The sequence below is a fragment of the Melitaea cinxia genome, chromosome 23 (assembly GCF_905220565.1).
Source record: "Melitaea cinxia chromosome 23, ilMelCinx1.1, whole genome shotgun sequence".
Taxonomy (NCBI): Eukaryota; Metazoa; Arthropoda; class Insecta; order Lepidoptera; family Nymphalidae; genus Melitaea; species Melitaea cinxia.
The window spans coordinates 4445119-4565358 of NC_059416.1; the positions used below are offsets into that span (position 1 = coordinate 4445119).

A 120240-nucleotide genomic window follows, 5' to 3' on the forward strand; every position below is an offset into this window, starting at 1 on the left:
GCTCCTTAGGTTGTGGTCCTATTTAAATTTGGTCGAGATCCGAAGAGTCTGTACTTTTTGAGCTGTACATAACAATGAGTATTTTTTACTTGAAAACATTTTTTTCGTCGACCTCCGTTGTATTAGTAGTCGAAATTGACGTCGTTTTTCTTTCGTTTGCTAGCAAACACAATTGTGTGACATAAAATTGCATATTCGTCATTTTTGTACCTGATCAATCAAAAGCGTCGGAAAAATATAACATATCACAAGGATATATTATATAATTATCTATCTATAATCTATCTATAATCTATAATATATATAAACGCGAAAGGTCACTCATCACGAAATCTCCAAAACTATAACACCTGAAAACTTGAAATTTGGCAGATAGGCTCCTTATAAGACGTAGGCATCCGCTAAGAACGGATTTTACAAAATTCGACCCCTAAGGGGGTAAAACGGGGGTTGGAAGTTTGTATGAAAGTCCTATGTTTTAGAAGTAAGAGACTTGAAATTTAAAATGTATGCTCTATAGATGGTGAGAAGGTGTCCAAATAATGTATCTTTAGAAATCAACTCCCTTTTGGGGTTAAAACGGGGGATGGTAGGTTGACTCACTCATCACGAAATCTCCGAAACTATAACACCTAAAAACTTGAATTTTATCTATATCTATAATCTATAATATATATAAAAGCGAAAGGTCACTCATCACGAAATCTCCGAAACTATTAGACCTACAAACTTGAAATTTGGCAGTTAGGCTCCTTATAAAACGTAGGCATCCGCTAAGAACGGATTTTACGAAAATCGACCCCTAAGGGGGTAAAACGGGGGTTGGAAGTTTGTACGAAAGTCCTATGTTTTGAAGTAAGAGACTTGAAATTTAAAATGTATGCTCTATAGATGGTGAGAAGGTGTCCAAATAATGTATCTTTAGAAATCAATTCCCTTTTGGGGTTAAAACGGGGTATGGTAGGTTGGCTCACTCATCACGAAATCTCCGAAACTATAACACCTAAAAACTTGAAATTTAGCAGATAGGCTCCTTATAGGTCGTAGACATCTGCTAAGAACGGATTTTACGAAATTTGACCCCTAAAGGGATAAAACGGGGGTTGGAAGTTTGTATGAAAGTCCTATGTTTTTGAAGTAAGAGACTTGAAATTTAAAATGTATGCTCTATAGATGGCGAGAAGGTGTCCAAATAATGTATCTTTACAAATCAACTCCCTTTTAGGGTTAAAACGGGGGATGGTAGGTTGACTCACTCATCACGATATCTCCGAAACTATAACAGCTACAAACTTGAAATTTGGCAGGCAGGTTCCTTATAGGACGTAGACATCTGCTAAGAACGGATTTTACGAAATTCGATCCCTAAGGGGGTAAATTGGGGGTTGGAAGTTTGTACAAAAGTCTCATGTCTATGAACTTATGAAGTAAGAGACTTGAAATTTAAAATGTATGCTCTATAGATGGTGAGAAGATATCCGAATAATGTATCTTTAGAGATCAACTCCTTTTTGGGAATAAAACGGGTATTGGAAGTTTGTATGAAATTCTATGTTTTTGAAGTAAGAGACTTGAAATTTAAAATGTATGCTCTATAGATGATGAGGAGGTTTCCAAATAATGCATCGTAATCTATATATATAAAACAGAAAAGTCACTGACTCAGTCATCACGAGAACTCAAAAACCGCTGGATGGTCTATCCATTCAGGATGGACAAAGATGAAATTTGGCAGGGAGGTAGATTATAGTTATTAGACGTCCGCTAAGAACAGATTTTGCGATATTCCACCGCTAAGGGGGTTTAATTGGGGTTGATAGTTTGTATGAAACATATACAGCAGCTATAAGTTCGCCTGATAGGTTATTTATACTGCAGCCTGAAAATAAAACTAAAAATGTGGTGTACAGAGAGGTTTTATAAAAACAACTAATAAATTATACCAAATTGTGCTTTTTAAAAAGTTATTCAGTGTGATAAGCATTTCAAGTGACTGAAATAAAAAAATAATTTGCGTTAAACATCTTAATAGTAATGTATATCTTCATAACCACGCGGACGTAATCGCGGGCAATAGTTAGTATATTAAGAAAGTCCCCAAAAGTGTATGTGATCGATTCCCTCAAAATCTGCTGAACGGATTTTCATGCGGTTTTACCAATGGAGACAGGGCTTCAAGAGGAAGGTTTACGGAACGGCTAAGCCGATGAGAGTTTCAGTTTCAGTTTGCCGGGGAAAATTTGTGACACACTGATTTCAACGCGGGCGAAGCCGCGGGCACAGCTAGTATTTATATATAAAAGAAAAACACCAACAAACACCTTTCAATAAGGTTGCCTGTCTATAAATTTGTTTCACGAAGCTTAATTTTCCGAAATTTAATCTATTATATCTTATATATAAAATTCTTATGTCACAATGTTAGTTACAATACTCCTCCGAAACGGCTGGACCGATTTTTATGAAATTATGTGTGCCTATCGGGTAGGTCTGAGAATCGGCCAACACCTATTTTTCATAGTCCTAAGTTATAAGAGGAGAGGAGAAGGGTTAAGGGGTTAATAAAATATATGGCAAAACAAAGTTTGCGGGATCACCTAGTAATTATATAAAATCGTCAGGCCATTGAACCATTACGAAATCTCAAAAACCGCTGGACGCATAAAGGTGAAATTTGACATAATAATACCAACAAATAGGGTCTCAGCAATATTTTATCAAGATTTAGAAACGTAATAAAAAAATTATAAACTGAAAAAAAAATGTACCTACTAAAAATACCAATCTTGATTTTTTTATTTTAAGTAAAATTTTTAATATTATAACACAAAATTAATAAAATATATTATACGATAATACAGAGACGTCAAAGCATTAGTTTTGATAAGAAACTGCCCATTAAAAATTAAAAATAAATATAGAAAAAAACTTTTATAATTTCCGCCTTCGGAGCAAAACAATGACAGCAATTAGTAAACTAAGTTCAATAAACTTATACCGTTAAGGTCAATTTACTCAATGTACCTAGCATATAAATAATTAAAAAGTTATACTTTATTTCAAAAATTATGCGTTAAGATGTGATTAGATTTTGCGGTGATAAAAATTATTACACTCTTATTTACTTTATTAGGAAGCAAACACAATGAACAGAATTAAAAATATAAAAAATTATATAATTAATAGTATAAATAATGGCCATTATATATTAAAAATACGAGTTAACGCAACACATGTATGGAACTTAATGTATAAATAAAAAAAAAGAGAAAAAAATACGTTCATAACTTCATACATATTCAATATTCTAACTATTAATTATCTAAATAAAAATAAAATAATTAATTTATTTTTTACTTATATGTTAGGTTGTTAAAATAAAAAGTAAATCGAGCTGTGAGCTTTCGTCTTGATAATAATATTCATATCATCATCATCGTTTCAGCCTATCACAGTCCACTGCTAGACATGAGCCGAACAGTCCCCATGGAGAAGTCTGGCCTTTTCGCCGAGGCCAGCCTGTCGTTGGAGGGATCCTGTTGCATGCAGATCCGGGACCCTCCAATTAATCATCCAATCAAAATCCCAGGGGTTTAGTACGGTATTGTATCCCCCAAGTGTTGAGTCCGACATACGGTCTAGGACTGCGTATCCGTGCGTCCTGGATATCACCCGTAAATGGGTTCCCCTGCGATACCAAAAATAAACAAAAAAAGTCCACTGCTACACATAGGCCTCCCCAAGTATGACCCAAAACATCCCGTTTTTACGCAAACCTCATCCAGCCTCCACCGACAAATATGTATATCGTCGGTCCAGCAGCGGGTTGGAGGACGGTAATAATATTACTTTTTATATATTTTTGTACAATTACGATTTAAACAAGAATGTTCTGCAGTAGAGATGATCGATGCTATCGCAATGTGCTGGAAATACGCTTCCCCAAGTTCGCATCAAAGTTCCAAAAAATCTTAATGTTCCGATATATTTTTGTAAATCCAACTCACACGACAATCCGAGGTAGGTGTAGAAGGTATAATTACCTTAAACCACCCGCCTCGTTACTACCACGGCAGAAATTTTAAGCCCACCGTGTCACGAGAGAGATGAAGTGGCAATATCAAGGGTGTCATTAAAGTATGGTTGCCATCCGTCTGGGTTGCTTTCAGTTTGTCATAGTTGAAGCAAATATAAAAAATAACGTGTTTTCTTTAACATACGTTGTTTAGAAAATGAAACTGAAGTGAAAATGCCTGTTAATGCTCCACAAAACCTCTTTCCTATCCTACATTGGAGTGACCAAAAAATTGGGAGTTCACTTATCTTATTATCCAAATCTATAAGATTATTTGGTAGCAAATAAATAAATAAAAACGATAAATCAGTTAGATTTTTTCAAGGAGTGTTGTTGACAAAACGAAACTGAACTAAAAAATAAACCTGTTAATGCTGAAAAAAAGCCTCTTTTCCATATAGAAGAAAGAAAGCCGAAGAGAAAAAGCCAATGAACTCAAACTACCGCTTTTACTCGAAAGATTGTTCATAATTATAAAGATATTATTATTTAATGAAGGATTGTTTGGTTTTGGGAAGTAGTGGCAGCCCTACATTAGCGCATCCGGTGCAGTTGCAGTGCATGATCATTAATCTTTTTTTATCATAAAAAGGGAATGCAATTTGTAGCGTAACTATATTAATTCACGAGATAATGAATAAAGGCATAATATTAATTCCTATGGGAGATATCTTAACATACATAACAAATAAATTAAAGAAGTTAAAAGTGTATCAACCATTAAGTTGTTAAATGGGTCAAGTGAATAATATTAATGGTACTAAAATACAATATGTAATTAAAATAACATTTTTAAGACTTGGTCTTAAACAACATACTTTTATTTTGACGCGTTATCATGACTTTAGTTAAATATATCTAGTATTATGATTCCTACTACTACTACTACTACTACAATACGGTACTACTTGAATATGTTGGTACTCTAAAATCGTCTTCAAAGGAATTTATTTTTTTATACCATCCGATTACGTCTGATGTTAATCAGATACAGTAGCCTATGAACGCTTGCAGTACCAGAAGTATTAAGTGCCTCAGGAGTCAGGAGTTCTGGCTACTACATCACCACAAGAACACAACTCTACTTCAGAGCATTATTATTTGTCTATGATCTTCTGTGAGGTTGAGATATTTAACTAGTTGATTTGCTCCAGACTTTGAGCAAGATATTTTCTGCTGTGCCGTCACTCGTAATGTGTAATTAAAACGTTATGCTGAACACAAGTTGCATAGCGAACCGACAGAAGTGATTACTACATGACAGCGTCCGGAGGATTTGCAACACAGCAAACCTCACCGTGTATTTGTGTGTTGTATACATGGCGAAATAGATAAACGTTAAGATACAGTTAAACCTGTGTTGATAAAAATAAACAATACTGAAGGATGCCAAAACATAATTTAGAATTTTTTATATCTTATGGACCATCTAATATATAAAATTCTCGTGTCGTGGTGTTTCTAGTTAAACTCGTCCGAAACGGCTTGACCGATTCTCATAAAATTTTGTGTGTATATTGGGTAGGTCTGAGAATCGAACAACATCTATTTTTCATACCCCTAAATGTTAAGGGTAGTCCACCCCTAATTTTTTTCATTTTTAGATAAATTATTTATTTTTAATTTTTTTATGATACAGCATTAAAAGATACATACAACCCTAAATTTTCAACCCTCTACGATCAACCCCTATATTTAATTTGTTAATTATAAACTTTAATTTTTTTGGCAAGATTTTTATTTTTATTTTTATTTTGTCATGACTTAGAATAAAAAAATTATTTAGTCTTAATTTTCCACCTCTCTACGATCAATCCCTATTTTCTATTAAGTAAATTCCCGCACACTTATAGTAGATAGTTTATTGGCAAAACAACGTTTGCCGGGTCAGGTAGTAAATGTATAAATAACTTGAATATTTAAAACGTAAATATCTTTAACTAAAGCTTATATAGCGAACTTAGCACTAAAATTTAAAACAATCTCATTCACCATTTATTTACTTATTTATAAACAAAAATCCTGTGATAGATGACCTAGATTATCTTTAATTCAAATCCTCTAATTAACCTTAAAAACCTTTACGAAAGTTTAGTTAACGAAATGAAGAAAACTTCTGTGTAATATATTTTTAAATCTACTGTTTTTGCATTTGCTCGTTAAGTGCTAATATTATTATTACAATTAGTACAAGTAAATAAACATGTCAATGTAATACATGTACATACACTACCGTCCAAAAGTTTGGAAGCAACAAGATAAAATCAAATAAAATAAAAGTAAGCCATCTTAAATTTTTTTTATTGATACAGAATTAAAAAAATAGACAAAACACACTTCTACAACAATGAAATTAAATAAGTAATATAAAAATTAAATTAAATTTTAGCTTCATCGAAGTGTCCACCCCTCTCTTTAATTACCTTCTCGCATATTCTAGGCATCCTACTAATTAATTTCATAAAATACTGTTCATCTAACTTCTTCCATTCGCTCTGTAATAGTTGCCACAAATGTTCTGAGCTCGTAGGAGATTGATTTTTCACCCTTCTATCTAGTTCATCCCAAACAAGTTCAATGGGAGAAAGGTCAGGTGATTGAGACGGCCACTGCATGATTTTCACATCTTTTTTCTTCCTTAAAAAGTTCTGGCACAGTTTGGACGAATGTTTCGGGTCGTTATCTTGCTGAAAAACGAACCCAGGACCAATAAGATTCAGTCCACCGGGTATGGCGAAATCCTTAAGAATTTTCAAATAGCGTTCCTTGTTTAGTTTTTCGGTTATCCTCACAAGACTTCCGGGTTTATTGTTGCCGAAACACCCCCAAACCATGACATTACCACCACCATGTTTGATAGTAGGCACTGTACAAGCTTCTGAAGCTCTCTCTCCTTTAGATCGGCGCACAAAAACACGTCTATTGGACCCGAAAATCTGAAACTTCGATTCGTCACTCCAAAGAACTTTTTTCCATTGGTTTATTGTCCAGTTTTTATGTTCCTTTGCCCATTCTAGTCTGTTTTTCTTATGCCGAATTGTTAGTTTTGGTTTTTTAACTGCAACACAACCTCTTAGCCCCGCAGACAGTAGTCGTCTTTTAACTGTTGTTATTGACACGGGTGTTCCTCGCGTTTCATTCAGAGATGCGGTAATTTGTGGTGCAGTTAAGCGACGATTCCGTTTAGAAAGAACTCTGATGAAGTTATCCTCTTGACTTGTAGTGGATTTGGGCCTACCAGACCTTTTTCTATCTTCATTTTTGCCAGTTTCTTTTTTTCTAGCGAGGGTGTAGTGGACACCTTTACAAGAAATTCCGAGTTTTTTTGCGATTTGGCGTTCACTGTAGCCTTCCTCACGCAGAGTACAAATAGCGCTTCGCTGTTCAAGTGTGATTTGCTTGCGTTTTGCCATTTTCAATAAAAAAAAAAGACGGTCAAGGAAGTAGTCGAAATCTTTTGAATACAGACGATGTTAATATCACAACCTTCGCGTTCTAATGCTCAAGTGTGACTAAATAAGGTCCAAAAAAGATATAAACTACAAAATATTTTCAATAAAACCGCATCAATGCATGAAAGAAAGTCCCCGGCGGATGAAGTAATAAAACACGTGTTTCGTCAAAATCCAGGAATTTGTTAAAACTCAAGGAATATGCACTAGTAGTCCTTTTGTTTTGTGTTAAAAAATCACAAAAGGTCATAAAACTTTATTTTATTGCTATTATTTACCGCAGGGAGTCGGCAATCTTTTGTTTTGTTTGAAATCAGGTGTGCTTCCAAACTTTTGGACGGTAGTGTATATCTAAGTAAACAAATAATGTTTATACATATGTACACATATCGGTCACAGTAACTGGTCCGTGAGACGTCATAGAAATCTATTGGGGTTGATAAAGCTTAGGAGCCTTCCACAGCGAGTATTGCGCGTCAATACAAACTCGATAAACTTTGACATATAAAATATGCAAATTATTGTATGATAATATTATTATATTTGATCTGGACGTTGAGATGTAGTGCTATTAATAATTCTATCTATTTATTAAATAACAAACATATGTAAAGGTTGTAGGAAGTAAGAAAAAAATGATCAAATAAAGGTTTGCCCTTAGTAAAATTGAATTTTTTATATTGTAGGTGAATTGGATACGTTTACAACAAGTATAAGGTGTCATATATTAAAATAGTTTTTTTTTTTTTTTTTTATATCTTTATTTATTTATAGAGGGTTTATTCATACACTGAATATGTCACCCTCATAGGGGCTTATATTAAACTTATCTACGCCTTATTACTAGTTTGTACAAGTTATACATCATTACAGCCTCTGCTGACAATGGATTGCTCAAAATCACATTACACAGACCCAAATCGAACAAGTTAATATTATATTTAATATAAAAATCCCACCTCTCCGACTCAACGCGAATACATTCGATCAGAACATGGTATACGTCTTCAATTACATTACATTCTAAACATTTTGGGGTTGGAGACTTGCCAACTAAATATGCAAAACCATTTAAGGGAATGTGTCCAGATCGGAGTCGGAGAGCCACAACAAGATTATTTCTATTAATTTTTATGCCTGTGAACCATGGTGTATGAGGAAGTGACGGTTGAATGGTTTTATACCATATGCCCTTACTGAGTGACCTAGCATCAAAGTATTCCTTCCAGCTATCAGTACATCTTCTTTTAACTAAACTAAATAACTCACTGAAATATGGAAGAACCGAATGTGTTATACCATCTGAACATGCTTCGTTTGCAAGCCGGTCTACTTCCTCATTTCCAGGTATTCCTACATGTGAGGGAATCCATTGAAGTTTTAAAACTTTACCTGTAGACTGAATAATTTGAATGGATTTAATAATTTCATAAGCGATAGGTGCGCCTCGACATATAGTTGTACATTTCAAAATATGTTGAAGGGCACTTTTTGAATCAGACAAAATTACATAATTTTTCGGTTCTAATGAATCAATATATGCTATTGCTTTTGCTATCGCTGTTAATTCCATATGCATGATCGACACAAACTCCGAATTTATTTTAAATTTAGCTGACATCCCTGTTTGCAAATCGAAAAAAGCCATACCAGATACATTTTTTCCTTTACATCCGTCCGTATAAATTTTATAATAGTTTTTATATTTAATATTAACATAATTTACACATATATCTTTTAACACACAGGCATTATAACTTTTCTTAGAATTATCCACTCCAGTAATATTAAATTCAATTATATTGGTTAAATTCACATTGTTGACCCAAGTATCTAACGAGAAACATTCTAAATTTAAACTTCTACAGAAACTAATAGATTTATACTGGTCGTGTGTAATTGCTAATAAGGGTTTCTTTTTTCGTCTCCAAGATCTAGTTTGACAAACATGGCTTAATTCATTTAACAGTAATGAAAAATTGTTTTGTAAAAATGACATATGTTTAAACCAATATTTTCCAGCAAGAAATTGTCTCCTTACACTCAAGGGTTGAAGGCAAAGCTCATATTCCATTACATGAATGGGTGTAGTTTTTATAAAACCACCAATAATCCGCATAAATTGATTTTGTATACGGTCTAATTTGTTCAATTGAGTATTGCTACTGTTTGCATATAAGAAACTGCCATAATCCAAACGACTACGTACCACCGATAAATAAAGACATCTCAAATATGTTTGATGTACACCCCAACCAGAACCTACTAACACTTTAAACATTTTAAATATATTACAACATTTCTCTTTTATTTCATTTATATGCCTATTCCAGAGTAACGAGCGATCTAACCATAATCCCAAATATTTAATACAATCAACTTGCTGGAGAGCTAATCCATCGACATATATATTTACTATTTCATTTCTATTTTTTGTACTAAAAACACAAATTTTAGATTTGCTTGAAGATACCCAAAGTCCTAACTGTAAAGCGGAATTAACGAATTTTTCAATTTCTATTTGGAGTTGTTGCGTACCTCTCTCAACGTTCTCACAAGTTATATATAATGCAAAGTCGTCTGCATATTGGGATATAGCTATAGAATTATTATAAAAAATTTTACATAGTTCGAGGGTCGCAATATTAAAAAGTAAGGGCGAGAAAGGATCTCCTTGAGCTAAACCGTTACTGGATCTTCTACTAATAAACTCATTATCTATATTAATTTTTAATAATCTATCATTTAGAAAATTCCACAAATACCGACACATTCTACTACCCACGTTCAAGTTATCCATCTTTTTTAAGAGTACCGATATATTGATGTTGTTATACGCATCCTTTAAGTCCAAAAAACAACCTATAGTGCTTAATCTTCTCGAGAAACCGACTTGAATAGCAGTAACGAGTAAAGACAAATTATCTAACGCGGAGCGACATTTCCGAAAACCAGTAGTTGATGATAATAGAAAGTTATTTTTTTCTATGAACCACTCTAATCTTTTTATTAAAATGGCATGAAAAATTTTGCATATACAGGATATCATCGATATCGGTCTCAGCGACGAATCAGAATTCGGGTTTCTATCTGGTTTCGGTATGGCCACTATAGTTATCTCTTTCCATTGTTTAGGTACGAACCCACTAGAATAAAATAAATTATACAATTTTAAAAGGATAAATTTCGCGTTTAATGGAAGTTTTTTGATCATGGAATAAGATATATTGTCACTGCCCGGGGTAGTGTCTTTATTTTTGATGCAACTGTTTAGTTCATGAAGGGAAATCTCTGTTTCTAAAATAGAATTATGTGACGAAAAACTTGGCATAGCAGGAGATACATAGTCGGGTGCAAGATTTTTAAGAAGATTAATTACTTTCTCCCTATTAACGTAATTACTTGGCATTCTTTTGCCCTTAAACCATCTCAATTTATACCACATTTCACTTTGGTTTGACGACTCGCTTAAAGAATCACAAAATGTGTGCCAAGATTCGTCTCTCGCTTTGCGAAAAGATCTTTGCGCTTCGCGAACTTTATCTCTCAAATTATCCAGATTTCGAGGTATAGGATTACGTCTCAACTTGGCTAAGGCTAATCTACGTTCTGCCACCTTTTTAGAAAGGGCAGCATTCCAGTATGGCAGAGGACGAAACTTACTAGTAGGATTTAAACTCATTTTTATGTAAGGTATAAATTGGTCTGCTGCTATGTTTAAAAATTTTGTAAAGTTATCGTAACATATTTGTAGATTTTCATTAAAATTAAAGTCCATAAACAATGATTCCACGAAATTTGTGTACGACTCCCAATCTGCTATTTTATAGTTACGCCTATGAACAATACTAGGTAAAACATTTATTTCGGAAGAAATTTTTATCAATAGGTGATCACTACCTAACGTTTCATTTATAGTGTTCCAGATAAGTTTTAAAAATATGTCGGTTGAAGCGAGAGATATATCAGGAGCAGACTGTTGGAGAGCGCCATTGACTAAACGTATCCGAGTTGGGCTACCATCGTTCAAGGGAGTAAATGGATGATCAATAAGTGCCTCAAAAATTTGCGACCCTCTTGTATCGGTTTTATTGGACCAATTCGTATGGTGACCATTAAAGTCGCCAAGAATAAGAGACTTTTTATTTAATTTACAAAACAGGTTTTCCCACATTTGCTGTGTTGTACAAGCCGAAGGAGGACAATATACTGATATAACATTATTAATTACATCACAATTAAATAATTTTATACCGACCATCTCTATAGAAGAATCCAAATCGTTAAGAACCATTTGTTCTGCTTTAATTGACCTGTGTACAAACAATGCAACACCTCCATAAGAATCAGACCTATCAGCTCGAAAAATATTGTAATCCTTAAGTTTTAAAATTGTATTCGAATCAAGCCACGTTTCACTAACAGCAGCAATATGTACCTTTTCCTGAATAAGGATATTTTGAAATGACAATATCTTAGATTTGATGCTTTGAGCATTCCATTGAATGATGTTTAGTTTTAGATTTCTACTGTTTTTATCCATTGTTATTTACAAAAAAATCATAAACTAGCTTAAATAAAGATCTTTCCGATATAAATTCTGTAGCTAACAATATTAACCATTCCAAACAACATTTCACTGACATGTATATTTTTTCCTGAATAGATATTTCCTTAATAAATATAATATCCTTTAATCTAGTAAAAAGTTCTTTAAATTTTACTTTGTTATCTGGTTGTTGTTCCTTTTCAGTTTCCATTGAATCTAATAAAATGTCGCCTGTAAATTCACTTCTCTCACTTTCTATATTTCTTCTTTTTTTAGTTCTTGAATGTTTCGTTTTGTTGACAGTATTGTTTTCAGGTAAAATAATCGTATCATCAATTCTATGAAAATCAGCTTCCACTTTAAGGATTTCAGCATAAGTCGGCGTGTCATGCGTTTCTTTGTTTTTTTCGTTGATATTCGATGGGTTATTATCAAATAACCTTCTTTCCGTATTAGATTCATTTTTTTTCATCGAAAATTTAAAAAAGTCAAATTCAGGTTTAGGTTCCACTACATCAGGGGTTGGAGGTACATAGACAGTAAGAGCTTTTTTGTATGTACAATTATATTCTGCCATTAATTCCCTTAATTTCTTCTCCTTTAAAAAAACTGGACACCGTTTTGATAGGGCCATATGATCGCCTTGACAGTTAATACATTTAAACACTGTCGTTTCGCAATTGGCATGCATACCACCACATTTAGGGCAAACAATTTTAGTGTATGGGCATCTTTTGGCCATATGACCTAATTTCCAGCATTTCGAGCACTGAGAAACAGGAAATACGTAAGGGTTTACTTTTATTTTTAAACCATCTACAGAAACAGACGAAGGTAAATAGCTACCTCTAAAACCCAAACGAACACACTCACTCGGAATCCACCCACTTTCACTTGAAGATCCACGTCGCTTAAGACGAAGAACGGATACTATTTCGACGTTATTTTGGCATGACAAATTTTGCACTATCTCATCTTCTGACAATTCTAAGTCAACATTTTTAATGACACCGTATGAAATATCTTTTTCCATTGCTTTGTATATTCTCCAACCTTTATCAATAAAAACTTTACAATTTTTAATTTTTTCAACATTAATTTCATTTAATACATCCAAACGTATTTTATAGGGACTAATGTGTTTAACGTTTTCTATGCCAATAATATTATTTTCTTTTAGTAATTTTGCTATCGCGAATTGTTTCGGTAGAATTTCTGAGCTAGTGATATATACTTCAATTTTATCGATCGAAGCTTTTGCCTTTTTTTTCTTTCTAATTACTGTAGACCATACCTCTCTTTCATCCTCTATTCTCATTCTCTTTTCTGCCCTTAAATTTATCTCCTCTGTATTCTCCGACAAATATTCCATAATTCCGTCTTCTTGGTATAAGTTCTCATCCATTATTGGTAGCAAATCATTTACTGGACTACTACAAATCTCCGTTGTATTGATCATGTCATTCTCATTAGTAACGTTTGTGTCCGGATTCATTGTAAACAACTATTATTTATTATCGCCGCTACGCACCGGCCGCCAGGTAGAAAACCCGACGATGACCCGGACCGCACGGCGATAACTATTATTATTCAATTCGTTTGTAAACAATTTTAAACAAAAACACGACTACTTCACACGAATACCGTGAAATGACTCATATATTAAAATAGTTGTTTTATATGGATGTAGGCTTACGTGATAAATATAATCTGTTTTCGATATCAATCTTCAAACTATTAGGATTATGGATTAAACATAAGTAGAAAAATGGAAATCATAATGACGAAAAATAGATTTCATTAAATATTTTCCTTTCAATATATTTATATAATATTATTTTAAAATTCGATTTTATGTTGATCGTTAAGTGTGGTGTACAATAGTGTTAAATAAAAGTAAACGAAATAAAAAGTCTGTACCGAAATAATTAAGAGGAAACATTTGATTATTTCTTTTTTTGTAATCGATAAACACCACTCCTATCTACATTTTAACAGAAGAAAACAGAATAGTCAAAATCGTGCAGTGCACGTGGGTGAAGCTACAGCGAAAAGCTCAAAAGCAGTCGTATGTATAATATATATAAAACCGTTTTGGTAAAAACTACGAACTAGCGAGTCTTCGTTTTCCAACATTTATTTTATAGGATTTCGCATTAAAGGCGGACCCATCGCATTAAATAGAACATGACATAAAATAAAAAAATATATATTTTACAAGATAAAAGAAAGAAAATAATAGAAATAATCATTAGAAATATGTGTTATCTGTTATTAAACAAATAACCGTATTACTTTTTTATCATTTAGTAAGTGAATAATATTATTATAATTAAAAAAAAAAACATGTAGTTGTAAGTGGCCATTTTTTTATTCTTATGTTGACGAATCTGTATTAAAGCTATTCATTACAAAAATAACTTTACATATATATTTATTTTATAATATATATGTAGCAATATAACAAAATTTGTATTTGTTGGATTATCTGTAGCATTTGTTAACTGTCAATCAAATAATAATAATAATAATAATAAAGCCTTTTATTCCACGAAAAAAAAAAAAAAAAAAGTAAATACGCATTATCAAAGATTACTCCAAAAGTTGTAATCAGATCTCGATGAAATTTAAATGTGACCACATCACAAACATGGGCTTTCGATTAAATTAAAAATCATCAAAATACCCAGTAAAAAGTTATGCGGATTTTCGAGGGTTTTCCTCGATTTCTCTGGGATCCCATCATCAGATCCTGGTTACCTTCTCATGGTACCAAACTATCTTCTTACCAACAAAAAAAAAGAATTATCAAAATCGGTTCATAAACGACGAATTTATCCCCGAACATACATAATATACATATAATAATCCTATAATATAGGGTAACAGCACCAGTGGCCAGCCAGGAACCAGTGGTCAGCCTTTTACGTCGTTTATTGGTCATAAATATTGCTACAATAAGAATAAACGAATCACGTGTACCTAAATAGAAACTTTGATTCCTTATTGAATAATATGTCACACGATAGATGCGTTAGGGGATCAAGGGGGAGAATTAAACTCGTTCTTACAAGTGACGGCGGTTGAAAAGAGCAGTAGTGTCATATCCGCCATATTTTTTACTTCGCGTGGTGTTCTCTTAAAAGGTAAGAAAAAACATGTGTTATTATTAAATGTGATAGTCTTTTATGCAATTTGACATTGTGTATAACTTCACGTATTGAATTATATTAAATTTGAATAAAAATATCGCTGATTTACGTAAATATTGTAGGGGCTGACCATTGGGTACTACTTTTTTATAAAAGTTCCAATGGTCGGCCCCCCGGGGCTGTTCACTGGGTTTTTGAATTATTTTTAAAATTGCGAGAAAAGGCGTCATTAGAACCGTTAAATTAAAATTTTCAAATTTAGTAAGGCATGTTCTTTCATATTCCACAAAAAACCCAGTGGTCAGCCGCATTAAACATTTTATTTTTACGCGGCTGGCCACTAGGTGTTGCTGATCCAGTATTCAGCCCCGATAGACTACATTTTAGTTTTACCTCAAATAGTTATAAAATGTATTTAGGTAGTTTGTATTTCAGTAATTAAGAAGATATTTTTAGCCCAAAATGCCGCCAAGACAAACTCATCCTCCAGAGAAGCTCTCTTCCACCATCGAAGCCATACGAAACGGAATGCCGATAAGAGAGGCTAGTAGAACGTTTGGAATTCTTGGAGGCACACTACAAGATCGGCTCCATCTACGTGTCCCAGAAGTCCCAAGAAAAATGGGTCCAGATTCCATTTTAAATAAAGCAGAAGAAGCTGCACTGGTAGATTTGTGTCCAAAATTAACAAAATGTGGGTTTCCTTTAAAGACTGACAATTTATTAAATACGGTCCAAGCAATAGTAAAGGCCGATGGAAGACCTAATCCTTTCCTAAATGACAGACCATAAAAAAATGGCTTAAATCCTTTTTTCGAAGAAACCCTTCTTTATCTATACGAACAGCTGAAAAAATTTCTAAGGGACGAGCAGTAATAACAGAAGAATATATAAGAAAGTGGTTTCAAGACTTGACAGAGTTCTTAAAAAAACACGATGCTCTGGATATACTGGATATATGAGAAATGAGAATATTTAATGGTGATGAAACAAGTTTTACAATTTGCCCCAAAACTGGAAAAGTGATTGCTCTATCTTAGAAAGAAAATTAAAACGGGAAATGATAAAAAAAGAACACGCAGAAAAAAAAGCAGCCAAACGAAGTCAAAAAGTAAGCGTGAGCAGTAGTAAAGTAAATAAAAAGTGAACAAGGAAAAGGAAAATAGATCTTTCGTCTGTTTCGCCTCATTTCATCAGATAGTGATTCAGTTCCTACTGACGAAACCCTATCCAAAGAAAATAAAAAAAGTGTGGTAAAAAATCTAAGTGTATAGGGTACCGGGAAATAATGAATATCTTAATTACAAGTAACAGTTCAGATGATTAGATAGATATGAGTACAAGATAGATATCTTCGTTGATATATAAGAGAGTTGAGACATATAAAAATAGGAAGATTATGGCTGTGATTATTTGATTGTAAATAGATTTTACTAGATACTATTAGTAGATTTGCTAGTGACCTTTTTCTCTTTCATGTTATGCATATTAAACCTAAAAGAAATATTTACATAGTATATAAGTATGCATAGATACTAATGTCGTTGATTATTTTATAAATAAATATTAATGTTTTAATGATGAAGTTCTCAAAAATAAGAACACAAATAAGTACTGTGATTGTTTACTTGCAATAATATTTCGGTCAGTTGAGATTTTTTTTGTTCTGATAATTTAGCTGTAAGAAATAAGAGAGACATAAATAATATTGTTGATTTTGATATAAATAATACACATTTTGATCTCATGCTTATTCATAGGTATAAGGGCTGAATACTGGATTCATCAAGGCTGATTACTGGATTTTAGAGGCTGACCACTGGCAAAAAGTCCCATATTTTGTTTGAATTGATATATATATTTTATAAAGAGAAAGGTTGTTTTTGAAATATGTTGTTTAAAAACTATAATAAACAATTAATTCAATCATGTACTACGTTTCATTATCCGACGAATCCTGTAAAAATGCCAGCTTTCCAAACTTCAAAAAGTTGTTATGAGGCTGACCACTGGTGCCTTTACCCTATATATCGGTCGAATTGAGTAACCTCCTTCTTTTTTGAAGTCGGCTAAGAACTGAATTGCTCTTTAATTTACCCCTAACCTTTTACAGTATTCTATTTTAATATAAACTTAGAAAATAATATAAAACACAAATATTAAAAACAAGACATAAAATACACTCGAATTGAGAACCTCCTCCTTTTTTAGAAGTCGGTTAAAAATTTTAAGAACATCTTCAATTATTCATTGTAACTAAGTTTCATAACTAAAAATTTAAGATTTATTTAGTTATGGAAAATAAGACTACATTTCGCGGAGGATTGGAGTCGAGTAGAAAAAGAAACAGAAGGATACTGATATATAATATATACCTAAAAAGTTACGGGTAAGAGGTAGCGTATTTATAATTACGTCTAAATATTATGTATATAGTGCTGTGTGGCTACGGGTGCTGTGTGGCTACGGCACTAAAGAATTTAGCCACCCCCTCTCTTCCCGTGGGTGTCGTAAGAGGCGACTAAGGGATAACAAGGTTCCACAACCACCTTGGAACTTAAAAAGCCGACCGATGGCGGAATAGCCATCCAACTGCTGGCATTGAAATACACAGGCAGAAGACGGGCAGCAGCGTCTTCGGTGCGACAAAGCCAGTACTGCGGTCACCAACCCGCCTGCCCAGCGTGGTGACTATGGGCAAAACACATGAGTTCACGTTATTTTTGGCGTAAACTTGTGGAGGCCTATGTCCAGCAGTGGACTGAATAGGCTGTAATGATGATTATGTATATTCATAAACAACGACAGATTTATTTTGATACTTTTCAAGGACAATAGAGCGATAGTTAAATCTTTCATCATACTTGCACTTTTTAACTCCAGTATGATGAAATATTTGAACTGATTAAACAAATATAGGTCACTGTGTATGATTGTCATATGTACGCAAAAAAATTATCTTTCATTAAGGACCAGTCACACAAGTATACAAAGATAACTATTAAATTAAAAATAAATTTAAAAATACTTCTACGCAAATATAATATAAATTTAAAAAAGTAATTCCATTTTGCTGTGTGGTCACGGCAGTAAGAATATAGCCACCCGTCTTCCGTCTTCCCGTGGAAGTCGTAAGAGGCGAGTAAGGGATAACACCACCTTGGAACTTAAAAAGCCGACCGATGCGATGGCGGGATAACCATCCAACTGCTGGCTTTGAAATACATGCGACAAAGCCAGCCCTGCGGTCACCAACCCGTCTGCCCAGCGTGGTGACTATGAGCAAAACACATGATTTTCTGCGCGAACTTTTGGAGACCTATGTCCAGCAGTGGACTAGGGTGAAGCAATGAGCGAGCGATGAATTCCATTTTACGCCGCAAAATTCATTCATTAGGAACGAATTATTATGCATTCTTCACTAACAGAATTCATGTGAAGGGTTTAGACATATTATCTGTTACACTTTTATGTAAATTAGTTAGAAATTAGTCAAATTGTTATTTTTTTAAATAGTTTCTACACAATGCGCCTCTTATCATAATAAATATATTATACTTAAATTTTTTGGTACAGTGTCTAATATAGATTGTCCAGCAAAACATTTTCCCCGTCACACTTTTATTAGAAGTGTAAATTAATAGTACATAAATTAGGTATATATTACAAATGAAAACTTACATGGTAACGGACTGGAAATCGACCCGAGTGCCGTGAGGACAGTTCGGAGAATTTTCTTCGCTTACCCGCTTTTCAATAATAAATAATAATTTAAGTATAGCCGTGAATATATATATATATATATATATATATATATATATATATATATATATATATATATATATATATGTTTATATATAGCTAATTTATATATGATTCATATAATAATATACGAGTATATAAACTCTGCACTGTAACTTTGGTGTTTTTTCTCTGTATTATTTTGTTCTACAATTAATCATACATTATATTTTGTATTTACACTATCTTCGTTGTCATTATAATTACAATATCACACCTAAAATAAATACGATTTATAAGTATTACATACATATTCATATACGCTTATTTTAATACCCTCTCAATATCTTTACAATATACAAAAATAAAATTCTATTTTTATTTATTTACAAAGACGATCTACACGTGGAACGCACGCGATAAAAATATATATAGAACCCAGTGTCTTACAATACACTATGTTTTTTTTCGGCGGGTAGACACGAAAGTGAATAGACGTATTTTTATGTGCTCTTAGTTATTTTCGTTTTAAAACTGTTTTAAATATATATGTACAAAATTTAAGTTAACATAGTGTAAGTTGACTATCTCCACACACTTTCCCACAAAATATTAAACTTAAACCTTCAAGATGAACAGTTCAGTAGAGCATCTTCAGAAAACTATGGAAGAACTCTCTGCAAGTATTAATAACAGGATGGACGAATTTGAGAAGAACCTTAATTTACCGAGTACTGCAACTTCCACTGTTAAATCCCTGGCAGCGGACTTCTCTACGTTTAAATCCTTAGTATGGAAGACTCTTGGCTTGCTTAAGTCCCAAATTGAACTGGTGGTTCTAGGCATGGATCAACTGGAGACACGGGCCCGTAGAAAGCTTCTTCTTGTCCATGGGATCAAGGAGGATAAGGATGAGGATGTGCGGAAGAGTGTCATTGCATTGTTATCCAACCAGATGAAGATACCTGATATAAGATCAGAACATCTTAGTTCTTGCCACAGACTGGGTGCAAAAAGAGATTCTGCTCGCCCCATACTTGTTCGTTTTTCTGATTTGGAACTTCGCTCTAGAGCATGGAAAGCCAAAACTAGCTTGAGGGGGACTAAAATCACAATATCAGAATTTTTAACAAAACCCCGACAGGAGATCTTTGTGGCGGCACGCAGTCATTTCGGTATGAAGAAATGCTGGACAGCTGATGGTGTTATTGTTATTTTGCTACCAGATAAGTCCCGAAAGAAAATAACCAGTTTATCGGAGTTGAAACAAATCATTTCGCAGCATCCAAACAGTGAGCAGTCTTGCAATAATATTAAATAATTATCTTGTATATTATGCATAGTTCATACAGTCTAATATCGATATCACTTTTGTAAATTTAAGTATTGGGTAATCGTAACATTTTTTCTTGTCTTTGTTCTTTGTTACCTTGCTATTTCTTATTTTAATTTAAATTCACCGCACGAAATTATAAATAAAAACAAACACAAAATTGTAAACTGTCATCTGTCATTTGCCAAAATAGTCTAAGGTAACGTCATGCAAATTACGTTTCGTTCCACTGTAAATCTTTTGTTGCTTCTGTACATTTAAATTTTTTTTTTGTTTGTATAACTTTTTTTTTTAATGAGTGTTTTTATTAATCTTATAGTTAATATTTAATCGTCTAGTCAACTTATACATGAGAAATAGTGCTATTTGTAGTTTTGATTTTTTTTTAAATTTTTTTTTTTCATCTGTATTATTATTAATTTTTTATTTATATAATATATAAAAATAAGATACATATATATTATTTATTTATTGATATTATTAATATAACCTTATTTTAAGTTATTTATTTATATATTTATAGATACATTTTATTACTTTACAATTAATATTTTTAGTATTTATTATGTTTGACGATGATTATATAACTTGCTCCTCAGATGAATATGCAAGTGCTGAAAGTAGTATTAGCTCTTCGCTATCTGATTCGGATCTACTCGAAGAGAAGCTATCTAAAGTTTTTCTTAATGACCTTAACTCCCTCTCTTTTGTGCATATCAATGCGCAGAGCATTTTAGCTCATTACTCGGATCTTCTCACATCATTTAGCACCGGCATAGTCGACGGTGTCCTCGTTTCTGAAACTTGGCTCAAACCCTCAATCCCATCCACATACTGTTCTCTTCCGGGTTACCAACTATACCGAAATGACCGTGCTGATCGGGGTGGTGGTGGTGTGGGCATTTACCTGCGCAGCCATATTCGCGCTACTGTTGTTTGCGCATCTAGCCCTCAGGCTGCTGGCTCTCTGGAATATCTGTTCCTAGAATTGATTACCCGTCACAAAAAAATACTGCTTGGCGTTCTGTACTGTCCTAGTGACAAAATTAATTATTTTGACACACTCGAAGATATTCTAGAGAGACTAGTACCCATATACGATCATGTGATTTGCATGGGTGATCTCAATACATGCCTACTAAAAAATGATATGAGAACTAACACCTTGAATTCCATCTTATCATCATTGAACCTGCAGACTCTTAATTTTACCGCACCTACACATTACTTTCCCAACTGTAGACCTTCACTCATCGACCTCATCTTTATCTCTAACCCTAACCTTGCTATCTCTCATGGGCAAATGACAGCCCCCTTTTCTCACCACGACCTTATTTTTCTTGCATATAAAGTACGCCCACCCAAGGTTAGAGGTAAAGTTCTTTTTCAGCGAAATTTTAAGCATATGGATTTAGAACGCTTGAGAGAGGACATTAAAAACACTGATTGGTCCACTACACTCGCGGCAAGCAATATCAATGATATGGTCACCTCATTTACTGCTGAACTAATTAGAATTTACGACACACATGCACCTGTAAAACCTGTACGTATTAAACATCTTCCTGCTCCCTGGTTAACACCTGTTATCAAAAGGACAATGGCCAAACGCGATAGAGCGAAAATGAAAAACAAAAAAAATCCAACGGAGGAAAACTTGAACGTGTACAAAAAGCTTCGTAACATCTGCAACAGATTGTGCAGGGATGCTAAACGCCGTTACATCCACTCTTCAATTCAGAATCTCTGCCAAGCGCAAGCTTGGAGATTCTTAAGGTCATTAGGTGTGGGCAAATCCACGGTAACTTGCAAAAGTTCCGTTGATCTCAACTCTTTAAATACTTACTTTACTACCCCTCCTATAATTGTGGATTCTAATACAAAATTTTCTACTCTTTCATTTTTATCTACTCTTGTTCCACCAGACCTACCTCTCTTTTCTTTCGAAACAGTCTCACAAGAAACTATCAAGAAGCATGTCCGTTCCATATCAACAAAGGCTATTGGTAGCGATAGCCTCAGCCTCGACATGATTCTTCCTGTGTTGGAGGACATTGCACCTGTAATAACACACATTATTAACTTTTCACTTACATGCAATGTCTTTCCATCACTATGGAAGAAAGCCCTAGTCATACCCCTTCCTAAAACCGCCAATCCTACTAATCCTTCTCAATTTCGTCCTATTTCTATTCTTCCTCTACTCTCCAAAGTCCTAGAATCCGTCGTGCATAGTCAAATTTACAGCCATTTTTCCTCTCACAACCTCATATGTCCTTTTCAATCCGGTTTCCGTCCATCCCACAGCACTGTGGGAGCGCTGCTGAATGTTTCGGAGGATGTGCGGTGTGCGATGGATCAAACCAAGCTCACTGCCATGATTCTGCTGGACTTCAGCAGTGCCTTTAACTCTGTTGACTACGACATTCTTCTTGGTACCTTGCGAGCTGTTAATATTTCACCCACAGCTATTGATTGGTTTCACTCTTATCTTTCTGGACGCCAGCAGTGTGTGACTCTCGATGATAGCTCGTCGTATTGGATGGACCTCACTGCTGGCGTTCCACAAGGTGGCGTATTATCTCCTTTACTGTTTTCTGTCTTTATTAATAATGTTTCCCGTGTTATCACTTCTCCCTTCCATCTGTATGCAGATGATCTACAAATATACCGACACTTCAGCTTGACGGAGTTGGATGAGGCTGTTGGAATTTTAAATAATGATCTTGCTGCTGTTCAGGTCTGGGCTGAGTCTTTTGGTCTGCTAGTAAATCCTGCAAAATCACAAGCCATCATTATTGGTAGCAGTCGGTTAAGAGGCAGACTTGACTGGGAGTTGGTACCTAAAATCTGTTACTCTGGGGTCCCAATCCCTTACTCTGATAAGGTTAGAAATTTGGGCCTTATTATGGACTGCAACCTGTCTTGGAAAGCTCACATTAACGAAATCAGCAAGAGAATACATTACTCGATTCACTCTCTCAAGCGTCTCCAGTATTTTCTTCCCTTCAAAACCAAATATATGCTCGCGCAATCCCTTCTACTACCTATCCTTGACTATGCCGATGTATGCTATCTGGATGTGACAGAGGAGCTGCTTAGAAAGTTGGAGCGACTTCAGAATCTCGCAGTACGCTTCATTTTTGGCTTGCGAAAGTTTGATCGTATTTCTCACTTCCGTGCTCAGATCAAATGGCTCCCTATTCGCCTTCGCCGTGATATGCATATCCTATCTACTCTCTATAATATCCTACGTGATCCAAACTCTCCTTCTTATCTTCGATCCCGTTTTCACTTCCTACCCTCTCCTAATCGTTCTAGGCGCCCTGGCATTACAACAAAGCTGGATGTACCAAAGTGCAATACAAAATTCAAACTTAATTCATTTACGGTACGCGCCTCTATACTGTGGAACAAACTCCCAGAAAGTATCCAAAAAAGTCCTTCCCTTGTCTCCTTCAAACGAAAATTAAAGGAGCACTTTATTTCTCAAGTCAATTTACAATCATAAGTATATAATTACCTTTCTATTATGTTATGTATTTGTATGTATTTATGTGTGTATGTATATATATATGTATATGTATGTATGTATAAATGTAAGGTATGTATATATATGTATGATATGTCCGTGTGTATGTATTTATACTTATAAGTTTGTAATACATTACAGTTATTCAACTATTTTCTCAATATTGTTATTTCTTGCACTGTGTCCCCCGCTATATGACACTCTCTCTCATGACCATTGGTTGACTGGAAGAGATCTCTTCTAGGGATAAGTCCACCTTTGCCATCAACTATATATGTAATTTTCTGTATATTCTATTCTTAAGTGCAATAAAGTATATAATATTATTATGTATTATTGCTGCTAGCGTCCAGTTGAAGTATTGTTACAGTTGAGTATACAAATATTAACATATCTATACAAATAAAATTGGAGTCTGTTTGTAATATTAAAATAACCGCTTATAACTAAATTCATATTATGTATGTATACACGCTACATATACCAAAATAACATTTTTTATAAGTTTTGTCTGTCTGTTTGTTCCGGTTAATCTCTGAAACGGCTGGACCGATTTTGACGGGACTTTCACTGGCAGATGGCTGAGGTAATAAGTAACTTAGGCTACTTTTATTTTAGTTTTTTTTTATAACTGCGAACTAAACAATAATTATTTTGTTAAATTCCACGCGGACGTAGTCGCGGGCACACGTAGTTGTCAACAAATTATAACACCTGTAAGTATATCTATTATTTTAGTTACATATTTACGATAGTTGTATTATATTATAATGTGTTTCGAAACAGATGTCTTTTAGTTATATTTACGTGAGGCAAAAACTTTGTACTCCTTTTTACGAAAGATCTGACGATATAAACGATATATAGATCAGATCTGACGATGTCATACCTTAAGATTGCCTTAACGTTCAGTACTTTAATATAAAGTAAAATAAATTGTAATTTGCCGATGCCTGTGCATAAGAAATATGGAGGAGGACAAGCAGATAACTATCCCTTGACATGTACTCGTTTAAAAAAATATGGTTAAAAGCACGAAATAACTTTGAAATCATAAATAAATACCTTCAAGACAATATCGGTATGTATGTTGGAGGACAAAAAGGTAAAACTGTACCGTAATAATAGACTTTCCATTATTTCAAGAATGTTCTTTAATAAAAATAAACCAAAACAAATCCTATATATATTTACGTATAAGAATCCATGACGATAATTAAAACATAATACAATTATGATATACAAATGAGATTGTTGACGAGGGCCAAAGTCCCTTTCCTGCAAAACATGATACAATAATAATATGTGTATCAGTTATTTGCAGATATAATTAACAAGCGTGTCCCGCGATTTCACCCGCGGTCATTTGAATTTTTTCTAAGTAGTTCCTGAGATTAGCGCGTGCAAACAAAAAAACAAACTTTTCAGTTTTGTAATATATCGGTATAATATATAGGTCGGGGAAAAAGTCTTTTCGTATTTTTTAGTAAAAAGTTGCGATAAAATCTTTTTACTTGAATTGTAACTCGCTGATCATTTGTAAAATGTCACCTGTTCATGGTACCAATGGTAACAGTGCCAAGTAAAAAACAGTTTCCCGCTACTTTTCCTTTCTTTCTGTCCGCCAAAATAGATGAATCCAACGAAGAAATTAAGTACATTTTAAAGTTTTACTTCAAAAAAGGGAAAATGTGACTCAAGCCGCGAAAAATTTTGTGACGTTTATGGAACTAATTGATTTCGCTCTGGTCGCCCAGTTACGAAATTTGTGAACATTTGGAGCTAGCTCTTTTCAATCATTTGTGTAGTTACGATATAGCTGAAGATCTGAGAATCGACTATAAAACAGTTTTGACCATTTGAAAAGTCTGGCTATACAAAAATCCCAAATACATGGATGCCACATGAACTCACTGAAAGAAACCTAATGGACCGTGTTTGCGATTGTCTTGTCTTGCGACGTATTGACATCAAACCATTTTCGAAGAGATTGATCACTGGTGATGAAAAATGGTTCACCCACGATAAGAATGTACGAAAGAGATCATGGTCAAAAGTCAGTCAAGCTGTACAGACTATCGCGCTATTCGGGTTGACGCAAAATAATGTGATGTCGAGTGTATGGTGGGATTGGAAGGGCATCTCTGAGATTTTACTACCGGCCAAAACGATCGATTTGGATTTCAACTGTCAACAGATGATGAGAGTGTGAGACTCAAAAAAAAATTGAGAATAAACGGTCAAGATTGATCAACAGAAAAGGTGGTTGTTTCATCACGACAACGCCCGACCACATACGTTTTTAGCCAGTAACAAAATTGAGAATGTTTTGCTGGGAAGTCTTAATGCATTCATACACCCTTATCTAGAATATATTTGATATTAAAAGTTTTAATATACTGCAAAAAAAGGAGGAGGTTCCCAATTCAACTGTATTTTTAAACTGACTGACTGAACTTTTTACTAAGTGTCATCTTGCTCGGCATATAAGCGTACGGCTCACATGATGGTAAGCTATTACCGTAGCTTATAGACGGCTGCAACACCAGAAGCGTCGCAAGCGCATTGCCGACCCTACTTCCAACCCCGCAAGAGCTCTCTAGTCATCTTACCTACCACAGTCACACGACACCTTGAATGCAATGTTATTTAGCTGTGATATTCTGTAAGGTCGATGTACTTCTCCCGTCGGGCTGTTCTAGATTTTTAGTAGGATATTTCTAGCTGCGCCCTACCTCAGCTAAATTTGATCGAGATCTGACGAGTGGTTTTGAGTTATTCCTAAAAATGCGTATTTTACTGACTATTTAGTTGTTACCCCCCCCCCTCCCCACCGGCTATTTAGTTGTATTACTTTTCGATTTAATTTTCGTTTACGAATATACAAAATTATGCTTATCAATTTGACTGCCTCCGTTGAGTCAGTTGCAACACTGCTGTTTAATATTCTCCAGGAGTTCCATCTTTTCCGGTTATTCGACTTAATAAGACATTGACTGGTAACGTGGTAACTTTTTTCTTTTATATTTATTAACTATAACTAAAATTAATATAAAGATATTTTACAACAAATAAAGTGCACTACACAGACAATGAAACCTTGATACAAATTATTTCTTTTGCTTTTAATTTAGTGGATTATTTAAAGTGACTTATTTTCACACGTTTTTGTTTTAGTAAAATTTTGCTGGGTATGAGAGGAAAAAATCGAAAAGTTGTCCGAAGTGTAAAAAAGAACAACAGAAATTGCTTAATTTATGCAAGTCTATTATAGGTACTTGCTAACTCGAGAGATCAAAAACAAACGCAGGATATATTATAAATCTAAAGGTATACTTCAAAAAGGCGAAATGTAGGTATGCACGCGCATTTTTATAATTCTTTTTTCTGTCTACTAAAAATAAATAAAATAAAATAAATAAAATAAAATAAAATGAGCCTTTATTGCTGTTAGATTTAAACTTATTGACTAAACATTTTTGTCTACTAAGAAAATTTAAATCATAAGTCTCTTCTACTATATTAATATGAAAGTTAAAATGAGTTGTAATAGAGCTATCTACGATCTCGCGTGTCATTACAGTGTTGCGCAGTGTCGGTCGTCTGACACGGTATTGAAAATCAAACACCGCAATGGTAAAGCTTTAGATTAGGTAAAACCGAATTTCGGGACCGTGGGGGGATGGGGGGGAGAGGGTGGGGAACGCTACCCCTGGTACCACTGTCACACCTCGGAACCCCATGGTTATGGAGATATCCATGGTTAAAGTTTTGAGGTTAGAAGAAGAATTTCGAAAGTTAGAGGAACGCTTGGCTCCGGCGCTACGGGAAGTGCAGCCCTTCCGCCCTTGCGTGCGAAAGCACGCTCACTCATGCTCCGTTCCGCAGCGGAGGCTGGTCGCCTTCGGCGACCAGCCTCAGCCGCTCCTCTACGCATTCGTTCGCGCGCTTTCGCACGGCGGGCGAGGGCAGCCCTCCCTTCGCGCCTCCGCGGCACAAAAAAAACACTCTAGGGGTAGGACAGACCAAGACCACGTGGACAGTGGGGTGCTCCGATTCGGTTTTGGGTATTTTTCGAATTTCTAAACCTATATTCTAGCACGCAATGTTACTAATTTTATTAGAATATTATGTCTGACGCGTTATTTTGTTTAAAAGTGTCGATTTGTCACACAATGCAAACAGTACGAGCTCAAAGGTATTATAATAGCTTTAAATTCTTCTTCTAACCTCAAAAATTTAACCATGGATATCTCCATAACCATGGGTTTTGAGGTATGACAGTGTTACCTTGTATAGATTCCCCTACACCCTCCACCCTCCACACCCAAAAACCCCATAATTCGGTTTTTTTTGTACGGAGCATGAGTGAGCGTGCTTTCGCACGCAAGGGCTGCACTTCCCGTAGCACCGGAGCCAAGCGTTCCTCTAACTTTCGAAATTCTTCTTCTAACCTCAAAACTTTAACCATGGATATCTCCATAACCATGGGGTTCCGAGGTGTGACAGTGGTACCAGGGGTAGCGTTCCCCACCCTCTCCCCCCCCATCCCCCCACGGTCCCGAAATTCGGTTTTACCTAATCTAGATCTTAGCCCAGTAGTCAAATTGGGTATTTCATAGAATTCAAAAGTTTAAATTCTTATAATATATTTTTTTTTATATAAAATATTGGTAATAGTTGACTCATGAAAGCGAGGACTTCGCGACGGTAGAACTAAGAAATATTTATTTAAAAACTTACTTAGATTTATTTCCAAATAATATTCTCTAAATCAGATATATACTAAGCATATTAAAGAAAAAAACAAAAAAATGCTAAGCTTTATCCTTCTTATAATGGCATTACAAAGATGTAACACAAAAAAAATGACATCTCGTCGATCGTAATATGCAGAAGAAAAAAAAAACAATCTGACACATATTCAAAGATAAAGTGAATAAATTGATTCACAAAGGAGCGATCAATCGACAATGACGGTTGAACCTCGCGTCTTGTATATAATGTACTAGGGCAATAAACTTATTTACTGTACTGGAGGGTACTATATTATGACTTGTCAAAAGCTTCCAAAGCAACAATAGCTGTGAGATGACGATGCATTATTTGATTTAGTGTAAATATAACATTTTCAATGATTTTTTTTTTAATGACTAGAACGACAAACAAGCGTACAGCCCACTTGATGATAAGTTGTTACCATAGCTTTAGACACCTGCAAGACCTAGCAGCTAAGCAAGAAGAAGAAGAAGCTAAGGAAGCGTGGTGCCGGCTAACCCAACCCTCCCCAGGAGCTCTGGCTCTCCTTACTCAGCACATGAACAAAACACTATTTGATAGCAGTGTTATTTAGCTGTGATGTTTTGTAAATTTGAGATACTTCCTCAGTCCAGTTACTCCAAATTTTGAGCAGCATATATCCTGCTGTGGAAGCAGGAAATACCTCAATTATGTTATCAGTTTGAATTTTAAATTTTAAAAATAAATCTGTATTTATCTTTTAATGTTAACAGGGGGATTAATGCGAACAAAATTTTAAGGTAAAATATATTAACTTGGGGCCTGACGTTTCGGCCAGGTTACACCAGCCGTGATCGCAGGCAGACTGATCCTGCGATGTCACGACTCCGCCGTCAGGGTAGATGTTTCTTCATCCACCCTCAACTCGTGATTATTGTAAGTTTTACCGCGACGCACAACACGTATTACGTCCCTAATCTGTAAGTCATCCGGAAGGTGCCTATTCTGATATTTAGCCAACTGTGAACTAAAACGAGGTTGTGTAATTTTAATCACTGGGTTCCATGTTGGGGATAGTTTGAATCCATCTTCGCGATTGAATGTTTTATGTTTCTTAATTTCAATTGCTTCTCGCACTACTCTTGAAAAGTGACGATCTGTGGAGAGGATTTCCGTGCGATGAAATCCGATCCAGTGATTAATACCCGGTTGTAATATATGTTCGGCTATCGCAGATTTATTCGTTTGTCGGTTTTTTACAGCGGCGATATGTTCTTTGACCTTTTCAGCTATCGTCCGCTTAGTCTGGCCTATGTAAGAACTGCCGCAGCTGCAATTTATCTTATAGAAACCTGGTGTTTGTAACGGAAAAACATCCTTCGGTGTGCCCACTATGTTGGTAACCTTTGCCCCCGGCGTAAAAACAGTGGATATTGAATATTTCTTCAATAGACCGCCGATCTTATCTGTCACTCCTCTCACATAGGGCATGTAGGCCGGTTGTCGTTTAACTTCCGGATGTTTGTGTCTTTTTGTCGGTTGCCTGGTTTATTCACTTGATATCCATTGTTCACAAGTACCTCCTGATGGTTCAGCTCCTGCTCCAAATGTTCAAGGTCATAGAGATCCTGAGCTCTGTTCTTTAATGAGGTTACAACGGACTGTAAGTGACGAGGATGGTGGTGTGACGACGCGTGCAGGTACCTATCGGTGTGTGTCAGTTTGCGGTATACAGTAGGTTGCGGTTCGCGTTAATCCCCGTATGAACATTAAAAGATAATAATGCAACGCGAAAGTTTAAAAGTTGTTAAATCTATATTTCAATACAACAATTAAAATATATTAAAATTGTAATATATATTTTATGACTAATTGAATTTGAATTGAATGACACAAATTGTTTAATTAGCTAGCAACATTAGCAATAATTTCTTCCAACTCCGGTTAACATTTAAACCGGCCACTTGATTTCTCTAACTTTACTCAAAACTAAATTTTAAAAGCCTTTAAAAAGATAATAATTGTGTTTGCTCGCAAACGAAAAAAAAAAACCGACTTCAATTACATTGACGTGTAATACAACGTAGATCGACGAAAAAATAGTCAAGTAACGACGCGTTATCAAAGATTACTCAAAAAGTAGTTATCATATCTTAATAAAATTTATATGTGACCACATGACAAACATCAGCTTTCGATTAAATTAAAAATTATTAAAATCGGTACACCCAGTAAAAAGTTATTGCGGATTTTCAAGAAGTTCCTTCGATTTCCCTGGGATCCCATCATCAGATCCTGGTTTCCTTATCACGGTACTAAACTTGGGATATCTCCTTTCCAACAAAAAAAGAATTATCAAAATCCGTACATCCAGTAGAAAGTTATGCGGTATAATACAACTCAGGTCGACGAAAAAAGCGTCAAGTAAAAACGCATTATTAGATGTAGCTCAAAAAGTAGTTGTTAGATCTCAAATAAATTTAAATGGGACCAATTGGCACACACCACCTTTCGATTAAAAGAAAATTTGTCGAAATCGCTCCACCCGGTCAAAAGTTCTGATGTAACATACATAAAAAAAAAAAAAAAAAAAAAAAAAAAAATACAGTCGAATTGAGAACCTCCTCCTTTTTTGGAAGTCGGTTAAAAAAAGAGCGTGCTTTAGACGAAGAAACGTAACTCTCTTTCTATCTTCACCAACTTATATCCCCTCTCAATTTTTGTTCGCCTCGCCCAATTACACTTATCGTAACACTCTTTTCATGCATTCACCAGGTTCAACCCAAGTCAAGCGTGTATAAAAAAGTTTTACTTCAGTATAGCTTATCATTGAAAATACATTATTTAAAACATAAAAAAATCAATACCGACCTTGAAAATTGCTCGAATAGTTCCAATGTATTATTCATACAAATCAAAAAAGAAAAACTCGCACAAGATGAAGCAATATTTGGCACATGTTTCAATAGTTTGTCGAAAATAAGCTGATTGGAGTTTTCACCTACCCTATGCATTGAGTTACTATTCATTTCATTACAGCCTATACAGTCCACTGCTGGACATAGGCCTCCACAAGTTTACGCCAAAAAAAACGTGAACTCATGTGTTTTGCCCATAGTCACCACTATGACGCAATTATATTTATAGTTACTATTACTAGAGTAATAATAGTTCAATGAGCCAATGCTTTTTTATTGAATGAAATAGTTACAAAACAAATGGTTTATCATATAATATGTATTTTAAGTGAAAATATTAGATTAACAATAACTATTACTTCTAAAAATTTCTTTTTAAAATTTTTTTGTATTCGTGTTTTATAGTAGATAATTTTCTTTAGCATCTTGTGTTCACCATAACAATAATATTTTTTTTTTTAAATCTCAAGGCTGAGAATAATAATGTTCCGCAACCACCATATTTATATGTGATATTATTATTAAAGAAGTATTTAATGTATATTCGCGCTTTGCTAAACCGAAGGCATATTTAATAATACATATTTCTACGTTTCATTCATTTGAAAATGAAAAAATGTTTTTTTTAAAGTAACGAATTTATATCGAAGTTTCACCTTTATAAACTATCAAATTGCTAATTAGATTATAGTAAACAAAATAAAACGTAATACATAACAAAAATCACTTACGTGCTTTCTGGATACAGAATCAAGTACAATGGTTTCGTAAAACGTATTTATGAAAAGAAAACTAAACTAATATTTAAAAGAAAACGAAAATTAATTTAAAAAAAGAGAAACTTTTCTGACACATTTCTGTACGTAACCGGTATATGACACATGACACTATGAGATGTTGTTGTTTTAAAGTTTATCCCCAATAGGGAAAGGCAAAGGACTATAATCCATACAGCCTGACACTATGAGATTTTTTAACTTTTATTCGAACCACAGACTCAAGCAGACGAACTTTTGAGTTGAGGTGAGGTGAGAAATATTTAGTTTTGTAGAACTTTAGTTTATTAAACATTATATTGTAAATACTTATTTACAATTCACAACTTAAGAACTAAATAATTAAAGATAGTTTTGGTACAAACCATGTCCTCGTGGAATTGTGCCAAGAATGCTGGCAGCATTTCCCCGTTGAATCACTGTGCCGATTCTTTGGGCAAAAATGCACCAGCCCTCTGCCCACTTGTCACCAGTGGAGGCTATAAGGCGAGGAGTTATCTCATTTAAAAAAAAATTAACACTGCTACTGCAAAGTCCAAATGACTGCTAACGGCACAAAGATGTAATTTGGAATTTAGTATTTGAGTATCGTTTCAGCTTTTTTCGCTATCATTACAGCCTATACAGTCCACTACTGGACATAGGCCTCCACAAGTTTACGTCAAAAATAACGTGAACTCATGTGTTTTGCCCATAGTCACCACGCTGGGCAGGCGGGTTGGTGACCGCAGTTTTCGCTATAGTCATATTTAATTAGTTATAATTATTATATTATTGAGTCCAACTATGAAAAAAAGAGAATAAAAAATGTATCATGCAACATATTATTACGAAAACAGGTCAAAAGTAAGCTCATGAAAAATTCCTTTACTTTAACTTTTTTGCATCCGATGATGATCGACTGGATAGGTAACATGCTCAGAAAAAGAGTCATCAAACTTACATCAACTGAGGCACAACATGCACTGGTAGCCAGAGGATGTCCACAAGGAGGGGTGCTTTCCCCACTACTGTGGAACCTAGTGGTAAACGACCTTATAACCAGACTGAACCAGCACAACTACTTCACGATCGGGTACGCTGATGATATCGCCATCCTAATCAGCGGCAGAGTCAGCAGTACCGTGTGCAGTGTCACACAGCAGGCGCTACGAATTGTGGAGAGATGGTGCATAGATAACGAACTCACCGTCAATCCTGGAAAGACGGAACAGGTAATGTTCACTAACAAACGGCAATTGGGGAGCTACAAACCCCCTAGACTGTTCGGTACGGAGCTACAGTTCAGCTCGGAGGTAAAGTATCTAGGAATTATTCTAGATAGCAAACTGAACTGGAGCAAGCATCTCAACAGCAAAATTGACAAGGCTACAATAGCCTTCTGGCAGTGCCGCAGAATGATAGGTAAGAAATGGGGTCTATCCCCAAAAGTCACTCTGTGGCTGTACCAGTCCGTCATCAGGCCAATTATCAGCTACGGTGCTGTGGTTTGGTGGCCGAGAACCAGACTAATCACCGGAGAAGCAAAACTACAACGACTTCAAAGGCTAGCTTGCATGGCGACTACGGGCTGCATGAGGACTACTCCGACAGCCGCCCTGGAAACCCTACTGAACCTGCCGCCGCTGCACCTGTTTATCCAACAGGAGGCGGGAGCGGCTGCGGTAAGACTCAGGAAGCTAAACCTTTGGAGGAACGTAAAGGTAGCACATACAGGAATACTTGGCGAACTGGCAAACAGGGAACCGCTCGTCGAAGCGGTTACCGACAGGATACCCAAACAGTACGTATTCGACAAAAGATACAGAATACAATTACACGAAGACCCAGGTGAAGGCCTCAACCCTAGGGAGTTAAGAATCTTCACAGACGGGTCGAAAACATCAACAGGTACAGGTTCTGGGGTCTACTCAGAAGACCTGAATATCCACATCTCATCGCCATTAGGAATCCACAACACCGTCTTCCAGGCGGAATGTATGGGAATCATAATGGCAGCAACAGCGATCAAGTCTAGAGAGGTACAGGGTTTTCCAATCCGTATACTTTCCGACAGCAGATCGGTCCTGCAAGCCCTACAGAGCGACATTATGACATCAGGGCTAATATACGAGTGCCATCGAGCTCTGACGAAGGTAAGTGAAACAAACACCATTACCCTTCAATGGATAAAGGGACACAGTGGATCGCGAGGCAATGACGCGGCCGACCGACTGGCGAGGAATGGATCGGAGATGAGGGTCTACGGACCCGAACCCATTCTGCCTCTGCCATTCGGATGGCTGCGCAGCCAGCTGCGACACAACACCAAGGTAATGCACCAAGAATATTGGACAAACCTAACTACCTGCAGGCAGACCAAGGAAGCTCTTCCGACGATCAACCCAGGATTGTCCCGCAAACTTCGCGGTTATGGAAGAGCCCAGCTCCGACTACTGGTCGGGGCGCTTACGGGACATGCCTTGCTTAACAAGCACTTACACAATCTAGGTGTTACAGACAGCCCCCTGTGCAGAGCGTGCCTGGAGGCAGAGGAAACGGCCTCACATATCCTGCTGGAATGCGGTGGTGTGGCGAACTACAGGGCACTACACCTTGGGACACCGAGGTTGCTCCAGGAAGTCGTCGGCAACGTGAAGGGTCTGCTAGGCTTCCTCAAGGAGCTTGGCTGGCACGAATAGTGCCCACCAGCCGATCACGCAAAAAAGGCGCATCAAGACGTCGAGTTGCGGAAAATAGCCCGTGTACAACAACAACAACAACAACAACTTTTTTGCATGAGCGTATCTTTTTAATTAGGTTTATATCATGGTATTAGTGTAATAAGTAATAAAACCGTGATTTATATTTATAATGCAATTTTAGATTCTCTGTAGAAATAGTTTATTGAGAAATTATATTCTGTCTATGACCCAATGAGGTCATCGCTGATTTTTTAATGTCAATGCCAAACAGCCAAAAGTGTTATTATTGTCAAAACATCAGATAAATTTTTAAGTATTTCTTGGTATTTCTTTTTAATAAAAATAAAAATGGGTATATTTGGAAAATCTTCCGATCGAAATCCTAAAGAAATGGTATACTAAAATATTTTGTCTAGTATAATTAGTTAATTTTTCAAAATTTTAATTTTTGATCGCCTTTTCTTTTATTATAGGTGAACGAATGGTCCCATAAAATACGAAAGGAAGGATATAATTTGGATCGACAAATAAGAGGTACGTCGTTATGTTTAAGCCGAAATAGTCATTACATATTAAATCCTAAAGATGATGGAGAATTAATCCTAAAACACACCTTCCATATTTGCATTTTTTTTTTCAAGCTATTCAAAGGGAAGAGGATAAAATTAAAAAGTCCCTTAAAGAAGCCGCCGCAAAGAATGACAAGCAAGTTTGTACTATATTAGCGAAGGAGATTATTAGATCAAGAAAAACAATTAGTAAAATTTACACGAGCAAAGCGCATCTTAATTCAATACAAATGCAAATGAAAAATCAATTGGGTAAGTCATTAACACTAATTTTTGTTTAGAACTAGATAACTGTTTTCATAATGTACTTATAAGGATTAGATTATATGACAAAGGTAAATCTTATTTCTCATTTGCTTATATTTAATACATAACTAACAATATTAAAATCGAAACTAATTTTTTGCAAAAAAATGTCAAGAAAACAAAGAAATTCAAGGTGCAGTTCGTATCATTATCCTATAAATGACTTAATTTAAACATATTTAAAATTTTCTATTCCAGCGACATTGAGGGTAGCAGGTTCACTACAAAAGTCAACAGAGGTATGAAAAATTGCATACATTTAATGTAAAATATTATAATTTACCTTAATTTTTCGCAATGTTAAGTTAACATTTGATTTGTTGTAATTGTTCTTTGTTCTACATCAGCGGCAAATTAACACAATTCAAAGATATCAATCCTTCTCTTAAATAAAGAAAAGTGTCCTATGCCCAGAAGTTGATGTTACGGGCTGAATCATCATAATTGTAAAGATACCGAATGTTCATAGTATCTATACTCCTCAGTGCTTAGGTAAAAGACAGTTAAAGTATAACTATTCAAATGTAAGAAAAAAAGTGCAAACTTTTGGTATTGTTTTAATAAATAAATGGCATTATAATATTATTAACTAGCTGTGCCCCACAAGTTCATCTTAATTTTAGTAAAAGACTTACTCAAATACTATATAACCTTCCTATATGGACTATTCAAAACAAAAATAATTGTGTTTGCTCATAAACGAAAAAAAAAAATTGCCTTAATTTACATAGACTTAAAAGAAGATTATTCAAAAAGCAGTTATCAGATCTTGATCAAATTTAAATGGTACCGTAAAACAAGCATCAGCTTTCGCTTACACACGAATTAAGAAACTCCTCCTTTTTCTAAGACGGTTAAAAAAAATAATCAATTTGAACCAATAATTCCTTAGAATAGACTGTTTAAGCAAACAAACAAACTCTTTAGCTTTATAATATTAATATAGATGTAGCTTTGATAAAGTAAGCTAAGAGATATATATTGGATAACTGTAATCATAAAAGGGTGTTAAAATTTTACAAAAGCTGTAAAAATGTTACTGCTTTTTACCTAATGGCGGTATTAGCTACATATCCTATGTTGTCATAAATTAATTATGTAAAGCATTGATTGTGATAGGTCATTTATTGTAGAGGTTAAGGGTTATTAATTTAATTACTACTATTTCCTATACTTTTATAATGCTCAACTGAGTTAGGGCACAGCAGGAAATTTCCTGCTCAAAATATGGAGCAGCCAAACTAGTGTATTACCTCGACCAAGCAGTGTTATATTCCTGTTGGTGAGTAAGGTGACCAGAGCTCTTGCAGGGAATTGGGGATATAGGGTCAGCAATGTGCTTGCAATGGTTCTAGTGTTGCAGACGTCTATAAGCTACAGTAATCGCTTACCATCAGGTGAGCCATATGTATATTTGCCGACCTAGTTGTATATAAAACAAAACACTACTTAAGGTTATAATTTTGATAACACCAATTAATCTCCTTCATATTTCTCCATGCATATGAATTGACGAACATCTTTTATTATTAACAAACTCGTCTATGCTCTCTTGGAACCATTACACTAAATAAATAAACGAAAGTGACAATACTATTTACTTTGTCACTAACATTAGGTATGTAAATAATTAATAGAAGAGACTAATGAGTCACCTTAATTATCTTTAAATAAGTTTCATAACAACGGATATTTCTAATTATTACTCTACTAATGATTTCTGGATAGTGTAACTTGTAATAACACGTAACAAAATTCAACGATCATTGGAAAGCTTAAGGGCCTTAGTATGCCACCAGTGGCTAAGAGATGGCGCCACTAGTATTTTAAATCACGTTATCATTGTGTTTCACTGAATGAATAACCCCTCGTCAAATATTTTGGTTTTGTATCGAATCGTAGGGACCTATAAAGCGCCTAACTAACTTGCTTTCAAGCCGTTGAACGAGTTACTAAGCACTTTATAAGTAATCAATAAATACATTCAGCGTTCAAATTAAATTGGAACTGTATGTGTTGGTAAAGTCGTTTACTGTATAAACAGCTGATATAGTCGAATACATCCTTATTCCATACACGCCTTATTCTTGCTTCTCGCCATCACCCCGTCGTCATCCGTCCCAACACAACCTCAACTATCTACAGTGGCGACCAACAGTGGGCCTCGGAGAACGACTACCTTCGTCGTTACAAGAGCAGGACGAAAAGCGACGGCGACGTGCCCGACTGGGAAGAAGAGGAATACTTCGAGTACTTCGGCTATGTCTGTCACACTAAGTGAAGAGCAGTTCCAGCAGCTTTTATCCAGAGTTGGAACTTCACCACGTCACGGTTCGATGACTACGTGCAAGGCTACGTACAACGGCCTAAAGGACCGTGAAACCGTCGAGGCCTTCCTCACCGCCGTAAATGTATTCAAGCATTTGGAACATATCACGGATGAGGATGCGCTGACGAGCTTACCTATGCTTCTGAAGGATGATGCAGCGAAATGGTGGCAAGGCGCCAAGTGTTCTGTCACACGGTGGGCTGACTTTGAAGACGCACTCAGAGCGGCTTTCGCGCCGAAGAAGCCAGAATATGTTATATACATGGAGATCTATGGTGAAAAGCAGACACCGGACATACCTACTGACACATTTGTAACCACCAAGCGTTTGTTGTTTGCGGAGCTGCCAAAGCACGAACAACTTACAGAGAAGCAACAGTTAGACATCGTTTATGGACTTCTAAACCTACACATTCGGGATAAAGTACCTAGAGACGGGATAACATCATTTGACGATCTACTACACCAAGCATTGGGCGTCGAAGTATTGGCCAAAGAGAAGAACATAACACAACGGGATAATATTGGGAACGCAACATCAACAGCACCCAACCCTCGCAGCACTAACAATAAGAAACCGAGGTGCAACTTCTGCAAGAAATTAGGCCATGTCTTCGATAACTGTAGGAAGCGACAGCGGATTATGGACGGCAACAAACCCGCAGTAGCTACAACCACAGCTGCGGCTCCAGGTACCTCTTCCGCTTCTGATGTCAAGTTCTCCTGTTATGGTTGCGGTACTCCAGGTGTATATAGAAGCAATTGCAAACTATGCTCTGCAAAACCAGTGGACACAAGCAATAAGAAAGGCAACCTGGGCTTCTGCTCTATAAACATCCAAAGAGAAAACCATTCAAGGCCAATGGTATTCCTCAAAGTAAATGGTCACGATGGAAAGGCATACATAGATACAGGTGCCAAATTAAATGTGGCATCATTTGAGTTATTTCAGACTCTAAAGGCAGCAGGTCAAACTTTCAACGAAGAGGAGGTGAACATAACCTTAGCGGATGGAGTCGTGAGAAGGCAAAAGTCCTATTCTTCTCCGCTAATGTTGAATTATGTGGACGGACGACCGAAACAACATTCATTGTTCTTCCACAGTCAACCGAAAATAGGACTCTACTAGGAATCAATTTTCTACAGCGGGCAGGCATTGTCCTCAATATAGCACAATACACGTGGCACTACCTGGGCGCGCCAGAGGAGTACGAGCTGTACCCGGAGCAGTTTGTCATCTTCAAAGATGCACAGGAGCCATGGACTCCACCAGGGAGGTATGATGAACTAACGCGACCACAAATAGACGTCGCGCCGATCGGCTTGAAACCATTTAAGAGAAAACTGCAATCCTCTACAACAGTTGATAAAGAGAACGCTGTATCATCAACCTATAAGTTGGTTCCCATCGATCTTCCTCCAAAACTTAGCAACACCGAGAGGCGAATTTTATTTGATGGCCACTCACCGAGGTTCGACTACATGATGCAGGATGCCATACAAAGTGTGGATTCAGCCGAGGTCGAGTTGTCACCCCACGCAAGGTCGCTCTTCGATGATGTAGGACTCATGACCATAGACATCACTGAGTCAATACTCAATGAAGATCAGCAGCAAGCACTACAAGCTTTGTTGAACCAGTACTCAGACCTGTTCACGCCAAACAAGGAACCAGTCAAAGGAGTGGAACACCGTATAGATACTGGCGATCACACTCCTATTGCGGTTCCTCCTTACCGTATGTCTCCGCAACGCAAAGAGATACTGAAAAGAGAAGTAGAGAAGATGTTGAAAGATGGCGTTATAGTACCATCTAATTCTCCTTGGGCCGCTCCAGTTGTAATGGTTCCGAAACCTGACGGACAATTCAGAGTATGTATTGATTACAGACGATTAAACTCAATAACCATACCAGACGTCTACCCTCTTCCACGTATAGACGATCTCTTGCATGAAGCCAAAGCCACTAAGTACATGACAGCGCTGGACTTGAAGGCTGGCTACTGGCAAATAATGGTTAAGGAAAGCGACCAGGACAAGACCGCATTCATCACTCCTTTTGGAATATATAAATTTTTGAGAATGCCTTTCGGGCTGAGAAACGCTCCTTCCACTTTTCAGAGAATAATCGACAGATTTCGAGTTGGCCTCAGCCATGTGAAGATGCTGGCGTATCTGGATGACCTGATAATTTTCTCGTCCACATTTGCGCAACACACGAGTGATTTAAGAGATGTGTTCCAAAGGATGAGAGATCACAACTTCATCATTAACAAAGAGAAGTGCAGATTCGGCTGTGCGAAGATCAAATATCTTGGGCATCTTATTACGCCTAACGGACTAGAAATGGACCCTGAGAAGATAGATGCTATAGTAAAACGTCCGCCGCCCACAAGCTTAAAGCACTTGACATCATTTCTACAAGCTTGCTCTTGGTATCGTAGATTCATTCAAGGGTTTTCCGACATAGCCGAACCACTTACTCGACTCACTAAGAAGAATGCTACATGGGTATGGAATACAGAGCAAAACGACGCCTATAAAACTTTAAAGGCTCGACTTACCACAGCTCCAATTCTTAAACAAGCAGACCACACAAAGCCATACATCATCAAGACTGATGCAAGTAATTACGCGTTGGGGGCAGTACTTGTACAAGGAGAGGATTCTGATGAGCATCCTATAGAATACGCCAGCAGGCTGCTGACACAAGCTGAGCGAAATTACTCCACTACAGAGAAAGAAGCTCTAGCTGTCGTTTGGGCAGTCTCAAAATTCGCTGGATATATAGAAGGATCTCCGATTACCGTTCTGACGGATCATCAAGCACTTAAGTGGCTTATGTCGTTGAAATCACCTTCCGGAAGATTGGCAAGATGGGCACTACAATTGCAAGCGTATAATATCACGGTCAAATATACCCCTGGAAGAGTAAATGTGGTGGCAGACACATTGTCCAGACCACCGTGTTCGGAAGACAATAAACCTGATTGTGGTATTTGCAGTATATCCTCTGACTTACCTCCCCGGAGTCCGGCAGATGTAAGAGCTGAACAGTTGAAAGATGGCAAGCTAGCTACGATTATCAAAGCTCTGGAAACCTTAAGTGAAGAAGAAAATGCCAAGTATTGGAGTAACAAGGGTTACGTAATGAATAATGGACTCTTGTACAGACATGGCCCCGACTCCAACACTGATGAGGCTCAACTTATGGTACCCGAACATGAATGGGCCAACGTTCTAAAAATTTATCACGATGATGCCACTGCAGGTCACTATGGTGTAGAGAAAACATATCAAGCTATATCGCGGCGATATCATTGGGCTGGTATGAGAAAGTACGTTGAGAGCTACATTAAAAACTGCGTTGAGTGTCAGCGATATAAGCCTAGCAATCGAAAACCAGCGGGTCTTCTACAAACACATCCTTTGAGCCAGCGTTTTGAAGTGATATCCTTTGATCTCTTCGGTCCTTTGCCTGTCTCTAAAGAAGGAAAATCCTGGGTTTTCATAGTGGAGGATATCAATTCGCGTTGGATTGAACTTTTCGCACTGGAGGATGCGACAGCCGAAAGATGTACGACTACCTTAATCAATGAAATATTCCTACGCTACGGTTTTCCACGCAGAATCATCAGCGACAATGGGCCCCAATTCGTTAGTGCAATAATGCAACAGGTCACCTATTGTCTCAAAATAAAACATGGGTATACCCCGGTCTACCACCCTGAAGCAAACCCGGTAGAACGCCGCAACAGAGATTTGAAAACTCAATTGGCAATCATTTTAGGAGATAATCACCAAAACTGGCCTGAACATTTACCGAGTATCAGATTCGCTATGAATACCGCTGTCTGCAAGTCAACTAAATACACTCCAGCCTTTATTACCTTCGGCAGGGAACTGAAGACTTTGGATGATCATCTGCACGACTATCGTCAAATCATTCTTTCGGAAAATTTTATACCGGAAATCACTCCCAGGCTACTACAATTGGTCTCAGTGTTCGAAAAGACTAGAGAAGTAGCTGAAATGGAAGAAGAAAGAAGAAAAGAATACGCAGATCAGAAGCGGAGAGCGAGTCCATCTTACTCAGAAGGAGATTTAGTCATGGTGACGCTACATCCTCTCAGTCAAGCCAGTAAAGGGTTAAGTGCCAAGTTTGCACCTCGAAGGGATGGACCATACTTAATCAAACAGAAACATGGCACTTCGTCGTATGAAGTGGCTAACCCATCAAATCCAGATGTGAGTCTCGGATTATATCACTCCTCAGCCATAACTCCATATGTGGGATCCAAGCAAGGTGTCCCCGATCCGGCACGACCATTGAGGAAACGAGGAAGACCACGAAAGACTACGACTCCCCAATTGTCTCAACGTCCTACCAGACCTAAAAGGAAGTAACCCTCGTTGGGACAACTTCGGATTTTAAAGGAGGAGAGTGTAATAACACGTAACAAAATTCAACGATCATTGGAAAGCTTAAGGGCCTTAGTATGCCACCAGTGGCTAAGAGATGGCGCCACTAGTATTTTAAATCACGTTATCATTGTGTTTCACTGAATGAATAACCCCTCGTCAAATATTTTGGTTTTGTATCGAATCGTAGGGACCTATAAAGCGCCTAACTAACTTGCTTTCAAGCCGTTGAACGAGTTACTAAGCACTTTATAAGTAATCAATAAATACATTCAGCGTTCAAATTAAATTGGAACTGTATGTGTTGGTAAAGTCGTTTACTGTATAAACAGCTGATATAGTCGAATACATCCTTATTCCATACACGCCTTATTCTTGCTTCTCGCCATCACCCCGTCGTCATCCGTCCCAACACAACCTCAACTATCTACAAACTTGAAATTCATGCTAAAAAGTCATTTAAAATTTGCTTGGTATAAAGTAGAAAGTCAAACAGGTCTGGACTATATTGAAGAAAAGCAAATCGTAACCTCATTATAATATTTATAATATGAAAAGTAAATAACTAATAATTGATCATGTAAACATACTACTAATGTTTTTTCTGTGTAGCATATCTAGACATCTATACAAATAAATAAAATTGGAATCTATTTGTGATATTAAAATAACCGCTTTTTACTAAATGCATATGGGTGTATAAACAGTCCATATACCAAAATAACATTTTTTTACAATTGTCTGTCTGTCTGTTGGTTCCGGCTAATCTCTGAAACGGCTGGACCGAATTTGACGGGACTCACTGGCAGATATCTGATTTAGTAAGGAGTAACTTAGGCTACTTTTATTTTAGAAATTGATTTATTTAATAACTCTGCAAAATGTACAATCGCTTTTTTGTTAAATTCTACGAAGATAAAGTCACGGAAACATATATATTTTGAAATATATAGATGTCAATATATTTCAAAAAAATTATTTTCTCAATGATCTTCATCTGATCTTATCTCCTACCTGGGAAATAAGGTCTATACCGAGTATATATATATATATATATATATATATATATATATATATATATATATATATATATATATATATTACAAGTTGAAGTGAAGTGAAATGATCTTCATATTTATATTAAAAATTTTAGGTCATGCAAGCAATGCAAGCATTGGTTCGTCTCCCAGAAATAGCGCAAACCATGCAAGAATTAAGTAAAGAGATGATGAAGGCTGGTATCATTGAAGAAATGTTAGACGAGACCATGTCCGGTATGGAGGATGAAGAGGAAATGGAGGAAGCTGCTCAGAGTGAGGTTGATAAGGTAAGAAAATTAAAAGTATTACTACAGTTTATTAAATCAAAATATATAACTTTTTGTCCAGATGGTCTTGAACGGCAATAGTCTGGTTTTTGATACAATTTAAAGTTCGAATTATTTTAATTTATTACAACTATAAACTTTTCAACTCAGTTATTGCAAATTGTTACCATAAAAAAAATCTTTTAATCAAGTTAACTAGTGTCAATATTAAACATAATATTATGTAATAAGAGCAAATGTAGCTGTGTAGTTGGGGTGTTTTATTTGAATTGTCTCCCAAAATATGACGTCACTTATTTTGTAATGTGCTAACTCTTAACCGTAAAAGAAGTAATCCTAAAATTAATTTGGTGCTACAATAATTATGACTAGGGACTCATTCAAGTACATAAGCAGAATTTTAGTAATTTTTAACCCGTTCCTTTCGTGGCAGCAAAAGTCAGCGAAACCATCCTATGCTTATGTAAACATTGGTATTTGTATTTTTAATCTATTCAGAAATTGTAAATAAATATTACTGAAGTAACCATCATCTAGACCCCCCGGGCCCTGTGTCATCGATAATGAGCAAAACAAAGAGACTTTCGACCCAGGGGGGGTTGGAGGTCTCTTTGTTTACGTAATACTTGAATGATCTCTAAGCCTACATCACATAATAATTAGTTTCTAGATTTTTCCACTAACTATAGTGTTTATTCGTAGGTGCTCTGGGAATTAACCCAGGGTAAGTTAGGCGAGGCGCCTGCGCCCCCCACAGCTGTGGGAGCGCCCTCCACCAGCAAAGAGCCCGAGCCAGAGGTGCAAGAGGTTGATGAGAGCGAGTTAGATGAAATGCAGTCAAGATTACAGTCACTACGGTCTTAGGATTGGCTTGATATGGTAAGTGTGCAAATTTTGTAGATGTTATTTATTATTAGTCCATACATATATAGCTTTGCTTCAGACACAAGTAGTTTGATAGAAAAAAAAAAATACAATAATTGAAATTTAGAATTTATAATGTCCATAAAAATATATTGGGTGTCAGTTGATTAAATATTAAAAGATTTGAATTAAATAAATAAAATTAAATTAATTAAATTAAATTAAATTTTTTGAAATGATGTTTCTAAAAATACATTAGTGTCAGATTAGATGTCATAAAAAATTCAAATGTTGCACTATTGAAAGCCATTTTAACCTGAAGAAGAAGAAGAAATTCAAATGTCAAAAAGAGACAATCATGAAAAAAACTTGAAAGAAAAGCAACGTATAGTTTAAAATTGTACTAACTCTCCCTAAAATGTTTTTGTTGGCAGATTAACTAGGAGTCGTCGTATCACGTAGTGCGAAGATACAAAAATGCCTTTAACTAATTTTATAAATGTTACAATTGTCTTCACTATATGATTAACGTTGTGAATATACATATATTTGTATTAAGTTTTATTAAGGTATGTTCATAGTGTTTTCAGATGAATTATATATTAAATTATTGAATAAAATTAAGAAGTTAAAAAGTGTAAGTCAATAATCTTTAATCAGTCAAGTCAATAATTTTTTTATATTGCTATGAAATTACAAGTATTTACTATTTGGACATTACAGCTGTTAATAGTGTCAGAGATAGGTATTGTTTTATTTAGGAATAAATAGTTTATTTAGAACATCTTGATGTGTGGCAAAGAAACATAAATAAATAAATAAAATAGAGGGCAAAATTTAATTAAAGTACATAGACAATGTGTATTTTTTTTTATTTCCAATGAAAAATTTATATAAAGAACTAGCTTCGCTACGTGGTTTTACCCGCGTAATTTCCGATCCCGTGGAAATGTTGGGATAAAAAGTAGCCTGCATGTTATTCTCTATCTCCAGATATCTACATACCAGGTTTCATTAAAATTGGTCGGAAGTTTTTACGGGAAAGACTAACAAACATACATCCATCATCACAATCTTTCGCATTTATAATAATTATTAGGATTAATTTAACATAAACTGTAAAAACAAATCAATGATTGAAATCAAAAATAATACTATCTTCTATTCTTCTATATCAGAGGGTTCCCACACTTATTTTGTCTACTGCCCACTAAGAGAATAACCCCTTTGAGCAATATTTTAATGAATATTAGTTGATGTTCACAAGTTGTAGTCGAGAGTCCTTATAGATTAAATGAGAAATCGCTCCCCAAGCCTCTACACAACGCCACCATTTTTTTTCTAGGTCTCACCTTTAGTACTGCAGCGTCCACAAGGGGGCTTTATTGCCCACTTTAAGAAACACTGTTCTATATAAATAAAAATGAATGTTGCTAAGCGCATAACTCGAGAATGGCTTGATCAATTCGGCTAATTTACTTTTGTATGTTCCTTAAGGCCCACAATAGCTTTTAATAAAAAAAAGAAAAAGAATTTAAAAACGAGATATAATTAATGGGATCACTCGGAAAACGTTACATTTATTTAATTACAAAACGAAATCTGTCCTGGCAGCTAATACTAAAATAAAAATTAATAAGATTTAAGTATTTGATATATTTATATTCATTAAATATCTACAGCTAAATGCATAAAATTACGATGCTATTAGTGTTGGGAGTAGTTATTTCCTGTCAAGGTCAAAAAACCAAAAAAAAATTTTTTTTGAATAATTCCTAATTGGTACCAAAAGGTTTAGCGCCCCTGAAGCAAAGGAAAGGCACTAATTACGAAAGGTGTACAAGTGACAGTTTTAACGTGAAGTGCGACTAACTAATAATTGTACGACAATATACCTAATTACCACTTTACCATTTTACCAAATCAACCAAAATCTGAACCAGTCCGACTGGGAATTGTCTCAACCTTATAGAAGATTGTCACAGCTAAATAATACTGTTTTCAAACAGTATTGTGTTCCTGTACCTGTTGTGAGTAAGTTGCGAGCTCCCGGAGGGTAATTAGGGATAGACTTTTCTCAAGTAGTGTTGTGTTTCTGTTGTCAATAGGGTAGAGAGCTCTTGGATATGGTCTGGGGTAGGGTCGGCAACGCGCTTGCGAAATTCTTACCATTGCAGGCGTTTATAAGCTACGGTAACCGCTTACCATTAGGTGTCGCTTTTTTGCCGACCTACTTATTAAAAAAAAATCGCATTTTGTCAACAAAAGAGATCGAAATTCTTTTCTGAGCAGTTTGAAGGCACTGAGCACTGACTCAATATCCGTTCCGAATACTATCCCATTTTTGCTCAAGCACACAAGTTATCGCGCGCTTAGATAAATTGAAGAGTGATTCTAATATATTTTATCCGAATTCAAAAAAGAAAAAGGTTCTCGATTTGGCTGTATTTTTTGTGTGTTACCTCATCATTTTACTGGTTGTGCCGATTTTGATAATGCTTTTTTTTGTAATCAAAAGCTGGTGCATGGGTTCCCAATTAAATTTGATCGAAGTCTTACGAATATTTTTTTTAGTTATTGCTAATAATACGTATTTAATTATTTATTAATTATGTTTTTTTTTCTGTAAGCAAAAACAATTAATTTTATGGATTGAAACCAATAATTACCATTATAGCCTAAAGAACCTATTCACGTTCAGATGACCAGGACGAATGCCCCAAGTGTCGTGTATAGTTTGCTTTATAATCGATCTATAAAAGCAAGAACAATATGCGAATATTACAACAGTAACAGTAAAATTAATAATTTTCATCGTTATTAACAGAATTTGTTTGACATGATTTCTATTAGTGTGAAATAATAAATTTAACGGCAGCGTATCTTATGTTTATCGTACTTTATATCAATTAAATTGCTTATCATGAGAAGTATATTGATGGTACGAAGATAGTGTATACTATTTATAATTTGAAAGTAGTACCAAAAGAAATTAAATCTACGTTACAACTCGAATACCTTATGACGCGTATATTTTCATTAAAACTAAACGTTTATAGTAAGTATTAATTTTATCGATTTTAAATATTTGTGTAAAGTGTAAATAAAATTAAATATATATGAATAAATGCACTAATATTGCATGTTGTATTATTTTATTTTGAATACCCTTTTCAGGAAAAATAAAAGTATTCAAATTATATTTTTATACTTTCTTAATTATTTATAATACCTACTGAGTATAGCTTTGCAATTTTTTTTCCTAATATTTATTAGCTAAATTATGTAAAAATTTCGCCTAAAATTAGCAATAAAATCATTTTAAAAAATCTTTGAAACGTATTTAAAATCGAAATCAAGCAAAGCTGATACTGGGTTGTGATCCAGTATAAGCTTTGTTTGATTTTGTTCGGTAAAATAACAGATATACAACAGACACTTTTGATTAAATTTGAAGAAGAAATAGTTTTCTGTATTTAACGGTCAGAATTTTTACCCTATTTTCCGCAGAGTGAATAAAAACACACATTCTATATATTTATAAATATAATTCAAATAATACTTTAAACATCGCTTATAAATAATATCAAGGAGTACACGTATCACAGTTAGTTACAACATTTTGGAGGACAATTCGAGGTCCATTTGCAGATCTTGTATGGACTCCTTTTTGAAAAGCGGCTTTCTGTCGTTATCCTTTGTCTTTTTCGGATTCTTCTTCTTTGCTTGTCTGGTAAAAAAAAAAAAAAACAATTTCTTTTTATTACGTTGTTATGATATACTATATGATGATAGATAATATAATATTATCTATCATCATATTATCATATATAATGATAAATAATATTATATTATCTATCATATCTATAACGCGTACAGATTATTTCTTTGTCTGATTCAATCGCATAATCCGTTGTTATTAATGAAACGATCACAAGCTAGGTATAGTTAGTAATGATTGAAAAATTTCCGCTGCAAAATATTACATAAAGGCCGATTAAGAATTTTTAATGCCTAGTTGCAAGAGTGAGTAAGGGCGGCACGGTACCTGCTGACGTAAGAGTGGAGTAGGTCGGTACGATACCGGTTGACGTAAGAGTGGAGTAGTCGGTACGACACCTGTTGAAGTAAGAATGGAGTAGAGGCGGTACGATACCTGTTGACGTAAGAGTGGAGTAGGTCGGTACGATACCTGTTGACGTAAGAGTGGAGCAGGTCGGTACGATACCTGTTGACGTAAGAGTGGAGTAGGTCGGTACGATACCTGTTGACGTAAGAGTGGAGTAGGTCGGTACGATACCTGTTGACGTAAGAGTGGAGTAGTCGGTACGACACCTGTTGAAGTAAGAATGGAGTAGAGGCGGTACGATACCTGTTGACGTAAGAGTGGAGTAGGTCGGTACGATACCTGTTGACGTAAGAGTGGAGTAGGTCGGTACGATACCTGTTGACGTAAGAGTGGAGTAGGTCGGTACGATACCTGTTGACGTAAGAGTGGAGTAGGTCGGTACGATACCTGTTGACGTAAGAGTGGAGTAGGTCGGTACGATACCTGTTGACGTAAGAGTAGAGTAGAGGCGGTACGATACCTATTGACGTAAGAGTGGAGTAGAGGCGGTACGATACCTATTGATGACGCCGTCGGGCAGGTCCATCATGCGGATGATGAGCGCTTGGTCAGATGAATCAAGCGGTGCGACGGATATATCTCTGACTGCGCGGAACTTGCCACAGTTGTTGAGGTGCTCGTTCTCCAAGCGAAAGAAGTTCCAGATGAAGCGTCTGTAAGAAAAAGAGGAGATCGGTCAAATGAGACGATTGAAATTCGTCTTACAGTAGTAGTACGAAAAAAAAATTATAATAAGTCAACGCTATAAGGGTATAGTGTTTTTTCCATTTCCATGATTGGTTGTGTACTATACTATTTATTTTTTATTTTGTAGTTAAGCTTCTTTCAAATTCTTTTCTTGTTTCATATATTAATTTTAATATTTAGGTTTTTTTTGCAAATAATTTAACATATGGAAAAAAAGACTTTTGAGCTATATAAGACACTGATAAAAAATCAGATACATATGCAAAATGGATTTTTTAAAAATAATGAACCCTAAACAGCTGAGGACTTGTACTTTTAAACTTGATAAGCATTTAATATGTTATATAATTATTAAATAAGGTAAGTTATGATCGAAATTAATATTAAATTTATAAAATATAATTCATACCTTGATTTGGTCCTTACCTAAAAACTTCCAGCGGCGCTAGTATGGAGACCATCGTTTCGCCGCTAACGATTTTGTTCTCAGTGAGCAAGAACGAAGGCACCCATATAAAACGTAAGACCAAGTCTTCTATAATTGCGAAATAGTAGAACTGAGGACAAATACATGTATGTTTTCACTTAGACTACCTAAATTTCCAAAATTAGCCAAACTTGGCGGCAAACAAACGCACGATTCGCCTGAGGTAAGCATTTTTTTCAGCTTATGAACGTCTGCAACACCGGAAGTTTACCCCCACTGTCAACACAGTGCATCTTCAGGAGATTTGGGTACTTTACTTACCACAGGTACACAGCACTTCATGAGAGCAGTATTATTTAGATTTGAACTTCCAAGCGACATTGAGTACGCTAAGCTAATTAGAAATATGTGTATAGAATTAATTTGATTGTAACAAACCCTTATACCCTATTAAATTGTTAAAAAATATATATTGCTGTCGATATTGCAGCTTGACTTGGGAAGTATCTCGACGTGACAGAAAATCACAGTGTATGTATGTGTGTGTGTGAGAAGTCGGCAACACTCTTTCATGCTCCTACACTTGTAAGTTTTCATAGACTACGAAGTAATACAAAGTAAATAAGGTAGCTACAGTTCCTGGGGTAGGTCACGGGTAGGGTCTGCAATGAGCTTGAGGTACAACTTTTGTTGCGACCGTCCATAAATAAGGTAACCGCTTACCATCAAACCATACTTTTGTTTGCCACGCTGATGGTGTTAAGAAAAATCTCATCTCACCCCAGGGCTATACACGATCTCATCTCTTAGGAAGCTGTTCTCAGAAGACGGTCCCACGCTCAGCAACCCCCAGTCCATCTTGACGTCCCACGTGTAGGTGTATGTGGACGAGATGAACTGACAGGCAAGCCACGTGTAGAGGAACGGATTGTCGTATGAATTTTCATAGCTGTCTGGAAAAAATAGTCACAATATGTTATTTAGTACATAACTATTCTAGATATCTGTTGTCAATGACTACTAGATATTTAGATAGTTTCTAAGATTAACTACTCTCGGACGCAATCTTTTGGATCTTGGATTAGCTTCTGACACAACGCTCTCTATGTTTTTTACTTCGTTACGTTCCATCTCCAATAAAATATATTTTGAAATAAAGACGTCATTACAATTTTTATATAACATTTACGCTTCGGAGACAAATTGACGTCATAATGTTGTATATGATATGATTATATTTTGCAAATTTTAATATGTTTGATGTATGTAATATCTATATTCTATTTTTATAAATGTTTCTTAAACGTGTTACTTTAACCTGTATATTGTGTCTTTATACACAAATATTTTGAATTTATGTTCGTATTGTGTGTGTTTTTCAACCTTCCACACTTCCACATACAATGATACAACTATTACAGCCTAGTACTGTGCTACGTGGTTACGGCCGTAAAGAATATAGCCACCCCCTATCTTCCCGTGGGAGTCGTAAGAGGCGACTAATGGATAACACAGTTCCAACACCACCTTGGAACTTCAAAAGCCGACCGATGGCGGGATAACCATCCAACTGCTGACTTTGAAATACACAGGCCGAAGACGGGCAGCAGCGTTTTCGGTACGTCAAAGCCAGCCCTGCGGTCACGAACCCGCCTGCCCAGCGTGGTGACTATGGGCAACACACATGAATTTACGCCATTTTCGACGCGAACTTGTGGAGGCCTATGTCCAACAGGGGATTGCGATAAGCTGAAATGATGATGATGATGACAGCCTAGTTCCTATATTTTAATAAAGAATCGTTAATGAATACAGGAGCCAAGATAAAATGATATATTTACCATTATAAATAGTCCGTAAAGTTGAAAACAAAACGACGAAAAACGTAGTGGAGTACTTCCCAGCGTTAACAAGATGAGGGAAGGCTTCCTTACTGTCTCTGTATCGACGAAGACACTGCCAGAAACGCGTCCACGCTGGTATTATATTGACTGCAGCGCGGGAAAATATAAACCATTTTGTTGTCTCGAATTCAGCTGTGAAATAAGTATGGGGTGTTACAAGCTTCTTATAAGATCGAAGCTTAAAAACATTATACTTAATAAATGTAAATGTGTATATTTTTTAAGATGCACACATCGTGTGTTCTTGGATCTTGTGTACTTAAGTACCGGTGTTTTGCGAAACTATTAGGTTTTTTTTTAAATAAATGTACATATAAAAATAAACACTCATCTTACTGCATATAGGTGTTACAAACAATATTAAGGACTATACCTAATGTTTATTGGATAAACAAATATAAAAGAAAACCAAACTCACAATCAAAAGAGTACCAGTCAGAGCCGGCGATGTAAAAACATATCAAGTAATGAAAATCAAGGAACGCGAAAGTGAAAGAATTCCATTGATCAGCCAGCCAGAAATCCGCGAATAAAACTGGCATAAATGGAGCCGCTAAGATTCTACCCTGAAACCATAAAAACAAAAGATCAAAAAAAAAAAACAATGAATAATAAAAATACTTTACTAATGGACAAAGGCGAATACTTATTCAGTTCTTTAATATGATTATCCGCCATATTAGTTTTCTAATTACGTCATATAACTATGTCATCTAAAATACTAATTTCCCAGTATGGTTATTACAGAATCTTATGTGCCAACATATTTACGATTTTCTTTCCTTGGCAACCCTTCTCTTCATCTATGCCTTCGCTCTCAAAACGACAACAAATTGAGTGTACCAATTCACAACTCGAGTTCGTATTCTAAATCTTTTACGTTAAAGGCTGTTAAACTGTGGAATACACTACCACCAGTAATTCGTCAGTCTCCTTCTATCTTTGTCTTTAAATACCGCGTGAAGCATTTCTACCTCACTATGACTTAAATAGCATGTCTATGCATACTTATTTCCACTGTTTATACCCATCTCTCTATCGCGTACGTTTATTCATTGGCTTATGTATGTGTATTTACATGTTTGTTTTTATGTATATGTATATATATGTGTATGTGTTTGTATGTATGTATTTATGTACCCGTATTTGTGTATATGTATGAATGTGTGTATATAAATATATATAAATTTATATGATTTATTTATTTATTTATTGTATTTTAGTTGCATGTGTATATATGTATGTATGTTTGTAGAAATTTATATATGTATTCTGATTGAACGTTATTACTATTGCGCAAGCCCGTTACACTGCTAGCTTTTTTCTGTTGGGTAATCTGGAAGAGATCGCTATTTAGTGATAAGATCGCCCATTGCACTATATGTGTCTAGAATTAAGGTTTGCTATGTTATACTATCTTTAGTTGCAATAAAGTGGTTTATTATTATTATTTACATAGATAATGGATTACGTTTAAAGATAAAATGTTGTTGATTATTTGACTTTCACAAAAATTTTAGTTTTTAAAATCAGCAATTATTTTTTACCATTAATTTGATAACCTAAAAGTGTACCATAGTTTAGCACACCTTATAAAATAATAATAAACAAAGCTACTACTGAGAAATTTGTATTTTCACGATACTATAAAAATCGCGTTTAATTCTTTAATTGAATATAAAACAAGATTATCTTTAAATTATAAATAAATACATTAAAAACAAAAACTTACACAGATCTTCAAAAACCAGAACCTCGCCTCGTGTCTAAACACCCTCAGCGGGTTCATTAAAAACACTAACATTATTATCACCAACGCCAGCGGAGTCACAAACGGCGGTACACTCAAACTTGCACTATAAATAAAACTCAATATACTAAGCGCCCAAACGACACCGAAAATTGACGCTAATTCCATTAAATGTTGTTCAGACAAATGATTTCTAGGATCCAACTCGAATATAAGTACATGATTAACGCCCGATGATCTCCATCCATATACATTGATTCCGATTAAAAAAACAAATTCGACTAAAAGAAACGGGCCACGGTATAGTCTCGTCGCTATTTGGACGTAGTCCGTGCCCCCTTCGTGGAATAGTGCTGGAACAATTGAAATATAGGTTTAATGACTTAGATAAAACATTTTATACTGTTAATATATGCAAAAGTTTGCGAGGATGTATGTTTGTTACTATTTCACGCTACTACTGAATTGATGGCAATTAAAATTGGCACATAGTTGGCATCTGGAGATTATATTTTATGGAATAAGATTATTATGGAAATTACGCGGGTTAAGCCGTGTAGCTCAATTGTTTTTTTTTTTAATAATAATAAATTTAAACATACATACACGGTCGTCTGTTACCAAGTTAAACAAACTAGAGCGTGCTTTAGATAACAGTCTGCTCAAAAAAATTTTTATACTAACGTACATAAAAATATATATATACTACACATTGACTCGGGCGGACCGTCGTCGCCGATGGACTAGTTTATACTATTTTACTAGCTTGACTAGAAGTAATGTTTTGCCTAGTAATATTTTATTCCTCCGCTTTTATAATTTACCACGATCCTATAACCCTTAAAAGATAATCATAATTAATATGGCAAGGAAAAAGACTGACTAGTAATGTTTCCATTTACAAAGTTTTGTAAGATAACATACATACAAAATAACTGTGTTTCGAAAAAAATCGACTTCAATTACAATTAATACAACGTAGGTAGACGAAAAAGTAGTCAAGTAAATACGCGTTATCAAAGATTACTCAACAAGTACTCATCAGAAATCGATGAAATTTAAATGTGACCACATGATAAACATCGGCTTTCGATTAAATTAAAATTCATTAAAATCGGTACACCCATAAAAAGTTATGCGCATTTTCGAGAGTTTCCCTCGATTTTTTTGGGATCCCATCATCACATCCTGGTTTTCTTATCATGGTACCAAACTAGAGATATCTCCTTTCCAAAAAAAAGAGTTATCAAAATCGGTTCATAAATGACGTAGTTATCCCCTAAAGCTGAAGAGTTTGTTTGTTTGAACGCGCTAATCTCAGAAACTACTGGTCCGATTTGAAAAATTCTTTTAGTGTTAGATAGCCCATTTATCGAGGAAGGTTATATAGCCTTCCTCGATAAATGGGCTATCTAACACTGAAAGAATTTTTTTAAATCTGACCAGTAGTTCCTGAGATTGAGCAAAGAAACAAACAAACAAGCTTTATAATATTAGTATAGATTACTCAAAAAGTACTTGTCAATCTTAATTTAATTTTCAACGGATGGATGGTCTTCGTGATTATATTTTATCTTTGTTTCTTTTATATCTTTTTCTGTGCTGTGTACATTCCTTAATAAATAAATAAAAAACTGACAAGCTATTATTATAAATGTACCAAACTATAAATACATTGTTATACATAAGAACTCAATTTACTATTATTGCTGACGTAATAGCTATTGTGATGATCGCAAATCACGACAGAGAATTTTTATGTTAAGTTTTACAATAAAATTTGTACTATTAGAAACTGTGCTATGTATTATGACGATTAAATAAATGACTATTAAATAAATTTAAAAAAAAGAAATTAAGACGGCGTTGCAATACTAACGGCTTATAATTGTGAACAAATTAAGCCTTTCAATTATTATAAAATAAAAAAATAAATAAATGAAATCATAAATATATTATAAAATGGAGTTATAGTAAATAATATTTATTTATTTATTTATTTACACTTTCGCACACTAATACAAGGTTTTAACAGCATAACAAATGAAATATAAAAATAAAATTTGCATCAGCTGCAACAGGCGGCCTTATCGCTAATACAGCGATCTCTTCCAGGCAACCTTTGGGCAGAGGACTAAATAAGAAGTGTGGGATGGGGCGCAAAAATGTTATGTAACATACATATAAACCTGTTATAGTCACAAACATACATGTACACCAAATACATTTACTTATATATACGTAACACTTACTTACATATACATACATTCAGATATATACATATACATATACACATACATATACATATACACATACATATACATACACATACACATACATACACAAATACATATATATCAATAAAAGTAAAAAAAAAAAAAAAAACTGATAAATATAAAAATAATATATCAAATTCTGTTAGGCTTTAGATTAATAACCGTCATTTTGGAGTTAGATAGGTTAGGGTTATTTAACCGACTTCCAAAAAAGGAGGAGGTTCTCAATTCGACTGTATTTTTTTTTATGTATGTTATTTGTAACGAAATTATGTCGATAAACGGTCTAATTTGGAAGTTAGATAGGTTAGGGTTATTTTTTTTTTAACGAAATTATGTCGATAAACTGTCAAATTTTGAGCTTAGATAATTCGACGGTTCTTAAGCTAGCCTTACCTCAAATTCTTAACTTGTAATTCTATATACCATTTCGGTAAGATAATTATACCCTCATATGTTTAATGATTAATATCCGGTACGTATATAAGATAATACATTATATGGACATATTATTATATCAGATAGGTTGCCTAATCGCATTCAGTTAACATTAATTACTAAAATTGTAATTGAAATATTTTCAGTCTTTTTCCTCAGATCTCGTATACTTACTATATTTTCTCCCGCGGTTTGATTACACGGTTATGTTTGTTCCGTTTTGTTCCGGTGAAAACATTTTTGAAGTAAATTTCTTTACACGCTTGACTTGAGCAGTAAACTGGTGAATGCGTGACAAGAGCGTTACAAAAAGTGTGAACGGATAGGCGAACGGAAGTTGAGAGGAAGATATAAGTTAGATGGAGCCAAAGAAGTTTTACTTCAGTAGTGTGGTCTAAAGCACACTCGTTTTTTTTTTTTAAATAGGTTCATTACTTTTTGAGTTTATCCATTACATACAAACTAAAAAAACTTTCAACTTTATAATTTTAAGTACATAGGTCTACAATCAGCTTCTCTGAATATTTGTTTTCATTTCTATTGCGTTTTCCAGTTGCATTAATCGTTAAACTGTGTTAAACAAATATTAATTTTCTAAGTTTGTATAGACCATGCAACTGTACAAATTTAAACAGCACTAGCCATTGGCTAACAGATTAGAGCGCTAACAAGCATGTTTGAATAGTACGATTTATTGCGTTATAAATATAGCTTAATTTTATACAAACAATTTATGGAAACACAGTTAACAAACAAATTATGGAAGCGCATGGTTTACAGCCCTATAATCGTTCATGTCATTATTCTTAGTCCTTTATTATGCTATTTGACTGTATGGTTTCTTAACCGACTTCCAAAAAAGGAGGGGGTTCTCGATTCGATTGTATTTTTTATGTATGTTTCCGCAGAACCTTTTATTGGGTGGATTTCGATGATTTTTTTTTTATTTGAAAGGTGGTACGTGTCACGTGGTCCCGTTGAAGTTTAATTGAGACCTGACAAGTACTTGTTTAGTTAGGTATCGCTAATAATATGTATTTACTTGACTTTTTGTCGACCTACCTCATAAACATATATAATTATGTATTATACTCATCAAATTTTGAATACATAAAAAAATTCAGTTGATTTGAGAACCTCGTCCTTTTTTGAAGTCGGTTAAAAACTGTAAAGAACGAAGAGAGTTTTTTTGTCCATTTTGTGTGGAAGTTTTAAATTGCGCATATCTAACATTTTGTAATGCTTTTTAAATATGGGACCATTTAAGTTCTTTAAGTTTTTTACAAAAAAAAAATGTTACAAAAACGTAATCATTACACATAACGAATGACAAAGAATTTCGCACGCCCAATTATTTTTTTGTAAAATTTTTAAACACATTTTACTGAATCTTTTGTATTTGAAAGGTGTAATAATTGAGAAAAAAAAAAAAAAACTTAAAAAAGGCGAAAAAATAACAGCTGTTCTTCGTATAAAATCAAATATAAAAAAGTAAGCCACGCGATCTACATACAATAAGTTACAAATTTAATTATAATATATATTCTGCTCAGCTATGATATTTTAAGATTAAAGAATTTACTTTTTACCCAATCGACTACAATTTATTACTAAGAAAATGTTTATGATAGGATTGTAATGTAGACCTTGTAAACACATATATAGCGAACCTCTATGTGTACATTTTATATGATGTTTGTTTTTTATTTATAGGCACTATATGGTGTAGTGTATAGTGTAAGGTCTGTTAAACAAGACTAGACAATTTTTTTTGAAGTATGTCCATTTTTTTGTAAACATACACATATACATCATACAGGATATCTAGTAAGAAAATGATTTAAGAATATCATGATAATTAATTTACAAGCCTTACTGTAAATTAAAACGTTTTTCATATGAAAGCTTCAAATAAATTAGTAACAATTGTATTTTGAATATGGCAACATTGAAAATATGTGAACAATATTAAATACACATACCTGATAACACAACAGATATAAATAGAACAATAAATGAACCAGAAAATAATCCAACTTTGAACGTTGTCCAGGGACTCTGCTGTTCCCCAAGGGGTGGTACCCTTAGCTTCTTCATGGCTTTCTGTCTGTCTCCCCCCTCTAAATCGTTGGTCACAGTAGCCTCTGTGTCACTTATAAGTCTATCAATATCTTTGTTTGTGTAGAAATGTGATGTTTCCACGTGTTCTGCTCTCCATTGCGCACCATTACTCACATTTAATAACTGTTCGAGATAACAGAATTGAAATATTAATTATTGATTAAATAAAATTTCGTTCAGTAAATGTGTATATACGAGTAGGTATACTTATAAGAACTATAACAGATAAACAATAAAAATCAGAAATTACATATTTTTTAAAAATAAGAGAATATCTATTTCTTTAGTTAGTTTAGTCTGAAACGTTTCTATACCTCTGTTTCAATGATGTGCATCTTTTATATTTTTTTTTTGTATGGAACCCGTTGTTATAAATAAAATCAAGATTAATTTTAGGATCATGGTAAAATTATTGTTTCCATTTGGTAAAAAAACTATGTATTGTTCTGTTTGTATTATAAAAAATTATTTTTCCTATAAAACGTACCTTATCATGTTTCTTTAATATTTTTCTAAAACCAGTGTAGTTTAAGTTCTGATAGTTTTGTAGTAGTATTAAGCTTAGGTAAAATTCACTGAACGCAAGTTTTAATTCCTGCACTTTTCGTCGTGGTATGGCCTTTTTACTGTCACCGCTCCCTTTAGGCTTCATTGTATCAAAGCGTGTTTTAAGTTCACTTTGTAATGTTGCAAATTTTCTTGTTGCTTCAGCTAACTTTTCTGTACAAAAAAATCTAAATATTAAACAATAATAAAAAAATCATAGCCACTATTTTAATTTTTATTATAATATGTAAAAAATAGCTTTTGCTGGCGGCTTCGCATGCATTGATTTTGTTTTAATAAAAAGTATTCTATGTTACTTCTAATACCTCCAAGAATAAGTGTACAAAGTTGTTTTATAATGATCGGTTAAGTAGTTTTCGTGTGAAAGTAACAAAAAATTTACATTCACGTTTATAATATTATTATGAAATTAGGGATTAGTGGTTGTTGGGTTAGGTCAATAAAATATGTTCGCAAACAAGTGGGATGTATTTGCCTATAGTGACGAGGTAAAAGGGGAAGATTTTTTAATAAAATAAGAGAAAATAAAAAAATTCTTAATTAGTAGCTTATATGCTACTTTTAATCAGGAAATCATATGGTAAGGGCCGCTAGGCCCACTAAGTTGCTACATTGTGACGTAATATTTGTTAAGGTATCACTAAAAGTGACTTAGTGAAAGGGAGAAAGGGAGGGAAGGGTCCAAAACGATACAATTTTGCGTGATGTATTATGGACGACCCCTTGAAACAATTCACAAAGTTTACAAATAAAATTAAATACATGTACTGATGTGTTTTTTGTTAATCGAAAAGATAAGTAAATAAAAATTACCAGAGTAAAAAGTGGTAATTTTTTTTAACTCTTGATCACAGTAGTGAAAAAAAGTTTCGTCAAAATTGGCAAAGTGTCGAGACAGCACTTCGGGCTCTACATTTTCAGCTGACGGTGCCTCCTCGACAGCTGTGTAGAGCATCGCCTTCATTTCCTAGAAATATAATAAGTAATGTTAAGCCCACCTTTTGTAGATTCATTAAAAATAATAAATAATTAATAAATAAATAAATAATAAATAAATAAATATCTACAGAATACACACAAGGTCGTCTGTTCCTAAAGTAAGCAACTTAATGCTTGTGTTTTTTTTTTTATGTCACTAGGTCGGCAAACAAGCGTACGGCTCACCTGATGGTAAGCGATTACCGTAGCTCATAGACGCCTGCAACACCAGAAGCATCGCAAGCGTGTTACCGACACAATCCCCAATCCCCCCAGGAGCTCTGGTCACCTTACTCACCAACAGGAACACAATACTGCTTGAAAACAGTATTATTTTGCTGTGATCTTCTGTAAGGTCGAGGTACTACCCCAGTCGGGCTGCTCCATATTTTGAGCAGGAAATTCCTGCTGTGCCCTACCTCAGTTAAAGGTAACAGCTGACTGGTATATTATTAAACAAGAATTATTGGTCACATAAACTATTTCATGCAGTGACCAATACTGCTTCTGGATATTCTGTATACTTCCTGTTTTTATCATTAAAGCCTGAAGTTTCTTGAAGCAGAAGCAACAGTGGGTAGTGTGAGTTCTCTTCCCATATATGTAGGTAGCCCAATATAACATAGGTACTTTTAATAATTTCACATACTACTTCAGGAACCCATTTTTATTAAGATTTGTAACCAAAGTCATAGGTCTTACTGATAGGTCTGTTTGCATTTGACAGAATGATTTTAAAGCAAACATTGTAAAATACATGGGCTGAATTTATGCTGTTTAGAGGAAGTTCATAGACAACATATAATGTTTATATATAATTTGCAACAATGATAGTGAAATGTTAAAGCTCAGACACAAGTGGCATGTTAGGCTTAAATCGAAAAAAATGTAATCAGAGATATTAAAAAAAAACTTAGCATGATAAAAATAGGAAATATAGAATTTTTGTGTTATAATGGTAGAAACAAAAAACACACTTTGGGTAGAAGAAAAAAATATAATATAAGTAGACAATTGGTTTACACTTCCATCTATTAAACACTTAAAAGTAAACTTGTTAGAATAGGCTAAAAAATACATAATAAATTTATTTTACAGGAATTTATATATTATTTAGATTTTGTTTTAAAGTACCTAATTGAAAATTGTACAAAGAAATAAATTTAAATTTAGATGACCATTTTTGCAAAATACCTCCTATGTGCTATAAAAAAGTTATTTATAATTCTTAAATCTTTCCAGACAGTCAAATCTAGCAATAACGATTTCAACGACATCACTAAGATACGATGAAGTAACTGTATACTTTATATCATGTATTTTTTTAATAAATCCTAATTTAACCCTCAATTTGCTTAAAAGGTGTATGTTATAAATTATGTTTTATGTCATTTACGCAAATAAGAAATTAATAATTGTAATAAAAAAATAGTATTCTATTATTCATAACACACAATGCATCATTTCATTGTGAATAAATATTATTTTGCATTTGTTGCAGTTACACACATGTGACTAACAAAGAGTACATTTATTCTATGAAATCATACAAAAATACTATTTAATAGATAATACAAAATAAAAATTATTGCACTGTATACTTGGTGAACATTATATTTAATTTTAGAATATTTATATTATATTATATTTATATAATATGAATTATACCTCATAATTTATGTATTGCTTTCGCCATTCCGGTGTTATATGGGCACTAAGATGCTCAGCGAACTTCATTTTTACGTCCTTATTCCACTGCCTTCGTCTTCATTCAACGGACAACGAGAAAACAGTGCATCTAAAGTAGCTTCTTATTTACACACGTTGATAACGATTAAACGACGCTGTTATACAAATATAGATTCTGAAATATTGTAATGATCTATATGTTCTAAAGACGAAAAATTATTTAAAAATATAACAACTCTAAAATCGACATCAACTATAATTAAGGCAATTATACGAGGAAAAAATAGATATAAATTAAGTAAAACGCACTGTACACGACTACTCAGTATATTAGGACATTGACACTGTCTTTTGACACTGTCTGTCAGTGGCTTTAGATTGCTTATGTCAATTCCAGGATCAAGCCCATAGATTTTACACTTATATACTTGATCAAGCATACTCAAGAAGCTTATACATAATTGTGTTTGCTCGCAAACGAAAAAAAAAAAAACCGACTTCAATTACATCGACGAGTAATACAACGTAGATCGACGAAAAAATAGTCAAGTAACTACGCTTTATCAAAGATTACTCAAAAAGTAGTTATCAGATCTCAATAAAATTTATATGTGACCACATGACAAGCATCAGCTTTCGATTAAATTAAATATTATTAAAATCGGTACACCCGGTAAGAAGTTATTGCGGATTTTCGAGAGTTTGCCTCGATTTCTCTGGGATCCCATCATCAGAACCTGATTTTCTTATCATGGTACTAAACTGGGATATCTTCTTTCCAACAAAAAAAGAATTATCAAAATCGGTACACCCAGTAAAAAGTTATTGCGAATTTTCAAGAGTTTCCCTCGATTTCTCTGGGATCCCATCATCAGATCCTGGATTCCTTATCATGGTACTAAACTAGGGATATCTCCTTTCCAATAAAAGAAGAATTATCAAAATCGGTACATCCAGTAGAAAGTTATGTGGTATACTACAACGTAGGTCGACGAAAAAAGCGTCAAGTAAAAACGCATTATTAGATATAACTCGAAAAGTAGTTGTTAGATCTCAAATAAATTTAAATGGGACCAATTGACACACACGACCGTTAGATTAAAAGAAATTTGTCGAAATCGGTCCACACGGTCAAAAGTTCTGATGTAACATACATTAAAAAAAAAAAAATACAGTCGAATTGAGAACCTCCTCCTTTTTTGGAAGTCGGTTAAAAACACTGGAGAGTGCATCGTAAACAATACTTTGAAGACATCCTTTTTTTAATAAAAAAAAGGTGAGCAAATGAGTAGGCGGTCACCTGATGAACCATTTTTGATAATCCGTTTTCGTTGGAAACCATGATAAGAAAAGCAGGATCTGATCATGAGATACCAAATAAATCGAGGGAAACCCTCGAAAATCTGAATAACTTTTTACTGGATTTTGATAATTTTTAACTTAATCGAAAGCCGATGTTTATCATGTAGTCACATTTAAATTTCATCGAGATCTGATTACAACTTTTGGAGTAATCTTTGATAATGCGTATTTACTTGACTATTTTCGTCTGAGGTCTACCTACGCTATATTATTTGTCGATGTAATTGAAGTTTGTTTATTCCGTTATTAATCTTGTCAGTTCCACACTTGAAAGTCAGAGGTATTGAAATGATTTGAGCAAATGACACTATTTCTTGTGGGCGTCCAAGTTAGTTTGTTATTACAAAAAAAAAAAAAAAATACCTTGTATGCCTTAAATTTGAATTTTTAGGAAACCTGCAAAAATTAATATAAAACATTATGGTCGAAGTCCACACTAAGTAATTCTAGTAAAATGTGTTAATACTCGTAAGTATTGATATTTAATTTAATGCAATTTTATTATAAAACTATGTATATTAAAATTAAGCTCGCAATATTATATTATAAATAAATCAGAATCTCAAATATGTCTCTCTCCTCCTTTGCCTTTGCCGTTTTTATCGATAACTATCTACAAACAAACCGGTAACAACACTATCGCTCGGCGACAGTGGCTTCTCGGAACTCGGAAATAGACTCTGATCAGTCGCTCGACCGATCCGCATATTGTATGAGGACGACCGACCTGTGTTGGTACACAAATCTAATATTATTTGTAGATAATATTTGTAATTTTTAAGTTTAAAAGAAGTATACAGTAATAATGTGATTAAAAAATTATTTACATATGAAAGGTAACGCCGTCTTTTAGTTAATTTGACTTGGCAGATCTTTTTTTGTAGCAAAAAACAGAAAAATTCAGCATTTTTTTGAAGGACGTTGATTCAATCGCGCTACTATATTATTTAAGTCTAGTGATCAGTGCGGCTGCATCTAGTTTTATTGTATGCGTAGGACCATTTGAACTTATACCTTGACAGAGGGGAACGCCTGTACATGGCTACTCCCCTCCGTGTTGCTCTATGGATGTTTCACATCAAAAACGTGAAACTCTAATTATTTGTCAATATTTTTCATTTACAGATTTTATATATTTATTTATTATGATAATTAAAACGGCTTACACCAGTTACATTAATTACTAAGAGAAATATAAAACATAATCATAACACACAGCAATCTGATAATTATAAAACAGATAGAACTGAAAGAAAAAAAAAAGAAAATTGAAAAAGAAAAATCCAACAGTTAACACAACAACTATACACCTCGCTCATAAAACTTTATGCATACAGATAGTATTTTCGACCATTCATCCGCAAACAGATTACACTCGGGGTATGCATCCAGAAGAGCGTTGAGCGTGGTGAGAATGCGTGGAATAGGCGATATCTCTGGTGGTCGGAGGTATGGTAAACAGTTTATGCTTACGGAACTAAATGTAGTTATATGGGATAGCGAATCGATACAGCCCGTCACTCAGGTCAGGGGGCAGGGGTCAATTTGTACCATTTAAAAATAGTATTTTTATTAAAATTTTATAAGAAAAAAAAAAAAACGGTTTTTACGAAATTCATTTATTATTATTATTTTAAACCATTTTCTTTTGTGTCGCCCTTGTTATCAATTGGAAGCAATGTTTGATTTATATTTTCTGGAATTACCCTCGCAACCTTTCTTGGTTCTTTTATTAAAGTTTTTGGACATTGCATTTCAGACCAGCTAATAGGCAGCATACTGACTCCTTGCGGTGAACCTTCTGCTGTGGCTATGACAACACCAAGCTCATTCTCAGCAGTTGAAAGATGATACCAGTGGATTTCTGTCATAGGAAGCTGAACAAAACTTTAAGGAAACTAATTGATTTTTAAAACATTTTTTTTTGAATATCATATCAAAAATTGACCGCTCCAGCGGGATTCGAACCCGCGTCTCCGACTGACCGTGTCGGCGCTCTAGCCAATTAAGCTATGGAACGATGTACCCGCCAGAGCGAAATTCTTGATATGATGATTTTTATATGATATTCAAAAAAAAAAAAATGTTTAGAATCCCTAATGTGTGGGTAACACAAAAATAAAATCGTACATATTAAGAATAGCATGGTGTCGTCTCCTGTCAAAGATTTTCATTGTAATATGAAACTTTGAATAGTTACGGGTCTCTGTAAAGAACTCACTATAGACGGCGCCACGGTTCGCTTAAACCGAAAATAAAAATCATCATATCAAGAATTTCGCTCTGGCGGGTACATTGTTCCATAGCTTAATTGGCTAGAGCGCCGACACGGTCAGTCGGAGACGCGGGTTCGAATCCCGCTGGAGCGGTAAATTTTTGATATGATATTTAAAAAAAAAAATGTTTAGAATCCCTAATGTGTGGGTAACACAAAAATAAAATCGTACATATTAATTGATTTTTTTCATGTTATAAAAAAGCTTTTTTTGCTATAAACAACATTCTGATATAAAGGTGCGCGTGTCGTTATTGGCGCCTAAACACCGGCGGTTGCGGGTTTAGTTTGCACTCGGGGTGGATAATTTGTATTTTTGTGAAGCAGTGTGTATTTTTTGTGAAAAATGTGAAGGGTCTCCACCCTTATTAAGTTCCTATTATTTTCCTACATAGAGAAAAAGGTATATAACCAATAATAGGATAATATTTTTATATTATTTACTTGGCAAAATGGAAAACTGGAGAGTGGAGAGAAGCCTTACAACTTCAGATCACAATGCTATCACCTTTGCATTGTGCTTAGAAAAACCTTTGGAACCCTTAAGGCCTATCTCAACGCGCATATACAATACAAGGAAGGCAAACTGGTCGGACTTCTCTGCACACTTCATGACCGCATTGGCTGAGCACAGCATTACATTAGATAGAATTTCGAGTCTCTCGACGTCAGAGGAATTAGAGGAGATGTTGAACACCTATACATCTGCCATTCAGGATTCTTGCATAAGAGCGATTCCAAAAAAAAGAAAGAGTGGAAAGGTGTAAACAAACCGCCTTGGTGGTCGGCTGAACTGGAGCAATTGAAAAAGGACGTTCTGAGGAAGAAACGTCGAATACGAAATGCTGCACCCACTAGGAGGCAATTCACAGTCGAAGAGTATATACGGGCTCGAGAAATATACCAAAATAGTGCGAACGAAGCGGCCACACAAAACTGGAAAGAGTTTTGCACAACTCAAAACCGCGAGAGCGTTTGGGATGGAATTTACAGAATCATTAGAAGGACCTCGGGGAGGCAGGACGATATGCTATTAAGAGACGCAAATGGTGAGACACTATCGCCGGAGCAGTCGGCTAACCTCCTGGCAGAGTCGTTTTATCCTGATGATTCTGTGAAAGCCGAAACCGAACAACATAAAGCGATTAGAGCGATTACGGAAGGCATAGCTCCTGCGGAGATTCAAGACCTTTCAGATGATGACCCCCCCTTTACAATACCAGAATTGGAAAAGATTCTTACGAATCTCAGTCCTAAAAAAGCTCCGGGCCCAGATGGGTTTACATCGGACATCTGCACCGCGGCCATTAACTGCGACAGGGAATTATTCTTGGCATTAGCAAATAGATGTCTATCATTGTCATATTTTCCCAAACAGTGGAAGGTCGCCCACGTGCGCATTCTCCGCAAGCCAGGAAAGGAAGACTACACCCACCCAAAATCATATAGACCAATAGGCCTACTGTCAATCTTAGGAAAAATAGTAGAAAAGCTCCTCGTGGGTAGACTTCAGTGGCGCTTCTTTCCAACTCTTCACCCAAGCCAGTATGGATTTGTGCCGCAGCGTGGAACTGAGGACGCGCTCTACGACTTGGTTGAACATATACGAGCGGAAATAAAGTCGAAAAAGATAGTTCTTCTAATCTCGCTTGATATAGAGGGCGCATTCGACAACGCATGGTGGCCAGCCCTTAAGAAACGGATGATAGAAAAACAATGCCCCAGAAACTTATATGCCCTAGTAGTGTCCTACTTAACGGACAGGAAGATCAGAATCAACTATGCGAGAGCGACAAGTGAAAAGAGTACATCGAAGGGCTGCGTCCAAGGATCAGTTGGTGGACCAACCTTCTGGAACCTAATCCTGGACCCGCTACTCCAAAAAATGGCAATGTCAGGGATTTATTGTCAAGCATTTGCAGATGACGTGGTCCTTGTGTTCTCTCACCACCAGACTAGCGTATTGCAATCCCAAGCTGATACGATCCTTGCTGCCGTTCATGATTGGGGCACCCTTAATAAGTTGAGCTTCGCACCGCACAAGACCAAAGCGATGCTACTTACAAGAAAGCTCAAATATGACCTCCCCACAATTCATATGGCTGGCACTCGGCTGGGCTTTGTAAACGAAATCAAATTGCTGGGCTTGGTCATAGACTCTAAATTGACCTTTAACGCGCATGTGTCTGCTATATGTAAAAAAGCCGCAGATATATATAAACAACTAGCACGTGCGGTGAGGGTTACGTGGGGTTTGAATGGTGAGATAGTGAGGACCATATATGTGGCGGTAATAGAGCCTATAGTTCTCTATGCAGCAAGCGCATGGTCTCCGGCAGCCGAAAAACTGATGACTATAAGACAGTTGGGCTCGCTTCAGAGAGGTTTCGCTATAAAGTTATGCAAAGCGTACAGAACTGTATCTCTGGCATCGGCCTTGGTCCTCTCGGGTCTATTACCCCTTGATCTTCGAGTCCAGGAGGCTGCTACCCTATTTAAAATCAAAAAAGGGCACTGCGTGGACTTCGTTCCACCAGGAAAAGAATTGGAGCGCAGGGTGGGATATTTACAAAATCCCCACCCATCTCTACTCATAACAACCGAGTATGAGTGCTTGGAGAGCCTAGATCACCAAACTCTTAAAGATCACCGAATAATCGGTCCCCTTATATTCACAGACGGCAGCAAGATAGAGGGAAGAGTCGGAGCTGCCCTAACATGGTGGGAGGGGGATAGGGAGTCCGGGTATTCTACGTTTCAACTTGAGCCCCACAATACTGTTTTTCAGTCAGAAATGTATGCACTCTACAGAGCGGTAATTATGGCAAAGCGGTCAAATTGGACCTCGATCAGCATCCTAAGCGACTCAAGATCCTCGCTCGACCTATTAAGAAGCCCATCAGTGACCCACCACCTCGCTCTCGATATGAAAAAGTGCATACGTGATATGCAAGAGGACGGCAGAATTGTGAGGTTTTTCTGGCTCAGAGCCCACGCAGGAACGCCGGGCAATGAGCGAGCGGACAAACTAGCTAAGAAGGCAGCACTAATGAATAAGTTGGCCCCCGACTACGATCAAGTCCCAATATCGTACGTTAGGAGGCGTATACGTGAGGAGACGGTGAGGAGATGGCAGCGGCGCTATGAGTCGTCTGTGGCTGGTTCGGTCACGAAGGTGTTTTTACCGTGCGTAAAAACCGCCAGGACTATAATCAAGAATATGACACTAACACCAGTCGATGTCCAAATTCTAACCGGTCACGGGGGCTTCTCGGCGTACCTGCATCGCTTCGGCCTTAAAAGTAGTCCCTCATGTGTGTGCGACTCGGAGTGCGAGGAAACGGTGATCCATATTCTTTTAGAATGTTCACGGTTTAGCCAAAGGAGACTGGAGTTGGAAACCCAGCTACAGATAAAACTAGACCAAATTTCTCTAAACACTATCTTGGAGAAAGAGACTACAAGATCGCCTTTTCTCAAATTCGCGAGAACGGTCGCTCAAATGGCTGCCAGAGCAAATGGTTCGGTCGCTGCACTGTCTGCCGTCCATACAACACAGCCCACATTACAGAATGCAGCAGTTGCACAATCCAGCATTCCAAAAAATCCAATTGCGAGGTCACTGCAGGCTGTCCCTAAACTGCTGCGGAGACTTCTTGGGAGGGCAAAAACACCGACAACGTCTCAACACACCACCCTATACGCCACGTTTGAAGAGCTAATTAGAGAAAGAGGAGAACGTGGCGACCCAAGTATAAGGACGCGGGGTGTAGCCCTTTTCATGAGTGACACCGCAGAAAAAATAGGTATCAGTTTCTGTCGCTCGGAGAGTTCGGATCGAGTGACGGTGTCGCCGGGACTCGCCCTGCTCTTAAAAGGGAGTACCGCAAAAACGAGCATTAAGCGTGACAAGATTGATGCTCTGGACTTGCGGATGGTGAGTGGCTCGGACTATCGATGCGTACAGCTGCAAGAAAAGGTTATCGTACTGTTCGAATGGGGCGAGGAGACCCCATTCGCGCGGGCATGCACAATACTCTCAAAACTCTGCGGAGAAGGCCAAGACAGTGGCCCGCGAAAAATTAGTGTGGATGCCATGAGGACCGGCTTCTTTAAAGGGGACATAACAAATTACTATGGATGTCTAATAGCATCAGAAAGGCACGAAATCATAGTATATGAAGACAGGGGGGAAGATCTGAATTTCCTGAAAGCAGAAATTAAGCCATCGTCCCCAGTTGAGGGGCCGGTTCTCAGTGAGCCACCACTGAGTGAATCCGAACGCCTACAACTGAAAATAGCAGCACAGAGATCACACACCACTTCCATGACCAATAACAGTGAGCGGACTTCCGATACCCGCTTGGTGGCACTGCAGAATTCCATCCACAGATTGGTCTCTCCAATAAAGACGACGTTTAATTCGTCTCGCCGCGCGCCTCGACCTTCAACATCGACGGACCGACAGGCTATGGCTCTAAGGGAGTTTCTGAGGGCTGACCATCTAGGAAAACCGGTTAAGCCGAAAACTCACCGAACTAGGGCCGATAAGGGACAAGTAACCCCGCCCAGGCTAAGACCGGCATCGAACCCGCTAGACCATGCTGTAAACGCAATGGTTGAATTCCTAGCCATAGTAAAAGCCAATCGAGAAGTCAACTTGGCCACATGCAAAAAGATCTTGGAGGCCCATCAGCGAGGCAGCGAAGGTCTGCTAATGGTGCTGCTCGATGAGGCAGAGGCAGCCATATATAATAACGACACGTCCCAGGTTATCAAAGGACACATGTCAGGAAAATATATGGCAGCCTATAGCGGCACGGGTGGTTTTGTGGGCACGGCCGAGGCTGCGGGGCGGGAAAACACGTCACCAAAATTTTTAACACCTCCGAGGGACCCGGTTTTGGTGGTTGCCAAGTGCACGAGAGTAATGCTGGATGACAGGATGCTTGAGATGGCAAAATCCATTTCAGTTGATCTTGATGTCGACGCGGGCCTCGTGGGCTGGCAATTGCCAAAGCTGGAGTGGATAAACGGGGTACCTGGGTGCGGAAAAACGACACACATAGTTAGGAACTTCGATGAGAATGTGGAAATAGTAGTTACCACGACGGTCGAAGCTGCCAAAGATCTTAAAGAGAAACTAGCCCGCCGCTTTGGTGACAAAATCAGGTCTAGGGTACGTACTATGGCCTCCATTTTAACAAATGGATTCAAAAGGGGCACGAAATGTAACCGTTTAACGGTGGACGAAGCCCTTATGAACCATTTTGGAGCTATAGTAATGGCGGCTCGGCTTTCGGGGGCAAGCGAAGTTGTTCTCATCGGAGATGTCAACCAGTTGCCTTATATAGACAGAGAAAATCTGTTCGAAATAAGGTACTGTAGACCTTACCTGACAATCAACATCTCACGTGAGTTGTCCTGCACATACCGGAGTCCCATGGACGTTGTATATGCCATCTGCGAGGTATATATAAACATGTACTCGGCAAATCCCACCATCCACTCCCTCAGAATGAATGGATACACTGGCGCGCCAATACCAAAACTTCAAAAGGCCACCCTATACTTGGTCTATACGCAGGAAGAGAAAAAATTCCTGATGGACCAGGGATACGGTGCTGGAGAGGGATCGCGCGTCATGACCATTCATGAAGCACAAGGGCAAACCTACAGCGAGGTCATCATCGTCCAGACAAAGACCGAGAGGCTACAAATCCACGATAGTGTGCCTCATGCGGTAGTAGCGTTAACAAGACACACTAACACCTGTGTCTACTACACTGACGACGGTGATGACGCAATCGGCAGGTTCGTTAGCCGAGCGCTGGGTGCCTCGACAAAAACAATCTTGGAGCACAACCTGAAAAGAACCATCCACAAGCGGGATATGTCGTTGGCAAGGGCTCTGCTCAAGATGCTGGGATCAGGCGTGGCTCATGATATAGTAATAAGAAAGTAGATATATAAATATATAAATTCTTATATCCTTTTGGTTTATCAAATAGTTACAAATAGCAGTTATTTTGCATGTTGATATATTTATTTTAATTTTAGTTAAGCTAAGTTTGATTATTAATATTATCTCAACTTTACACTTTATTAAATTATGAAATTTAAGTAAATAACAGAAATAGATAACTTATACATAGATAAACAAATAATAACTATATAAAAAAATAATATATATATAAGAAAAAAAAAAAAAAAAAAAAAAAAAAAACCTTACTAACAGTAACATAGGTTAAGTGTACATTGTAAGTAGAACATAAGTGTACATATATGGTAACTAGGAAATAAGTGTACATATATGATAACTAGGCAAATAAGTGTAAATATAGACATAGATAAGAAAGATAATAATGTTAGAAATTAGAAAGCAATTATGTGTATACTTCTGCATAAACAGCATTTAGTAAGGAAAAAAAAAAAAAAAAAAAAAAAAAAAAAAAAAAAAAAAAAAAAAAAAAAAAACCGTCGGCGTCGGACCACGTCCTAGTTTTACTAGGCAGTCACAGGACTGTCGATCTGTAGTATAATAAGTAGAAAAATCGCCTGTAGTATTATAATGCATGCATGATAAACAAAGGCACGGGCATTTTGAGCCCGTGGATCAAAATTTATAAATAAAAAAAAAAAAAAAAAAAAAAATAGGATAATATATAGACAAAATTAAATTAAATCAAGAAAACTTTTAGGTTTTGTTGGTTATTTAAAATATAATTGTTTACAATTTTAAATACATGCAGAAATTTTGCTCCTCCACAATGGATTGACAGATGTATTCCCTATTATAAGTAGCAATCGCTATCAGTTGTCTCTCATAATAACCGAAACAGAAAGCTTAACTTGGTCTATGAGGCACAGTGAGATGACATACAAAAACAGATAAACAGGCTAAGACTAGACTACAAATAAATAAATGACTAAATAAACACCTCGCATTTAGCATCCCCGAGTAATATTTTCTTCTATCCTGGGGGTCCGGTAACACACATTACACAAGCCCAATCATCCAGACCATGACAAACATCTATATGACATCTATGAATACAATAACTATGTCCGCAAAAGCCAGTATTGTGCCAAGACATTGCCAAGCAATAAAACAAATATCCATCTCGAAGAGGAAACAAACCTGTCACTGTCGGTGTTGAGGCATTTACATACACCTTTACACATGAGCAGTTCCTTAGTTTAGATCAGTAAACTTTATATTATTATTTCATCATACTTCAACTGTGAAAATCTAAGAATTATATAGGTAAATAAAAGGATACAACTCGTGCTAATATAACATCACCGGGTCTGAAACACTTATATGGATCTATTCTGTCTTTATCTGTAAACTTTATGTCTTCTTTCTTCAATATACCTTTATAAGGCCTGACAAGAACAGATGGCCCGACACACAATATAACACATTGTACTAGTCTAGAGTTTACTATGGTTACTTTAGCTGTTACAATATCACCTGTCATGGGCAGTACACTGGGTGTTCTTGAACTTATTACAGATACTTTCGTTGCCTAAAAAACAAAGATATTACATAATTGTTTACTTCAAAAAGAAATTATTTGATGTCATGAAATATAATAATTCCATATTTAAAAAACTTTTGTTACTTTTTAGCATATGTTCTTGAACTTATTACAGATACTTTTGTTGCCTAAAAAACAAAGATATTACATAATTGTTTACTTCAAGAAGAATTTATTTAATGTCCGAAATATAATAGTTCCATGTTTAAAAAACTTTTGTTACTTTTTAGCATACGTTACCTTTGTACTCTCATCTTGTTCCATTTTAAGAATACCCGCTAATGATGCGTAAATATAACCTTTCAATTCGTAAGTGCCCGGACCACAGATGTGTTCTTTGTCCGATGTACTTAATCGCATTCCTGGTATACATATCTTTCCTATATCTTTAATTTTTTCTGAGTTCATTTTTTTGTTTACAGGTTTTATAGGTTATGTTTACGAAGCACAAAAGTTCATAAAGATATTTAATGATAATACAATGATAATACACTGCTTTAGTAGAAGTTACTGTTGAAAAATTACTGGGCAACTTTATTTCGCATTCGTGTCTCGAATTTCACTTTTTAACAACTCGATTCAATGTTGATTTGTTGGTTTAATTAACATTGGTAAGACTTTCTTTCAACCTATGCTGTCAAACAAGTTGTTGACAACTCATGGATGAAGCATACTTCATCCTAGTTGACAACTTGATGCTAATGACTTTGACGGTACGTGTAAAAATTTACCACAGTTTTAACCAGAATTATACAGATTAACATGAAAGTTGTAGCATTATGCTTGTTGGATAATTTGTTAATTTTCAATAATATCCTCTAGTACAAAACTACAAAGATACAAACTTCCGGATTTAGAAAATATATTTGTTCAATCTGTGCTCGACAACATCACTAGCTCCAAGCTCAGACGTGTCACGTCAGCCGGTTTGACGTTTGAAATGTCGATGTTCTTTGGCTCTTCGCGTAAAGTTTCGTTTGTATTAGAAATATAGGAGTATTACTAAAGATATAAGTGTAAAATTGTAAGCGATGCTGACGAAATTTGAAACTAAGTCGGCGAGAGTGAAGGGTATATCATTTCACGCGAAGCGGCCATGGGTTCTGGCAAGTCTTCACAATGGGGTGATACAGCTGTGGGATTATCGTATGTGTACGTTATTGGAGAAATTTGATGAGCATGATGGTCCAGTACGTGGTATATGTTTCCACATACAACAGCCTCTTTTTGTTTCCGGCGGAGATGACTATAAGATAAAGGTAAACTTAAGATTTAAAACAAGATGAACTTTTCTAAATAGAAAACTTGTTTTCATGTTGCAACATTATTAAGTAGTTTTAAAATATGATATTCGCTATATAAGATAGTTAATTAGATAATGGAAGTTAATGACAGGTACTGAAAACTTAAATACTGGCAATATTAATTAGTCTCAATTCTTATTTAGGTATGGAATTACAAGCAAAGGAGATGTCTGTTTACATTGTTAGGACATTTGGACTATATCCGGACCACATTCTTTCACCATGAATACCCCTGGATCTTAAGTGCATCCGATGATCAGGTATTTGACAAATTATAGTTATTTTATAAATTATATTAACTATAATTATATAAGTTATAGTTATTGTTATAAGAAATAATTGAATAATTACACTGTATTGTGATATATATGTATATATAAAAATATAGAAATAAAAAAAGTTTTTTAAATGCTGATGCTAAAGTAAAAATTTAATATGATTTTATTTGTAACTAGCTGACCCGGCGAACTTCGTATCGCCTAACACAAACTTTATCGTATGGTATTAAAGTTCAAATTGACTTTTAAGTATTATCACAAATCTTTTGTATGGGAGTATAGAAAAGTGTTGTTTTTAGACTTTTTCAGGAAATTTAAATTTTTTTTTTTTGAATTTTTCTCTCCTCGTACCATCCTCACCATCGAACCATCGAACCATCCATCGAACCATCCTCGTACTTCAAGGAATATTTTAAAAAAAGAATTAGCGAAATCGGTCCAACCGTTCTCGAGTTTTGCGCTTAGCAACACATTCAGCGACACATTTTTATATTATAGATATTTTTTTATTTTATTTTTTATTTGTATAATACATTCATTTAAAAAAAAATTGTTTCTTTTAACAGACAATAAGAATTTGGAACTGGCAATCAAGACAATGCATTAGTGTGCTAACAGGACATAATCATTATGTGATGTGTGCTCAATTCCACCCCACGGAGGACCTACTCGTCTCTGCATCCTTAGATCAATCTGTGAGGGTATGGGATTTCTCTGGGCTAAGAAAGAAAAGTGTGGCTCCTGGACCGTCTGGGTTAGCCGAGCACTTGAGAAACCCCCAGGCCACTGACTTGTTCGGACAGGTAATGGTAATAAGGCATGCGTTTTTATTTATTTATGCTTCTAGTTTATTCTTAACATGTAAAAACAAGCAGTTTGTAAATAACAATAGATTGCTAGATAGGTTGGCTGTTACCTATAACAAGCATTACAGCTTATCTTAGGAACAGAGGATCAAGTGTGTATGTTAAAGATATTTATTTATTTTATGATGAGCGTGATTGCCGTAGATTTGTGTTGTGTTGTGTTGTAATTTATGCACTTGTAATATTAACCTACTAGAGTTGTTTTCATTGTAGTTATTGTTGTCGGTTTCTTAAATAGCTGATAAATGCAAAAGTTTTACGTTTTGATTGCAGGCCGATGCGGTTGTAAAGCATGTATTGGAAGGTCACGACCGCGGTGTGAACTGGGCTTCTTTCCATCCTTCGTTACCACTTATTGTGTCTGCAGCTGATGATCGTCAAGTTAAATTATGGAGAATGAATGATGCTAAGGTAAATTTAATAAATATGCAATATAAAACTTTAAGAGTATGTAAATAATATAGGATATAATGTAAAAGTCTTATCTATAAAGGATAATGTATATAAACGAGAAAATGATCAACATTAAACATTTCCATGACTACAAGCTTAAAGTTTTAATACCACCAATATAATACCAAAATCTGAATAATACAAAATCTGAAAAATTATATTCAGTAACAGGCATTTTTGTTCTATTTCCAACAATATGTCTACAGCTATGTTTTGTATTTTCCAAATGTTTACAAAAAATCTACCTTCATTAATACAATTAAATGTAGGTCACATAATTATTTTGCAATTTGATGATATTATGACATGTATAACTGTTTTTAAAAGGCTTGGGAAGTAGACACATGCCGCGGTCACTACAACAACGTGTCATGTGCATTGTTCCACGCAAGACACGATCTCATACTATCTAACAGTGAGGATAAGTCTATCAGAGTCTGGGATATGACTAAACGTACTTGCTTGCATACGTTCCGCAGAGAACACGAACGGTTAGTAAAGTTTGAAATTATACAATACCAGCTAAGCAAACGTAACTAAATTGCCATTGCCATTTGTTTTTCATAAATATTTTCTTTTTTCTAATTTTATTACAAATACAATAGATTTTTTTTTATTAAATTTGGTGCAATTTTTCTGAAGTTATGCAGTTACATCTTTATTAATGTGCATCAAGAAAAATATATCTATCTTTCTCGCATGTGACCGATTCTACTAACATGACAGAGTAAACTTTTATTTTGATTACTACTATGCAGAAATGCAGTTTAATAATTTATTTGATTATTTTAAATCTATCTTTTTCTGGATAGACATACTTTTTAAACGGTTTTATTTAGCTCACCCCGTTTGTTTTATTTTTTATTTATTATTTATTCTTGGGTCAAATTTAGTAATTCAAATTTCACCCTCTTCCTGTCAACCGATTAATCTGAAATTTTGTATACACTTTGGATTTTGGTGACAATACAATTATGTTTATTCATTATCATTATAAATTCAAGATGGCCGCCGCTACAAAATGGCGGATAATTTATGTTTTATTAATCCCATCAATATGGGTATCAAATGAAAGGGCTCAACAAGCAGAATACAATATACTATAAAAAATTGAAATCCAAGATGGCGGCCGCTACAAAATGGCGGATAACGTAGGTTTTATCAATCCCATCACTATGGGTATCAAATGAAAGGGCTCAACAAGCAGAATACAATATACTATAAAAAATTGAAATACAAGATGGCGGCCGCTTCAAAATGGCGGATAACGTAGGTTTTATCGATCCCATCAATATGGGTATCAAATGAAAGTGCTCAACCAGTATAATCAATGTACTATATATAATTAAAATTCAAGATGGCGGCCTCTACAAAATGGCGGATAACTTAGGTTTTATCAATCCCATCAACATGGGTATCAAATGAAAGGTCTCAACAAGTAGAATACAATTTACTATGCAAAATTGAAATCTAAGCTGGCCGCCGCTACCAAATGTCTGATAACAATTTTTTATCAATCCCACCAATATGGGTATCAAATAAAAGGGCTTGACAAAAAGAATACAGTGCACTATACAACCTCAATATTTAAGATGGACCTTGCAATAATGAAGCACTAAATGAATTAAACAGAATGCGAAATAAAAACTAAAAACTAGAAAATAAAAATAGGTAAAAAAACTTTTTAAGTTAAACGGTTTTATGTTAAACATACATTGCAATGTTTAAGATAAATGTACTAAAAACCAAAAAATAATAAAATAGATACAGTCGTGGGAATTATAAACATATGCATAGACTAGACTAAAATAAAACCGTGGGGCACGTCAATTGTCTACAAATTATCGACTTAATGTGCGATAGAAGAATCGTTTAATTCATCGTTAAAATAGGCAGTTGGCCCGCAGACGGTGAGGAAATTACTTACTATTTTCTTGCTCATGGAAATTCCAATAGTTATACACTCCATGTAAATAAAAGAGATGCTTCAACTAGTTTATCGTTGGACATTCACACTGCTGGCTGGCGAGGAATCGTTTCACTGCTCGTAGTTTGTCTTTAATCGACAAAACATATGATAAAAGTACTACTCGCTCACCACTATGAAACCCTAAAACTCGCTTATAATCGTAATGTTTCCACATTCTAGCCCTACTTATCACACGTCCATCGTTGTCGGTTGAACAACTGCCTAATTATAGTGTAACATTACAAAACAAACATTTTAATCAACGATTGTAGACAATTGACGTGCCCCACGGTTTTATTTTAGTCTAGTCTATGCATATGTTTATAATTCCCACGACTGTATCTATTTTATTATTTTTTGGTTTTTAGTACATTTATCTTAAACATTGCAATGTATGTTTAACATAAAACCGTTTAACTTAAAAAGTTTTTTTGAAAGATTATTAGAAATTTAATTACTCTGTTATTACTAGTGGTAAACAAAAATCATCATCATCAACATCAAGATCTTTAGTATATTTATGATATTTTATATCAAAAAAATATATTATCATGTATAGCAACTAATATCACAATAAATAGGTTTTAAACACTATGTTTCAGTTACTGGGTGTTATCTGCTCATCCAACTTTGAACTTATTTGCCGCTGGTCACGATGCTGGTATGATTCTCTTCAAGTTGCAAAGAGAAAGACCTGCATTTGCACTGCACAATAACATGTTGTTCTATATTAAAGACAGGTATGTATAATAATAATAATAATAATACACTTTATTGTACACCAAAAACAGAAATAATACATATCAAAGAAAGAAAGAAAATATTGACAATATATTCATTAGGTACAAAGGGCGGCCTTATCGCTGAAAAGCGATCTCTTCCAGGCAACCTTAGGGCAAAGGATTAGGAAAGGATATGTATTTTAGTATTATAAATATATTTTTACTAGTTGTGCCCCATGGTTTCGGGCTCGTTAATTTGCCGAAAAACATACAAATGGGCTATCCAACAACAAAAAGAATTTTTAATTTCCAAACAATAGTTCCTGAGATTAGGGCATTCAAAATAAAAAACTCTTCAGCTTTATAATATTAGCATAGGTTTTAAAAGGAAGACTAAAATGTAGATAAAACTTTACTGACAAAAATATATAATATATAAAATTTTAACTGCAATAAGCTGGATGGGCGTAACCGGAGTAGAGCAGCATATAAGCAATTAGCTCCTATTTTTCTCCTAAATTAAAAAACAGGCTTATGCTCATCTTTGGTGCAGAATCGTATCATATTGTATCGTAAGCTGGGAATTATTTTTCATTAAATAAGTTTTAATACTTATCCAGTTGATTGGTATTTTTCGTTACTGCTTCATAATTATGAGCCTTAGCATGACATTTTATGACCTATAATCAGTCACAATGAGTGAGATTTTATGTGACAACATAATTAAAAAAAAAAATTCTATGTACAATCAAGATGATTGAGCAATACAATGTGACAATTTCTTTATATTATTTCTGTGTATGTCTTCGTGTGTTGTCTGTCATAGTTACTATTTTTTTTTAATTTTTAATGAAGTTTATAATAGTTTTTATAAATTTTTTAGACAATTGCGCAAGTTGGACATGTCTACAAATAGAGATTCCCCGGTGATGCAAATTAAAAGCAGTGGCCGCAATCTTCCGTACAGGTAAGCGATTAACACATAAATATATATTTGCTTGAGTTATTCGTGAACAGTTTTATATTGTTGATATAATAAAGTTTAAATCGGTGAATAGTGGTTATTATCATGATTTTAATGAAATACAAATTGTATAGTCCATTTTTAATAATAGTAACCTTAAACCGATTTATATTAAGTTACTTTGTAAGTAGGTAATCCACATCACAGTAGCCTATTGCTACGTGTTAAAAAATTGCTTGCTGGGTAAAAATATATGCTACACTATTTAATCTACAAAGTACATTATAAATATGTCAGTAGTTAATAATCAATTTATGATAGTGGGGAATATATCTGCCAAACCTCAGTGGAGCAGTGTGTTGGATTAAGTTCTGACCATTCTCCTACATGGAGAAAGATACCATTGCTCAGCCGTGTGATAGCAATACTCTTTATTAAACACCATAAAAAAAAAATTAACGCTAAAAGAGCGATGTCTTCCAGGTACAGGCTCAATCAATCAATCAATCATATTGTTTCAGTATGTCATTCAACCATGCGGAGTGGTGTGTACTAGTGACCTGGAGGTCCGGAGACAGTAGTTCATATGAATTATATGCGGCACCAAGAGAGGCAGAGTCCGGTTCCCCGCCAGAACCTCTACGTGGACACGCCACCTCTGCAGTGTGGGTAGCGAGGAACCGTTTTGCTGCTTTGGAGAAGAATAATCAGGTATGAATGGAATGTAATCTATTTTTATATTTCTTTCTGTACTGTAACTACTTATCATTTGAAGAGCGATGTCTGCTAATACAGGCCTAATGTGCTTAAAAGGAGGCTCTATATAATACTATTAATACTACCTTGTATGGAAATAAATAAACGATTTTTTTAAATTTAATGACAAATTTCTTCCCACTTGATATTGATTTGGTGCTAATGATTGGGCTTTCTGGAAGACTTACACAAATGTCTATTTTTTTTTTAAATGGAGAGTAAAGGTTTTTGGTGACCTAAGATTATAAAGGAAGATGCAATTTAGAAATTCTTACGTCTATGTTGTTTTATATACAACAAATCTACTAAATACACTGGTTTTATTCAAAAGAATCTTCCCTCATTACTGTTGAAAAATGTTTTTTTTTTTTTAAATTTAAGTAGTTTTATTAATATATCAAAACTGTCAAGTAATTTTTACTTACAGCTGGTTATCAAGAACCTGAAGAACGAAGTGTCGAAGCGTATCGCGACGCCTACGTGCGAAGAAATCCTCTACGCTGGTACTGGAGTCCTCTTGCTAAAAGAACCTGACTCCGTACAACTGTTAGACGTTCAACAGAAGCGCACCGTAGCCAGTGTGAGTGTTCCAGAAAGCTTACAGAAGTGTGACTACGATTCAGTTTGTAACATAAGCCTCTTTCTCCACCATGTTGCTCCACTTGGGTTCGTCCACCGGGTTGGTGTATATATTCCCTACTAAAAGTATCGATAGATATCAGGTTTGTATGATAACAACTGGGACCGACAGCTTAACGAATTTTCCGAGACAAGCCGAGGAGACCCACACATGGTACCGGAGTCCTCTTACTACGAGAGTCTGACTCCATACAACTGTTAGACGTACAACAGAAAGGCACGGTAGCTAGCGTAAGTGTTCCCTCAAAATAAATAAGAGGTTGTCCATTAGTCATGTGATGTTTTTAGTAATTTTTTAACCCCGTACCCCCATCAGGTTTGGGTGATATATGGTGAGGATTTAGTTTACCCTCCATTACCCGTGGAGTGGCCAGCGTGAGTGTACTTCTTATAGATATTGTTATTGGGTGTCTCTATTTAGTTAAAAATATATTAATTTCCGAACGCCATCTTTAGCGCCCTCTATCTTTCTTCCGGCTTCGCTCTCGGCCGCTTGAGCCTCGTAAATACTCTCCGATAAATACTTTAACTCCCATAAATGTAATGTAATAAAGGCGAATCTACTTTGACTAGTGTGGGAGAGTAGTGACTAGTGTGGTGACTAGTGACTAATGTTGTGACTAGTGATTGTCGCTGTCACCTCTTTTTGTTCGGAACCATTACAAGAATGTTCACTGGAAGTAAAGTAGTAAAATCATGAACATGCACTGATGTTATTGTTTTATATTTCTTTTGTGCTTGTCTATATTTTTAATAACCACCCACTGTTTACAACAACAGACGGAAATGTAAATATTTTCTTATTCTTCAACAGGTAAAGATATCAAAATGCCGTTACGCAATTTGGAACTCGGACATGTCTCTTGTGGCGCTACTCGGCAAGCACACTGTGACCATATGTACTAAGAAGCTAGAACAACTGTGTTCTATCACCGAGGGGGCCCGGGTGAAGTCGGGGGCCTTCGATGACTCGACACCACAACCGGTGTTTATTTACACTACAGCCAACCATATCAAGTACTGCTGCAGAGATGGGTTAGTGTCGTGATACTTTCTTAACTTACCGTTACACGCCGTTTTAACTGTTTCAGTAGTGTAGTTTAGTAGTATTGTGGGTGGTTAGGTTAGTTTTTAGTTTTACACATCTTTTAGTAATTGACAAGACATATTGGAGAGAGGCATTACAGTGAGGTTAGCTCAAAAGACTTACAGATGGCACTGTCTGAAGTACAATTATTAAATTTACGAAAGATTACCACAAACCAGTTCAACACTATTACTGTTTTACTTGTGTAAGTCGTTTCGAGAGTTTATATTGTCTATTTCATTTAAGATAATATAGTTGTTTTAATTATGAAAATAGTAATTAAAGAGAAGCCAACTGTAAACATTTTGTCGGCAGCGACTACGGCATAATCCGCACGCTGGACGTGCCCGTGTACGTGGTGAAGGTGCTGGCGGGCGACGCGGGCGCGCGCGTCGTGTGTCTGGACCGCGAGGCGCGCCCCAAGGTGCTGGCCGTCGACCCCACGGAGTACAGGTGCGCACAGCGTTGTTCTCAATACGGAACATAATCCGCACGCTGGACGTGCCCGTGTACGTGGTGAAGGTGCTGGCGGGCGACGCGGGCGCGCGCGTCGTGTGTCTGGACCGCGAGGCGCGCCCCAAGGTGCTGGCCGTCGACCCCACGGAGTACAGGTGCGCACAGCGTTGTTCTCAATACGGAACATAATCCGCACGCTGGACGTGCCCGTGTACGTGGTGAAGGTGCTGGCGGGCGACGCGGGCGCGCGCGTCGTGTGTCTGGACCGCGAGGCGCGCCCCAAGGTGCTGGCCGTCGACCCCACGGAGTACAGGTGCGCACAGCGTTGTTCTCAATACGGAACATAATCCGCACGCTGGACGTGCCCGTGTACGTGGTGAAGGTGCTGGCGGGCGACGCGGGCGCGCGCGTCGTGTGTCTGGACCGCGAGGCGCGCCCCAAGGTGCTGGCCGTCGACCCCACGGAGTACAGGTGCGCACAGCGTTGTTCTCAATACGGAACATAATCCGCACGCTGGACGTGCCCGTGTACGTGGTGAAGGTGCTGGCGGGCGACGCGGGCGCGCGCGTCGTGTGTCTGGACCGCGAGGCGCGCCCCAAGGTGCTGGCCGTCGACCCCACGGAGTACAGGTGCGCACAGCGTTGTTCTCAATACGGAACATAACCCGCACGCTGGACGTGCCCGTGTACGTGGTGAAGGTGCTGGCGGGCGACGCGGGCGCGCGCGTCGTGTGTCTGGACCGCGAGGCGCGCCCCAAGGTGCTGGCCGTCGACCCCACGGAGTACAGGTGCGCACAGCGTTGTTCTCAATACGGAACATAACCCGCACGCTGGACGTGCCCGTGTACGTGGTGAAGGTGCTGGCGGGCGACGCGGGCGCGCGCGTCGTGTGTCTGGACCGCGAGGCGCGCCCCAAGGTGCTGGCCGTCGACCCCACGGAGTACAGGTGCGCACAGCGTTGTTCTCAATACGGAACATAATCCGCACGCTGGACGTGCCCGTGTACGTGGTGAAGGTGCTGGCGGGCGACGCGGGCGCGCGCGTCGTGTGTCTGGACCGCGAGGCGCGCCCCAAGGTGCTGGCCGTCGACCCCACGGAGTACAGGTGCGCACAGCGTTGTTCTCAATACGGAACATAATCCGCACGCTGGACGTGCCCGTGTACGTGGTGAAGGTGCTGGCGGGCGACGCGGGCGCGCGCGTCGTGTGTCTGGACCGCGAGGCGCGCCCCAAGGTGCTGGCCGTCGACCCCACGGAGTACAGGTGCGCACAGCGTTGTTCTCAATACGGAACATAACCCGCACGCTGGACGTGCCCGTGTACGTGGTGAAGGTGCTGGCGGGCGACGCGGGCGCGCGCGTCGTGTGTCTGGACCGCGAGGCGCGCCCCAAGGTGCTGGCCGTCGACCCCACGGAGTACAGGTGCGCACAGCGTTGTTCTCAATACGGAACATAATCCGCACGCTGGACGTGCCCGTGTACGTGGTGAAGGTGCTGGCGGGCGACGCGGGCGCGCGCGTCGTGTGTCTGGACCGCGAGGCGCGCCCCAAGGTGCTGGCCGTCGACCCCACGGAGTACAGGTGCGCACAGCGTTGTTCTCAATACGGAACATAATCCGCACGCTGGACGTGCCCGTGTACGTGGTGAAGGTGCTGGCGGGCGACGCGGGCGCGCGCGTCGTGTGTCTGGACCGCGAGGCGCGCCCCAAGGTGCTGGCCGTCGACCCCACGGAGTACAGGTGCGCACAGCGTTGTTCTCAATACGGAACATAATCCGCACGCTGGACGTGCCCGTGTACGTGGTGAAGGTGCTGGCGGGCGACGCGGGCGCGCGCGTCGTGTGTCTGGACCGCGAGGCGCGCCCCAAGGTGCTGGCCGTCGACCCCACGGAGTACAGGTGCGCACAGCGTTGTTCTCAATACGGAACATAATCCGCACGCTGGACGTGCCCGTGTACGTGGTGAAGGTGCTGGCGGGCGACGCGGGCGCGCGCGTCGTGTGTCTGGACCGCGAGGCGCGCCCCAAGGTGCTGGCCGTCGACCCCACGGAGTACAGGTGCGCACAGCGTTCTTAAAACGGAACGGTAGACAAGCGTACGGCTCACCTGACGGCAAGCGATTTCCGTAGCTTATAGACGCCTGCAACACCAGAAGCATCACAAGCGCATTGCCGACCCTACCCCCAATTCCCCCCAGGAGCTCTGGTTACCTTACTCACCAACAGTAATACAACGAGTAAGGTCGAGGTACTACCCCAGTCGGGTTGGTCTATATTTTGAACCTCAGTTAAAGAAATATATTTATAAGCATTTGGCACATTTGGTTTTAAGGACTGTTTAAAAGGCATTCGAGTCGTATTTGTCCACCGTACCAGGTTACCTCGAGGTTGTTACGAAGTATAGGTATGGGGCATATAATGAGACATATCTTGTGGATGTATTAGGGCTGTCCAAAATACACTCGCGTTGTATGTATGGTATGGAATGTCTAAAATGAACTTGAGTCGTGTTTATTAACGTCATCCTAAAATGACATTCGTATTATTATTAGGACTGCAAAGTTTACTGAATTCGTACTAATTAGGGCTGTCCAAAGTTCATTCAAATGTAATTTTAATAAATTGTCAGCCGAACGCGCAACTCGATGAACGATGATACAATAACAATCCAACGCGTTTACGTAAGAAACCCACATTTTGAAAAATCTCACGTGAGATTGGGGTTTGGGGGAGGGGGTTGAATAAAATCTCACGACATCTCACGACATCTCACCAGGGGGGGAGGGAGAGACAGAAAATTTTAAAAAACACCGCACGTAATATGGACGCCCGCTAATTGGTTACATTCTTTTATTAGGTTCAAGTTAGCGCTTGTGACGCGTCAGTACGACCAAGTCCTGCACATGGTGAGGACCGCGAAGCTGGTGGGGCAGAGCATCATCGCCTACTTACAAGAGAAAGGTTTGTTTTGTTGGTATTTTTTGGAATGTGGTTTGAAATTGTCTCTTTTTATTTTTTGTATTTTTTTAAAAATATGAATGGCTTTTGCTTTAGCAAAAAAAAGTGTATGTAAAAATTTATGAAGGATATTATTTTGGTTTACATTCCACATTATCGCAAACTTCATACATACAGACACATAGAGATTAACAGATGTCCGAATAATTACTTACTTAATAAATACTTTTTACGGATATTATTAAATTATAAGTCATCTAACAGTCTAAGCCACATTAATATTATACCAAAATATCTGCAGGATATCCTGAAGTGGCACTCCATTTCGTCAAGGACCCACAAACTCGCCTATCCCTCGCCCTACAGTGCGGTAATATAGAAGTAGCCCTTGAAGCTGCCAAAAGCTTGGATGAGCCAGAATCATGGGACAAGCTGGCTCAAGCTGCTTTAATGACTGGAAACCATCAGGTATGTTGGTGATACCCCTTTTCTTTGATTAGGACATTTTTTATACAACTGGGTTAACAAACAAGCATATTACAAATTACAAATAAGATTATATGACTGATTATCCTTAACACAGATACTAGTAATAATCCAACCAATATATATGTAGAAATAGGTAAATAATTATATAAATGTATATGTGTAATTATGTGTATATGTCTGTGTGCATGATGTTCAACAAACGGCATGGGCATTTTAGAGCCCGTGGATGTTAATTTTAAATAAAAAAAGATACTAATAAATAATCCATGCGGGATGTTCAGTTTGAATAAAAAAATAATAATATGTAATTTAACCTTTGCTTTTAGTAAATATTGTATTTAATATCACATGTTAAAAATGTATATCTAAATAAAGCATTGTTAATATTATAAAATTAATATTTTATATGCAATTACGATACTAAGAATTTATCAACTTCTAACTCTTAATCTTTTAACTAGATTGTGGAAATGTGCTACCAACGTACCAAGAATTTCGACAAGCTATCATTCCTGTACTTGATCACGGGTAATTTGGATAAACTAAGGAAGATGATGAAGATAGCTGAGATAAGAAAAGACGTGTCATCGCAGTTCCAAGGCGCTCTGCTCTTGGGTGATGTTAGTGAACGGATCAGGCTTTTGGAAAATGCTGGACAGGTGATCAATCATATATATTTTATCTTGGTATATTTTTAAATTATCCTGAATTAGATTCGTTTTTAGATGAAATACGGTTCAGTCAGTACTCGTTGGTTAAGAAATTTGTTTTTCAAAATCAAAAATGACTATTTAAGCAGGCTTCGAAATTATTCGAATTGTCATTTTATAAATTATAATGATTCATAATCAAAAGCTATGCCAAAATGAAATAAATTTGTCCCACAATTTTGGCGTTATCCTACAATAAACAAAAAGATAATCTATAAGACAGGGAAAATTAAAAGTTTTTTTTTTGTAACATTAGTATGGCATGCACTTACAAAAAATTTTTTTCTAGCTGTCCCTGGCATATTTAACCGCAATCAATCACAAGCAATTAGAGGATGCAGAAAGATTGAAGGCAGCGTTAGAGGCAGCAAACTTACCGATACCAAAAGCTAATCCAAATGCAGTATTCCTGAGACCACCTCTACCGGTGCAAAAGGCCCAACCCAACTGGCCTTTACTGGCAGTATCTAAGTATGAATGCTTTGTATAGTATTTTTTTGCCCACCATTAGAATAAACGAACTAACTGATATCAAAAGCTAATCCCAATTCGGTATTATTGAAACCGCCTCGTATGCTTTTTATAGTATTTTATATTGGGCTACTCATATGTCATAATGAACATAATTGTGTTTGCAGGCAAACGAAAAAAAAATCAATTACATCGACAAGTAATACGACGAAAAAATAGTCAAGTAACTACGCGTTATTAAAGATTACTCAAAAAGTAGTTATCAGATCTCGATAAAATTTAAATGTGACCAAGTAATAAACACCATCTTTTTATTAAATTAAAAATTATCAAAATCGGTACACCCAGTAAAAAGTTATGCGGATTTTCGAGAGTTTCCCTCGATTTCTCTGGGATCCCATTATCTAATCTAAATAGGGATATCTACTTTCCAACAAAAAAAGAATTATCAAAATCGGTACATCCAGTAAAAAGTTATGTAGTATAATACAACGTAGGTCGACGAAAAAAGCGTCAAGTAAAAACGCATTATTAGATATAACTCGAAAAGTGGTTGTTAGATCTCAAATAAAGTTAAATGGGACCAATTGACATACACCACCATTCGATTAAAAAAAAATTGTCGAAATCGGTCTACCCGGTCAAAAGTTCTGAAGTAACATACATTAAAAAAAATACAGTCGAATTGAGAACCTCCTCCTTTTTTGGAAGTCGCTTAAAAATCATTCGAATTAATATTTTGTATAAGTATGTTATATTATGTATCAGAGTAACTATAGGAATAATGTCCGTTCTCAGGAGTTTCTTCGAGGTGGCGGGTGGTGCCCGGGCCGGGGGGGAGGGGGCGGGGGTGGCGGGCGCGGCCGCCGTCGCCGACGAGCCCCTGGAGGCCGCGGGCGCCTGGGGGGATGACGACCTGCCTCCCGATGTGGTCAGCAATCCTTGTTTTAGTGGAATTTCTTCTGTGCAGAATCTACATTCCGAATAGTGGTTTTGACTAGCGGTAGCTTCACATACATTGTCTGTTCAGCTAGTTTTTAATAATGCTCATTAAGTGAAACTAAAAATTTATCGACTATTGTTTGTGCTTGACTGAAATGGAATTAGTAGTAGGGAAAAAACTATCGGTGATTCTCTGAAACACACGAAAAGTTTCATGTGCTCTTTGAATTAAAAGGTAGTTTAGGTTGTGGATGGCAAACAATATTTCACTGATTGACCTAGCTAGTAAGACAAATAAAAATCCTATAGTGAAATCTCCGGTGCAAATTTAAAAAGTCGTAGCAATTTTCAGTTAGTCCTAATAAATGCGCCATTTATAGTGCAAAAAACAAAAGAAAGTGCAAAACTTTAGTCAGTTTGCTTGAATTTTAATTTGTCACACCAAAATACATTTTTGACTATATTTTCCAGTTCAAAATTAGCTTGCAAATAGCTAATACCATTCATTTAAAGTAGTGGTTCTAAAACCGTTAGTCGCAGACTACTGGTGATCCCTGGAAACACCTGAAGTGATTCGTAATAGCGGTCTCGGTGTGATTCAGTCGATGAGCCTCATTAGGTTACACTAAATAATGAAGAAGGTACTCTAGATTTAATCCCCAAATAGTGATCCGTGACAGCACAGACGTTTTGTCAATGGAGTTACCCCATTAAAAGTTTAAAAACCACTACCCTACAGGATTCGTATAATCTAAAATGTATGTTAATTTGTCAGGAGGAAGGCGAAGGTGAGCCGATGGAGGACGCGTGTGATGACGGAGGCTGGGATGTGGGCGATGAAGATTTAGAGCTACCAGAAGAATTGGCGCCAGTGTCAGGTTTGTTACATTACATTTACTTTATATATATATATATATATATATATATATATATACATACAATATAGCATATCAGAGGACATCCTTTGGGACGAAAGTAAATTTCTTTGTAAATTTTTAGCGGATATTGATGGAGAGGAGTCATCGGAGTACTTTGTAGCGCCCACTCGGGGTGTGAGTGCGGCACTCGGAGCCAAATTGAAGACAGCGCATGACTATGTCGCCACCGGGCAGTTTGAGATCGCTTGCAGGTGGGTTGAGTTACATTATCATCATCCATTATATGATTAAAATAAAAAGTTTTGACGTCGCGGGTTTGATCCCGCTAACAACAGACATTTGTATTGGCCAGTAGTCTGCACGTTTGTGCTTCTGTATCGTGTGTGTTGCCGGACTCCCAGACACAAGAGAAAATCTTACTGGACCCTTTGCTTGTGATTTTTGCTATTGATTATTTAATGTACACCCCTCAAAAAGGGAAAGCAAATTAAAATCACTATTTTCTCTACAGATTGCTAAACGAGCAAGTGGGCATAGTGAACTTCGAGCCGTATTTGGAGACATTCCTGGATATGTATTCGCGTGCTAGGATACAGTTTGGTGCTCTGCCACTAATAGCGCCCCTCGCTGCCCATCTACACCGGAATTGGAAGGAGGCTAGCGGGAAAGAACTGCTTCCTGTTGTCAGTGAGTACCAACCTTTAGACGTAAATAGTAATAATCGCAGTATAAACACGAAAACGAATGACAAAATTGTGAAACCAAGCTTCAGACTGCGCAAAGCAGACGTCTTTTTTCTGGGTTGCGGTGTTAATATAACATAATCTCATAAACTACAATTACCAGACAATAGATTTAAAGTTTGTATTGAGAAGAATTTTACAGCTAAAGCATATTTTCGCTTCAAGATTTTATCAGTGATAAAGATGCGTGGGTTTAGTGGCGCTGTATTTATTGCGAGATATGACTAACTTAATACAAAATACAGTTTTTTTAAAAGAGTAACTGCGGAGTTTCTTATAGATTCTTCTCTGCAGAATCTACATTCCGAATCGGATCTAGCTTCAAATTAACTTTAATCAGGTAAATCATTAAAACGAGTATAATTTTAATTTGTAAAACGACAATTCAAAAGTGACGTTGAAGTATAAATGTGTACAGTAATATTGAATTTTAAGTCTAAAATGACCTATTTGAAGTTAAGCTACATTTTTCTATTAAAAATTACATTTCGTAAAAAGGTGTGTCAATTAAGTGTTGCCACTGTTCTCGCATCTTCCATAGATCTAAATTTTCTAATGATACTCTAAAGGTTGTTAAGTAACTTAAAATTTTTAAACAATTAATTTAACTCCACGGCACTGAAACCAAGCTCATTAGTGGCAGAGCTGAAGGCCTGCTGCCAGTCGCTAGATATTATATATTAAAGTTAATCACTTTCGAAATGTTTTAACCAATTAATTTAATTTTGCAGCGGTGAAACTAAGCTCACTAGTGGCACAACTACAGGCTTGCTACCAGCTGACCACTAGCGGCAAGTTCTCAGAGGCAGTGACCAGACTCAAGAGCCTGGCGCGCCTGGTGCCGCTGTTGCAGCTGGAGACGCGCCAGGAGCTGGCGGAGGCCACGCAGCTGCTGGCCATCTGCAAGGACTACCTCCTGGGCTTGGAGATGGAGACCGCGAGGAAGGGTACGTGTGCTTAAGATACAACCTAAGCTAAAACGACTTCTTGTTCAACTTCAGCTACGAAAATTACAACGTTGTGTTGTAATCGTAACACAGTAAAAACTCAACTGAAGACGATAATAACGAGATTGTAGTTTGTAAACCTAAACATTACTACGATATTAACAAGTGTTTCTACTGCACTAAAGACTGAAAATGCAAAGGTTATTAATAGGGTTACGAATAACAGTATTTGTTTAGATAAATATTTCAAGAAAAGCGCGTGTTAATGGTATAGAGATGGATTCCTTCGTTGACCTTGGTAGTTAATTCTCGATGATCAAAAAAAAAATCGCAGTTACCCATACTAGGAACTATTCACATAACTATAGATGATTTGCCTGTATTAAAAGGATTTGGAAATTCCGTAGTTCATTCTGTGGGTAAAATTAATGGCGAAGTACAAATTGATAGGGTGAAAGCTTATTGTACCTAATGATGTTATGGAAGTGTCTTCCATGATAGCACAGGCTTTTACATAACAGCATCATGTAATAATTCAGAAAACTGGTGAACATTTTGATATTTTATATAATAGTTTTGATGACATAATGAAAACTGAAAAAAATAAGAAGTCTTAATCGTAAACGTTCCCAAATAACTAGCTTAGGCATTTTGGGGGTATATACAGAGCACAAATACAAAGGGGCACTTTACGTTGTTGGGGGCTTGCGTAATGATCTAAACTCCGCTTACTTTATCCCGGATTAAATTTGACGATGGTGGTAATGGGCGAACAGTAATCAACAATTTAAGCTCTAAGTCATTAAATTTAACAAATGGTATATTAATTACTCGAGGTATTGTTGCGAACCAGGAATCAATTACAATGTTCTCCACGTTTCTGTATCCAAGGATCAGCAAATGAATCCAATCATTGCTGCAGATTTAAATATATCGGGTGATTTAGAACAAACTGCGGTTGACGAGTTGTTAATATTGTCAAATAAATATCGACATTGCTTCGCTTCTTCTTTTTCCGAGTTAGGACACTCTTCTGTTTGCGAGATGAATATTGATTTGCCCAATGTTGAACCGGTAGTTTACAGACTCTATAGGTTGTCTATGAAAGAATAGGAAGTAGTCAGGGAAACGGTGAATGAACTTTTAGAAAATTATATTGTACGGCCTTCAGTATCCCCATTTGCTAGCCCTTATATAGTCATTATAAATTTAACAGAATGCCCTTCGGCTTGGCAAATGCCCCAGCGACATTCCAAGGAATGATGCATCAGATTTTAGATGGCTTACGCCATAAGGAAGCTATGGCTTATTTGGATGATATAATTATTCCATCCAGAACTATCAAAGAAGGAATGGAAAAGTTAGTTGATATTGTTAGCTGAATCGGGTCTTACACTTAAATTTTTAAACGTTATGTCAACTACTTAGGCTTTATTATCTTTAGTAAGGGTATCCAACGGGGATCCGATAAATTGAAATCCGTAACATCACATAACACCGAACACCAGTAGATAAACATACTGTCAGACAATTTTTTAGAGGCTAAAGAGTTTTTTTCGTAGGTTTGTAAAAGAGTTCTCGATTATTTATTTGACTTTGAAATAGAGTATAGAGTAAGTTCATCAATGGCGCATGTGGACGCTTTGAGCCGTAACCCATCTACCAATAATAATCGTTCTGAATGAACTATTAATGCAGTAACTGAAAATGATTATCGGCTTTCAACAGTACAAAATTCTGATTTGGAGATACAACGAATTATTGGGACGATGTGGTAGAGATAAAAAGTAACTACAAACTCAAAAATAGTAAACTTTTTAGAATCACAGCTGAAGCTGATAGATGGGCTGTGCCTAAAAGTGTCCGTTGGCAAATCATTAAACAAAACCACGATGATCTAGGCCATTTCGTGGTAGACAAGACGTTAGAACGCATAAAGTTTTGTCACTAAATATGAAGGCCCTTGTCTAGAATGTGCATATAGTAAGACACCCGGTGGTAAGAGAACCGTTTTTTTTTACACATCTATATGAATCATGTTGGGCCATTTGTGTGTAGTAGCAAAAAAAAAACGTACATTCTAGTATTGATTGACCCGTTTACGAAATATATTTCATTAAAACCTGTAAAGAGTACCAAATCCAAAATAAATAACGGTAACAAAATAATAATCAGTAACGTTTACACGATTTACTGTCTACTTATTAAAATTATAAATAAATTTATAACGATATAGCAAAAACCTAATAAAATTAACATGAAATTACCGTTTTCTTTAACAATTATATATATTTTTTTATAGCAATGCCGAAAAACACGCTCGAAGAACAGAAACGGACGTGCGAAATGGCCGCCTACTTCACCCACTGCAAACTACAACCCGTCCACCAAATCTTGACCCTCAGAACAGCTCTAAACATGTTCTTCAAACTGAAGAACTATAGAACCGCTGCATCCTTTGCCCGACGGCTCTTAGAGCTTGGTCCTAGACCGGAAGTAGCCCAACAAGCGAGAAAGATTCTCCAAGCTTGCGAAAAGACACCAACAGACGAACACCAACTTTTGTACGACGAACACAACCCGTTCAATATCTGTGGAATCAGCTATAAGCCTATTTATCGAGGAAAGCCTGAAGAAAAATGTTCCCTGTGTGGCGCTAGCTTTATGCCAGAACATAAAGGGAAGCTGTGCCCCGTGTGTGGCGTTTCAGAGATCGGCAAAGATGTATTGGGACTAAGAATTTGTCCGCTGCAGTTCCAGAGATAATTTATAAATGTATTATTGACTTTATTGTATAAGACTTATGTTAAATAAAATTAATATTATATTATATTATATTATATCGACTATGGTGTTTGATTTTGAAATGAAAGGTTGTTTGGGTTAACAATTAAAACAGTTTTATTTGTCATACAAAACTTATACACTAACATTTCAAGAGTGTTTTTTACATCACACAGCTTCTGGTTTTGGTTCTTTAGTCCTGAAAGAAAAGAAAAATTATGAATTACGAATATTTCTAATTAACTTTAAATTTTAAATAATCTGAACGGTCAATTACTGGTAAATTTATAATTTGTTCCATGTATAAATAATGATACAATTAATAATATCATCATTATCGCTTTAGACTAATTTATAGAGCTAATATCTTAACGAAATAATTAAGAAATATATTTCAGAATAATATTTATTTATTTATCAACTTTATATACTCTGATCAACTGTTGTAACAAGTAAAACGTAGCAGATATTTACAGATAAGTTTTAAAAGAAGTGTTTAGATATTTATTACCTGTTATTAAGCATATCCTGAATTTCGTCGAAAGTTTTCCCTTTCGTCTCTGGCAGCAATGGACTAATGGAGAATATAAAGCCAAGTCCACAGCAGATAGCGAGAATCCAGAAAGCAGTGTAGATACCGTAAGACGCGGCCACATCACGGAAGAATCTAGAAAATATTTTATATTAAAAAATACGATTTAATACGATATTTTTAATATATTGATATAGTTTAAAACGACTGTGAACTTTACGTCTGTTTTAAAAAGAACTTTAACAATAAAATTGTCGTTTGGAATTAAAGATAAGTATTTTAGGGTAACATTTATTGTAAACGACTAGATCGGCAAACAAGCTTTCGGCCTACCTTATAGTAGGCGGTTATCGTAGCCTATACACGGAAGCATCGCAAGTATGTTAACGACCCTACCCCCGACCCTGTCCAGAAGTCCACCTCACTCACACACACCACCGAACCCACACCACAGGAACACAATACTACTTGAGTACAGTTTTATTTGGTTGTGACCTGCAAGGTGGAAATACTTCCCCAGTCGAGCTGTTCCAATTTTAAGCTGCATATTTCCTGCTGTGCCTCAGTAAAATTTAAATAGAAAGTATAAATAAAAATGACCTGGTCCAGACGAACCCAGCCAGCCAGCACATGAAGGAAGCGATACCGCTGGCAAGACATTTGGTTCTTACGGGGAACATCTCCGCGACCAAGATCCATGGTACTGGACCAACACCTAAAATTGTTACATCGCTTTATACGATCAATTAAAATCATGAAATTTTTTTGGAATAAAATGATGGAAACACGCGTCTTTAGAAATAAAGAGGCAGGTACCACAAATAAATGTTTGTGAATGAACATTTATTTGTGGCACCTACTTACCACAAATAAATGTTCAGGCAATTTATTTTACTATTTTTTTGAGTTTACTTCTTACGAAATGATACAAGGACGGTGATATACAAAAATATGGGGAGTGAAATAGTATGAAACAACGGACGCTGGCGTACAGTGACGCTGAGAGTGACGTTTTACAGCGCTTATAGCTGTTTATTTAAGATGCCGATAAAAATAGCAAGCGTCAATACACAAAAAACATATGTTTTGATTTTAGTTTTACAGAATATTTCTTTTAATTTGTGTGGCATTTGTGCTTTTGTATTGTGTGTGTTCCCCGAACCACGACATCGGAGAAAATCCTATTGAGAGCCGTTAGTGTGAAGCATTTATTTATTATTTATTACTAGCTGCCCTGACAGATTTCGTTCTGTCAAAAATTAATAGTAAAAATAATAATTTTTTCATTTTTTTAAAGTATTAAACCTTGGCTTTAAGAAACACAAAAAATAAATTAGCCGAATTGGTCGAGCCATTCTCGAGTTATGCGCTTACCAATATTCATTTTTATTTATACAGATTGAATACAACGTAATCGTTTTTAAGGAGTAAACTGCATTCGTGTATCGGAGCTGACACACATATTCTTTTGTTATAAAGAAGTAACTGCACATAGGAAGAACGATTTAGTGTCATATCTTACTCATACTTACCTAGAGTAAAAAGTATCATGTAGATAATGAGGCATAAAAGTGGAAGGAATGCCCATGATTCAACGTTGTATTTGAAATGTGAATCTAGTAAAGCGTAGATGCCTATAATACCCTAAAACAATAAACATAAATTGATTTCAAGTTATCTGAATCTTCTATTAAGAAGATTTTTGCATTTACAATAACAATATATTATGAGTAAAAGTTACCAAAAATATAGTGAGACCCAGCGACGTCGTCCACATCAGAAGTTTTCTTCCTAGTCGGTCCACTACAAGGGGTGTTATACAACTCGTTATTACCTAAATAAAAAGAAATAGTAGCTATATAACAGATGTTTCGTTTTAGGCACTGTTAAATAACAGATATATATGAGGTCCAATATAAAGACCTTACTCCAAAGCACATTACTACTCGTAAGTATTGAATGTTTTTGTGTCTAAAATTCAAAATCAAAATCAAAAACAGCTTTATTCAAATAGGCTCCAAGAGCACTTTTAAATCGTCATTTTACAAATAAAACTTTAAAAATCAATTATTATATTCATAGAAGTAAAGCTACCACCGATTCGGAATGTAGATTCTGCAGAGGAGAATCGGCAAGAAACTCCGCAGTTACTCTTTTGAAAAATAATAAATAAACCGTATTTTAGTACAAAATTAGTAACATGTTGCATAAAATGCAGCATCACTAAGTCCACACATCTTTATTAACTATGTAATCCTGCACTGAGTAATAAGCTTTATCTATTAATTTTTTAAATAAAAACTTTAAACATATAACTTTAAATTTATGTTGAGACAATTCCAAAATCGTTTGTGGGATTTTATTACATAATATATATAATTGAACTTGTAATGGCAAATTATCGTATAAAAACATCTATTAACTTAAATAATATATCTCTCTGATCTGAGTCTCTGATCATTTATCACCTTTAAAGGGAACGTACCCATATTACGTGACCCGTTTTTACATGTTTTTTTTAAATATTTTTTTCTCATTTTATTTCTTGTTAGATGTTAAACGAAGCTAATTTTATATTTGCGAAAAAACAGAATATTTGTGTAATTCGATATAAATTAAAACATTATATTGGAGACTCACTTGAACAACACCCATAATGATAGTTCCATCTGAGGCAGATATCCGCGTGCCAACTTTCACTAAAAGTTCTTCCATATAAAACAAAAGGACATCGATCCCGGACAGTTGTAATAACATCGCTAAGAACACGCAAATGCCTAAAAAATACCACTAAATTAGCCACATAATAGGGATTTCAATAACTTAAGTGATAAATAATGATTTATATGTCGAAGATGGATGTGGAAATAACCTAAGATAGTCTGAAAGGAAATTTACTACCTTATTGCAAAACTAAACAGTTCGATTTAATTCGTTTGTATTAATATTTACTATATTAAAAAACTCATATCTTTTTAATGTTTTTACGAGTTAGTTATATTTGCGTTGATCAATATTACATAATAAAATTAGCAAATTTAATAATAATAATATTGTACCTATTGATACATTATGCTTGACAAATAATGTAATATGAGGATTAAAAAGAAGTTTTATTTTAATTTTACCTAAAGCCTTTATATTTCCTCTAGTAGCCCACAAGTCTTTAACGCTAGGTTCCACTCTGAACTCTCTCGCTACCATTGCTTGTAGTCCATCTAGTTCAGACTGTACGACGTCTTTAGATAAACCTCGCAACTTTTGTAAAATAGTCGAAGCTTCATCAATTTTACCTGTTTGTTATAAAAACATATATTAATAGATTGGACACATTAGTAATCAGTGGTTCTAGTGATTATCATACCCAAAGAAATACACTATTTGAAGAACTACATTACTTAATTATTTAAATATATCTTTCTTGTGAATACCCAGCTTATGTATTAGTGTTGTATAAAAATTACCTAAGTAACGTTCAGTATAAACAAAAATAAACAAAATGTTACCTTTATAAACCAAGAAGAATGGTGTTTCTGGTATGAACCAAGTAAAGGGGACGTAGAATAGTGACAGTATACCGCCAGTCGCCGTGAGCCCCCAGTATGTTGAAAACGGACCAATAGCATATGCCAGGAGGAAGCCAATGTTGATGAAGAGCAAAAATAGGGCACTGAGGGATCCGCGGATTTTGTCCTGAAAAGAAAGAAAGTTTTCAATTAAATTGCTTCATAATACAATAATTTATTTTTAAAGTTTTAATTTGTAAAATGATTCTTGTTTGATTCGATTTTGATAGTGCAATAAGTTTTTAAAAGATGCCTTTAAAGTGTTAGCAATAAAGCAAAAAGCAAATATCTACTAGTTGAAACGATGAACGTCGTACCGCCACTTTTTTTTAATGAATATTTTATGGTTATGTTTTATTTTCCACTAGACTTACATTGTACTGATAATAATGAACACAGCAAAAAAAAAAAACAATTTTTGCTGTAGTTTGGAAGTTATGCGCGTACATACCTACATGTTATCTTAATTAAAAGACGGGCTCCAAAAGGATTTACTCCTGTGTTGGGGGTTTGAAACAAACACATTACAAAAGCACAGACACTCATCTGTATGATCTATATAAATGTTTGCCATGTGCGGGGATCAAACTCGCGACCGCCAACGCAATAGCCAGAGTTGTGACCGTTACGCTAATCCGTCGTCTATTCTGAGTGTTTGCGACAGTCAACGTAGAACAGGTTTGAGTTGGTACACAAGTTTATTATTAATTTATTAGCAATCTTTATAATCAGATAATGTCTATTAATATCTAATTATAATAATCAATTTACAATTAAAATTTACTCAATTACGTTAGATATGAAATTTTTCTCACGCATGCATAAAACTAGAATTAATAACGAACAAACTCCCATACGGAGGGTTCTGTATAATTTTAATTGTAGCAGTCGTCTTGAATGAAGGCTCGTTTAAATTTCAACATCATTCTATTTTACTTATTTAACGTTATGATTGATTGATTGATTGATTGACTTGGCCAGTAACATCCCAATGAAGAACATAGGCCTCTTTCTCCATGAAGGAGAAGGGTCCTCTACTGCGGGTTGGCGGATTATATTGACGTTATAGTTTACAATTTATACTTCTTATAACCCTATTCTCTATTATTTTTCATTTGTCTGTGTGTTTAACTTCCTGTATTATGGACGCTGAAAGTACCTACTTAATCAATTTAATTATATTATTTACTGTTTTAATGATATAGCCATATGATAAACAGAAGGACGGATGGATTGACAATAATAGAATTTCAGGTACGTAACTCTAAGAACGGTTATTGACCTTTAATATGTTTTAAATTATGGAGTTTTCTCACACATTTTAAGACACATTATAGCGAAGTCCTGGTGTTCGGGATTTCTATAAATCTGAAAATATCACACGTTACGATTTGGTACACAATTTTTAATTGCAAAGCGATTAGATAGGTACTATCGAAATTAAAAAAACTTGCTTGTCATTGATTGAATCGTATTTACTTATTTAGGTTGTGATTGAATGTTACGGTTGGTTGTTTTATCGGTTGTTTTTAAAATCGGAGCCTTTACAAATCTATTTTTATTTTAGCTAACCACATAGTTTTATAATGAACACAATTAATTTAAATTAATGTTTGGTGTGTATAAACTGAAAAGTTACTAGTAAAAATTATTTCATCGGGAGTATTGCAGGCGCGTAGCTGACCCTATTCCCGACCATCCCCAGAAGCTCTGGCAACCTTACTCGCCAAGGAACACAACAGTACTTGAGAGCAATATTATTTTGTTTTGTTTAAAGAACGTAAGGATGAAGTACATCCCCAGTACGGATGCTCAAAATTTTAAGCAAGGTATTTTCGTGCCTCTGATTCAGTTTAATATCCCTGGTGGGTATAGGCCTCTTTCTCCATGTAGGAGGATTGGAACTTGATCCACCACGCTGCTCCAGTGTGAGTTGGCTGATTTATTCCCAACCACGTGTAAAGGTTGCTATCCGGTATCTATGATAACGATTGGGACCGACTGCTTAACGTGCTCTCCGAGGCACGGTGGGGAGACCTACAAGGACAGACAACCAAAACCGAAAAGAAATATTGTAAATACTCGTACAAATATCCATCCCGAGCGGGAATCGAACCAGAGCGACGTCTGCTGTGCCCTTTCTCGATAACTTCAAATGAGTTGTTGAATCGAAAGTCAAATTAAAGCTGCCTCTAAAAGCTTCATCTATCTATTACGTATCTCTGTAAGTTGGCGGATACTTTAACGAGATACTTACTTCCTATTCCTGTATAGATTAACCATCAATTAAGTGTCTGTAATTACGCATGTAATTACTAATTACTTTAATGTATACAAGGTTATTGACCATAAGGGCAGTTAGTGAAATAAAAATCTATTCTAATATTATAAAGCAGAAAAGTTTGTGTGTTTGTTTAAAAACACTAATCTCAAGAAGCACTGGTTCGAATTTAGAAATTATTTTTGTGTTGGATAGCCCGTTAGCCGATGAAGGCTATAAGCTTTTTTTCTTAAATTAAAGTATGTGAAACCGCAGGGCATAGATAGTATATTATATATTAGTTGTTGGGGATTATGAATATTCAATAAACTTTGTATTAACTTGTAGAACTTGTGTGCTTTACTAAGTGACTAAAACCTTTCGTAGAGGGAACACGCTTTAAAATCTAAGTTAGTATTTAATGGAGATCTAATGTATGGATAGATGGCATGTATATAAATAGTACGTGAAGTATTTCGTTTTGAAGTCCGTTGGCGCAGTTTGAACTGACCCTGCTAATAGGCTTTGAGCTCGAACCTACGACAGATTTGCTCCGAGTCTGGGGGTAATATAAATATAATACATGTGCTGATTTATATATGTATTATTTGTATATATATTTATTGATTTTTTTTTATAGTAATATCATTTAGTTGTTACCTATAACATAATCATTAATTTGCTTATCTTAGGAACAGACGACCTCGTAGGTATGTCAAAATTATATATTTATTTAAGTATACAAACAGAATTGTAACTAACCTCAGCTATCTCCCCAATATACAAGGGCACAGTGGCAAATTGCATGCCGGTAGCGCAACCCCACATGATGCGGGCGGCGTATAAGGTCGGCAGGTTGGTCGCCACACCAGCCAGCAACCAACCGAGCAGCAGAGGAACGTTCGATCCCATAACGATCAACCTCCGACCGATGCGATTTGATAATGGAACTGTTATCAGTGGTCCTGGAAGATTACTTGGTATATAAATACAGTTGAATTCATTAATGATTATGTAGTGTATGAATTATCTGTTTAATATTTCAAAAATTAGCGGGACATTTCATTTCGAAGCTCGAAAAAAGTAGTAAAGTTGAAAAAAATGAAATAGGTACTTTTATTAATACAAAAATAATTTATTTAAAATCATACCATATATTAAACCAACTATCACTTCATCACTTCAGCCTATCGCAGTCCACTGCTGGACATAGGCCTCCACAAGTTCGCGCCGAAAATGGCCTGAACTGTTGCCTATAGTCACCACGCTGGACAGACGAGTTGGTGACCGCAGGAATAACAAAGCAATGGTACTTAAGAAAAAAAGGGAGTAGGATTAAAAATAGTCTTACCAAGTAATCCTCCAAGAACAAGCAATGACCCTATCCATGATTCCTCCTGTAATGTAGGCGCCCGTGGTAGGGGGGAGTTATTTGAAGCAAGCTGCGGGAATACTGGGGATGTCCACCCCATAGACATCCCAGTGCATAGACTGCCATAGCTTGCTGTAATTAAATTAAATTTGTTTATAGTAAATTGCAAAAAAAACAAAGTGGTTTTCAAAGTATATGAATAATTCGCATTCAGCTTGTAATATCCAACAGCTGGGCATAAGTCTCTTTCTCCATGTAGGAGCAGGATTGGAGCTAAATTTACTACGCTATTCCACTGCGAAATGGCGGATATGTTATTTACTATTAGTAACGATTATTTATTTATTTATTAATCAATACGTAAAGTACGAGTGTGTATGTTCTCTAACAAAATCAAAAATTGCTTTTTTTCGAATAGGCGTCAACAGCACTTTTGAATTGCCATCTTATAAATTAAATTTTTCCACCGATTCGGATGCAGAAAGATTCGGCGAGAAACTCCGCAGTTTAGTTTAAAAAAAAGGGTTAGAAACAGTTATACATAGGTGTTAATAAAAATTTAAGCTTACTTTGTGCAACAAATTACAGGAAATTCTCTATAAAAGAAATGAAATACTAAGAGGATAGTTGGACTACTTAACTACTTTATCAAACAACTAAATAAACTTTTAACAAACAAAAAAAGAAAAGAGAGAGAAAATGAATAATATGAAACTAGAAAATGCAAGTCGAATTTGTACATTAAGAATACCGTACGACAAAAATGGTAATAAAATTTATTATGCTCAAAAAATTGTAATAGACGAAAAACTTGGAATAGACGTTTTATCCTTAAATGTATGATTGAATGTAAAATTTTTATATAACAATGTTATCTTAAATTTTTTATACTCGTAATGCACCTTCACGATTTATGTAGATTATTATTTACTTAAGTGTTTTATTTTTTATTTCTTGAGTCAACTATTTTTTAAGTCAAAGTAAACGTAAAATCCTATCTATAATATAGAAATGAGTCGCTGAATGTGTTGCTAAGCGCAAAACTCGAGAACGGTTGGACCGATTTCGCTAATTCTTTTTTTAAAATATTCCTTGAAGTACGAGGATGGTTCTTACAGAGAGAAAAATTCTAAAAAAAAAAAATTAATAAAATTAAAGAATCGACTGTTAGGCGATACGAAGTTCGCCGGGTCAGCTAGTTCATTATAAAAATTTAAATAAAAAAAAACCTGTGTTATGATATATTTATTTTGGTTTGTATAATATAATAAAGGTATCCACTGCAATATATTGTTTGTAATATTATAAAAACGTATATATGCTTGAAATTCATCATTTAATGTTGTACATCAATCTTTTTTGTAAAAGATTTTTATACATATACCAACTTAGCATTTTTCAACTGAATCTGCTTCAAAGCAAATAGTTGTGATAGGCGGACAAATTAGCAAGACCTGTGAGTATATCTTTTTGAAATCGTAACAATGCTGAGGTAACTATTTACGTTCAAATTTCTTAACCAAATATTTAATTTAAATATTTTCATTTAAAAAAGAGACTATGACTTGACAACGCTATATATTCAGCATTAATTTACAAAGTAATTACAGTAAATTAAATCACTTATTCACAACCTTACGCGTCAGCTCACGGACGCCCACTGCTGAGCATAAGCCTCTCCTAATGCTTTCCACGACGATCGGTCCTGCGCAGCACGCATCCAGCGGCTTCCCGCGACCCTGACCAGATCGTCGGTCCACCTCGTGGGGGGCCTGCCAACGCTGTGGCGCCCGGTACGTGGTCGCCACTCGAGAACCTTTCCGCCCCATCGGCCATCGGTCCTTCGAGCTATGTGCCCTGCCTATTGCCAATTCAGTTTTGCGACCCTTCGAGAGATGTCGGTTACCCTGGTTTTCCTACGGATCTCCACATTTCTTACTCTATCACGCAGGGAAATACCCAGCATTGCCCTCTCCATCGCCCGCTGAGCGACTTTGAGCCTTCTTAAGAGGCCCATATTTAGCGACCACGTTCACTTACACTTATTGTTCAATAATTGTCTACTAATCAAATGACATTTTATTCATTATGCGCATTATTGTATTATCGTATTGTATTAAATAATAAATCAGTGGTTTACACTTCATTACCTTTAGCATATTTATTGACTTTTAAAAAACAAGGTTGCTATTATTGATGAATTTACAAAGTAAAACTGTTCTTATTGAGGTAGGGCACAGCAGAAAATCATCATAGCAGCCTTTCGCAATCCACTACTGGACATAGGCCTCCACAAGTTCACGCCAAAAATGGCGTGAACTCATGTGTTTTGCCCATAGTCACCACGCTGGGCAGGCGGGTTGGTGACCGCAGGGCTATTTTGGGCTTTGTCGCGCCGAAGACGCTGCTGCTCGTCTTTGGCCTGTGTATTTCAAAGCCAGCAGTTGGATGGTTATACCGCCATCGGTCAGCTTTTTAAGTTCCAAGGTAGTAGTGGAACTGTGTTATCCTTAGTCGCCTCTTACGATACCCACGGGAAGAGAGGGGGTGGCTATATTCTTTGATGCCGTAACCACACAGCACAATGATGATGATAATAGCGAGTAAAGCGACCGTAACTCCTGAATAGGTCAGGGATAGGGAGTAGATACTTCTGGTGTTGCAGGCATCTATAGGCTACGGTAACCATTTACCATCGCGAGGGCCGTACGCTTATTTGTAGCTCTAGTGCTTTAATAAAGATTTTGGAATACCTGTAGCAATGTGATGATGGTCCTTGATTTAGTTTTAGTGGACTAGCAAACTTCAAATTAAGATTAGAATGGTAAGATCCTGGTAATAATTTAGGTGAAAAAGGTTTTTATTACAAGACCCAAGTGAGACACGTGTAATAAATTGTTAGAAACGTGTCTGTATGATAATCAACAACAAACAACAAACAAGATTAATGATCAATACATATTCTAAGGTTAATAATGATAACAAAAATAATAGTTACACTGTTGTTTATTTTGTGGCTACCAATTAATATACAAGTATCATAAAAATTATTAAAAAAAATTTGAGAGTATCTTTTATACGCACCATATTTTATAGTCACCGAAATAGCTATAAAAGATACAGCCTGTGTATTTGGTTTATTTTAAAAATAAGTTTCAACCTTCTCTTACAAGTTTCGGCAGGATCTTGATTTTATTATACATTTTTAAAGATTTTATGGAAAACATTTTATTAAAATTGCAGTTTATAATCATTTTCCGTTTATTACTTTATAAATGCTCCTGTACTGTACATTTAATATACTGTTAGTTGATCACCTTGAATTAAGCTCGCGCAAACTGGTGCTTTACGGCTACATGGTGGAAATAACCTTTAATGCAAGAATACAAATGCAGAATACAATAGATTTACAATAATTTGAAATTTATGTAGCTTTTTTGCGTGTATGTATTATGATACGGAATTATCTACTTGAAACATCCTCGAGTACGCTTTTTTGGACGAAAGGCTATCTAAACGATAACAAAAACAAATCTAAAAATACAAATGAACAAATAAAAAATTCTCAGGGGAATTTTGTAGTTAATTTTTAATAAGTTCATTCTTAATAAGTTAAGAAGAAATCTGCTTTTGAAAGATTTTTTAATAGCAGCTTTTTTCAATTAACTTGGGTTACATTTTTTGTTCACAGATAAACATAATAAAATACATTAAAATAACTTTAATAGGACAAAATTCGGTAAAGTTTTCACCAATGACTATTTGTTGGAATATATATTAAATAAAACTATTTATAACATATTTAAGCCGTGTTTACTTCTTATCCAACATACATAAGTCTTGGAAAAATTACAGAGTCAAATAATATGTCATAGGAATGTGTTCTATTTACAAAATATATATAAAACCTTCACTCCTCCTAACGCATTCCTATACTATTGATCAGATTCTCCAATCTTTGGGATTGCAGCCCTTTAGTTAAAATATCAGCTTCCATCCTCTCTGTATTCACATAAATAATATAAACTGTTTTCTCCTTAACGTGCTGTCGAATGAAATGCGTTCTCAAATCAATATGCTTGGTTCTATTGCTCACAATTTCATTCTTGCACATCTGTATTGCCGCTTGACTGTCGCTATATATAAGTACACTATTTTGTTGCTTACAGGCAATGCTATTCCACAACATTTTTAAATGTATAGCCTCCTTTACGGCTTCTGTTAATGCCATGTACTCCGCCTCGGCTGTAGACAAGACTACTGTTCTTTGTTTCCTTGATTCCCAGCTAATGCATCCACCAGCTAATTTGAAACAATATCCTGTGTAGGATCGTCTGTCAAGTGTACACGATGCCCAATCTGCATCTGCAAATCCATAAATGGGACATTCAGTTTTCTCGTAAATTATTCCGAGCTGTAAAGTTCCTTTTAGATACCTTAGTACCCGTTTCGCACATTTAAAATGTTCTTCACCGTAGTAGTTATTAAATTGTGATAAATAACTAACAGCAAACATTATATCTGGCCTGGTAGCCACAGCAAGAAACATCAATGTTCCAATCAAATTCTGATACGGTAAGTTTTCTACTTTCTTTTCTTTTTTATCTAATTTTAATCGTGCTTCTATGGGTGTACTTACTGGTTTACAGTCCTCCATCTTATATTTACAAAGAACTTTCTTAGTATAATTTTCTTGCGATATCTTAATTTTTCCCTGTTTTATATTAACTTGTATACCTAAAAATTCAGATGGTTTTCCCAAGTCTTTCATATCAAACTTTGTTGTGAGAAAATTCTTTACCTTTTGTAACTTCTTTTCTGATGTATACGCAATCATTAAATCGTCAACGTAAAGACAAATTAATATTTTATCTCCTCCTTCTTTAAAAGAATACATACAAGGGTCTGCTGGTGACGGTTTGAAACCAAAAGATTTTAATTCTGTGTCCAACTTTTTGAACCATTGTCTTCCAGATTGTTTCAAACCATATAATGCCTTTTTTAATTCACAGACCTTTTCTCCTTTTACATTCCTTAGGTCTTCTAACATTCTCTTTGCTTTAACTAATAAGTTTGAATTTTGATTGCTACTTTCATCGTTTATAATTTCAATTAAATATTTTTCTAAATATTCTGGTGCTTTCATTTGAATTTCCTCATCCAAATCACCATTTAAATATGCAGTTGTGACATCCATCTGATTCAACAAAAGATCTTCTTCTACAGCTACTGCTAGTAGTAATCTTAGTGAACTCAACTTTGCAACAGGTGCCCACGTCTCATTATAATCCATTCCTGGTCTCTGGCTAAACCCCCTTGCTACGAGGCGAGCTTTCTTTCTCTGTCCTTTATCTTTCAGAATCATCTTAAAATCAATAACATTTCTACTTTTATCTTTAGCTTTAATTTTCCATGTACCATTTTTTACATGTGACATCATTTCTGACTTGATAGCTTCATGCCATTCATCGTCCATTTCTGAGTAGGCTTCCTCGTCACAACTATAATTATACTCATTACTTTGTTTGTTGTAAAGAACTTCTTCATAGTCATCTCCTAAAAAATAGCTTTTAAACCAATCTGGTTGCTTTCTAATTCTTTTAGGTCTTTCATGCCTGTCAAGTATAATTTCATCTGGTTCTTCTTCAGGACATGAATCATAAATTTCGGGTTCAGAATGTGAGTTCTCTACATTTTGATCCATTATCTTATTTTCTCTAGTTTCTCTTTCTACTAGGACAGGTAAGTTATTTTCAGCATCCTTTTGAGCAATTAAATCTTTTTCTTTATTGTTTTCAAAAATATTTATTTCTATTTCAGGTTCCTCGCGTTCCAATTCTACTACCTCAATTTGTTTATCGTAATAAAACATTTCTAAAATTTTCACGTCCCTACTGACAATGACATCTTTCTTTTTAGGCAAATATATTCTAAATGCTTTGGCATTTGATGCATATCCCATAAAAATACCTTCTTCTGCCTTGGGTGTAAATTTTCCCTTCCTTTTCTTATTGAGGACAAAAGCCTTTGAACCAAAAACATGTAGGTGATTTCCTGAAGGTATACGACTAGCCCATTTTTGATATGGCGTCTCACCTTTCAATGCTTTTGCCGGGCTTCTATTAATTAAATAATTCGCTGTGTTTATAGCTTCAGCCCACAAGAATTCTGGGATATTACCTTCAATTAATAAACATCTTGCCTTGTCGAGTAGTGATCTATTTTTCCTCTCACTTAAACCATTTTGTTGAGGCGTATAAGGCGCGGACAGCCTTCTCTGAATACCATGTTCCTTTAAAAATTCATTAAAATCATTATTACAATATTCGGTTCCATTATCCGACTGTAAAAATTGTATTTTTCCTTTCATTTGATTTTCTACCTCGGTCTTGTACTGTTTAAACTTATTCAATACTTCACTTTTATTTTTCATAAAATATACGTAACCGTATCTTGTAAAATCATCGGTAAAAGTGACGAAATATTTATTTCCAGCAATAGTATCACAACGCATAGGCCCACAGACATCAGTGTGTATTATTTGTAAAGACCTTGTAGATTTCAATGCTTCATGTGTATGAAACGGTAAAACTGTCATTTTCCCTTTAATACAAGTTTCGCAATTACCTAATTTTTCATCATTGTTAATTATTAATCCGCGCAGCAGTTTATTCCTTGATAGTAGTTTTAAGTCACTTTCATTTATATGACCAAGTTTCCGGTGCCATCTCAGAATATTATTTTCTTTTCCAGGTACTAAATTAGCATTTTCAATGACATTTTTATTGACATTTTCAACTTGCAGATAATAGAGTCCATTTTCTCTGACAGCCGTAACTAAAACCTCTCCCTTGTCATCTATAATAAATGCTTTATTTTTATTAAACAAAACTATATTTCCTTTATCAGTAATTTTTCCCACAGATAGTAGATTTACTGATAATTCTGGTACATATAATGTATCAAGGAGGTTATACTGCATATTTTTTATTTTTATTTCAACTTTTCCTTTACCTGCTATATCTGCTGTGTGATTATTTGATGCTAGTTTAAGAGAACCTGTTTCATCGTGTATATTAGAAAAATTCTCTTTCACTCCTGTCATATGGGATGAGCACCCACTATCTAAGCACCATTTATTATTATTTTCTTTAGCTGTGCTATGCAAACAAGTCGGTAATATGCCGAAGCTTTTCTGCTTCTCAACAGAAGAATCTTTTCCGTTTCTTTTGATAAATTTACCTTTCGACCAGCACTCAGATGCCTTATGCCCCTTCTTTTTGCATTTAAAACATATTGGTTCAGTAAAATTCGTTTTAGAATATTTTTTATTCTTATTATAAAATGCACCTTCAACCTCTCTGCTTGTGCAACTCTGTCGAGCGTCAGTCTCTTCTATGATTTTGATTTTTAGATCTTCAGGGTTCGGTAAAACATCCCTTGATTCTATCGCTATTCTAAAGTTTTCGTAGGAGGTTGGTAAACTATAAAGCATCATAATACTCAGCAGTTCTGGGTGAATACTTACTTCCATGTTTTGCAATTTGTCTACAATATCCATGAAATTATTAAGGTGATCCCGAACATCTTCACGTGCTGTCATCTTTTTTACAACTAATTGTTTTAACAAACCGGCTTTTCGTGCAGGCCCAGAGCTTTGGTGGATAGACTTCAACTTATCCCACACCTCTTTTGAAGTAGTGCAGCCACTTACTTGTTTTAGCTCATTAGGTGACATGAGAAGTAATATCTCAGCCTTCGCCATCATGTCCTGTTTTTTATCGGCAACTTCGCCTGTTACGTATTTCCACAACTCATTTTTAATAAGGATGGCTTGAGCTTGTACGCACCACGTATCGTAGTTATCCTTTTTCAGCGGTTCAATCCGATAATTTGTAGACGTCATCATACTCGATTATTTTTGAGTTTACATGCAACTTCTCGCTTCTACAATTACTAACCACGCTCTGCTACCAAATGTTGGAATATATATTAAATAAAACTATTTATAACATATTTAAGCCGTGTTTACTTCTTATCCAACATACATAAGTCTTGGAAAAATTACAGAGTCAAATAATATGTCATAGGAATGTGTTCTATTTACAAAATATATATAAAACCTTCACTATTACATATAATCACTCTAAAGTAATGATGAGGTAAATAAATCAAAAATAAATTAAAACAAATGTAAATTACAAATAGAAACTCTTCAACAATAAACTATATTCAGCTAAAGATAAATGAATTATTATGTCAACTATAGCAAAATTTATACATGAACATCGATCTAGGAGAGCTTTCGTAAGTATCGGTTATTTTTACACAAATAGAAATAAATACAGTATGAACCGGAACAGAAGTTATAAATTAATAGTAACATCAAGTTTTACACTGCTTGAAGTTTCTAGGCTAAGGTATTCGCAAAAAAGTAAGTATATAATAAAGAAATCTTTAAAAAATATTGACGATTGCCAGAAAATAACCTTAGAGTTTATATTAATAGTGTTTAAACTTTTAACTAAAGCATACCTATTATTCGGATCAAGATTACATTAATGATAAAGATGTGAAGGTTTCTTGGCGCTGTATTGCATGCGAGACATCCCTGGTGTCAAATTTTGCGGACTTTAAATTCGGATTCCGAAATAAAGTCCGCAATTTAACAGTATTTGACTTTTTCTGAGTTTCACAGAGTTATAAAGACTTATTCTTTGAAAGGTATTAAATGTAGAGTTATGAAGTCTTTAAAAAAATCTTACAAATATATCCACAAGGGATTTTTTTACTTACATTGTTTTAACGTGTCGGTTGCCAATTCTTTTGCTCGTTTTTAGTGATTTTTTCATTGAATTCTACGTTCTGAATCTGTGATAGCTTTACTTTAACCATAATAAATTCGATAAAGACTAATACATAAATAATATATTAATGATAATATATAAATTTACATTAATTTTAAAAACGTCTAAACTACGAGCTTTCTGTCTTAAGGGGATCAATTCGCACACCTTTTCCATATTGAAAATTAAAAAAGAAGGTATGGTTGTATAAGAAGTTTTTCTCAGGCTGAAGTTCTAACTACAGGCGAACTGTGGGAAGGAATGTTTTTTAATAGTTTTTATGTATGTATTTTTTGTTTCCTTTCTATTAATATTTTGAATATTTTATATTAAACAAAAAACATTTTGCAGTCGTAATTGAGTACTGATTTATTTATAATTTTTTTTTGTTAACTGGCATTAAATTTGACTCGTCTTTTCATATTTTTAATAAACATATGAAAAGTTTATTTTGTCCTTGTATTTTCACTCGAATAAGTAGACGTGTTACGCGATTTTACAACATAAATAATCTTGAAATGGATTAATTATTTTTAAAATATTTGTAATGGTTATATCTTTTACCCGTCGTACTGTGGCTCTAATTCGGATCTCCAGCAATCTTTGTTAAGACTAATAATTCTTGAGAAAAGTACATTTAAATAAACATACAATTTTGTAAAATAACAATAGTGCTACAATATTTACCACCGGTTTTTATAAATCCTACTTTACAAATGGTAAAGGTTAACAAGATAATAACTGCCTTTGTACTAAGCCTTTAATATTGCAGGAATTTATTTGAAGGGCTTGTATGAACAAGTTTTGTTAATTAATACGTTGAGAAAATAAATTTTTTTCTTAATTTAGTTAAAAACAGTTTTTATATCAGTGAAATTTCATAAAATTAATTTAGTTTTTTTGCATATATTTTGTAGACAATGTATCTAATAAAATTAATAATGAATCAATTCTGAATATAAAATATGAAAAACAAAATTTACCTAATGACGCATATAAATATTGGTGCCATTTTAATTTCAAGTCTTGACCAAATTTGTCAAACATCACTCAAGCGATCACTCAATTTGAATATACAAACACTGTTTAATAATAACAAGTAAATCACAACTAATAGACGTGTACACTTACAGACATTGCCGTGAAGTCTGTACCAGTACTTAATTACCTCAAGTCCAGTTACATTCACATTTTTTTATTGTTATCTGTAATTGTTTGTAGAAAAAATAACTAAAGTACAAATAGTGTCAGAAAAAAATAATTAACAATTAAGATAGTAGTATTAAAAGCAATTTAAATAAGCTTTAAGAGATTTATCGGTTATATTTGGAATTGTAAAAAAATTACAATCTAGAATTGAAGTTCAGAGTATTCACTAAGATGAAGCAGCAGTGAAAATATGATTTCAGTGGTTTATAAAGAGATAAATTTGTTAAGCGATTTTTAATAATGACGTATGTCTGTTTTATGAATCTTCCTTCACCATCAAATTCTATGTAATATATTATATGTAATGTATGTATGTATGTATGTATATGTTTAATTATTTGAATATTTATAATAAATTTGTTGTAACTTGTACACCTATGCTGACGTTAGACCATTTCCTTTGCCTGGGAGAGATTGCTTTTTAGCGATAAGGCCGCCCTTTGTACCTAATGAATATATTGTTAATATTTTTTTTCTTTCTTTGCTATGTATCATTTCTGTTTTTGGTGTACAATAAAGCGTATTATTATTATTATTATAAACTGTAGTTGCCATGTCCAAAGTCTCAAATTACTTTGTTCAAATTTTGACAGGACATTTCCTACTTGTACCCTATACAAAAATAATCTAAAAGAAAAATTTCCTAATAATTATTACAGTAAAGTAGAAAAAAAGGGTAGTGTTACAGTATTTTAAATTACGAAGTTGATAAAATAGCATAATATAGAACAAAATTAAGCAAAAAATCGCCAAAAGAAAAAGGCGAAGCTTAAGAGAGTTGGCGACGTGTTGTTGGCTTATCAAGCAACAAGTCTCTCAAAATTAAGTATCTCGAGTGGAATTCGACAACTGAACCGAACTTACAACCGTAGCTGCAAGAGGCAGTAGTGTAACCGCTGCGTCAAATAATTGTGTTTGCTCGCAAACGAAAAAAAAACCGACTTCAATTACATCGACGAGTAGTACAACGTAGATCGACGAAAAAATAGTCAAGTAACTACGCGTTATCAAAGATTACTCAAAAAGTAGTTATCAGATCTCAATAAAATTTATATGTGACCACATGACAAACATCAGCTTTCAATTAAATTAAAAATTATTAAAATCGGTACACCCAGTAAAAAGTTATTGCGGATTTTCAAGAGTTTCCCTCGATTTCTCTAGGATCCCATCGTCAGATCCTGGTTTCTTTATCATGGTACTAAACTAGAAATATCTGCTTTCCAACAAAAAAAGAATTATCAAAATCGGTACACCCAGTAAAAAGTTATTACGGATTATCAAGAGTTTCCCTCGATTTCTCTAGGATCCCATCATCAAATCCTGGTTTCCTTATCATGGTACTAAACTTGGGATATCTCCTTTCCAACGAAAAAAGAATTATCAAAATCAGTACATCCAGTAGAAAGTTATGTGGTATAATACAATGTAGGTCGACGAAAAAAGCGTCAAGTAAAAACACATTATTAGATATAACTCGAAAAGTAGTTGTTAGATCTCAAATAAATTTAAATGGGACCAATTGACACACACCACCTTTCGATTAAAAAAAATTTGTCGAAATCGGTCCACACGGTCAAAAGTTCTGATGTAACATACGTAAAAAAAAAACTACAGTCGAATTGAGAACCTCCTCCTTTTTGGAAGTCGGTTAAAAAGCCTTCCAATGTCAAAAAAAAAAACACGCAATGATGACGTGTATTGTGTCTGTGTTCTTGTGTGTATTGTTTATACAATTTTCATAATTTTTGACTAATATAATACTTACATGGTATTCATTATTATTTTACTTATTAACTAATTTATTTAGTTACCTTTATTAATTATAATAATGCTTTTATGTATGGAGTTAGCAACATATGTATATCAACTGGCAAGTTGTGGCAACAAACAGATGATACTTGAAAATTTTCCCGCGTTTACAATTTAAATTACCTGTTACTAATGACATCTAATTTTAAGCGAATAATTACAAGTTTAATTGACCTGAAGTACTGTGCCCTTGATCTTGAATGTCATTATGACCACCTTCACGATTACCAATAATTGCTTTAAATTTAAGCTTTGACCTAATTGAAATAGGGTCGATTCTTCTTTGTTTAAAAAGTAAAAGTAAGTTATAGTCATTTCACCGGATAAACTACCTCTATCCTTACCTTAATAAGAACCTTAGTAAAACAGAATACGGCCTAGTTTTGTTTGGCAAAGGTCTCGTAAAATGGCTTTAGAATAGATTGTTCAAGTAATTGTCTAGATGCTGGAAAGTACCTACAACAAATATCAATACAATTTTTTGCTACTAAATTAATAACATCTAGTAAACCAAACCACCTGGATTTATTTGTCAACGTTTAAAACGATGGAAATTGTGAGATGATTTTATGTTAGTTTCTCTAGTAGGTAGGTACTTATTTTTTTTTTTGGTACGTTTATGACGCTTAAAACTAAGTATACCTATAAGATGTTCGACTCCTAACGACGGTCCTTCAAGTGGGTGATTCTGTAGGTGCAATAGATCACTGGATTACATTCCATGTGAGAAAAAATTCCAAACAATCAGATAGCCTATTTAAAAATTTGACTTTGTTTACATAGTGGAGCTGTTTAAATAGATGTGTTAGTTATCCCAGATATTACACAATAAACAAAAATTTATTTGACTATTAAATTGGTGTACCTGAATAAAAATAATCTATAAAATTGGTCGTTATTTGTTTTTTAATGTTTTCTAAATTTTGTAAAACTTTGTTAAGTGAATGAAATTATGCAGAAAATTGGAAATTTCCGAAAAAAGTGAACGTGAATTCAGAAAAATTATTCGACATCACGCCTTTGTCAGTTCAAAAGACAGGATAATGTCTGGCGGGTAGGCTTTTAAAGATATAAATATACAAAAACAAAAGTAAAAATAATTATAATTGGTATTAACACGTCTTAACAATTCAACACGATCCATGTACACTATGTTTAAATTATGTATGTCTTTATCTTCAACAATATAATAAAAATGTAAATGTTTGTCCACGCTTATCTCAGAAACAGCTTATCCGATTTAGATTTGGTTTTCACTAATAGGTATATTGTGGTAAGCTTCACTCAACATTTAGTGTTTGTTTGGTGTCAATTGGTTCATAAATAAATGCCAATTATGCCAATTTAAAGAATCACCTTGAACATGTAAATACCCAAACGACGGTGTTTATAATCCATAATTGTGTTTGCAGACAAACGAAAAAAAAAACCGACTTCAATTACATCGACGAGTAATACAACGTAGATCGACGAAAAATAATTGTGTTTGCTCGCAAACGAAAAAAAAAACCGACTTCAATCACATCGACGAGTAATACAACGTAGATCGACGCAAAAATAGTCAAGTAACTAGGCGTTATCAAAGATTACTCAAAAAGTAGTAATCAGATCTCAATAAAATTTATATGTGATCACATGACAAACATCAGCTATCGATTAAATTAAAAATTATCAAAATCGGTACACCCAGTAAAAAGTTATTGCGGATTTTCGAGAGTTTCCCTCGATTTCTCTGAGATCCCATCCTCAGATCCTGGTTTCCTTATCATGGTACCAAACTAGGGATATCCCATTTCCAACAAAAAAAGAATTATCAAAATCGGTACATCCAGTAGAAAGTTATGCGGTATAATAAAATATAGGTCGACGAAAAAAGCGTCAAGTAAAAACGCATTGTGCTGTGTGGCTACGGCACTAAAGAATTTAGCCACCCCCTCTCTTCCCGTGGGTGCCGTAAGAGGCGACTAAGGCATAACAAGGTTCCACAACCACCTTGGAACTTAAGAAGCCGACCGATGGCGGGATAACCATCTAACTGCTGGCTTTGAAATACACAAGTCGAAGACGGGCAGCAGCGTCTTGGTGCGACAAAGCCAGCCCTGCGGTTACCAACCCGTCTACCCAGCGTGGTGACTATGGGCAACACACATGAGTTTGCACCATTTTTGCCACGAACTTGTGGAGGCCAATGTCCAGTAGTGGACTGCGATAGGCTGAAGTGATGATGATGATGATGAAGTGATGAAATTCACTTTGTCTCTCAGTAGATAAATTTGAAATATTTAAAAGCATATTAGCGTTTATAGAGTTTTGTATATAAAAGTTTGAAGGCGCTTGAAATAACTGAATGAAATGAATTTATGTAGAATTGTAGGTTTATATTAAAGTATCTAATTTCGTCAGTAGTTGGTTCAGCTAGTAGTAAACAAAGAAATATAATGTGCACAGATGTAGTAAACTTTTTAAATACAACATGTACTTAAGCTCGTAAGAAAATAAAATACGTAGGTGTAATAATATATATCGAGCTGGGATATTCATTTTTTGTTATTTTTTATTCCGGCTTTATCTCCGAAGTTTAAAAGAGGGTGGGTTTTTGTAGGGGATGACGCGTTTATTGTAACAGGAATCCAATTAGTTGCCGCAACCCACACTGCGGGTGAAAATATTATGCCGGCAAATTTTCCCGCCGACGACGCCATTTTTTATTGTTTTTTTTTTAAATATAGTTTTCAGGCATGTAAGTAGATATATAAGAAATAGTCAAGTAAAGCTAACTACATATAAGGTGAATTGAGAAATATATGCTTCAAACACACAGTAAGATTTATTTTCTATTATAACTTATAAATATTTATACGATTTGGTTTATCTTTTCCTACTTACAATAAATATCTTAAGACACAAGGTCGCCTGCTCCTATGGGAAGCAACTTAATGCTTGTGTAAGTAGGTAACTGCTGACTGTTATATTTTTGATTTTTTTTTGTTATAGTTTCACAGGTAAGGAACATTTTTATCTTAAATTTAAAGAGAGGTAAAGAAATGAAAATATACTAGAAATTAAATTGCTTAAGAGAAGAGCTCAGTGCTTTATAAAGTACTTATATATTACGAAACCTAATTTAAAAAAGCAATAAACGAGATGATGTGTTAATAAATAACTACCTACTTCACGATCACAATTTATCGTGTAACATCCCACTGGTGACCACAGGCCTCATTCTAAGTATATGTAGAAGAAGCACTGAAGCTTAATCTACCACGCTGCTCCACACCGGGTTGGCTGCCTGCACAGATCACAGGAATACTCCGTGGCGACGCACAGTGGGACAGAACCGTGCGTACCGTCTCAAAAATCTGTAACTTTTTTGTAGATTGAAGTAAATCGCTGAAATTTGGTATGTAGTGTCTCCAGAGTACATACAATCCAATAATGAATGTATCATTGTCAAATATTTAATAAATAATATAAAATAAAATAAAACAAAATAAAAATGTAGTATTTTAATATTAAACCATGGTTTGGTTAACTTATTGAATTATTGAATTATAATCGAGTCAGGGGTACCACTGCAACTTCTGTCGAAAGTTGTATTGTGGTATACGGGTATGCGACCCCGGCTTCCCGAGCTGCTACTGTCTCTGGCCCCCTCCCGTCGAGACAGTAGTATCCCCACTGAAAGTCTGCTTCGGCGAGGGTGGCAACCCAATGTAGATATTGCGAAGGGGTTTGGTACACTCGGCGATTCAGCAAGGCAAGGTGGATGGCCTAGGGCGACGGCAGAGGGCGTACAGTTACCGTCGGCCAGACACATCATCCGACCTCTTCCACAGTCGTATCGGTTCACCGTTCCACTGAATTAGGGAGGGGGAGGACGAGTGTGTGCGCCTGCGTATGCGCGAACGCTTGCGCACCTTAATATATCCTGCGCAGTTGACTGCTTCCGATTCATGGACTCCGTGTACGCTAAGTCCTATGGCGATGGGTTGAGGTAGAGAGGCCCGGCGGGATGCGAGCCGGGCTTTGTCTGATACCTACACATAGGCGGCCCCAGGGGCGTGAATACACGTCCTGGTCGCCTTCGCATTGCAAGTATGGGACGACAATGCGAACTCGGCAGCACCTGGGGTGACAGAGCAGCCCTATTTAGGGAGGCACTGCTCTCCTCGCTCAGTCGAGGAGGGGGCTAGAAAAGGTGCCCTAAAAAAAGGCTCGTCCCAACCCGGAAAGTGGTAGTAACCGCGGCTGCCACTGCATCAATCTAATTCGTGGTCGACGTAACAGAAAGAGTAAAACAATCATGAAACCGCCTACCATGATATTTGGCGCGTGGAATGTAAGAACGCTCATTGACCGAGATGGCAACGCCTGCCCCGAACGCAAAACCGCTATAGTAGCTCGTGAACTTCTTCGTTATAATGTCGATGTGGCTGCACTCAGCGAAACACATCTCGCTGATGAAGGAGAGCTGGTGGAGGTTGGGGGCGGTTACACTTTCTTCTGGAAGGGTACCCCTTCATCTGAACCTCGTAGGTCTGGGGTAGGATTTGCCATCAAAACTCAATTAACAAAGCGACTTCATGAATGTCCTGTGCACATCACGGACCGCGTTACCACGCTGCGCCTTCACCTGGACTCGGACAACTACCTTAATGTCATCAGTGTTTATGCACCAACGCTGGACAAGTCTGATGACATCAAGGACAAATTCTATGAGGAATTATCTCAATGCCTTAACAACATCAACAGCGAAGAGCAGATATTGCTGCTAGGCGATTTCAATGCCAGAGTTGGCCGAGACTATGAGGCTTGGCCTGGAGTTCTGGGCAGACATGGAGTCGGCAACATGAACAGCAATGGTCAGTTGCTGCTCAGTCTATGTGCTCAATACGACCTTGCGATATCGAACACTATGTTTCGGCTTGCCGCTAAGCACAAGACAACCTGGATGCACCCGCGGTCTAAACACTGGCATTTGATAGACTACGCCATCATACGGCAACGAGATATCAGTCAAGTACAAGTCACCCGTGTTATGAGAGGTGCGCACTGTTGGACTGACCATCGACTCATTGTCACCAAGCTAAGACTCCGCCTCCGCCGGCCTCGTAGATCTATAGAGAAAAAGCCTGTGTGTTTAAACGTGGATAGGCTAAAGTGCTGCGAGGCTAGAAAACAATATGCCGAAGCCTTATCGGGAAATCTGTTGCCTGCTAATGAGACGGATGATGTCAGTGCTGCTTGGGGAGCTATGTCTAGTCATATTATGGAAACCGCGTTAGCTACATTGGGCACCAAAGACCGGCGTAGTGAAGACTGGTTCGATGACAACAATGAGGCTCTCCGGGCAGCACTCGACAAACATCGGGAACTCTTGCGACAGCACAGTAGAAGAGGCGGAAACATTGCGGCGGTCAAAGCGAGTGACCAAGAATTGCGCAAGCTGTCTCGTCAGATAAAAGATAAGTGGTGGCGTGACAAAGCTTGTCAAATGCAGTGGCTTGCTGACACTAATCAGCTTCGGGAGTTTTACTGCGAATTGCGAAAGCTGCTTGGTATTTCCTGCCGAGCAAAAGTACCTCTGAGGTCTTTAGACAGTTCACACCTCCTCACTAGCAAGGAGGAAGTATTAAAACGCTGGGCTGAACACTTTAACACTCTATTCAACGTGGATCGATCAGCAGATCTGCGAAACATCAGCTTAATGCCTCAACTCCCTTTATCTATCGAGCTAGATGAGCCACTGACGTTCGACGAGGTTGTCACCGCCATCAGACAGCAGAAAAATAAGCGGGCAGCTGGCATTGACCATATACCAAGCGAGCTGTTGAAGTACGGCGGTAAGGATTTGCACACGTCTCTTTGGAAACTGTTTGTCCGAATGTGGGCGGAGGAGCGAGTCCCAGACGATTTCAAATTGTCTCGTATTAGTGCCCTTTACAAGAACCGGGGCGATCGTTCTGACTGTAGTTCATATCGCGGTATTTCAATATTATCTGCTCCTGGGAAGGTCTTTGCCAGAGTTCTATTGAACCGCCTAAGGGACTTATCAGAAAGGATCCTGCCTGAAACCCAGTTTGGCTTCCGACCTAACCGAGGCACATGTGAAGCTATTTTCTCGGTGCGTCAACTTCAGGAGAAAAGCAGAGAACAGGGACGTCAGCTGTATCTCTGCTTTGTTGACTTGGAGAAAGCATTCGACAGTGTGCCTCGCGAAGCCCTCTGGATAGTACTGGGAAAGCTAGGATGCACAGAGAAGTTTGTGAGACTTCTGCGACTCCTGCATGACAATATGCAGTGCTGCGTCTCCGTAGACGGCGAACAGTCCGACTTTTTTCCCGTTACTTGTGGGGTAAAGCAAGGGTGTGTCCTAGCACCCACACTGTTCGCCCTATACTTTGCAGTAGTAGTCAAGGAGATCCTACAAGCTGTTTCTGAAGGAGTTCGCATTCGCTTTCGCACTGATGGCAGTCTTTTCAACTTAGCTAGACTTAAGGCGCGCACCAAAGTCTCTTATGCATTGATCACAGAGATCATGTACGCTGATGACCTGTGCTTTTTGGCAGAATCCCCAGACGGCCTGCAACAGCTGATGTCCGCTTTCCACCAAGCATGTTGCAAATTCGGCCTAAAGATCAATGTTAAAAAGACGGAAGTAATGTCTCTAGACATCCATGGTCGGGAGACACTGACCATTAAGCTTGGTGAGGATGTGCTGAAACAGGTCGATAAATTTCGTTATCTGGGGAACACTATAACAGCTAATTGTGACCTTGATGCCGAGATCAACAGCAGGATAAGTGCTGCAGCTGCAACATTTGGAAAGCTGTGTTCCAAGGTCTTCTGCTCGCATGACCTTAAGCTGGCTACTAAGATCTCGGTTTATATGTCGATCGTGCTGCCAAACCTTCTCTACTCTTCCGAAACCTGGTGTGTGTATCGTCGTCATATACGCACTCTCGATCGATTCCACCTTAAATGCCTGCGCACCATCATGAAGATCAGATGGTCCGATCGGGTACGTAATACCGAAGTTCTAAGACGGGCCAATGTTGGTGGCATTGAGGCATATTTGATGCGTCGCCAACTTCGGTGGTGCGGTCATGTATCACGGATGTCGGAGGAGAGAGTGGCGAAGCGCATCTTTTACTCTGAGCTGGAGGAAGGCCAGCGAAAGCATGGTGGACAACTCCTCAGATACAAAGATGTTCTGAAACGTCACATGAAAAGATGCAATATAGAGCCCTCTCGATGGGAGAGTTTGGCAGCACAGCGACCGGAATGGCGCGAGATCGTGAGGGAGCGTACTGGTGAA

The 120240-nt window shown here is 36.1% G+C and overlaps 6 protein-coding genes and 1 long non-coding RNA gene across 7 annotated transcripts; 3 read left to right on the forward strand and 4 right to left on the reverse strand.

The window, feature by feature from the left end:
- Window positions 1-29453: 29453 nt before the first annotated feature.
- Window positions 29454-30065, reverse strand: LOC123664954. The gene has a single exon (XM_045599320.1). It carries the CDS (start codon window positions 30063-30065, stop codon window positions 29454-29456), a length of 612 nt encoding a protein of 203 aa, XP_045455276.1.
- Window positions 30066-35173: 5108 nt separating this feature from the next.
- On the forward strand, window positions 35174-45629 carry LOC123665153 (charged multivesicular body protein 3). The gene is made up of 7 exons (XM_045599497.1): window positions 35174-35345; window positions 35426-35486; window positions 35594-35773; window positions 36026-36066; window positions 43732-43905; window positions 44608-44784; window positions 45204-45629. Exons 1-6 carry the CDS (start codon window positions 35301-35303, stop codon window positions 44767-44769), a joined length of 663 nt encoding a protein of 220 aa, XP_045455453.1. The 5' UTR covers window positions 35174-35300; the 3' UTR covers window positions 44770-44784; window positions 45204-45629.
- A 2668-nt stretch (window positions 45630-48297) lies between these two features.
- On the reverse strand, window positions 48298-62081 carry LOC123665190 (xenotropic and polytropic retrovirus receptor 1). The gene is made up of 12 exons (XM_045599533.1): window positions 62045-62081; window positions 61715-61910; window positions 59882-60035; window positions 58989-59221; window positions 58363-58624; window positions 53649-54019; window positions 52335-52482; window positions 51854-52048; window positions 50793-50965; window positions 50012-50142; window positions 49396-49551; window positions 48298-48499 (listed from the first exon to the last, which is right to left on the reverse strand). The coding sequence occupies exons 2-12, from the start codon at window positions 61781-61783 to the stop codon at window positions 48382-48384; spliced, it is 2010 nt and encodes a 669-aa protein (XP_045455489.1). The 5' UTR covers window positions 61784-61910; window positions 62045-62081; the 3' UTR covers window positions 48298-48381.
- Window positions 62082-64700: 2619 nt separating this feature from the next.
- On the reverse strand, window positions 64701-73567 carry LOC123665057 (exosome complex component CSL4). The gene is made up of 3 exons (XM_045599409.1): window positions 73157-73567; window positions 72656-72904; window positions 64701-64974 (listed from the first exon to the last, which is right to left on the reverse strand). The coding sequence occupies exons 1-3, from the start codon at window positions 73322-73324 to the stop codon at window positions 64726-64728; spliced, it is 666 nt and encodes a 221-aa protein (XP_045455365.1). The 5' UTR covers window positions 73325-73567; the 3' UTR covers window positions 64701-64725.
- Window positions 73568-73871: 304 nt separating this feature from the next.
- On the forward strand, window positions 73872-93376 carry LOC123665283 (coatomer subunit alpha). Its single transcript, XM_045599605.1, has 21 exons — window positions 73872-74175; window positions 74364-74480; window positions 75065-75301; window positions 75638-75775; window positions 76145-76308; window positions 78389-78526; window positions 79392-79475; window positions 79994-80183; window positions 80656-80808; window positions 81682-81902; window positions 82270-82407; window positions 85261-85364; window positions 85663-85829; window positions 86312-86509; window positions 86850-87031; window positions 87830-87959; window positions 88749-88851; window positions 88973-89102; window positions 89363-89538; window positions 90326-90541; window positions 92844-93376. Exons 1-21 carry the CDS (start codon window positions 73948-73950, stop codon window positions 93305-93307), a joined length of 3678 nt encoding a protein of 1225 aa, XP_045455561.1. The 5' UTR covers window positions 73872-73947; the 3' UTR covers window positions 93308-93376.
- A 42-nt stretch (window positions 93377-93418) lies between these two features.
- On the reverse strand, window positions 93419-110963 carry LOC123665284 (facilitated trehalose transporter Tret1-like). The gene is made up of 11 exons (XM_045599606.1): window positions 110885-110963; window positions 101035-101187; window positions 100446-100648; window positions 97364-97550; window positions 96986-97150; window positions 96498-96634; window positions 95599-95691; window positions 95390-95501; window positions 94458-94572; window positions 93837-93992; window positions 93419-93524 (listed from the first exon to the last, which is right to left on the reverse strand). The coding sequence occupies exons 1-11, from the start codon at window positions 110946-110948 to the stop codon at window positions 93494-93496; spliced, it is 1416 nt and encodes a 471-aa protein (XP_045455562.1). The 5' UTR covers window positions 110949-110963; the 3' UTR covers window positions 93419-93493.
- LOC123665286 lies at window positions 101337-101918 on the forward strand. The gene is made up of 2 exons (XR_006745027.1): window positions 101337-101426; window positions 101474-101918. It is a non-coding gene; the product is annotated as an uncharacterized LOC123665286 (long non-coding RNA).
- Window positions 110964-120240: the final 9277 nt, after the last annotated feature.

Bases quoted from the DNA above. Each gene is read 5' to 3' on its own strand.
- LOC123665190 (XM_045599533.1), bottom strand. From the start codon at position 61,783: ATGAAGTTCGCTGAGCATCTTAGTGCCCATATAACACCGGAATGGCGA. The intron at 58,625-58,988 runs GTACGTTTTATA...TATCTCGAACAG, and splicing joins TATTAAAGAAACATGATAAG to TTATTAAATGTGAGTAATGG. The intron at 50,966-51,853 runs GTAAATATATCA...TATTTTTTCCAG, and splicing joins TTTACGGACTATTTATAATG to ACAGCTATGAAAATTCATAC.
- LOC123664954 (XM_045599320.1), bottom strand. From the start codon at position 30,065: ATGCCCTATGTGAGAGGAGTGACAGATAAGATCGGCGGTCTATTGAAG.
- LOC123665057 (XM_045599409.1), bottom strand. From the start codon at position 73,324: ATGAACTCAGAAAAAATTAAAGATATAGGAAAGATATGTATACCAGGA. The intron at 72,905-73,156 runs GTAACGTATGCT...TTTGTTTTTTAG, and splicing joins AACAAGATGAGAGTACAAAG to GCAACGAAAGTATCTGTAAT. The intron at 64,975-72,655 runs GTATCCTTTTAT...AGTTTTGTTCAG, and splicing joins ATGTTATATTAGCACGAGTT to CTTCCTATGACAGAAATCCA.
- LOC123665284 (XM_045599606.1), bottom strand. From the start codon at position 110,948: ATGTTTGACAAATTTGGTCAAGACTTGAAATTAAAATGGCACCAATAT. The intron at 100,649-101,034 runs GTAAGACTATTT...GTAATCTTCCAG, and splicing joins TGTTCTTGGAGGATTACTTG to GACCACTGATAACAGTTCCA. The intron at 96,635-96,985 runs GTAAAATTAAAA...GGTATTTTTTAG, and splicing joins AGGAAATATAAAGGCTTTAG to GCATTTGCGTGTTCTTAGCG.
- LOC123665283 (XM_045599605.1), top strand. From the start codon at position 73,948: ATGCTGACGAAATTTGAAACTAAGTCGGCGAGAGTGAAGGGTATATCA. The intron at 75,776-76,144 runs GTAAATTTAATA...TGTTTTTAAAAG, and splicing joins GGAGAATGAATGATGCTAAG to GCTTGGGAAGTAGACACATG. The intron at 76,309-78,388 runs GTTAGTAAAGTT...ACTATGTTTCAG, and splicing joins TTCCGCAGAGAACACGAACG to TTACTGGGTGTTATCTGCTC.
- LOC123665153 (XM_045599497.1), top strand. From the start codon at position 35,301: ATGGGTATATTTGGAAAATCTTCCGATCGAAATCCTAAAGAAATG. The intron at 35,487-35,593 runs GTACGTCGTTAT...TTTTTTTTCAAG, and splicing joins TTTGGATCGACAAATAAGAG to CTATTCAAAGGGAAGAGGAT. The intron at 36,067-43,731 runs GTATGAAAAATT...TAAAAATTTTAG, and splicing joins CACTACAAAAGTCAACAGAG to GTCATGCAAGCAATGCAAGC.